Source organism: Podarcis vaucheri, assembly GCF_965113315.1.
Source record: "Podarcis vaucheri genome assembly, chromosome: 3".
NCBI classification, from domain to species: Eukaryota; Metazoa; Chordata; class Lepidosauria; order Squamata; family Lacertidae; genus Podarcis; species Podarcis vaucheri.
In genome coordinates, this window is record NC_138761.1 from 41,206,976 (window position 1) to 41,336,228 (window position 129,253).

The window sequence follows — 129,253 nt, forward strand, 5'->3', positions numbered from 1 at the left end:
GTGCTCTGTGTTCGATGGACAATTTATATGGACTGAATGTTTCATTGTGATGATGGGGAGATAGTAAATTAAACGGTTTAGAAAGGGTGGCTGAAGCAGCAGCCTTCAGGAAATTGAGAGCAGGGCAATATCTCTTTGGAATGATCTCCACACAGGGAAAAGAAACTTAGTCAATGCTGCCCTCTTGCTCCAGAAACAGTATTACATCGCACACACTGTTCACCCTGCATAACCAAATATGAGAAACTTTCATTGTTCAGAGCCACCTATTTAAACAAATCTGGTTTAGAATATAAACTGGCTAAGCCTCTGTAGACAACAGCAAATATTTGTTGAGAGGAATTTTCTTCAAGAGCATGAATTTGTGTACAAATCAAAGCAATCAATAGGAAAGCTCTGGGATTAAGTGGGTGGAGGGGACACTGGACCTGACACACAGTATTAGTCCAGGAAGGAATAGTGGAGCTCCTTCCCCAGTGATGTAGCATGAGAGGCAAGAGAACTTAGGTAGAAGAAGGCCGCCAGGCATGAGTAAGTTGGCAGGAAAGAAGAGCAACAGTAGTAAGGAAAGAGCCTGGAAACTGAGGCAGCATACACACTATACCTTTAAAGCACATTCAAAACAAATTTCTCCTTTCAAAGAATTCTGGGCACTGTAGTTTGTTAAGGGTTTCTGGGAATCATAACCCTGTGATGTGTAAACCGCAGTGTCCAGAATTCTTTCAGGGGAAGAATGTACTTTGAATGTGCTTTAAAAGTATAGTGTGCACTGCTTTCTTTCTAAAAAAATGCTTAGGGGTACTCTCATTTTCCTACTCAGATTGAAATACTGCCCCTCAATGAGGCCAAACTTAGATTCACAAAATGTTTAGGGGTATGCGTACCCCCAGAAAAAAGCACTGATGGTGTGTATCCCTCTTCTTCCCCAACCTTATAATGTACTCAACGCTAAGGCCTCACAACAAAGGTAACCGATCTGTAGAAAAGACCTTACAACCCGGAAAAAAGAGACAATGCACATACTTTTGTAAACCAATAAAATCTGTAATAAAAATATTTTTTAAAAAAGTATAGTGTGTACACAGCCTGAGGCGCAGAGTCAAACTATTGTAAAGGCACATTCTGGAAGATGACCAACAAAGTATTTATAGGTAGCTAAAAGTCTGTAGTTCAGCTGAAGCCACTGAGTAGAGAGACAAATGTTTATGGAGCCAGAGATGTTCAAGAAAACCAGCTGAGCACATGTTTCATGCACACTGGGCAGTAACATTAGGAAAATAATCATCTGAATTCAGTCATAGAATCAGAGACATTGAAGGTACCTCCAATGTCATATAGTCCACTATTTCCCCACCCTTGCACAGGAAATCCATTGCTACCTACAGCATCGTCATAGACGGCCATCCAACCTCAGCTCAAAAACTTCTAATGCGTAGAATATTATTGAGGAATATATATTTTTAATGTTCTGAGCGCTCTCTTCTTCTGGCTCAGGCGGGCGTGACCAGAGTCACTCGGAGAGGGAATTGCTTGGCTGAAATAAGAATGTATCTTGGAGGTGGACAGAAGAATATTTTCATAAGAGACAGTCAGTGTGGTGAAAAAAATAAACACAATCCCTGTGGGAAGAAGATTTCTGACCTTAATGACTTCCTCTTTGGGGACAAGATCTCTAAAAATGATTATGAGTAACATAGTAATGCTTTGAAGGCAAGTTGAAACTAAGCACAGTTTGTACCTTTTCTGGATTGTGTAGTTTGTGTTTTTGTTACGTCTCTGGCCTAGCTACCGCTTTTTCTAATTCTTGGAACTAAGATGTCCCTAGACCTCTGAAGTACCTGGGTGCCTGAGCCAGGCAGAGCAGCTGTGTGATTGTTGACCTTTGAGCTCCATCAGCCAAGTCTGCTACCCTTCCAGATCCCTCTCTGCAACTGGGTGCCTCAGCGAACTTCTTTCTATCAAGCCAAACAACTCCTATATAAACACAGATCTGCTCTTTTTACTTAAAAACAGAACCATGCTCCAGACATGGAGTATTGGGTAGTTCTAGCTTGAGTACCCAGCATAAGTCACCCTCCACACAGTAGGAAAGCACATTGGGGGAACAATTTTAGCCAAGAACTCCTTCTGATGTGCTAGTTTACTACACAATGCAGGGAACATTTTACATATGATCTGTAGTGGCATAGTCCACAATTCTTAGTCTACTCCCTCAAACATACCGCCACAAGCATAAACCTAATCAAGTCCTCAGAAGCTGCTTCTGTGTTATCACCAGAAAGTATGGATGAGAAGCACAAGCTGGGGCCTTTTAACCATGGGGTGGCAGATAATGAGGCTCATCTCAGCAATAACTTCACCCCCAAAGACATCCGCCAGAGGGCATTGCCACCACATATTAAAACAGAAGCCTCTGAAGCCACATATCCTGTAGTTGTCTGTTGATCCCTCTCCTCAGATCTAGGTCATGTGCACCAGTATGAGGTACCAGGTTTATGGTTTTAAGAGAATTTCCCCATAGGTTGGCTGACACTGAGCTAAGGGGCCCTTTGTCCCATATGGCACTCCAGGTTTTGGGGTCTAGGAGTTCCCTCAAATCTGTTCCCCATGTTACTTTGAGGCCATCAAAATTATTTGTGGAATGATGGTTATGACTTTTTAAGTCTCATTTCATTTGTATTGATTTCCATTTGTAACCATGAAATGTGCACTTAGCAGCATAACTCATGACAGTAGGGCAGAACTGCCAGCGAGCAGTAAAACATTAACTAAACTGATGGAACTGAGATTGAGCAGTCAATAGGAAGGCATTCGTATGATGTATAATGGCTGAAATATTATTAATTCAGCTAAGCATTCAGACAGTTGTCTACACAGGCAGGACAGCTCCCAGGTTCAACTTTTATTATAACTTTCAAAAATGCCCTTTTTTAGGGCAAATCCCTGCCAAGGCAGCTTACATCAGAACCATTGTATCAATAATACCACATTAGGGTTTTTTTAAAAAAATTAAAATATTAGAACCTTTTAAAAGCAGCAGTTGAAACAAGACAGTGACCTACAGATTTTAAAAACCATTTGAAATTTTAAAAGTCTTCAGGGTCTATTTAAAAGCCATTAGAGTAGGGGCCATACATATTTCTCTAGGAAGAGAATTCCACAGTTCCACGGGGCCACTACTGAAAAGGCAATCTGTCTCAAGCCTGCCAACTTAACATCTTGATGTTTGGCCCCCAAGCAGGGTAAGGTCTGGGCCAGTTCTGGCACAACCTGGTCCTAAACCGTTTAGCGCTTTAAAGGCTACTACTAGCATTGGATCCAAAAACAAACAGGCAATTAATGCAGCTGGTACAGTATAAGCCAGGCTTCCTCAACCTCGGCCCTCCCGATGTTTTGAAACTACAATTCCCATCATCCCTGACCACTGGTCCTGCTAGCTAGGGATCATGGGAGTTGTAGGCCAAAAACATCTGGAGGGCTGAGGTTGAGGAAGCCTGGTACAGTGGTGCCTCGCAAGACAAAAAGAATCCGTTCTGTGAGTCTCTTCATCTAGCGGTTTTTTCGTCTTGCGAAGCAAGCCCATTAACGGATTAGCGGATTAGCGCTATTAGCGGCTTTTAGCGGCTTAGCGGATAAGCAGATAAGCGGCTTAGCGGCTTAGAAAAAGGGGGGAAGAAAAAAAACCTGCAGGAACTCGCAAGACATTTTCGTCTTGTGAAGCAAGCCCATAGGAAATTCGTTTTGCGAAGCACCTCCAAAACGGAAAACTCTTTCGTCTAGCAAGTTTTCCGTCTTGCGAGGCATTCGTCTTGCGGGGCACCACTGTAGAAGCATTAGATGTTCTGAAGCTTCGGCCTCAGAAGCATTCAAGCGACTGCATTCTATACCAGCTAAGGTTTCTGAACAGACTTCAAAGGCAGCCCCACTTAAAACACGTTATAACTGTCTTGCCAGAGCATGTGTGTATTTAAAGAAAATGGGCAGGGTTAGCTATGAGCCGAGCATGTTGAGCCACTGCAGAACTTGAAGCCATGTTTGGTGTCTGACACAGGGCATGCGCATGACTCAGAAGGTATGTCAGTACCAACTCAAACCACATGATGAAAATGACTTGGATAAGAGAAGCAAGAGGAAGAGAGTGCTAAAACTAAAAGGAGAACCAATGGACTGTAATGTTCATTCCATGCTTTGTACTGTACATTCCTCATAAGCTCAGGCTCCTGGAGTCAAACGAGACCTGGAGAAAGAGCATCTTTGCCCCCCTCCTGAGCAGGTGTCCTGACCCACTCCCCGGAAGTATTTGCTGTTCTCTGTTTGCAAATCTCTCCTCATTTATCAAAGAAGCCGGATCACTCTTCACCTCCTAATGTTAATGCTACCTAATGGAGCCACCAACTGCAAAAGTGGCAAGGCCGTCACGCTCCAGCTCAGTAAAGGTGGAGCCTCGCTTGGCAAATATTGACAGACCTGAAAACACCAAAAGGAAAAGAAACCTTTCAGCAAAAAAGGATTGCTGGTTCTTTTGCTGATGGAAGATCATGGAAGCTCTCAGGCTGGTGGCACTGTGCCTCTGTTTACAGAGCAGATGGGGGAAGAGTATTTAAGCAGCTGGAAGGACAATAGCAAGTTGATGAGCAGATGAGTAATTGGCGGGCTACTCAATTGCAGCACACAATAAATGGTTGCAAGCAGCACTTCAGCATCCGGAACAAGCAGCATCGCCATCTCTTGTACCCCAAGCCCATCTCTCAGATAATCCAGGAATGGATTTGTTATGGGGAAGTCACAGACATACATATATATTGCTGAACTGTCTCTTTCTTCTGTTGTCAGTTCTTTCTCTTCCAAAGCAATGCACAAGGCTATTATAAATCTGGATTAAATTTACCCCTGAAAAGGGGACTGAAATGCATTGAAACAGGTTTTTTGGGGGGGCGGTTGAAGGAGTGGGGGCAGAATGCAGAAAACAAATGAAAGATAGAAATTCTCCTATGTTCTCCTATGTCCACGCCACACCCCTCACTCACGTCCATGCACTAAGTGGTCACTGCACGGCTGTTTAACCATTCTGAATACACTATGCCAAGCAAGCAAAGGGGGCTAGGCATGATCCTGCTCCCCTTCTATGCCTCTTCAACCTAACGTGTAAGAGTTTGAGAGACAGCACAAGAGGTGGTGGACTCTCCTCCCATGGAAGTTTTAAAGCAGAGGCTGGATGGTCATCTGTCATGTATGATCTAGTTGAGATTCCTGCATTGCAGGGGGTTGGACTAGATGACCCTTGCAACTCTCCAATTCTACAACAATAGGATAGGGAGCCTTATGCTACAGATAGCAAGGAAGGAATTGGGAATGTGTGTTGTTGGGCCAAAATTTTACCAGCCCATCCAGAACTTCAGCCTCACAGTTGATCACCATAATATATAGCTGGAAGCAATTCCAGATGCATTGCTTTTGCTCTTTGTGCAGATACATGAGCTGCCGTAGTACAGCCATCAGTATAGGTAACAGGTATATTTTCTGACATATTTTCCACCACTTTAATACATATTAGTATTAATGCAGTGACAAGTATTTTGGGGGAGGGGGCCAAGAAAGAAAGAAAATTTTGAAATTTCTGCAAAGAATGTATCATGGGCCCCTTGTCTTTCTACAGAAGCATGGGTTCAATCCCATAGCTAATGAGACAGAAATATGTCATTTTAGAGTTAAAATAAAAACTGACATGTACAAGGATCGCCACTACCACTGCACCCCACTCCAGATTTTATTGCTTGCCTCTTCCTTCTTGCCTCGTGCAAGTAAGAAGAACCAGAATCCCTCATCATTCCACAATTCCAAATTAAAATCCTGATGGAGTCCCACCTAATGGATGTGATGCTACAATGCAGTCCTGGAGAGGGAGTTGCAGCTTGACGGCTGTTTATTTTCCCTGGCAGTTGCTCCAGGACTACATAAGATCTTTGCCTGCAGGCTGATTTCCGGGAACAAGTGGTTACACATTTGTACTTGAGCTGATTGTGTCCTGTTTATAATGGCCTCTTAAAAATTGAATGCAGTGGTTGTTGACTTTAGAGACAGAAGGATGATGTGCTCCTGTATGACAAATGCTTAACAATTTGCTGTGAATACACTAGAGAACATTGACTATGATCACCAATTAACAAGAAGACTCTTGGGGTGCCTCCAGACAGGGTTTTTTAGTGACAAAACTCAAGTAAGCAGACATGCACAAGCCATCACAGGGCTGTGCCAATTCCTGTGCTGATATCTGCTGGTCCTCATCATGGCAATGTGGGGACTAGTAGGAGCAGCAAAGGCAGCAAGACTAACAGAACACAACCTTGCCTCATTATCTGTTGCCTGGTGCTTTTATTCTTCTCATGGTTCTTTCTCCTCCCTCCAACTCATTTCAAGTTTAATAACTACAGTTCTATACCAGCCATAAGGGGAACAACCCTCTGGCCAAGCACTTTCTCCGTCTTGATGGCCCAATATCCTCCAGACAGCACAGATGCCTTGCCAGTTAAACTAGTATGCACCCAAAGCTGTATGACTAAAGTCAGTTAAGACCTTCCCAAGATCGATGTTGGCATCCCTCTGTCTCGGGAGACAATGGAGGAGGAGTGAGCTTTTGGGGGTGAACTCAAGCCATTGGATATGGAAACCAGCTGGGCTGCAGGAGTTGCAGGAAGGAGGTATGCAAGGCATCATCCAACTGCCTAAGGGACTTCACTCTGGATTTGTGCAGGGTTTACTCTTTGGCCTTTTCTTCTCCCAGAGATGTCCCACAAGGCAGCAGGTATGGATTTTTCCTCAGCATTTACTCAGGAAATTTACAACGATATCTGACATTTCCTTTAATTGCTTAGCTGCCCTTTCTCCTGTAGGGACCGTTGTCACTGAGAGGCCTTATAGCATTGCCCCCTGAGCCCTGGATACACATTTATGAACTGCACCCTGGTTGCAGGGGATTATATGGGTTAAGACAGGGGTAGGCAACCTAAGGGCTGGATGCGGCCCAATCGCCTTCTCAATTTGGCCCACGGACGGTCCAGGAATCAGCGTGTTTTTATATGAGTAGAATGTGTGCTTTTATTTAAAATGCATCTCTGGGTTATTTGTGGGACATAGGAATTCATTCATTTCCCTCCCAAAAAATATAGTCCAGCCTACCACATGGTCTGAGGGGCGGTGGACCAGCCCACAGCTGAAAAAGGTTGCTGACCCCTGGGTTAAAATGTCCTGCATGTTGCAAACCTCTTGTTAATCTTTATATCCTACTGAGCTTCCAGTGGTACTGAGCATCAAGAGGGGATACCTGGCAGGCCCCAGGTCCTTTGCTGAAGGTCTGAGGGATTAAACACATGTTGAGTGTTTCCCTTTTTCTGGTCTGACCTATTAGACCAGTGATTAGGCTCAGGGATGTTAAGATGTGCCAGCCCTGCAGGCAAAACCACAACAGGTGAAGGTCATGGCTGTTGTGGAAAAAAGGAAGCCCCTTCCAACTCTACAAATCTATGATTCTATCCAATCTCCCACACATGATTGCAACACTGAAGCAAATGATAACTTCAGTCAAGTGTTGCAGTGTGGAGTGCTTCAGCTCAGCGTTCTAGCCAACCACACAAGACCCTTTCAAAGATATTCCCTCTGTTCACATTCCCATCCAGTCCCAGTTTTCTTCCACCACTCCTTCAACGCAAACACTTGGCTTTCTGTGGCTACTGACCATGTTCAATTCTCATTGAGCTGTTTGGAGGCAGATTGTTGACTTTGTTCCCCTCTCCCCAGATCTTCTTGTGCTTCTGCAAACTTTGGGGTTCCCCTGAGCGTGCTGATACCTCCGTCTTGTTTCTTAGGCTGGGTACACGCTATACCTTTAAAGCACATTTGAAACACATTTCCTGCCTCAAATAATTCACTCTAATAGGGTTGCTGGAGATTGTAACTCTGTGAGGAGGAAACTATAGTGCCCAGAATTCCTTGATGTGGAAAATGAGCTTTAAAGCCAACCTGTGTGGCTCTGTTCTGATTTCTTAGGTGCTGGCACTCACCACCTGATTTTGCTATTAGAGGGAGTGATGGCCTTACAGTACAGCACTGAATGTTGAAATGGGCCAATGGAATGGCCGTATTACAGTATAAATCACTGTCTTCTGGAGCATCCCAGGAATCTATGGAGTGCTAAAACAAACAAACAAGCTAGTATCCCACCACCAGTTGGAAGCATTTGATTCAGGACAGGGACTGTGCAGGGGCCAAGGCAGGGCCACTCCTTGCACAAAAGAGTTCCAGGCCAAAACACAAAGAAATAAAAGATTTTTAAAAGCACAGATGTTTTCTGTGCATGTCCACCCTATTCCTGGGAGGCAGCCCACTGCAGCTGTTGTCTGCCTGAGGCTCTGTTCACTTAGTCCAGCCAGCACTGAACCCTCCAAGCCATTTTCTCTGTGTGTGCCCCCCCCCCCCCGACTTTTGTACAAATACAGAGGAGACTGTATTTGTAAATCCACGAGAGCTTTCTTCGTATTTTCCTATTGGATCATACCAAAACAAACCAGAATGTTCCTGTGGAATCAAAGCAGCATGTAGCAGCTGAGACTATCACTTTCCTAGAAGAAAGATGTTAGCGTGTACAGCATTTGAAACCAACTTTCAGGTCATGCAAGTCTAGGGCTGTGTACACACCATACCTTTAAAACACAAATTTCCCCCTGCGCAAAGAATCCCATGCCCTGTAATATACTACTCACAGAGTTGCAATCCCACAAATGGATCTACTCATGAGAAATATTCCCAGATTATTAAAGGGTAGCTCCCCAAATAGATCTGCTGGCAGGGAACTGCACAGCTTGACGTTCATTACTAAGGTCCCCAAAACATTCATTTTCTAATATTTTTCTTTGCCGAAGTCCAGTTTCATGCCCATTTCTGCCATCATTGTTTTTTATCACAGTATAGTGGATCCAATAGCCATTGCGTAATGCAGTGCCTGAAGAACTTGACTGCCCGCACTGACATAGAACACAAGAAACTGGATAACATATTATAATTTGAGCACTTGGAAAATCCAACATCTTTAAACAGAAAAACAAAACAGAAAAACAGAAAAACAAAACCTGAGAAACAGTGTCTGGATCCTATGCAAAAAAAGGGGGGGCTAACAATTCAGTGATTATTACGCAAAAACAACAATAATCTTAAAAGTCCCTTTGAGCAGCTTACTTGGGATAATTCAATTTGAACACTCCATATGGAAGATTTGGTATCTATCCAGATGGTGTAGTCTTCCTTTGTAAACTGTGTATCTGAAGAAGTGTGCATGCACACAAAAGCTCATACCAAGAACTAACTTAGTTGGTCTTTAAGGTGCTACTGGAAGGAATTTTTTTATTTTGACTATGGCAGACCAACACGGCTACCTATCTGTATTTGTAAACTGTGTTGTCAGAATTAATCCACTCAGATTATATTAGCCCAGCAAACACGGCTATTACTGATAAATTTACTGTTTCCATTTCCTAGGGAAGAGCAGTAGCAGACAGTATGTAGGGCTGTCTCCTGTTGTCCTGTTGGTCACTGCCACTTAGCAGGCGGTAGAAGGGGAAAGCATGGGATGTGGGTGGCGCTGTGGTCTAAATCACTGAGCCTCTTGAGCTTGCTGATCAGAAGGTTGGTGGTTCGAATCCCCACGATGGTGGTGAGTTCCTGTTGCTCTGCCAACCTAGCAGTTCAAAAGCATGCCAGTACAGGTTAATGAATAGGTACTACAGCAGCAGGAAGGTAAAGGGCATTTCTGTGCGCTCTGGTTTTCAACACAGTGTCCTGTTGCGCCAGAAGCAGCTTAGTCATGCTGGCCACATGACCTGGAAAGTTGTCTGTGGACAAACGCTGACTCCCTTGGCCTGAAGTGAGATGAGCACTGCAACCCCATAATTGCCTGTGACTGGACTTAACTGTCCAGGGGTCCTTTACTTTTACCTTTAGAAGGGGAAAGGAGAAGCAGCAGTGTGTCAGGTAAACTGGGAAAGCTTCACTGTTTATCTGAAAAGTAAATGCGTGTTTGGATTTCGTTTTAACGCGATATCCGGTTCCAGGAGGCATCTTAGGAGTTTTCATAATGTCAGTGAAGTGGCTAAAGCCTTTTAAGAATAAAAATTCTCCCTGAAGCGGATTTACAGAAAGTCTTATTGTTTCCACAATAGTTGCCTGAGTAAAGTTGCTGTGGCATCCTCAGAGCTAATGGGGGCACATGCTTACAGGTGCATGAGTTGCAATGAAACTCAGCAAAAGCAGTTCTGCAGTGTGATCACGAGAGGTCACAATGTGCAAAGCCATTTTTATATGTGGGGTTTACTGCAGTTGCTCTGTATTGCAACAGATTGGCCAGATTTGTATTTCAAAAAATAAGGAACCTCAGAGAGATGTGGCTCCAAGTGGTTGTGGACATGTTGGTGCCAGAGAAGTGAGCATGGTGCTGGTTAACTTTATTAGATCTACTCCCATTTCTGTGTCTTACCCAGGGTTTTTCAGAAGCTCCAGGGTCAACAAAGCTTGCTGCCATTTGAGCATCCCTGCCTTTCATATATAGCACAGGTTCTGTCACATCAACTAAATCTAGGCAGTCTCAGACATGCATATAGTGTTAGCAGCACACTAGGGATTTGTGGTATAAGTACTGCAGAAAAAGAGAAAGCCAGGGGGCGCCATTTGCTGCTCTTGCCTCAAGGCAGCAAGATGTCTTTGACCAGTCCTGCTAGCCATCATGGAAACATGCCTTTAGGCAGTAGATGGCAGTAGGAAACTATGTAATCTTTTTGTTTACTCAATGTTACTCAATGGAGTACAGGGAACAGGCAGTTGAAGGCGGAAGTACGTACCTAGGAAGGTTTTTCCAACGGCATTGTCCGTGGGTCAAAGCTGAACGCTTGTTGATTCATTGGCCCATCTTGCAGACATGTGGCAGCAGATCCTGCAGAATGTCAGGTGAGTGTAAAGAGGAGGCAGCAGGCGCTGCTCTTGGGGGAGCTTATGGGGTGGCATAAGCTGGACTTGGTATTTAGCCAGAAGCTAAATGGCGATGGACTGGTCTGAATGCTGGCTGTAGAGTCGTGAAGCCAGGGCAGCCAGCCCAGTTCACTGTGCTCTGAAATTAAGAAGCAAAGGGCAGTTCAAACTCCTTATTTTTATTGTGGAGCAATGAAACTAGAATAGCTACCAGCCCAGTTAGGTAATCACAGTCATGTTTCAGGTAGATTGGAATACCTACTTCCTACATAAACATACATAGAAAAGAGGTCCGGACATGGGCGTAGCCAAGATTTATGTTAGGGGGTGGGCATGACACCTACCTGTCATCATTCTCTGTCTGGCTCTGTCAAACAGATTCTGAATGAAATGTCTCAGCAACAGTTGTTTTAAATTACTTTTTTTTTTTTTACCCCAAGTGCTCAGAAAAGTCTGTCAAAGTCTTTCTACAGTTTCTACTTTTAGTTAAGTATTTTTATTTATTCGCTTGATGTAGGGGGGCAGTTGCCCCTCTGGATACACCCATGGGTGGGAACACCCCCCAATTTATTCTTTTTATCCACAAGCGGGTGTTCATCAGGTTGGCAGCTCTTAATTTCAATGCATAGTTAAGTAGAACGGCTACTTTGTTTTTAAAGCTCCCTTCAAATATGTACCAAAGGACAGACTGAAAGGAGCCTAGGACTGTTTGCAGAGGAAGTGCTGGAAAGACAGACCCCTCCATAAAGCCATCAAGTTCTGATCCTGCTTGAGGCAGATTAGCACCACTAAAGCTGCTTGGTGCTGAATCAACGCCATATCTTACCAGGATAAGGCCTCTGAGTAGCTAAATCCTTGTGAGATTTAAATAAACAAGGATCTGACTACTCTGCTTCTAAGGAGCTCGGAAACTTGGAATAGGGGGAAGTTCCTGGTTTGCAGAAATCCAGGTGTCCCTTAGTAGCAAAATTGCTCATTATGTCATATGTACCCAAACCGGTGGTTTCATGGAAAGCTGCTTTCTCCTGCCACAAATTCACTAAGTGGCCTTAAGTAAATCATTGCCTCTCAGTGGAAAACCTCATTTGTCAAATGAGGGTAATACAGGACATAAGGATTGCAAGAAGATTGTGCAAAGCATTTTGAATGTTCAGAAAAGCACTGCTTAACTGCTTCTGCTGGTTCCTCTATTGTGCTCGGACAGGAATTGAAATGCTATGTGCATTAATAGGCTTGATTTTTGTTACTGTTGTGCCTGGGGCAAAGGGCAGCCCTTCAGAGAGGCATTGGCAAAAGAGCCAAAGTACAACCCACAATCACATGCCAGGAGCCCAGTTTACGTAAGAGAATGGAACAAAGTTTAGAAATAAGGATGGGTTAGAAGGCAGTATTGGAGAAGGGCAACTAAAATGATCAATGTGAGCTACCTCTTCAATGAGGAAAGGTTGCAATATCTGGAGCTTTTAATTTGGAATAAATATGATTAAGGGTGGAGGGAAGGGCAGAGGCACATAAAACTCTGCATGGTGTAGAGCAGGCACATCCAACAGGTAGATCATGACCTACTGCTAGATCACTGGACGTCTGTGGTAGATCACTGGTAGATCACTGGCTCCCCCCAAAGAAGCTCAACATTTGTGCCCTGAACCCCAAAAAAGGGGGTAGATCACTGCCAGTTTTTAACTCTGTGAGTAGATCACAGTCTTTTGGGAGTTGGCCACCCCTGGTGTAGAGAAAGTAGATAGGGAGAAGTTTCTATCCTAATACTAAAATCCAAGGTTAACCAGTGAAGCTGAATACAGGATGAGAACAGAAATCGCACGGCGGCAGTGCAGCAGCAGCAGGAGGCCCCATTAGCTAAAGTGGTGCTTCAGGTTAAGAACAGTTTCAAGTTAAGAACGGACCTCTGGAATGAATTAAGTCCTTAACCTGAGGTACCACTGTACCAAGAAGCATTTCAGTGAAAACCCACCATTTGCTTCTAAGGAGGCTTGCAAGTAATCCTTCTTTTGCACACATAGATTGCTTATCCGCCTTTGCCTCACAAAATGTTGGGTGCCTTTCTAGGTCTTATGACACACCCCAGAGAAACATGATTGCAGCTTCTTGTGCGCTCGGAGGTGGAGGCCTCCTAGTATATTGGCTTCTGTCTAGGCAGAGGACGAAGACCCTAGAAATGGGAGATGGATGGTGGGGCTCTGGAGAGAGACCACATACTGATGAAGAAGATAAAGGAATTAGACCCTTCAAAGTAACGACATCAGAGGAGGAAATCCAGGTACTAAAGAGAAGATGGAAATGGGTAGGGGGGTGTTATGTGTAAAATTTATGGTACAAACGCGTTTACCCTGGCTTTTGACACTTGAGATGTATATTTTTAGGACCCAGCTTATTTCTGTGATTATTTTCAACTGCTTTTAATATTGTGGTTTGAATTTCTAACTGCCCTGTGAGAGCTGGAGTGTAAGTCTGCCAACTGAGTAGGATTACACTAAGGATTGATCACATTCCAGTTCTGTAGCTGCCTACCTTCTTTTCAGCCAATCATGTTAGTCATGCTTTTTAGGTCAGATGAGGATGCTGGTAAAGCCCAAACTGGCCAGGCCAGTTTTCCTATGTCATTGGGATACTATGCTGGCAAACAAGCTTTGTATCACTGTGACTCTCCAGCTACTAATTACTTGAACTACAGGTGATCCTGAGGTGGCCATGTTATCTGATTTTAGAAGGCGGCAGAGGATTGTGGTTTAGCTGAAACAGGGGGAGGGTGTCAGGTTTCATCACCCTAGCAATTCAAGCATTACTGTGTTGGAGGAGGGCTGGGAAGACCTCTATACATTGCCCTACACCAGGGGTCTGCAACCCGCGGCTCCGGAGCCGCATGTGGCTCTTTTATACCTTTGCCGCGGCTCCGGGGCGGATACTAGCGAGGGGAGGAGGCGCATTGTGCGCCCCGACACTCCCCACTGTGGCGGGCGCTGTACTGGCTGTGACATCGCATGGGGGCGATGCGTGTGTTAGTCACGCACCGTCCCGACGTCACCTTCCCGCCCGCCCGCCCGCTACATTGTAAGGGGCATGTACGCTGGTCACTGTTTTGAAGGGGAGTGAAGAACACACACACACAAAAAAGGTAACTTGTTAATTTAACGTTTATTTCTATGAGGAGGAGTAATTCTGAGGGGTCAAACAAAGAAATAATAAAAAAGTGACAAAAAAGTTATTTTTATAATGACGAGTTTTGAGGCTCCCAGGTTTTTTTTCCTTCGGAAACGGGTCCAAGTGGCTCTTTTTATCTTAAAGGTTGCAGACCCCTGTCCTACACGTTGTTGAACTCCCCACCGGGGTGGAAACCATATATCAAATAGGTGGAAAGCTCTTTTAACTTGAGTAGCCTGAAAGCAAAGAGTAAGGTTACCATAACTTCCGTCATAGAGCTTCAGTATGCTGATGACAATGTAATATGTGCACACTCAGAGGATGACCTCCACTTTTCCTACCTAGGCAGTTATCTTTCCACAAGGGCAGTTTTCTCCCGATTGAAGTGCAGAGTGTTTGAGGACCGGGACATTTTCAGGGAAACCAAAATGCTTGTTTACAAAGCTATTGTACTACCAACCTTACTGTGAAACATGGACCACTTATAAATGCCATCTCCAACTCCTCGAAAAATTCCATCTACGGTGTCTCTGAAATTTTTTGCATATCACTTGGGAAGACAGGTAAACTAATGCCCATGTACTGGAAGAAGCAAAGATCACTATTGTTGAAGCAATGATTCTTCAACATTAACTTCATTGGAGTGGTCATTATAATAAGAATAAGAATAATTTATTATTTGTACGCTGCCCATCTGGCTGGATTTCCCCAGCCACTCTGGGCAGCTTCCAACAAAGATTAAAAATACATTAAAACAAAGATTAAAAATACATTAAAATGTTGTTCGGATGCCTGAGTATTGTCTTCCAAAGCAACTACTCTATTCCAAACTTAAAAATGGAAAGCATAATGCTGGTGGTCAACAAACGAGGTTTAAAGACTAACTCAAGACAAATCTAAAAATCTAAAAAAAATGTAGTATAAACACTGACAACTGGGAAACACTGGCCTGCGAGTGCTCCAGTTGGAGAGCAGGCTTTACCAAAGGTGTCATGGACTTTGAAGTTGCTCAAACTAAGGATGAAAGGGAGAAACGTGCTAAGAGGAAGGCATGTTTGGCAAACCCTCACCATGAACAACTCCCGCCCAGAAACCAATGTCCCCACTGTGGAAGGACGTATGGATCCAGAATTGGCCTCCACAGTCACCTATGGACACACTGTTAAGACCATGTTCATGGAAGACAATATTACTCTGTTATGAGTAATTGCCAAAGAGGAGAAGAAGAGAGGGAAGACCTCTACTAATAAATTGTCACCTGATAGCTTATATTGGCAATATGTTATCATTGACGTGTTCAAAACAGCTTCAAAAATTGCAACAGCTCCTTTTCTGTAAGGGACTTAAAAATCTTTCAAGATGTTAAGATATGTTTCGAGGGTCACATTTTCTAAATGGCATCCTTGGGAACAAAATTAATTATGCTGTCTAGCAACGGGAAAGTTCTCCTGAGCTTTGACTGTTTCAGAATCTTTTACCCAGTTTTGGCAGGCATTTTAGGACATGGAACACTCTCTATACGTCCCATTCCTCAATCGTACAAAAGAAATAATTCTTCCTAAATGAAATGAAAGCCTCTCTCATCTGTGTTTAATAAAAACTATTTTAGTTTGAGGCCTTCACTCAAAGTCTTTATCCAGCCAGAAACCCATATGAACAACACTGTTAGGGCCGTATAGAAAGCGCAATCTTTGTGCACCCGTAATATATAGTGGAAAGCCTTTGATCCTCTAAGAACTATTTATAGAGGTTAGGATGCCTCACTTTTGAAAGTATTCTTTATGGGGACACTCTCTCTCTCTCTTCTCTGTAGGATTTGTACCAGCGTCTCGATCAGACCCGCTACACACCACCCCTAGAAGGGGCTGCCTTCAACTACGGTTTCAACTCCAACTATCTGCAGAGAGTGGTCTCCTACTGGAGAACCCAGTTTGACTGGCAAAAACAAGTTAAAATCCTCAACCAGTACCCACATTATAAGACAACCATTGAAGGTGAATTCTTTCCCCATTGAACCACACATAAATATATCCTGTAATCAATAGGAGTATAGCATCTAGATCAAGGGAAGTAATAGTGCCACTGTATTCTGCTCTGGTCAGACCTCACCTGGAGTACTGTGTCCAGTTCTGGGCACCACAGTTCAAGAAGGACACTGACAAACTGGAACGTGTCCAGAGGAGGGCAACCAAAATGGTCAAAGGCCTGGAAACGATGCCTTATGAGGAACGGCTAAGGGAGCTGGGCATGTTTAGCCTGGAGAAGAGGAGGTTAAGGGGTGATATGATAGCCATGTTCAACTATATAAAAGGATGTCATATAGAGGAGGGAGAAAGGTTGTTTTCTGCTGCTCCAGAGAAGCGGACACGGAGCAATGGATCCAAACTACAAGAAAGAAGATTCCACCTAAACATTAGGAAGAACTTCCTGACAGTAAGAGCTGTTCGACAGTGGAATTTGCTGCCAAGGAGTGTGGTGGAGTCTCCTACTTTGGAGGTCTTTAAGCAGAGGCTTGACAACCATATGTCAGGAGTGCTCTGATGGTGTTTCCTGCTTGGCAGGGGGTTGGACTCGATGGCCCTTGTGGTCTCTTCCAACTCTATGATTCTATGATTCTATGATTAATCCTTTCAGACCAACCCCAGCCCCATTTTCCACAGTGAGCTTTCTCTGCTGCACTTAAAACTTGTCTGTTGGATTTCTGGCAGGAATTGAAGTTCATTTCATCCATGTGAAACCACCTCACACCCCGAAAGGTCAGAATGCTAGGCCGTTGCTGATGGTGCATGGTTGGCCTGGCTCCTTCTATGAATTCTATAAGATCATCCCACTGCTTACGGACCCTGCTGGTCATGGACTGAGTGGCGAAAATGTGGTGTTTGAGATCGTCTGTCCATCCATCCCAGGTTATGGTTTTTCAGAGGCCCCTCACAAACAGGGTAAGTGGCAGATAAACCAAGGAGGGACTTCCAGGGCACTGCTTTTAATTAAAAGCTGTGGTAGATGTCTTTTAATGATGCTTTTTCTTCCCACTGATAGGCTTTGATTCATTAGCTGCTGCTCGAATCTTTCACAAGCTAATGCAGAGACTCGGCTACCAGGAATATTACCTGCAGGGTGGAGACTGGGGTTCCAAGATTACCACAAACATAGCCCAGATGGTGCCACAGTAAGTGGTGGAGGTCCTTCTCTCTATTGCATAATCCTAATCATTCAACATAAATTAGTGGCTGTGGCATATCTATACATTATAAAGGTAAAGTGGGTGGCGCTGTAGTATAAACCACTGAGCCCCTTGGCCTTGCCGGTCGGAAGGTGGTTCGAATCCATGTGACAGGGTGAGCACCCATTGCTCTGTCCCAGCTCCTGCCAACCCAGCAGTTCAAAAGCATGCCAATGCAAGTAGATAAATAGGTACCGCTGTGGCAGAAAGGTAAACTGCATTTCCGTGCGCCCTGGTTTCCATCCTGTTGCACCAGAAGCGGTTTAGTCCTGCTGGCCACATGACCCGGAAAACTGTCTGTGGACAAATGCCGGCTCCCTCGCCTTTGACTGTACTTAACCGTCCAGGGGGTCCTTTATTTTTACTTTAAAGGTAAAGGGACCCCTGACCATTAGTTCCAGTTGTGACCGACTCTGGGGTTGCGGCGCTCATCTCGCTTTATTGGCCGAGGGAGCCGGCGTACAGCTTCCGGGTCATGTGGCCAGCATGACTAAGCCGCTTCTGGCGAACCAGAACAGAGTGGTACTTATTTATCTACTTGCACTTTGACGTGCTTTCGAACTGCTAGGTTGGCAGGAGCAGGAACCGAACAACGGGAGCTCACCCCATCATGTAATTCGAACCACCGACCTTCTGATCGGCAAGTCCTAGGCTCTGTGGTTTAACCCACAGCACCACACGCATCCCTTACTTTTACCTTACATTTACGTTATAAAGCAGGGGGTTATCTAGGCATAATCTTTATCCAGGCAACTTGGTTGGACTACTGCATTGCAAGGGTTTTTGTTTGCAAGGAAGGATGTCGGAGAATATAATGAGCATTTGTCGTCAAAGCAGGACTCATGGAAGTAATTGAGAACAGAAACATAGGCTTTAGATTACATCTGCATGAGGAATCAATTTCTGCTCTGAAGAAAATCCAGATTTTGCTCCTAATTGAACTTATGGCAAGCAACTGAGAAATGCCAGCTTGCACAAGAACCACTATTAAAAGCAGTATTAAATAACAGCAATATATCCCTGCTTGTGTATACAAGGTATGATTATATCTCTTCCCTGGATGTCACTTCTCCCAAGTATTTTCTCATTGTTCTTCCATATTTGCTGGTTCTGACTCTAATGCTAGCCAAAGCACATTTACTAGAAAGTTTAGGAAAACTCTCCATGCCTTCTTTTCAGATCTGTAAAAGGGCTTCATCTGAACATGGTTTTCACCAGTAACATTAGCTTGGTTGGTTTACTACTGGGAGCCTATGTACCATGGCTGGTGGGCCTCACCAGGGAAGACGCGCGTCGTTTATTCCCGTACTTTGAGAAGCACGTGTATGAAATTTTGCGAGAATCTGGTTACTTACACATCCAGGCCACCAAGCCTGACACAGCAGGTTTGTTGATCATCCTGTGTTTTGTGAAGCCCCCACTGAAAAAAGAGGCATTTAGTCTCCCCCATACAGAATGAAATTATACTAGCTAAGGCACATAGGAATAACTGCAATAAATTATACAGATTTGGATTAATCAGGCTTCATTAATTATAACTTTCTATTGCAAAAGAGGAGTATATGGGATGTAGCACTGGTGGGGGACACATCATGCTCCTTCTGGAGTAGCTTGTCCACCTTTGGTCCTCACTCTGGACTCAGCTCTCACCTGTGGCTCCTAGAAACCTTCATCCCCAGAGGTGGACTCCAGTGTCTTGAGACTGAAGGATGCCAGCAATTGCAGAAGCAAATGAGGAAGGGCAAAGTAATACAGTAGGATTACAACTTATGTGCATTTAACCTGCATGATCACAGATGTACATGCTTGGTAGCCGGCCAGCTGATATTGCACAAATTAAACACACACAAGGGAGAGAGAGCTCAAAAGCTCTTTCCATGCCAGGTTTTCCCAGCACAAAAATAGCTTTTAAGCTCTCTGTCCTGCTTTCCGGGCTCTGGGAAGGTCTCACACTTGCTCTGGCAGGTAAAATTCCAAGGTGTTGTTTCAGCTATATGTGATTTCATATTTATGCCCCTCCCCGGAATGTAACATCTACACGAGACTACTGTACACACACACAGATCTCTGTCCCCCACTTTTACAGACAGCAAAAATAACTCTGCAAGTAAACAAGATTCACACGATAAGCTCCCCTGGTAATGGGCTTACATGGGGGGGGGGGAGGTGGCAGGGGGAGAGCAAACTTCCAAGGTACCATAGATGAAAGTCAGCAGCAACCCATGTGCTCACACTGGCCACTTTTCTAGCCAAATGCTTTTTTTTCTCCAGCCAGGTTAACTAGATAGTTGGAAGAACCAGGCCCTTGCAGTTAAGACATCCAGAATGATGTGGCATTGAGTTGGTTGCAATACAAAGCCCTAGTTCTCACTTTGATCTCTGAGCAAGTCCCATGCAGGGCCCAGTTCCTAGCCAGAGATGGAGCAAGTGTCTGATGTAAACAGTAATATGCTGTTTCCCCGATCTAGGCTGTGGATTGAATGATTCTCCTGTGGGACTCGCTGCATACATCCTGGAGAAATTCTCCACCTGGACAGACAAATCATTCCGGAACATGGACAATGGAGGTCTGGAAAGGTCTGTACCACAAGTGTAATGGGGTGAGGATCCTTTTTAGGAAGGGGGAGGGGAGTTCTCATCTCAAACAGCCAATAAAATTGGCGTTGTTTTTTTAACCTATTACCGCTTTTCTCAGTATACTCAGTATACACCCCAAAGGTAGCATGTTATTAGCTCACTTTCTATTCTATATTAGTAGACCAAATTGCAGTCAAGTACCAAAGGTATGATGGTAAAACTATGACAATGCTTTAAACTTCTCTGTTTAGGAAATACTCTCTTGATGATCTTTTGACCAATATCATGATTTACTGGGTCACTTCCTCCATTGTACCATCAATGCGCTTTTACAAGGAGAATCTTTCCCAGAATCCCCAGAATGCTCCTGACAGCAGGTAAGGAAGAGGTACCAGAAGCTGATTTAAGAGAAGTCATTGCACTGCAAAGATGCTGTGCATTCTGTCTTAAGGCATTTTTATAGCTGTTATGGTGGTAGTAGCAATAGCTGGCTACATAATAGAAGCACAATATTCCTGCTTCATCACATCCAGAAGTATTTCCTCCAAAACAACAAACTTGCTTTTGAAAGCAAGTTTTGAAATCTTACATGCTTTGATTCAAAGGAAATAAACAAAGCCCCAACTAGCATTATGGAATTCTTTGGCCATGCCTAAAGATCAGGTAATTGTTCTCCAAGTTTTAAGTTGTCTAAATGATTCACTGAGAACAAAGTCCATGATGGCTTCTTTCCCAATTACCAAAACTATCACAGGGTCCATTGTTGCTATAAAGCCGGAGTAAAATTTTCAAACCCAACTCTCTTGGAACCCATCTGCAAGAAGAGAACTATTTAGCCCTCATGGCTGCCAATATATTATTAGTATTCACTAGTAAAGTTATATTATTTCACCTATTGGAGCTCACGGCAGCTTACAATTAAAACATTTGAGTGCAACTCTAGATACAACTCCCATAATGCAGCAGACAAGACACTATTGGAATCCAGTTCACATTTATGCCCCCAAAGTCTGAGCCTTCAGTGCACTCCTGAAAATTATCCACTTAGGTGACAGACATTCTGAAATGGGATACCACCAAGGAGAAGGCCCTATCTCTTATCATTACACAGCAAAGAGACCTTGAGCATGGCCTCTCTCAAAGATCTCATAGCAGGATTCAACAGGTACTTAAACTCCATACCATATAGACCACATCGTGGAACGCTTCCACATCCAGTTATGTGGTTATTAGAACAAGAGTTATAAAGGCAGGTTGTCCCAGTCCAGGAATGGCTATAACTAGTGAACCAGCCATACTTTAGTTTGCATGCGTGGTAAAAAATTGGAGAAGACAAAGAATGCAATATGTATTAATGGGTGGGCTATGGAAGAGCATGTTCTCTTAACTTGCCACAGTGAGGCTTACTAAGAAAAAGTGTTTTGCAGTTCCTATGCTATCTAGTAAGCTCTTGAGAAGTTATGGTATCTTCTGCTACAGGGTTGAAGTCTATGTTCCTACTGGTATTGCTGCCTTCCCTGGTGAACTTACTCATATCCCACGTTCCTGGGCAAAGAAGTTGTTTAAGAACATTGTCACCTATTCCTACATGCCACGGGGCGGACATTTTGCTGCCTTTGAGGAACCAGCACTTTTAGCTCAAGACTTCAGGCAGTTTGTGAAGAAAGTGGAACACCTGTAAGTTAATATTAAATGGCACAAGCATTGCAGAGAGCTCTATGAACCAAAAGTCGGAAGCTTCCCGACAACTAAAAAGTACTTAAAGCATGTATTTACTCCTTAAGTTTTGGGTAGGCAAGTATTTTTCTATGAGGCTAGCTGTGGAAGCCATGCAAAGTAGTGTGAAAAAAGGGAAAAGACACTGTTTACATTAAAGCAACATCTTTTTAAAGCCACGGTAGTAGAGTTCTTGTCTTATAATGATTTTACAAGATTTGTTACAAGACAGATTCCTTTTACATTTCATTTCACCTTCACAAAAATCAAACAGATACATTTCCCAGGGGTTAGGAGCCTTCCCCATCTGGCAAGCAGCCTCTCCTCTTTCAGTCCTGCCTCACCCAGGATTATGCTTTGTGCAATTATGCTTTAGAAAATAGGCTTTAGCTGCTTCAATGGAAGCAAATTGCCATGCAAGGACAACAATTTTTGGTAGAAAGTTACAGCTGGGAAGGAGCTCCCCCCTTGTGAAAAACAGCTTGCACTGGTGCCAGTATAAGCTTAACTGCTGTGCAGGGGAAAAGGTGGCGTGAGAGAGGGAGGAGAATGGAATGAGGGTGTGTATTAGTGGCTATGAACCTCACCCACAACAGCCTTGTAGTCCCCCAACAGATTTTCCTCAAGGAAATATGGCAAGTGGGAAGAAACAGTTCCTCAACCTTTTTAACACAGCTTTCTGCATTGTAAGAGTATAGTGGATTACGACTGGGTTTGTACGTAGGGGCTGTAAAGTTAGGATTAGGAACACTGTCAAGGGCTGGGCTCCACTATATAGGCAGCCTTTTAGAAGGCAAGTCAACTTTCCTCATAATCCATGCTATTTTCTCTGAAAAAAGTGTTGTTGTTTTAAAAAAATACATTCAGTAGCTATAATATTTTGTTCTACAGTAACCAATGCAGCTTCTTTTGTGTTTCTGTTAGCTTTCAACAGGCATTTTTTAAAAGCAGGATGTTTGTTTAGCCTCTCCCAGAACAATTAGAACACAATACAAAAATGTCCCAAAGGTCAGAAAATCCATAATGCTGGAGACTAGAGAAACTCTCCCTTAAAGTTTGCAACTTTTCTGGCCCAGAACAGGCAAGCAGCTTTGTAAATAATAGTTTAAATGGAGCTCAAATGCCTTTGGCCCAAGAAGTAACATATGTTCTTAGATCTCCCATAGGTCTCAACTTTAACTTGAAAACTTCCAAGCAGAACAAAATCCTTATTACTCATGCTTCCCATCCCAAAAATATTTCCTTAGGGAACTGAGGAAAACCTATTACATCCAATTATCCTTACATCTGTCTTGAGCTTCTTTTGATGTTACTCCCACCTAAACACATAGGGATCTATCCTCAGGAAAGCCACACTTCTCCAGCTAACTAACCTCTTCGCTCACTTCAGTGTAAAGCGTTCAGACCCTTCATAGTGGGTATGTTCACATTAAGTAAAATGTTGCCCATTGTTTGGGAACAAGATGCCAGTTCCTTTAATGCTTGCCCAACAGTGGTTGTCCCAACCCCCCAGCCCTACCCTGCAGTTTACCTTCATTGATGAAGAACATCAGTGTCATGGTGCACTGTGGCAAATGAGCAGAGAACCTGCCTTATCACCTGCTTTTACATCATCAATACCAACTTTATTCCTTGTAGATGCTTTGGATAACAACTCACATCATCCTTTACCTCTGGGTATGCAGGCTGGGGCTGATGGGAGCTGGAGTCCAATAACACCCAGAGGAGACCAGGTTGGGGAAGGCAAACTATAGCTTCACTTTGACCACAGCAATAGAAGATGAGCAAAACATCTTGTGCAGCTTTATAGAAGCTGGTATTACAGAAAAGATTGTGCTTCAGAGCCTTTTCCAAAAAGAGCACATTTACAATGCTAGCTTCTAGTTTTGACTAACAGAGACAAACACAGGAGGAGGCTTAATCAGAGTACTCATGTACGCAAACTGTTAGGAAAGCAAAATGAGCTTTTCAATATGAGAGATAACATTTGTACCCTACTCTCCAGCCAAAAAGGCTTCCATTATTTTACATTCCATAATTTAGAAAGTGTTCTCACCCCAACTTGTAATTTTTCAGACAAATCATTGTTCACAAGCAGGCTTCCCTAGTGCCCTCCTCATGCCCTGTAACTCTCAGGACCTGAAGCCAGCATGATCAATGGTCAGGGATGGTAGTTGTAGTTCAAAGCACCTCTGTAGCACCAGATAAGTATTTCTAAACCAACTTTAAAAGTTATTAGGCCTCCAGTGTTGAGGGGATTTGTGCTGCTCTTAATTATGGCCACAATAGCTCCTTAGTAACATTTATTACACAGGAAAAAGCAGAAAGTTATATAGCTTTTGCCAGATTCTTGAACAATCACAGAATCCAAAGCAATTCATGAACATTGTAATTATCTACCTGTAAACATAGTCCATAATATAATATAATATAATATTGTGTAGGAAGTTCCCCCGCTGGTATAACTATTTCAAGTATCATGTAATAGGTTTCATAGGCCTTAAAGCAATCTCTTTTCCCTTTTGAATCAATTCCCCAAAGGCCCTTCCTATAATCTGAGGTGGATCTGCTTCTAAGCTCCATCATTTTGAAAGGAAGTTAACTCTGGAGAATGATAGTGCTCACCACAGATTTCTAAGGGGTCTGGCAAAAAGGTTCAAATGAGGGGAACTTGTGGCTGCAGCTGATCAGATTTATTACAAAGCAATATGGAGACAGGAACTTAAGCATTCTCCCTTAAAAACGTTGTCAAGAGTAACGAAAGCCCTTCACTGTCACTGGAGCTTGAAACCATATGTAATCATCCAAGTTAAAGTTCATCTCCTGATTGGCAGAAAGGGCTGTATTCTTGCTGTGACTGCACGATAAGCTGACCGTCAACTTCCTCCCTCGGGCTGGCACTTTGTAGTTTAGTTTCGGTCTGAACCAGTTAACACCACAGTTGCGGTGCCCTTGAACCATAACAACGACACCCATAGTGGGAACGGCTTGAAGCTCGCTGAATACATCTGCCAGGAAGAGCGAACGGAAAAGCTTGCGAATACAGGCTCCTGTCTGCAGACTCTCATCAGCACTGCTCATGGAGATACCTTGCAGATTGATCTCATAGAGTTCTTTGGGACTGACAGCAGTGCCCCCAAGCAGAATAAGAACTCGTGGGACCAACGTCAAACTGAACATGTTTTCTAAGTGCTGAAACATTCCTTCAAGTTCACTCAGTACTTGCTGACACCTCTTGTTGTTGCTTTCTTGATCTTTTGGATTGATTTTTTTGACCACATCTTCATCCTGTGAGGGTTAAGGTGGTTGAAATGATGTCAATATTTTAGGTGAAAAGACAAAAATATTTAATCTTGACTATAGTTATTTCACACATTATCTCAAAGTCTGTGCATATAATTCATAACATATAGAACAAACCAGAAAAAGTGTCATCAAAATAACATACCAAAATCACTACTTAAATAAAATAAGCCAGTTACTAATAAGGTGGTTTGTCTTCAGTGACCACTTTTCTCTTAACTGCTGCACAGCACCCATTAAATTATGGAAATTCATTCCCCCAATAAAAACAAAGACTTAATACTGCATTTCTGTAGTGCTATTTCACCCAAAGTTTCTCTCACACCATAAAATCTGCATCAGAATATGATCAGGTTTGAGAACAGTATGTCTGTCCTTTGGAAGGTGTCAAAACAAGTATAAAAGCAGATGTTCCCAGTTCCATACTAAACCAACAAACATACAACAGGCAAGTTACACAGAAGATGCAGCCTTGGCTAGGAAGATATAATGCAGGAGTTCAAAACGCTGCTTTAGAAAATTGGAAAATGTGAGGTTTTGTCTGCTTAGTATGTTTCATGCAATGCATAATATCCCTATTAATGCAAGAGCCATTCCAAGTTCAGTTGTCATATTAAAGGAGCTCTGGTAGGGGGCCAAAAGTACAAATCTGAAGAACGACTGCCAGTCAATCAGATCTCTAAGCTCCAGAAGATGCCAAAAAGGTGTAGCTGGTGAGTACCTTAATGTACGAAGCTAGCCAGGGGTTAGCCATATTGTAAGTCATTTCTATAATAGCTAAATTTGCTGTTATTAATATTAGCAGATTAGGGACAACTATTAGAATACTACAACTACCTATATGCTAGGAAGTATCATGTGTGCATAGTAAGCTCATGGCCATTAATTATAAGTAGTGAATCTTTATTTTAGGATTTATCTCTTTGCCAGGAGCTAGTCATAATGGTGTATTATACTATGTTCACTACAGACCAGCTCACCACATCATTTGTTATTATTTTATTTATGAATCTCTTCCCATGAGTCATCTATCTAGATGTGATTTACAATGAAGTAACATATATAAAACTGTTGCATATATAAAAAGTTTCAAAGCAACTTTTAAACTGTTTTTATATTTATAGTTTTTTAAACAGCAACACATATATATACATAACTTCAATTCAGGTCCTGGGTAGATACCAACTGGGATAAAGATTTTAGAGGACAAAGAAGAACTTCTTAAGCAGGCACTGATACACCAATGGAGAAAGCTGCTGCCTGATATGCAGTGGGAGGGAGTTTCAAAGAGCATCTGCTGCCACACTGAAGACACCATTCCAACATGGTGTGTCACAGACCACCTGGTAGAATGGTACCTATAGGATGCACACTCCAATAACAGCACCTTGGAGCAAGCTCTGTAGCCATTTGGCAGCCAGTGGAATTCCTTCAGCAGAAGCATAATACAATGGTCATATTCTGCTGTTCTGCCCTAATAAGTAGTCCAACTGTCATGTTTTGCACTTGCTGCAGCCTCTGGATCAGCCTCAAGGGCAGCCCCACTTAGTGCATTGCAGTAAACCAAGCTGGAGTTACCAGTGTATGATTAACTGGTCAGGCTAACCTGATGCAGGAAATGCCACAGCTGTCTTACCAACTGAAGCTGATAAAAGGCTGCCCTAGCCACTGAGGTTACCTGGACCACTAGTAGCAGAAGTAGGTCCAGGAGTACCTCCAGATTGTGAACCTGCATCTTCTGGGGGATTACAACTCTAGCCACAGCAGACAATTGACACCATGGTAAAGACTCCAAAGTGGTAAAGGCACATTATCAAAGTCTATAATAATGAAACAGTAGTAGAATCATAGAATTGGAAGGGACCACAAGAGTCATCTGCTCCAACCCCTCAATGCAAGAATCTTTTGCCCAACGTGGGGCTGGAATGCACAACCCTATGCTCTACCAACTGAGTTATTCCTTCCTTCCAGTAAGACTGCATTTTCCAGTACATGATTGTTGCAGGTACATATGCCAAGAAGTAGGAACTGTTTGTGGGTCCTTGTGAGGTACACAGCATCAGTAGCACCCATTACTTCGGAACTCCTGATTAATCCAGTCCTAAGAACAATTATTATTAGTAATTAAAGCCATATGATTTAACCTTCAAAAATAAATGAAGAATCCAACCACATGCATCCATCCCTCATATAATCAGTGAGGTAGGCTACTCCACCCTATAGAACCTCAAAGCATAAGTACATTTTCACCCAATGCATCCGAGTTAGCTTGTGATGCTCTTAGTCACCCTGTTAGCATCATAATCGGGAGTTTAATGAGGTCTGATTGCTCCCATTTTTAAAATCCCCTTTAAAATGCACAAGTAGTTATCACCATGCACAGGCTGCCCCCAAATACTTGCCATAACCATACGAAACAACCAAGATAAACTGCAGCTGAATCTAGAGCGAAATCTAGAACACAGGAAATACTTTTAACCAAGTCTAAACCACCCAGAGGTAAAGCGAAGATCTCAATTTGTATTTGTGGTTGCAAGCATGAGGAAAAGGAAGTTGAATACATCCGCACGTGCGGCTTAATAGGCTACCCCCCCCCCAACAAAAAAAACTCGACATTCTCTTGTCTCTGAAAACATGCGGAAAACCGTGCGAGAGAGAGACCTTTTTTGCCACACAAGTGAACATCCTGGAGCCAGTGTCGGTTTGATGCTCCTAAAACGAAAGCGAAAAACTTAGCCAGCGCTTCCCCGGGTGCACAGCGTGTAACGCGAGGATGCGATCCCGTGTATGCGCGAACAGCCTCAACTCACCTGGCCGGGGGATTTCGGAAACTGCCTCCGGGAGAAGCAGGCGAGTTGCTCGTAAGGCAAAGGCAGCTGCTGCCTCTGGTACAAGACGTGCTTCATGAACTCGGAGGTGAAACGGAAGCAGCCCTCGCGGGTCACGAAGCCGGGGAAAACCACAGACACCGAGGAGGCGCCGCCGGGAACCGAAGCCACGGGCGGCGCCGGCGCCACAGTCACGGCAACGGCGGGCGCGTCGCGCAGTTCCAAGCCGGAGTCGGCTGCGCAGAAAGAGAGAGAAGGCGGAGCGGCCTCGTCACTCGGCCGCGGTGATGCCGAAGGCCCAGAGACCCACAAAGGAAGGGAAGGGAAGGGGCCGCCGTCGAAAACCCAAAGCCCAGTCTTACCTTCTCGTTGCGTCGCTTCGGGCGCGGCCATTTTCTGCTCTCCGACGTCGCTCTGGTTTGAATGGCCGCCCTCCCGGAGCATCATGGGAACTTTTTAGGGACGTCAGTGGGCGGGGAAGAAGATCGTGGCGCCAGTAGACGCGCCGCTCTTCAACCCAAAGGAAAGGTCGCCTTTTAACTCAAGGCTGGCCCGAGACGTTTTACTGCCTGAGGGGAATGCCGCCCCCGCCTCAAGCCACGTTATACATATTATCAAAATATGTTGCACCAGAGACTGAAAATCAACAAACTCCGTTTTTTCTGGGAGTAAAAATACAACAGTACTTTGATGAAAATCACAAATTGTTGTACTTTCATGACATCTAGTGCCAGCCCTGGTTCTACTCCATTTAATAAAATGAAATACATTTTATGAAACTTGAATTGCTTTTTATTTAGCTTATTACTTCTGTTGATTTTACTAGGATTACAGTGTCCAATGCACAATCCAGGAAGCTGCCTACTTAACTAGCTTTTACATGTGCTAATTCCAGATTAGCAATTTCTAACACACATTTTAAGTACATATGAGTCTGGTTATTAATTCCAAGGAAATTAGCTTTGACACCCCAAACCTTAATTAGTGTAAATTCTAGCACCTATATCATTATGTTTTCTTCTCCCACTTGCCCCTGACACATAATCATAATTTGGATTATATGGAAATAAACTACTTCATTGGACTGTGGTAATGAACTAAATACATTTTGGAAAGCAGTTGTTATTTCTTTAAGTGCTATTTAAATTATAATTGTGTCTTTGCTATGGATAGCCCTAATTACAATTAACCTGACACAAAGTGTCACATTTAACTAAGTTTTACTTAGAGTAGGACTATTGAAATTAATGGACCTAATTTAGTCATGTTCATTAATTTCAGTTGGTCTTCTCTGAGCAAGAGCACCCACAGTGACCACCTTTATCCTATCTTAAAAGCGGTTTTAGTAAGCAAATATACTTTTAGTAGTTCCTGGATGGAGTAGTTGTCACAGCAAACAGCTGAGCCACACAAAACATGCCCTGAACTTTCATCTCAACCTGATGCAATGACCGTATTAAAGAGAGCAATCCCTTCCAACTGATGCAATGCGTTGCCATCAACAGAGACTTAGCACCGAGGAAGTTCCTGAAAGAAAGATGAAGATGTGGCTTATACTATTTGAAAACAAAGCCTCGCACGAATGGGGGAGGAGCTCAGTACATATGTTCCGATTGCATGATGGTATTTGTAGTTCTGCTGCTTTACCAGTGCACTTAGCCCTTCGTTATTTTGCATTTCTACGGTGTGAAGATACATACAAACGTATCGTGTATCTGAGACTGTTACTCTGAGATGAGTTGGTTTTTTTTGTGTCGCTATGCAATTGCTAAACTGCACTCCTTTTCTATTAAATTGATTTTCGAGAGTTGCAATAGATGAAAGAAGCAAACAAACTGCACCTCCATAGCTCTCTAAGCAAAGGAAATCCGGGCTAATCTGCTCCTGAGGACCGCAGTCCTAAACTATTAGTGTCATAGAAGAAACAAATCTTATGTCTATTCAGATACGCAGCTGCATAGGTCACCCCATACACGTTGCTGGAAACGGTGGTGCTGCACCCCGTCCCGAGATCCGTCCCTTAACGCCGCCCGACCCGCCGTCGTTGGAAGAGAACGTAAGCGAGAGCGGCATTCTATCCGAACGCGGCCCGCGCGGCGAAGAGGGCTCTGGGAGTTGTAGTCCAGCGGCTCTACCGCCCTGTTTCCCGTGGTGCCTTGCGGTTCTTTCTCACGTCAGGAGCCGGAGTTTAGAGAGCCGTCATAAGCCAAGTCCGGGGCTGGGAGGCGGCAGCAGCGTCCGTGGCCGGGGGAAGGGCTGGAGCGGGGCCGGGTGTCAGGCCGGCCCAGGATGGACTCGGGGGTGTCGGAGCTATTTGGGGGCTGCTGCCGGCCTGTGGGGGGCGGGAACGGCGGTGCCCTGCGAGGCCGCGCGGGCAGCGGCTCCGGTAGCGGCGGAGGGTCTTCCAGGGGGAGGAAGAAGAACGGGAGACACCGGGGGGGCAAGGCCAACAACCCGCCCTACCTGCCCCCGGAGGTGAGTGAGGCAGGGCGCAGGTGGTCGGCTGTCTTTGCAGGATCCTCCTCTCGTGTTGCATCCGATGGGCTTCTCTCGGGGTTTCCCTCCCGCTTCTGCCTTTGTGGTGCCCCTGACTTTGGGGAAGGAGGTGGCAAGCCCCCTGTGGCAAATCGGGATGTGTGGGGAGAGAGGGAGATGCTGAGCCTCCGTCTAGAAACGTACAAGGCTGGGCTGTGTTTTAGGGGAAAGGGGTAGAAGACCAACCTACCAAGACTGCATAGCCCTACCGAATAGGGCCATTCGATATTTTGGACAGCTGGTACTGCCATCGGCTTCACACTCGTTGCTCGGTTGTTGTGCTCCGCAATGTACGCACATTTCACTTCGGTTGCAGTATCCTTGGACTGAAATGTGTGGCTTTATAGTAGAGTCTCTCTTTCTTTCTCTCTCTCTCTCTCTCTCTTTCCTTCTCCCCCCCCCCCGCACTCCTTTTGCCTAATAGATGACAGCCACACTTTGAAGTTTCTCTTGACCTCTCTCTGACAGTGAATGACTTGAGCTCCGAAACTGTAGACTTCCTGAGTGTCAACAGGGAAATAGATACCATTTTTGTCAACTTCTAGCAGTGTTTATTTTCCTCTCTTCCACTTGTGGCGATTCCGAGTCACTAAAGTTGCGCTTTTATTGGTTCATACAGCTGTTAACTTGAAGCAAAGGCAGCCAGTCCAATTTGGAAGGACTAGGACTCTCTTAGACTGAAGTTTATTAGTAGTTCCAAATGACATTAATGGGCAAATATATTTAGTCCATATCTATTTGGATTGTGGATGGGAAACTCTGTAGTATGTTGTTCCCGGTGCTATTTTTCTAGAAAAAGAGGTGCTGGAACTCACCACAAATGCCTCCCTTTTCTTTTATAATGGCAATGGCGCTCACCTGAGAGGTGCCGGAACTAAGTTCTGGTGAGTTCTGACTGAAAAAAGCCCTGGTTGTCCCTATGGAAAGCTCTGTCTAGCTCTCATTGAGATCTTCTGTCCAATTTAATTCTTCAATTAAAAAGGTCAGGTAATTTGTTATATGAAAAACCTTGGACCAAAGCCCATCAGAACAACTGCCAGACAGAGTGTTCAGTATTCAGTTAGATGGAACAATGGTCTGACTGAGTATAATATAGGTTTTTTTGAATTTCAATGGCATGCTTCAGTCTGTAGTTAGGGGCTCACATAATTGCATGTTCTTCGATCCTACTGCTGTCTCTTAACAGTTGCCTGTACATAGAAAACATGATGTCAGGGATTTCTTTTTAACCTAGTGTTTTCACTAACATCTAGATTTCTATGTGTAGGTGGTCTTTTTTGGGGTTGTGATATAGAGAAGCACTGTTAAGTGAGCCCCCACCTGAAACTGTACAACCTAGACATAGGTTTACTACTTCTGGGAGAACTAGTCCCTACTGTGTGTCACCTGGCAGTGACAGATTAGCTTGAACGTGGGCTGGACCTTGATGCAGATAGTCTAGAGCAGGCATCCCCAACCTTTGGCCCTCCAAATGTTTTGGACTACAATTCCCACCATCCTTGACCACTGGTTCTGTTAACTAGGGATCATGGGAGTTGTAGGCCAAAGCATCTGGAGGGCTGCAGGTTGGGGATGCCTGGTCTAGAGACTCAAGGCTTAATAAAGCTGTATTACAGTCTCAAACTCATTCTGTTATCCTGGCTCATTTTCATTCAAAACTCATATATGCATACACACATATGCCCCTTCATTTCTTTCATACTAGTGAAGGCTGATCTCTAACTGTTCTGTTTCTGTCTCATCAAGCATTGATAGCAGTCAGAATCAATGTGAAGCAAACCATATAAGATGTGCAACAATATTATTAATAATAAAAAATTGGTCCTTTGTTTTAGGAAGGTGAGCCTTCCTTTCCTCCAGAGAGCAGAATTAGTCGTTTCATCCCCCCTGAGACTTTAGTGGTACTGTACTTCCTCTCTGCCCTCAGTTGACTTGAGTGGACTATTTTGGGGCATGCCTAAGCTTGTCACTTTTTCTGCATCACTTCCACAGAAGCTTCAGTAGATAAAAGTTAAACAACTTCTTGCTTCCTAAAATACATTGATATGTTGTGTTTCTAAGGCAGTGATTTCCCAGGCACTCTAAACTTAAACTGGTGGGGATGATGCTACATGAATAAAATAAAAGCTAGAAGATTGAGTGGGCATATTAGGAGAAAAACTCAGCATTATACCTGTCTCATTTCCAGTATGTAGGTGGTTTATTCCATGATGTTGTTTACTATGTGTTTCCCTTGCCACCAACATTTTTAGCTAGAAAATAGCAGCAGTCTGCATGGAAAGAACTCTGAATGTGCCCATAGAGGGAATATGATATTTACTTCCAGAAAAACAAGATTATTTCAGGAAGAAATAAAATTTGAGTGGATCAGATTTCATGCTGCTGTTAGTCTTGTTTATTACACTTTCCTTCTGCACTCACACCACTATCTCTGAACTAAGATTAGCAGGGTACAATTCAATGTCACATATCTACTTTTTAGAGATAGTCTGGTCTCCCCCACCCCACTTGAGTAATTTTTAGTACTAGTTATTAACACTTAGCTCATATGGGGGTGTCTTCTGGAGAAGTATTTTCTGAGTACTTAGGGAATGTCAGAAGTGGCGATCTTCCTGTGGATCTGCCATGGCATTGGGATGTTTTTTGTACTACAAGCTGGTTACTGCCGTAGTTTCTTCTCCCTCAGCTGCCAGTCACATTAGTCATTCCAAGCTCTGTGTGCTTGAAGGAAGAGACCAGCATAAGGCACATTTGTTAGAGAACTATGCTATTTGCCAGAGCAGTATGAGGTAGTGCAGGAGAATATCTTGGGATGGTGAAAGGAGGAGGAAGATATCTTTAAGACACAGACAGTGCTTGCAGGTGTATGGCTTGGTTATTGATTAATGAAGCAAGGTGTTTTTCTCCTCATGTCTATTACAGTTTCCTGGCTTACTATAGAGCTAGATGGTAGTCAGTTGAACTTGTTTTACAGATTCAGAATTTTTGATATTGTTGGTCAACATAAGTTGTTCCAGTTAGTTGTAGAAGCTGAATTTGTGAGTTCTTATTCCACTTCAAAAAATGATGTCTATCCACAGATTCAAAAACTGGCAGCCAGCACACAGATTTCAGGAGGTATCTTGGAGACAGAGGCCCAGTGAAGGATTCTAAGTGGTTCATGCAGAAAGAGTAGGAGACTGGGTCTGTTTGAAATACTGACCTGAGATTTACTTTTTCTTAAGAGAATGATTTCTGAAGCCTTCTCCATGATCTGAGCTATTACAGCAGCTGGAAATATAACTACTAAAACTCACACTCAGCTCTTGTGGCATTCGTAAATCTGCTTATTGTTTTGTTTGCAGAACAGTGATGACCCAGGCAGGCATAGTTCTAAAAGTGCACTATAAGAGCCATGTCATTAGTTTGGTCCTTTTTATAGATATGGAGCCCAGAACTATAGCATTTAGCAACTCTTGATATAATTGATTCTTTCTAAATCAGGCACTGCTATGTGCTAGCTTCCCTGAGCTTACAAATGAGATGTCAAGAGTTGTATGTAAAATGATGAGCAGTGCAGAATTCACTAACCTGTGATGTTTTCTTCTTTTAATTAGGCAGAAGATGGGAACATAGAATACAAGGTGAGTTACTTGTGGGATGGGCTCTAGATACCAAGTTCTTAAGAGCCATATGTCAAATTATGTTACGAGTCATACTAGTACCTAGCAATTAGAGTATATTGCTGCAAACAAAACAATACTTTTTGGAAAACACAAAGCAAATGAAATGTTTGTGGTTGTATTGGATATTTCGTATTTAATTTTACTGAATCTGGGGACCTCTCTTCAAAAACTAATATTAAGTAGTAGACAACCTGTAATAATTAATCAAGATATTTTTGCTCTTGGATATTTTTTCAGATTTGTTACCCAGTGAATTGTTTTTTTCTTTTATTGAGCTGCCTGGAGTTTAACTGCTGCATCTGAACTCGACAGAGTCACTCAGAACAAATGATAAACTGTTCAACCCAATTCATGACTTGTATAAAAATGGTCAAACTCTAGTGAAGAACTCTACTTTTTTTCTTAAAAAAAAAAGCAAATTGCTTGCCCATATCAGATCTCCTTGCTTGTTGACTGTAATCACTCCTTTCTTTGGGCAGCTGAAACTAGTTAATCCTTCCCAGTACCGCTTTGAACACCTAGTAACGCAGATGAAGTGGCGACTACAAGAAGGCCGTGGTGAGGCAGTGTACCAGATTGGTGTAGAGGACAACGGACTGCTGGTAGGACTGTCAGAAGACGAGATGCGTGCCTCTCTCAAAACACTGCGGCGGATGGCTGAGAAGTATGTGCATCTGTCCTACTTCTGGGCCAGAGCAAGCAAATTATGCTTCATTATTTCCACAAATGAGCTGGCATTCTGGTTTTGCTATCCCACAGAATATTTCCAGCCTAGGAAAATGCATTCCTTTGCCCTAAGGGTTTTTTCTCACATTACCATAATCCCTTAAGTGCACCTACTGGCAAGTCACACTTGTAAGAAGAGAGTGTTCCTTAAAAAAAAAAATCCTATGTAGTTTCCTTGCACAGCAGGTGCCTGATTCTGTCTGAAAAGAAGCCCAATCTGGCTGGTTTCTCACTAATCAGTGCTAATACAGTCAGTATTCTTCTCTATTAGATTTATTTAATGAGAACTACATAGTTGGCTATATTTGCACACATTGTTTTAACCCACTTTACTCCTCTATGGTGAGAACTTTATATGTCTGTGTTGTCATGTCTAGTGATTTCAAATGAGCAGCTGCATGATCTGGCTAGTAAATGGTTTGTGATATGTGGTGGCGTACATTTCCCCAGAATCCTTAGTTATTAAATTTGGAAAACTGGGCTAATATCTATGCTGAAATGTCACATGTGAATGTCCTCACCCCCCACAAAATTGGCAAGCAAGCTATTACTTAATGGTCAGAGATCGATGAGGGCTTGCCAAATGGGGAACCAGACAACATTTTCCCTGAATTTGTAGGCTGTGTCCACATGAGGCCTTTCTGAAAGACACAGCAAGATAGTCCTGTTCCATCATCTATTGAGGAAGTTGTTGCAGTTGATGTATTAACACCCAATGGCTTTCTGTTTTATAATGTGCAGAGTAGGAGCTGACATCACAGTGTTACGGGAAAGAGAAGTGGATTATGACAGTGATATTCCCAGGAAAATAACAGAGGTCCTTGTCCGAAAGGTCCCAGATAATCAGCAGGTAACCCACTCAATTCAAATGCCCTCTGATACAAGCAGTTTGTTGTTTAGAAAGTTGCAACTGGAACTTCGTGTCCCATGAAGGTATTTCAAAGGATGCTCCATTGGCTAGTGCTTTGGAGAGCTGCCGTACATCACATTATACAAATTGTCCTAGTGATTTTGAATCCCTTAGTGTTTTACTCTGCAAGGCAGTCAAGGTCTGAATCACACCTTGCACTTCAAAAACTCTTCTATAGGTTAGTTCTGTTTCAAAATATGCTTGTACAGCTCTTCATTTTCCCCTTAAGTTCCTAGATCTGCGAGTGGCTGTGCTTGGGAATGTGGATTCAGGCAAGTCAACTCTGTTGGGTGTCTTGACTCAAGGAGAGCTGGATAACGGGCGAGGTAGAGCTCGTCTCAACCTCTTTCGGCACTTGCACGAGATCCAATCTGGGAGGACGTCCAGCATCAGCTTTGAAATTCTTGGCTTTAACAGCAAAGGAGAGGTATGTTTGTGCTGCTGCGTTGCTGTCTTGCTCCTTTCATTCAAAATATGGCTTCTTGCCTTGGCTTTTGAATGCTCAACAGCAGTGTCTTCTGTCTAGGTGGTCAACTACAGTGATTCGCGGACAGCTGAAGAGATCTGCGAGAGCTCCTCTAAGATGATCACTTTCATTGACTTGGCTGGCCATCACAAGTACCTTAAAACCACTATCTTTGGGCTCACAAGTTACTGCCCCGATTTTGCAATGCTGGTGGTGAGCGCTAATACGGGAATTGGTAAGCGGCATGTTGCGTGTTATGATTTAATCATATTTTGAGACCTAGGCATGACACATCTCGTTCAAAGATGATGTGCAGTCAATAAAAATCAACACCTCACTCCTTGTAGCACAGTAATACATATGCCCATTTCAAGCAGAATGTAAACTGCTCTGGGGTCTCGTCTTCTCAACTTGTTTCCTCCCTGCCATCCTATCTCTTGCAGCAGGCACAACACGAGAACATCTTGGCTTGGCTATGGCCCTCAAGGTCCCCTTCTTCATTGTCATTAGCAAAGTAGACTTGTGCTCGAAAGCCACTGTGGAGCGGACAGTGAAGCAGCTGGAGAGGATCCTGAAGCAGCCTGGCTGTAACAAGCTTCCCTTGCTAGTAACATCGGACGACGATGCCGTCACTGCGGCACAGCAATTTGCACAGTCTCCCAAGTAAGAATCACTTGCCCTTCTCAGCATGGGAGGGAAGATCACTTGGTGACATGGGTGGTGCAATTGCAACGAACTCGCTAGAGGAAGAATGGATTTAAGGAGAAAGGTGCGAGTACCTCCAGGTCTGTGGAATATTGCAGTGTGACTAATGGGATCACTCTCATGTTCTACTTTTAAAAACCTGCAAGGATGAAGTTCTTACCCCACTGGCTTAACTAGGTGGTACAGGCGTTAGTAGTTCTAGTGGTGCATTATGGGACTAGATAACTTATGCCTCCGATATGATTGCATCCTGAACTGTTGCAGCCTGTAGTACATTTCCATGAGAAGGAGAAACAAGCCAGGTTCTCTCTGTTTTGAATGGACTTCTTATGTTTTTGTTGTATTTTATTTAAATGTGAATTGTTAATGTAAGCCTTCCCAAGGATTCCTGTTACAAGGCAGTATTTAAATAGGTAAAATTATAAAGGCAAGTGAGACCGGGACTGCAGTACAGAACTAAGATCAGACCTATTTATGGGCACAGCAGCAAGTTTGTGTAATCCTAGATGTCTCCTCTCAAACTTCTCTGGGAGCCAATCATAGGGACTTGTTCCCTCTGCCTATTTACTTGTAAAAGTCAAGTTCCCATTGTGTTCAATGGCAATCGTACACAGAATTACAGCTCACCATCATATTTCTTTCATGTGCGTTGGCAGCATCACTCCTATCTTCACCTTGTCCAGTGTTTCTGGAGATAACCTGGATCACCTGAAAGTTTTCCTCAACATCCTTCCTCCTCTGACAAACAGCAAAGAACAGGAAGAGCTTATGCAGCAACTCACTGAGTTCCAGGTACACAAGGCTCTCTCGATGTTATTGGGAGTCTCAAACAGTAAGTACCTTCATGTGTCGAGGGCAAGGACATCTTGGAGATGGAAGGATGGTCGCCCAGTGAGATTGTGGCTGGCTCTATTTATGGTTGGCTTTTATACAAAGAAAGGGATTTGATTTAGGTCCCTGGTATCATTTAGTTGATTCTCTAGCTTATTTCATTTGTAGACAAACATAGGAAATGCCTGCAGAATGGGTATTCACTGAGGGCTGGTACTCTGGGATGCTTGAGACGTGAGAAATAGTGTAAGGAAGAAAGTGCTCAGGAATGGGTTCTGAGGTCCTGTGGACAGAACTGTATCGACACTCATGAGAAAGGGGGGTGGGGTGGCAGGCCTAGCCATATAGCAGGTCTCAAGCTCCTGATTTTGTCTTGCTGCAGGTGGATGAAATCTATACAGTACCAGAGGTGGGCACTGTTGTTGGAGGAACTCTGTCAAGGTGGGTGTTGCTATTTGCATGGTGCCTTGGGGTCAGTATTGATAGGGAGGGGATGCAGAAGAGCTTCTGTCCCCCAGGGGAGGACTGGCAGTGTAGTTTAGCATTTCCTTCCTCATTGTAGGCTTGGGAATACTGTGCAGGTGGAAGCTGAACACCTTGTCTCAATAATCAAGGGGATACAATTTCACTTCAAGGACAGAAGTGACTGTGAAAGAGAAATGAGAATACATACAAAGGGATTCATTCCCTGTGGGATATAGAGGGTAGCTGACATGGGAAAGACTGTAAAGAAACTGCCCCAGGATATGTTTTAAGAAGGTAGAAAGCAAAAGCTTTCCCTTTCTATGAGAGCTAAATACACACTCCTGATTTTTGTGCCCTTGCCAGCGGGATATGTAGAGAGGGAGATAACTTGGTGGTTGGTCCAACCGATGATGGCAAGTTCCTCCAGCTGAAAGTGTGCAGTATGCAGCGAAATCGTTCGGCATGCCGTGTGCTTCGGGCTGGGCAAGCTGCCACGCTGGCTCTTGGGCACTTTGACCGCTCGCTGCTGCGCAAAGTGAGTCCGTCTCCTATTTCTGGGAGCTGTGGTTTTAAAAAGCTTCCCCCTACCCTCTTGGGAACCATGTGTTGTGAAGGGATGATATTGTGAGGGACTGTGGTTCCTCTGGAACTCCTGCTTGAGAAGACACCCTAAAATGCTGCAGGCAATATACTCAAGTCATTTTGATTCGGGATCAGGGGTTGGGAATAGTTGAATCCATGGCTTTGGGTGGTTTGCTTCCACAAAAAACTACAATGAAGAAAATGGAGTCAAAGCCATTGAGCAGAAGGAGGCAATTAAACACTCCCCACACATCCTCACCCACTGTTAGTCTGTCTTCATCATGTACACACTTCTTATCTTACCCTTCCATTTTTTGGCTTTCTGTGGAGAGGCCAGCTTTCTGCAAATGGAAAACTGGGCACTTCATGAAGGACAGTAGCAGTCCACCTAGTGTGCATGTATTGGGGAAAAGAGGAGCGCCATTGTCAATAGTATTGGTTCAGCTGTCTTGCTGTCACTTAGGGTATGGTGATGGTCAGCCCAGAGATGAATCCCACCATTTGCTCAGTGTTTGAAGCTGAAATTGTTCTGCTCTTCCATGCCACAACTTTCCGGAAGGGATTTCAAGTAACGGTGCATGTTGGCAATGTACGACAAACAGCAATTGTGGAGAAGATCCACGGGAAGGTAGGTCTTTGAGAAGCGGGGTGCTTTTCTAGTCTATTCAAGGAATCATTCCATTGCTTTCACGTCTTCATCCTGCATCAGTTATTGTAACCATGACATTAGGACTCCCTTCTGCAATGCCTCCACCATTTAAGAAGAGAATCTGCATTGTTAAATCCACTAGGAGTTTCATAAACACACAAAGCATATTGGGACTGAATTGCTCAGTGGCCTTAAACATCCCCCTCACTTCCTAGAATCCCTAAGCCGAGTAGCTAGGCGACTGACCTTGTAACTCATATTATTTTCCTCTTTCAGGATAAGCTGCGTACAGGAGAAAAGGCTGTGGTATGTTTCAGATTCATTAAACATCCTGAATATTTGAAGATAGGAGCCAAATTGCTGTTCCGTGAAGGAGTTACCAAAGGTATTGGACATGTCACTTATATCCAAGCCATCACCATCGAAGAGAATGGACTGGATCAGGGCTTAAGTTCTGACCTGGTCACTTTCTGACTCACAAAATCAGTGGGGTTTCCTGATGTTAGCAATAGGGGAAGGGAAGAAAGTCTCTCCCTACTGTCCAGAGCTGCTGCTGGCCAGTCAATTTACATGGACAAACCCCTTCTGCTCCTGCGGAAGCTAGAACTGCCGCTTGGATTGAGTGCCCCTCCTGGAGCGAGTTAAGCATGTTGTTTGTTCATCACCTGCTGCTTTCATGTCCCTTCCCCGGAATAGATGAAAGCGGCTGCATCTTTGCCTGGACCGGCAACTCCTGGTTCTGTTGACTTTTGTTGGGAAGTTACTGCCGGGTAGAGGGCAAAGCCATTAGTGTGTTGGACTGCAGCTCGGGGATTCTGCTTCCTGAGGCAGCAATAGTGGACATCCATTGCCCACAGCACTCAGTCTCCATTGTCCTGCTGCCTGATTTTTACAGGCTGCCTGTGACAGATGAAGAAGCTTCAGCTGAAAAGTTTGCATTGCCCACAGTACAGCTCAGGATATTTCTGATTCATTTTAAACTGTTTGTTGGTTTCATTTTAATCTAATGGCTTATTGGGTCTCCCCCTCCCTACTACCGTTGTGTGCTGATTTTTAACAGCTAATTTCATTGTGGGTTTTTTGTTTTTGCTTCTAGAGAAAATGTGGGGTTGGGGGTGTGGGAGAAGAGGGACATTTCCCTGAAATAACCCTGACCTGATGGAAACCACTGTCCCCATCTCATGCAGCAGGTACAATCACAAACATCTTAAGAGAACTTATTCCTGGGCAGAGTTGAGCAGCTACCCTATATATAATGTGGCTTCCTAGAACATAACTGCCCTCCCCCTTTAGCTTTGACACTTCTCAGTACTTTGCTGGGTTTCTGAGCCGTTGTTGTTCACCATCTTGACTGAAAGATCGGTACCGTCTGGCTTTCGTTAGGAGTTCAATAGCACCCCAATCCAACTCGTTCCTTGGGAAACATGCCTTACTTTCCCAAAGCCAAAGCAGTAAGCGCTGCTTGGTTATCCCAGGAAGATTTGAAGTGTTGCTACAATTACTTTTACTACAATTATCAACGCTGCCTACTGCAGCAGTGTGTCTATATTGCTGGTATGCACCACAGAAAACCATACGATACCTAAGATTTCAATCAGTTCATTTAAAGCTATAGTGAATGCGCCTGGAGTTTGCAATAGAGCGAGACAGTCAAACATTGTGGGCTATTTTTAACATATTGGTAGGAAATTATATTTTAAAAGTCAGCAATACATTTCTCGTTTTTGCCTATCCCCATCTTAGCCACTGCTGCACTGAGTGTTCAGCTGCTACAGCCAACATTGCCAGTGAAAACAACGATCCATTTTTATTCACTATAAAACGCACACCCTTGTTAGTTCACCTCAATCCAACAGCTGTTTATTTAATGCAAGTACACTTTGAGATTTAACTTGTAGCTGCGCAACCATACAGCCAGCTTCCAAGTTGATGCTTTTTAAATATAACCCACAATCATTTATCTTTCTGCTAATCATCCTTTTAATAGCACAATGGACAGTTAACTATAAAGTAGTAGTAAACATGGCCCAAAGCATCATGGTTATTTGCTGATTAAATTGGTTTCTCTCTCAATTGCCCTTTAATCACTTGGATTGGTTCTACAAGAGGCATTTTTGGATCGCTTGTTTTAGAAAAGACGAAGAAAATTGGCTGCCTAATGCACTCCTCTAGAGGGTTTGCTGTAACCCATTGCCACTACATACTTGTCCTGTGGGAGGAATAGGTGCTTTCCCTGCAATTTACAGTTCTGGCAGAGTTAACCCCATTGCAGACAAACATTCAAAGGTGCTCTTTCTGGTTGTCTTTTCCTTGCCTTCTGTTGTGTGAGTGTTCTCAGTGCCATGCTTTTCATATTCACTGTTTGTGGATTCTTTAAAAATCAGAGAGGTGTTTTCATCTCTCTCTATATATAGATATATAATGTACAAAATAAAGATGTTTTATTGAAAAGGATAAAATTGTGCTGTGCGGCTGAACAGCAACTTGTGCCAGCCTTGAGACGGCAGGCAATATGAGGAGGCTTTTCTGTTTTCCATGCAGATGAGTGTTTACAAGTTGGTAGCACATGCTTATCTGACATTCCGCAGTGCGTGCAGAGAACTATCGGCCTGACCACAGCAGTTTTGAGTATAAAGGGGAGGATTGTATGCTGCTGCTTGCTTGCAGAGATAGTGAATTTTTGAAGGTTTCTCTACTCCCACACTATGCCAATAGGTCTCTGGATAAAGATAACGCAAGAACTTCTGCCACTTGCATTTGAAATAGCAAAGTGCCACATGTTTTGCCAATTATATGACTAGTTCCTTTATCCTAATAGCACTGAATCCACCATCTGTGGGATGAAGCTCTTGCTTAGCCTGTTTGTTATGTTAGTAAGGTAAAGGTAAAGGTACCCCTGCCCAAACGGGCCAGTCTTGCCAGACTCTGGGGTTTGTGCGCCCATCTCACATTTATTGGCCGGGGGCCAGCGCTGTCCGGAGACACTTCCGGGTCACGTGGCCAGCGTGACAACGCTGCTCTGGCGAGCCAGAGCCGCACACGGAACGCCGTTTACCTTCCCGCTGGTAAGCGGTACCTATTTATCTACTTGCCCCCGGGGGTGCTTTCGAACTGCTAGGTTGGCAGGCGCTGGGACCGAGCAGCGGGAGCGCACCCCGCCGCGGGGATTCGAACCGCCGACCTTTCGATCGGCAAGCCCTAGGCGCTGAGGCTTTAGCCCATAGCGCCACCCGCGTCCCTTTGTTATGTTAGTAATACTGCCTAAAATCAGGTGCTGTTGCTAGCATTGTTTCCATCCTATTGTGTACAGTAACAACAAAACAGGCTGCAATTTCTATACAGAAGCCCCAAACCTGCCAATATTTCTTTCAACACATAAAATTTCCCCTTATTCTGCTTTACTGGATAGTATTTTTGCCTATGAGGAAAATTCCTTTCCAGCAACTTCCACAGAAAAGGGAAAAAAGCAGACCAAGGTTTTAGCAGGAAGTAAAACAAAACAAGACCAGATAGATATCTTGTGTCTGTAACCTGCGCCTAATAATGCACTCTCTAAAGCCCTATAACTAGTTTGAAATCCTGTCCCTGATACCACTGAGTGCTACAGGCTGTTAGGATTAAACAGATAGGTTTTGCACTAGCAGTAACCACATTTCCATGGTTCCAGAATATAGTTGAAGACTTCATACATCATGGGTTTCAAATGGAATATACTTAACTATAGCTCACACCCAAGGAGTTAGAAAGCTGCAATTGGACACTTTTATTTATATCCTACCTGTCCTCTAAGAAGTTCAAAGTGCCATACATGGTTCTCCATTCCCCCCTCATTTTATCCTCACAAAACCCCTGAGTCAAATTAGGGTGAGAGGCTGACTGGCTCAAGGTCACAGAACAAGTTTCATGACAGCAGTGATTTGATCCCTGTTCTACCATCTCCTAGTCCAATACACTAACTGCACCATGCGGCAATAATTGCATATGTTTGTTACTATCCAGGTAGGAAAGTTAAAGGTGTAAAACACCCTAAATCATACTGGACAACTTTATTTAAATAAGGTCCTGCTTTTTCATATAGATAAAACCTATACTCATCAAGTATTTAATCAAGCCATCAAATTAAAGTACAGATGTTATAGATTTGCCTCAACTCTCCATATGTATACACTGGTTTCTACACTTTATTTATTTCATAAAATTTATACACGACTCGATTGGAAAATTCACAAGCATACCTTAAAATACACAAGTTAAAATATTAAAGACAGATTAAAATCACCTCAGCTTTCTAAGCATCTGGTTAGGCTTGTCTAAACAAGAATGTTTTTAGCAGATGATGAAAAGAGTACCATGAAGACACTTTCTTAATCTCAGCAGGCGGGGGTTCCAAAGTGCAGGTGCTGCCACACTAAACAATCAGATTCTTAAAAATGCAGAACAGTTATCACATAGCGCCTAGATAGCACCAATTCCGCTGATCAAAGTGGTCAAATGGACACATGTGGACTTGCACAGCGCTTATTCCAGTATCCATTCAACTCTTGATGACTGTCTTGCCTATGGAAGGGCAATCCCCACCATAGTAAAAGCCAGTCACAACCTACAACTCTGATCTAAGCAGCTCAATGAGAGAACACATGAGCAGGATGCAGAAGGGCCCAAGTTCATCCCTTGACATTTAGTTGCCTAGGAAAGCCCACAAGCAGCACCTCTCTAGATCTTCAAAAGTATGTACAGTGGACGCTCAGGTTGCGAACATGATCCGTGCAGGATGCACGTCCGCAACCCGCAGCGGCACGTCTGCGCAGGTTGCAATTTGGCGCTTCTGCGCATCCGCCAAAACTCAGAAGTAACCTGTTCCAGTACTTCTGGGTTTTGGCGGTCCGTAACTCAAAAAAACCGCAACCTGAAGCGTCTGTAACCTGAGGTATGACTGTATTGCATTTAATACCTCCCTTCTGCCAAGGCTGTTTACAAGTTTAAAATACTAAAACAAATGAATGATATACAGTGTAAAGATGGTCCTGTGGAGGGGACAGTCTGACTAGAGACGGCCCCAATGACTACCATAAATTGGCAGTATCATTAATATGGCACCTTGATGCGACATCTGTCACCATCTGAAGCTACAGAGCAAGAACGTCCTACAGAAGGCATAACAACCTTGACTACCAAGTGCAGGTTCTCGTAACAACAACTGGGAGTCCTGTAGCTTTCCAAGCACCTGTTTGGAACAATTTATTATCCTGTTTATTTATTTACTTATGGATATAAGATAGATAAAGGCAAATAAAGTTGCACCTTCTTTTTCCAAGATAAGCTGCTCAGATGAGCTTCATCCTAAGGAGGTGGCCGCTTAAAAAAGAAATCCAAAGTCCTATCTGTGCTTTGCCTTGGCCTTTTGGCCCTAGAGGCTGTGGGTGTCTTCTGTTTACCTTTGCCCTTACTTGGAGGGCTGGTGGGAGGCAAAGATGGCCTGAAGGCGTCAGTTCCTGAGAAAGAATTCTGCAGCTCCACAGCAAAGTGGTAGTCCGAGTGTTCTGTGAACTCCCATACCAACACCTGTTGATTACATTTCTCGCACAGCATCGTGTCACCAGTACAGGGCTGAAGAGCCCAACTATCAGCCCCTACCTGGGAAATTCCAGCAGCAGGATGCACTTCCTTTTCCTTGCACAGATCAGGGAGCTCTGAAAAGACCTCAGGCACTTCTGTTTCTAAAGGGGTCTCCAGGAGCCCAGCTTCGGAGCTGGCCAGAGACTGTCCTACCAAGAGCTGTACCTGCATGCAGTCTGGGTTGCTCCTGGTGATACTTTGTTCCGCAGGAACTTTTGGAATCTGGCTGTTAATGGGGGTGAGTCGTTTATCCTGACAGATACTGGACTCTGGTACTGATGGTAAGTTCATTTCATTGCTGACACCAGGAAGAGAGTTCCTGGCCATAGCCTGGGCCTGTTTCTTTTCCACTGCCCTCTGAAAAAGCATCTGAATAGGATTGGTTGTCTTCTTGAGGGTCTCCTTTTTGGGGCTTTCAATGGACTTGCCATTTGGGCTGGGTGCCCTGGTGCAAGTGGCTTGGGTACCTTGGCTGTCAGTCATCAGGAAGGAAGTAATGTTCACGGAGGAAGCACGAGCTTCTGAAAACTTGCTCGCAGAAAGCTGAAGAAGTGTAATGGGAGGAGACCTGTAGGCGAGGGCACATTAGCAAACAATTCAAAGGGAGTAAACTCAAAAAATAAGGTTGCACAAATATTTTTAAGTAATTTGCTAAGCCTGGAAGAAGCTGGCCCAAGGATATGTGATGAGCAACCCTCATCTTAGCTCTAATCGGAATAAATGTTCTCATATCATAAATATTTGTCTTAACAGCGTGGCTGTCCAGCCCACTACTAGTTCATTTTCTGTTCTAGCATAGACTCTACAATATGTACATTGGAAGAAGGGATAAAGCTAACATTTCCTCCTCTGCAGTAACAGTTGTATCCAAGGGGGGGGAAAGAGTTCTCACCATGCAGCCTGCTGGCCGCCTGCAGTATTGCAGTTCTGGATTAGCACAAAAGCATCTCTGCTGATTTTATGGGCGTCATAATTTGCTAAGGCACAGCAGCGGGATAAGCCGTTGGCATGTTTATAGCCCTGCATATGGATCCCAATAGTCAGCTGTTTAGCTACGCGGTTGTTCTGTTGGAAGAAAGATATATGTAAGAATCCTGACAAGAAATGCTTGAGATATCAATAACTTGGATTCTAGGAGGACATTCTTAAAAAGGGGGTAGTGGGTATCAGGCTGGATCAGGCATAGGCAAACTCCAGCCCTCCAGATGTTTGGGACTACAATTCCCACCATCCCTGACCACTGGTCCTGTTAGCTAGGGATGATGGGAATTGTAGTCCCAAACATCTGGAGGGCCAGTCTGCCTATGCCTGGGCTGGATTAATCCAGATGTGTTCCAGCATGGAGCTTAACCCTACTGTCTTTCTCCATGATTCTCCGTTGAAGCTAAAAATGTAGGAAGACTATAATGAACTCTAGTCTTTAACAAGAGCTCAGTGCTCATGAGCAGCTCACCTCAACCGTGACAACATCTGTAAGGTAAGCCCAATGCTAAAAAGGGATGTATCTGTCTTATTTTCAGGAAGTGATCTAAAGGCACACGCTTTAGTCAGCTTAATAAAATGAGCTGGTCAAGGTCCAGTCGGTGCTTAGCGGAAAGATGGATATACCACCCAGAGGCTTCATATGCTAACTAAATAATGGCATGAGTGGAATGAAATCCACTTCTGCAATGGGACTTAGACCTCCTCTCCGCAACTCCATCCCTACTACAGAGGATGGGGGGGGACGACGACCCAGAACAGGTTGAGGGGACATACCCCTGATTCGCTGATTACTTACTTCAGACCTCTAGCAAGCTACATCCAGACAAATTATATGTATGGTTACCAGCAGACACACTTGCACTTCTCAGGCCAATTCAGGGAGATCTCCTTCAGACATCAAGTACTCAATGAGATAATAGGACCTCTATCTTTCCCTACTTACTTGATCTCTGTCCTTGTTCAGTCTCTCCTCCAGCTCCAAGGCCAGCTGCAGAAGCCAATGCTGCACCTACATGCATAATTACTGTGTTTTTTATTATTGTCTTGGGACACTGCTCAGCTTACTACAAATAGAAAACCAAAATATGCAAGGAACATCCACAGGACATTTTTATCAGATGGAAGGCCAAGAAGAACAAGAAACACTTTCAGATCTCTAAACCAGGGGTCAGCAAACTTTTTCAGCAGGGGGCCAGTTCACTGTCCCTCAGACCTTGTGGGGGGCCGGACTATACTTGGGGGGGGGGGAGGAATGAACGAATTCCTATGCCCCACAAATAACCCAGAGATGCATTTTAAATAAAAGGGCACATTCTACTCATGTAAAAACACGCTGATTCCTAGACCATCGCGGGCCGGATTTAGAAGGCGATTGGGCCAGATCCAGCCCCCAGGCCTTAGTTTGGCAACCCATGCTCTAAACAAACAAACAATACTGGTGTTTTCAGTACTGTTTTCATTTCTGGTTATGTTTGTGTTTCTATATTGTAAAGCACCCTGTAATCTTGGGATGAAGGCAGTATAGAAATTTAATAAAATAATCATGAAATGATCGGAAATGTTGCCATGGAGCAGTTCAATTGCAGGGAAAGATGTGGTTACAACATGCTCAAAGGACAGGACACTGCACTAGATGCTAAAATGGAACAAGGATCTCATTTGCTAGCACCACAGAGAGAGATCATGGTCCAAGGAATAATTCCTCCTCTGCTATATTAACTCATCAGCAGGTCACAGGAGACATTTGGCACTCCCCTCCCACTGATAGAATTCTTCAACAATTTATTGACCATTTCAGAGCAAAGTGATGCTGAAAGGTGATGACCAAATTAGGTTTGAGAAAGGGTGCAGCAATGTGCGCTGCCTTATCTTTTATTCCTGCTCTCAGGACAAACTTGGCTCGGCTCTCTGGACACTCTCTTACCTGCTTCTGAGTAACCAAAGCTGTTTTTCCGCGGAAATTCTTACTACACCCAATGGATTTGGGCAATTGTCTAGGTTTCACAGGCTCATGCTCCATCCCTCTGCACAAGTCATACAACCAGGAGCTGCAAAGCATATATGGAAACCAGAGTTAAATAAGTAAGTGGTTCCAAGGTTGAAAATGTTACTTATTTACTTAGAGACATCCAATGTATCTGGCACCTGCACACAAATCAATGGAGATGAGGATCAAGTCCAAGAGTTAGATTCTAAAGAGAATACAGGCAAGGCAAATGGAGAGCTCCCTATCATAAGTGTCTCTGCCATTTAACATCTGAATAGATATTGGTATACAAACTGCATGGAATGGCTATTAGTGATGCACCCTAATCTGCTATGACATATTTTGCTGGGGTGCAGTGAATCAATAGCAAGGACCAAGCTGGATATTATGGGAAGAACATGGAAATATGATCCTGGTAAATCAGAATCAATTTTATGTCCAAAAGACCATTGATGACATAATCCATTGCTACCATCTCTATCTTTCTTCTTTCTTTGGTGATTACTTGTAGCCGAGGACGACTGTCTTCCTTAAACACGGTTTTAGCAGTGAGTCCATAAGTGAGTGTAGAGGCCAATTCTGGATCCACACATCCTTCCACAGTGGGGACATAGGTTTCCGGGCGGGAATGGATCATGGTGAGGGTTTGCCAAGCATGCCTTCCTCTTAGTGTGTTTCTCCCTTTCGTCCCGAGTTCGAGCGTCTTCAAAACCCATGACACCTTTGGGAAAGGCTGTTCTCCATTTGGAACGCTCGCAGGCCAGTGTTTCCCAGCTGTTGGTGTTTATACTACAGCCCTCTGTATAAAACCCCCACAGAGGGTATATTGTTTTGATTTCATAATAACCTTATTGGGTTAATGGAGTCTGATAAACTCTCTTGTCCCACTTGGATAAATATGTAATTACATGACAATCTCATCTGCTGTAGAAGCGAATATGTTAAACTACAGCTTACTGGTATGGGTGACCATGAATAGAACATTTGGACAGTGAAAACAACATTCTGTATTACATATCTATCACTTGAGGATGACACTCCATATGCATCTGATGAAACAGACTATCCTTTGAAAGCTTGTGTCATAATAAATCTGTCAATCTTTAAAGCGACCCAATAGTCTTTTTGCTGCAGCTAACACAGATACCGTTATAGAATTTGCACAGTATATGCATAATATTTGCTTCCCTTTTGTTATTTTCTCATATTAAGTGTTACTTCAATGCAATGACTGAAGTGAGCTTTTTTAAAATACACATACTGCAATCTTCCCTGAATCTTGTAGATGTTTCATCTGGCTTTAAGCAAATGCACTGCCTCTTAATGTGTTTGTGTCAAGTTCTCAGTAGAAATGAGACTTTGGAAACTCAAGACAGACCCTGTCTTGAGCAGAATCCTCAGCAGCATAAGCAAACATGAATGGAACCTGAATCTGTAGCAGAGGCCAGAACTTTAGTGAGCAACTTACCCAGTCTTCTCTCCAAAGTGGGTCTGAAGCTGTGATTCGCTGAACTGGATCAGCTCTCCTACATACTCCACTCCCAGAAGTTCAGTGATAGAGGCCCCAAGCTTCCCTCCAAGGTTGCGGCTATGGGAGAAAAGGAAAGCTGTCATGTGTAAAAAGGCAGAAGTCTTCAGACACAGGTTCTTGTGTACCAGCTAGCAGAAGGCAGATAGATAAGCAGAACAAAGAGAAAAAGCAATGCAAAACTTGGCTTTTTGAGACAAGCATGGAAAACATCCCAATGGAGCAAGAAATTAACAAGTAGCCTCTTCCTTACCTACACTAGTATGTGCAGGAGAAGAAATCAACTGGGAAGATAATATAATAAAACAGCACCAGATATTTACCGTATTTTTCGCTCTATAACACGCAGATTTTTTCTCCTAAAAAGGAAGGGGAAATGTCTGTGCGTGTTATGCAGCGAATGTGTGGTCTCTGGAGCCGAAAAATAAGGCAAAAATCAAACCGCGCTTCAGGGAGAAGGGAGCTCCGTGAGACAGGAAGTTACTGCTTTCCTGCATTCTGCCTCAGGGTCTTACTGCCCACCCTGCTCTGTTGCGTTGCTGTGTTTGCTCAAACGGAACAAAGAGCAGGGAAAGCCCCTCCCCTCCAGGCAAGTAGAGAGGAAAGCAGAGCGTCGCTCTATCCTGTCCCTGCTCCGGAGGGAACAATGTTTGTGAAGGGAAGAGAGATTACAGGTTCGGCTTAAAATTCTGATTTGACTTCCTGCTTTTTGTTTTTGGAGACACACAGCATTCAAATATGCTTTCTTCCATTTAAAAGGATGAAATCCTTAAACAGTGGCTGGCTTGTGTGGGTGGGTGGGGGGGAACTATTGCCTTCCTTTCCTCACGTTATAGCCCTCTCCTGCATTCTTAGCCTTCTGTGTTTTTCCTTCCCTCCCCACTTAAAATGTGGTTACAAAGCATGGATCCACATGGATCCTCAGGATCTTTGCATTGGGTCACCCCAAATTCACCATCAGAGCACACAGCATGTCCATGGCTACAGCCTGCCCCCCCCAAAAAAAATCACGCACCCACTGTTGCCTGGGGCTGCAATGGTGCAAAAACGTGGTTACAAAGCATGGATCCACATGGATCCTCAGGATCTTTGCATTGGGTCACCCCAAATTCACCATCAGAGCACACAGCATGTCCATGGCTACAGCCTGCCCCACCAAAATCACACACCCATTGTTGCCTGGGGCTGCAATGGTGCAAAAACGTGGTTACAAAGCATGGATCCACATGGATCCTCAGGATCTTTGCATTGGGTCAGCCAAAATTCACCATCAGAGCACATAGCATGTCCATGGCTACAGCCTGTCCCCCCCAAAAAAAATCACGCACCCACTGTTGCCTGGGGCTGCAATGGTGCAAAAACGTGGTTACAAAGCATGGATCCACAGGGATTCTCAGGATTTTTGCATTGGGTCACCCCAAATTCACCATCAGATCACATGTCTGTGGCCACAGCATGAAGCACAAAAATGATACGTCCACTGTTTCATTCAGAATATTTTTTCCCTTGTTTTCCTCCTCTAAAAACGATGTGCGTGTTATGGTCAGGTGCGTGTTATAGAGCGAAAAATACGGTATTAGAATCATTTACATTTGCAACCAGGCCTGAAAAATCCCAGTCCACTCCATAATAATAAACTGGCATATAAAAATATTGATAGTTTATCAATTTTTGCATGAAGAGGAAGGATGGCTGAAAAATAATTATGGCTCCCCAAATTCTGGTACTTGCACAAGGAATTTTTTTCTCTAGCATCCATTCTTATTATTATATCTTGAGTGCCATTGGTCTGATGCTTACAATATACCCAGAATACCCCTAAACAATAATGTGCAGAAGAAAAATGCTAGTTCCGAGATTCATGAGTGCAATCTCACATGCGGCTTCTAGAAGCAGATCATCAGTTTTACATACATGTTGCTGATTGGCATCTTGCTAAAGAGCTGAGGGACGGAACCCTGTGACACCAGAGTCTGTCGATTAGGCTTGTTGAGACCACAGGCCAGCTTTGCTAATACCTAGAATAAACAAAGTATCCAATTTAGGAAGCTTGGCTTTCCAAGTTGGGTTTCCAACACACACCTGGTCTATCAGAGTTTATTTTGCCATCTTAGAGAAAAGGCTGAATTGAATACACAAATACTGCAAGTAATGAGCTGGCAATTTATGTTTTCAAATGTTACCATGGATTATTTTCTTTTCCAAATCACACCCAGTGTTTTTAGAAAGGAATTCAAAATTAAATGAAACTAGACATTGCATTTGTGGCGCTAGAGGGATAGAAAATCTCTCATACTGTCAGATTTTGGTTCTTATAATCAAAGAATAATTACGTCCTGCTGAATTTCTTAAACCAAAAGTTTGGTGGCAGGGAGAAGAGAATCTCTACTCAAAAAACTTTTACTGCTTCAGAGCTTATTATCTGGGCTAATCTTGTCTCCTCAAAGCAAACCTCATACAATGATACCCTTTTTTTATTTGGGTATATGACTTTTGTCTACGGCCTATGGCTGAAAGATCCAACAACAATTTGTTTATTCCTAATATTATGAATACAGAATAATACTGATCAAATAAATAATACTACCTCTAAGGTCTACTATATACACTAAATTCTAGCATTTTGCAGAATAGCTGTGTGGAAGAGGAAATCTACTATTCTCACTCTCAGGTGCTAGGTATCCTGGCCTCCCTGTGGCATCAATACAATTATCACCTAGGGCAGGAATGGCTAACTCCATGTTTTTTGTTATTACAACTTGCATCCTCTCTCTCTCTATCTCTTCTGTAAAAGAGCCAATAGTTTTAGAGCAAGAAACACAGTAAGATGTTGTTCCTGCATGCTATAACAAGCAGTTTTCCTAGCTTCCAAATCAGAATACTTCATTCCAGCTTCAGGCCCTCTGTATAAGAAGGTTCAGAGGCAATTGCCATTAGTAACTGACTAGGTCCACACAAATGTGATCTAATCAGTTGAAACCTATTGAATAACTCAATTAGCTAGCCACACATCTATGTCTAGGAAGCTTAGAAGAGGCTCAACCTGGAGATGTATCCCTGTTAATCCTGCTATGCATTAGATGCCAAATTCTTCAGTCCATCACATCATCCAATCTCACATTCTGGAGCTGTTCATAAAAATACATTTTACCAAAACCAGATTGTGGATGGTATTTACTACAATTATTGGGCCTAATCCTATCCTGAGTCCTCCATTACTGTTTTCTGTGCCAGGTCACAATAATAATCTGTTCAGAACAGATTCCACTGAATACATAGAGCAGCCAAGAGGTACACCGCTTTAGTAGTGTTGAGTTCAAAACCACAAACATGCTGGTCTTACACACACCTTGTTGTGAGAAATGCCAGCGGAACACCTAAATCCAGTGACAGATTCCACGGCTGCCCTCATTTCTTCCATAATGACAGCTCCCACTGTCAGCTGCAGCTCTGGACTGCTGGGATCTCCAAAAGGCAATGACTCGAGCCACTGTCGCAAACCACGCTCCCGCAGTTCTTCTAAAAGGGAACACAATGCAACCTATCTCCAATCTTGATAGAATAATTATTGTCATGGCAGAGTGAGAGTGACAGGTCAGGAAAGCTACAAAAAGCACATAGTGCTGTAAAGCACCTAGAAAAGAAGAAATCAAAAGAAATCAGAAAGCCCTTTATAAGGCCATCCTTGGTCAAATAAGCCCACTCTTAGAAAGCAAAAGGAAGGAAGGAAGGAAGGAAGATCCTGCAGGGCAAGCAAATAAACAGAAAGCAGGAGAGGGAAAATGGTTTTGCATTTTTGTAAAGATGTTCGTAGCCGAAGAAGTGCCACCCTTTAGGCAAGTCTCAAAGATTAGATTAATCAAAGTAAAAATGCAACACACAACCTAGCATACAGCTCACCCAACAAGGAAGTCTCATACCATTTGGCCTTCAAAGATGTTCTAACACTAGTAGCAAAGTAGCTGAAGATGTGCAATTAACTTAAGTGCTTAAAATAAATTTCCAAATTTGGAATTGATCTGAAGACAATAGCCACATGGGAAATAGCCACGCAGACCACATGGGAAATAGCCACGCAGACTTGAGCAATAAGCTCTCTCAAAGAACATCAGTCTTGGCAATTCCTACTGCTTTTACTCTTAACTATTCCCCAGATCTCTCCACTGCAATACTGGCCTTTCAGCAGCAAACTAATCACCTTCCTTTGTTCCTGCTGTCTGATTTGCAGGTTAGAAAGCAGACATGTCTTTCTTTTTAGGGAACATTTTGCTGAGGTCAAATTAATCTGGTCTCACAAGCTGAACAAGTAGCACGCTAAATATTAGAAAGCGACAAAATAGAGAAAAGATGCTTGTATTATAAGCTGCAGCTCAAGAAGAAAATGCTATGGTACCATATCCATTACCTCTGAAGGGCACACTTCCTATTTCTTACCATCCCTTCAAACCTTTAGTACCCTCACATAAGCACTGAAGCAAAGACAAAATGAAAAAATATACGCTAAACCTGGGAGTCGTGGATTGGCTCCACACCATCACCATGCTATTCTGTAGACACACAAGTTTGAAAAGGAAAATACCTCTATATAGAACTATAATCTAAGCAGGATTAAGAGCAAGGGAAGTTGAAGTAAAAGAGTGGAACAGTATGTCTGAAGCCATGCAATACCTTTGTTGCCTGTATTCTCTTCTGCTGTGAGGCTTTCTGGCCATCCTTGGATGTAGGTAGTTGCCAACAGCTCTGCTTCAATAGCCTGCCCTTTCATCTTCTGAAGCCTTTCCTGCACAGCGCTAGTTAAATCCATGTAGGCTTCATCAATGCTGGCACGTTCAATCACAGCAAAGCGTGACATCACTTCCATCACCTCCACGCTGGCTTCACGGTACCTACGTAGGAAGGAGACCCAACAATGCTCTAATATTCCCATTCCATCTTAACTGATAATTCAAGTTAGGTTCAGTCGTGACCAACTCTGGGGTTGCAGTGCTCATCTCGCTTTATTGGCCGAGGGAGCCAGTGTACAGCTTCTGGGTCATGTGGCCAGCATGACTAAGCCTCTTCTGGTGAACCAGAGCAGCGCATGGAAACGCCGTTTACCTTCCTGTCGGAGCAGTACCTATTTATCTACTTGCACTTTGGCATGCTTTCAAACTGCTAGGTGGGCAGGAGCTGGGACCGAGCAACGGGAGCTCACCCCATCGCGGGGATTCGAACCACCGGCCTTCTGATCGGCAAGTCCTAGGCTCTGTGGTTTAACCCACAGCGCCACCCGTGTCCCTTAACTGATAATTAGGGTAACTAATTAGCAATACGACATCAACAGTGGTATACCAGAAAGTAGAAGTTGTTGTCCCCCCCACCCTGCATGCTGCTAACAGAGCTACCTTACCTATTACAGATAAGCTCTGGCTGAAAAAGTATTGAGCTCAGTTCACTATACTCCGAAGAAAGCTTGGACTGTTCAATTTGCAAAGAACGGTAAAAATAATTTTTAGAGAGACTGCTGCCTGAAGACCCAGAATAAACAAACTGTATCCACATTGGAAAAAACAGCAAAAGGGGATTCCAAAAACTTTCCCAAAAGCAAACCTTAGCCCCAAAGCAGAAAACTCATCAAAAGCATGGCTGATCTGTAACCATCCTGAACCCTATTTTGTTTCAGAGTACTTCACAATCACATGGACAACAATAGCTGCAAGTAATAATCAATCCAGGGCTTACTTGGTGAGATCTGCTTTACCATGGGCCTCTGGTACTCGCGCTAACAGGAGATCTGGACATAGTTTCTTTGCATCAGCAGCAAACATGTTTCTGGTAACTCCAAAAGCACGAGCTTCGTAGCTCACTGCAATGATTCTGAGTTGGGTGAGGGAGAAATGATGAGCTATTAAGTTATGGGTTTAAGACAATGAAAGGCACACACAAACCCAGTCACTTTTTTGGTTCAGTTTAGCATTAGATAATGAGTCTTTAACAAATTAACATGTTAAAAAAAACCCACCTACAAATTAGCTTAAAAGAAAGGAGTTTTCCTTCCACATTATAATATTTTAGCCATCTTAAGAGGGAGGTACATTTTTAAAGGTTTTGAGGAGATATTGAGATGCAGGTGGAAGACTATAAATAGTTTATGGAATGCTAGAATCAAATTGAGTCCAGAAATAGATAATTGTTAGTTTTATAATGACTAGGGGAAGTGGATTCCATTATGCTGCATTTAGCTTTCCCACCCCATCATTTTGGGGGGAACGGGTAGAGAGAAAAAAAGAAACATGGGTCACAGGAAGGAGCATTATGAAGCATTTGGGGTGGCGAGGCAACTCAGGAAGCCGCCCTATACAGTATCGATCCCACATCGATCGATCAGCAACGATTGTGGCAGCGGCAGCAGCAACTCGGCAGGATTTCTGGATTTGTCAGCCCTCCCTGGGGGTGCGGGCGATTAAAGCCTTTTGCTCTGACCACTGAGCCGCACGGCCCCTTTCCCCCAGCTCCTCCGCGTCAAGATCCTCCTCCTCCCACCTCATTCCGCCGACACGAGCAGAGCAGCAAAGCTAGCAGGGCCAAGCAGCAGCAGCAGCTCCGTACCCGCCGCCTTTCCACGTCTTGTACTGCACCACGGCGCACGGCTTCCCGCGCAGGCTGGGCTCCAGGCGCTGCTCCACCTGCATGTAGAAGCAGTCCATGTCCGCCAAAGCCACCACCCGCTCCCGCCCGCGAGACATGGCGGGCCACGCGGGGCCGCCACGGCCAGGAGGCGGAGAACGGAGCCGGGTTCGGCTTGAGGGCCGCAGGTGGGGTGCGCGGAGGCTGAACAAGCCCGGGCAACAGCTCAGCTGCCTCAGCCGCTAAAACTCCCGCCTTCACGCCTAAAGGAATACAACTCCCAGCATGCCTTTAAATACCTCCGCGCCTCGAACGCAGTTGGTTATACCGCAATGCATATTGGGAAATGTAGTCTTCGGGGGGGGGAGAGAAGGCCACGGGATAGCTAGACCGAGAACGGATTTCCCTCCGCCCCGTAGTGGAAGGGCATCGATTACGTCATTCTTTCAGGGACACCGTGACGCGGCTCTCCTTCACCAGACTAGCGGGATGATAGATGTAGAAATGTTAGATTGGCAATTCCTTGAGCTGCTCAGTGGACTTTCTGGATTCCACCCCCGGTCGTGTGATCACTTTCGGAGAGGGATAAAAGTGACAGGTTTCTCGTTCAGGGACATTGGAAGCTGACAGTAACCCCAATTTAAAATAAAATAAAAAAGCACGCATGCATTACTTTACAATTCTATCACTACACGTCAGAATCGGGTAATGCCGCTTATTCCTTTCTGCGGACATACACAAAAAGCAAACTCACGGGGCTCATTAGACTTCTCTTTTCTTCGTAGGGACGAAAGTAACTCTTTCAGCTAGTTTTCTAGCTGAAAGAGTTACTTTCTAGGGAAAGAGTTACTTTCGTCCCTACGAAGAAAAGAAAACTCGAAAACTAGCTGAAATCTATTATGTTAGCTGAACGGGGTTGGCAAAGTATTCCCCCCTCCAATAAAAAGTAGAGGCAGAGAGGGGTGTTATTTCTAGTTCAAGTCTTACTTTATGAGAAAGATGCGTGGGCTAAAAGTAAAAAAAAAAAAAAGATTACAAAAGCGATCCTGAAGTAACCCGAAAGTTCCATGTCAAACAACGAAGCCTCTCTAAACTTTCCTATCTCTACATGACGACCGTAGAGCTACTATCGCATTCACGGCCGGCGTTTAAGAAGCGTGTGCGAAAAAAGGTCGCCGGGGTCGCCTGCGCCTGCGCACTGCGCCACTTTGGCCGTCGCACCCGGCGCAGCGTTGCTCCCCTTACTCTCCCCGAGCCCGGTTGCCCGGGGCAACAGCGGCTTTCCTCTCCCCCCCCCGCTCCCCCCTGCCCCCACCCCAGCCCCGCAGCGCCATGTCGTGGGACCCGGTGAGCACCCTCTGCGAGCAGCTCGTGAAGGCGGTGACGGTGATGATGGACCCGGCCTCCACGCAGCGGTACCGCCTGGAGGCCCTCAAGGTACCGTCGCGCCTCCGCCTCCCGAAGAGCCCCCTGAGGCCGGGCGCGGGGTTGCTTTTGGGGTGGGGGGCTGCCTGAGGGGAGCCGGGATGGGTGGCAGGCAGGCAGACACATGGCCGGCGCCAGCCTGCGCCCCTCGCACCGCCGCTCCTCCGGATGCAGGTCGTGCCTCGTTGGCTTTCCGTATGCAAAGCAGAGACTGCGGCGGTTTCTGCCCCCCGAGGCCTCTCCGCTTTCGAAAGGGGTTGCCCCGCCGTGGGGAGCCTCGGCCTCTCTTCTCCGAAGTGTGGTGTAGCTCCACGGCCATGCTGCCCCCTCACCCGCCCTGGGGCCCACGTGGCCGGGTTCTCCATTGCAGGGGGCTGAGCATCCTGCATGGCCGGCTTCCTACAGCGGTGAGCGGGAGCAAAAAAAAACCCCTTGCCTCCTCCGCGGACTCTCCGCGCTGGCCTGGGAGTGTGGCAATGTGTGAGTGTGCCCGCTGGGTGCGATCTCGACAGTGCAAGGCAGATTTTGTTGTTTAGTCGTGTCCGACTCTTCGTGACCCCATGGACCAGAGCACGCCAGGCACTCTTGTCTTCCATTGCCTCCTGCAGCTTGGTCAAACTCATGTTCGTAGCTTTAAGAACACTGTCCAACCATCTCATCCTCTGTCGTCCCCTTCTCCTTGTGCCATCAATCTTTCCCAACACCAGGGTCTTTTCCAGAGAGTCTTCTCTTCTCATGAGGTGGCCAAAGTATTGGAGCCTCAGTTTCACGATCTGTCCTTCCAGTGAGCACTCAGGGCTGATTTCCTTAAGAATGGATAGGTTTGATCTTCTTGCAGTCCATGGGACTCTCAAGAGTCTCCTCCAGACCATAATTCAAAAGCATCAATTCTTCGGAGATCAGCCTTCTTTATGGTCCAGCTTTCACTTCCATACATCACTATTGGGAAAACCATAGCTTTAACTATACGGACCTTTGTTGGCAAGGTGATGTCACTGCTTTTTAAGATGCTGTCTGGGTTTGTCATTGCTTTTCTCCCAAGAAGCAGGCAGATATAAAAGGGGAAAGAATGCTTTTGGGGGGGGCAGGGATTGTTATATTGGGATTGCCACCTTCCTCCTCCTTTCTCTCACTCCCTCCCCCACCCAAGAGTCCCAGCTGCGCTGACAATTTAAAAATCAACAGATGCAGGTCATGTAAAGCCACACCAGTTTTTTGTTTTGTTTCTGTATTGCATTTATATCCCATTGCAGAATGCACAAAAAGTATGCATTTCCTACAAAAGACACAAAACATTTGGTTCCTGAGTATGCCAAATCTATCCAGTAGTAGAAGTGCTGGGGAAGGCAGCTCCAAGAAGTTCAAGGTGGTGTACATAGTTTACCTCTTCCCCATTTTGTCCTGATGACAACCCTGTGAGGTAAGTTAGCCTGAGAGGTAGTGACTGGGCCAAGATCACCCAGTTAGCTTCGTGGCAGAGTGGGGACCCACTGGGTCCAACCACTGCACCTTCCTGGTATTTCTACTTGAATAGGTTCTCTCTGTTTTGCGCACAGAAGAGCCCTCCCAGAATTAAAGGAGATGACACAACCATGGATGAAGTAGAATAACATTGGTTGCATTTCCATTTTCATTCGAGGTGATACTGGGATAGCCCCAGAGAAGCAGAATTTCTGCAAAGAGTGTTAAACCAGGAGGGGAAAGATGTTGGTGGCATAATGGTTGTGGGATGATGAGCTAAGACAGGAGTAGGAAAACAGAATAAAAGAGGCATAAACAGCAGTGAGAGAAACTAGAGAGATAAGAGACTTACCGTATATGAGGGAATAGCAGAGAGCCTTTAGTGTAATCTCTAGCAACTTGAGGTTGATGCAGAAAGCAACGAATTAATGTATATAGACAATTGAGAAGAAGTGCTCTAACTTGGTGGAGGAAGAATGGTTTTGGTTACAATCTTTGTGAATTGACACAATAAATGAAATTACCAGAGAGAAGACAGGCAAAATAAAGCTGAAGTGGGCGTGATACAATTGATGTGTGCACAGTTGTCTATGTAGCACAGAACTTATCAGTTCTTACATGGAACCCCCCCCCCCACAAGTATGGGGGAAGGAGGAGTCCACTGAGATTTGTGTGTGTGAAAAAAGGAGTAGGAAGAACAGCAGTTTTACTGGTTATAAACCCTAAAGGTTGCATTCAAAACCATTATATGCTTCAGATTTTTGACAGTTGGTGCACATTTCAGTACCATATGCTTTGTTGCCTTAGCAAGCCCTTTATATTCTCAAAACAAGTGTGAGGGGATTTCCTTTCTAGGAACAATTTATTTGAAAACCAATACTGGCCTTCTCACACATCTTTCTCTGCATTATCTTGGAGGGCGGATATTTTTTGAGCCAGTGTGGTATAATGGGTAGGCTAGAGCTGTGGAGACCCAGGTTCAAACCTTCAGTTATGCATCTCTGCCTAACCTGCTTCACAGGGTTATGGTAAGGATAAAAGGTTGGGGAAGAGCCATGTGGGATGCCTGGGTTCATTGGAGGAAAGGCAGGATATAAATGTAATAAATAATTAAATATGAACGTTCTTGTTTGCTTAAAAAAATAATTCTTGCTCTTTTTCAGTTCTGTGAAGAGTTTAAAGAAAAGAGCCCAGTATGTGTTCCCTGTGGACTGAAGTTGGCCGAGAAAACGCAGACTGCTATTGTCAGACACTTTGGTCTTCAGATTCTGGAGCATGTGGTGAAGTAAGGAAGTGAATGCAAAGCAAGTGGTGTGGCATTGCAACTTTTGAGAGCTTTTTAGCAGAAAATCAGGCGTGCACCTGTCACCATAATTATCTCTGGTTGTTAATACTTCTACAGTTTATATATAGCAAGGGAAACCCAGTGACAAACTGAATAAGGAATTTATAATCAGTATTTTTTGTCTTAGTTCAGCAACGAGATCACTCCATTGTATGGAGATCCCACTTTTCTCTTTGCTGAGCTGTCTAGAGATTCCACTTCCTCCTCTCTGTTTCTAGCAAACTAACACCACCTTATCTCTCTCTCTCTCTCTCTCTCTCTCTCTCTCTCTCTCTCTGTGTGTGTGTGTAGTATTGACTCCTGCCTAGTTTCTTAGCTGTGCTAGGTAATGTTCATGACTGATTGTTTCCAGAGGGGACTGTGTTGATGACAGAGACTTTAAAAGAAGCCTTTCTGGATCAGATGAAAAGGCCACCTAGTCCAGAGTTCTGTTTCCAACATTGGCCAGCCAGATGATTGTTGAGAAGTCCACAAGCAGAGCTTGTAGCCCTTTCCCACTGTTGCCACCCAGCAACTGGTTTCCAGTACAGTTGTACCTTGGATCCTCTGAACGCCCTGGAACTCTGACGTTTTGGTTCCTGAACACCGCAAACCCGGAACTGGTTGTTCTGGTTTGTGAACGTTCTTTTGGAATCCGAAAGTCTGACGGGGCTTCCATTGCTTCTGATTGGCTGCAGGAGCTTCCTGCAGCCAATCAGAAGCCGCGATTTGGTTTTTAAACGTTTTGGAAGTCAAACGGACTTCTGGAACGGACTTCCGTTCGACTTTCAAGGTACAACTGTACTGCTTTTTAGCCTGGTGGTCCTATTTAGCTGTTGTGGGTGCTAGCCGTTGAAAATCCTTTCCTCCATGAATTTGTCTAATTCCCTTGTAGAGCCATCTAAATTGGGGGGCACCACCACATCTTGTTCTATAAGTGCATTGTCTGTGTGAAGAATTACCTTTTTGTGCCTAGTTTGAATCTGCTTCCAATCATTGGGTAGCCTCCGATTAAGGGAGAAAGAGAAAATACTTTCTCGATCCACTTCTGTCCATGTTATGCATAGTTTTACAGACATCTACCATGCTGCTTCTCCCTATCTTTTTTCTCTAAACTTAGAGGCCCACACACTTCAGTTTTCGCTGTGTGTTTTATTGGGCAGGTTCCAGTGGAGTAGTGTGAGACAATTTGAGAACCAAACTTCTCTCTTGCCCTAGCCATGTTAGCTATGCTCTCAGTGTATTGTAAAGATGATGCCTCTGTGTTTTATTTGGGCAGGTTCCGGTGGAACAATATGGGTCGGCTTGAGAAAGTCTTTTTGAAGAACAACGTTATGGAGCTCATATCCAATGTGAGTCAAGCTGTTCATGAAGTTAAATTTCTGAGTTATTTCTTTTAGTAATAGAATGTACTTCAAGGAAGCGAGTTTGAGGTTCCGCTCCCTCTCCTTTCTTCATTTCAGATCACATGCAGTTTCCATTTTTGCTTGTTAATATCAATATTACTCTAGTGCCCCTTCCTCACTTGTAAATATTTTTTTTATCTTATACTCCAGAGAGGGTTGCCAAATCATAAATATATAAAAGAAGCTTAGAATAAACAAACTGTGGGCTTCCCTCTCCCCAGCTGACTCTCACACCAAAGAAATCTTAATCTCAATTCAAACTTTTGATCTATGTAGCTGGTATATTCAGCAGTATGTTGTTGCAGCCTTTTCCCATCACATGCCGGTACTTCAAAGCCAATTAAGGATCCAATTAAATGGAGAACCTCTGATTCTTAATGGCGGCGTAGGAGGGTTTTTCCCAGGGAAAGTGCTTTAGCACTCTGTGCCTCTCTGCCTCCCACATTCTGTGCTGGAGCAAGAGCTGGGTACCGAGATGAACTGCGAGTGAAGCCCATTCCCCCCATCTCTGGGGGGAAGTTGCAAGGATGATTTACCTTCTCTCATCTTTCTTTTTCATTCACCGATAATCCCCCGCTGTCATGGGGGCTGTCTCCATTAAGGCACGTGAGACCACCTCAGTTCCATTCTATCCTTTGCAGTTGTGTCGCTCTATTTGACCTGTGAGAAAGAGAGAACCCATAAATCAGCTGTGGAAGGGGGTGCTCATGTTTGTGAGACCTTCAAGTGGGGAATGCAACTTAAGTTGTCCTCCTGGGACAATTCAGTCATATGGCCCTCAGTTCCACTAAGAAAAAGTTTATCTGACATTATAGAGCAGTGATTCCCTAAATTCCCTTTCCCCAATGTACCGCTTGACAGTTGCTGAGAGTTTTGACAGACCACTTGATGATTTTTCTGCCTGCTGTGACAATTGTAATGTGTTGTGCTAGATGCGGCATGATTTTTAATTGCATTTTAATTGCTTCTTTTACTTCTTATATATTGTTTTGTATTGTGTTAGAGTTTGAAATCCATAGCATGCAAATGGTAATGCAGTAAAATACTACGTAAGGAATAGAAGTACATGAAATACAATAAAAAATCAATATGTGTACTTCATGTGATGGATGTGCCATCTTCGACCACAAGTCCACAGAAATGTCACAAGCCACAATAATAAAGCTACAGACCACAGTTTGGGAACCTCTGTTTTGGAGGATAATTAATAACAAAACTAAAAGCTTACTGATCTGTCTCAGTACAGATTGTCCCTTTCTGATAGATCTATTTTTATTGAAGCAACCGTTACCTTGGCTCATGGAGGCTCCCAAGGTATGATAGGCTAGGATGGGGTGCAAATTTCATGTGAAGTTTGTTTGGTCTGGAATGTGTCTATAGCAAGCTTTTGCTGCGGGGTAGGTATTGGATGTGGGTGGCGCTGTGGGTTAAAGCCTCAGCGCCTAGAATTTGCCGATCGAAAGGTCGGCGGTTCGAATCCCCGTGGTGGGGTGCGCTCCCGTTGCTTGGTCCCAGCGCCTGCCAACCTAGCAGTTTCGAAAGCACCCTCGGGTGCAAGTAGATAAATAGGGACCGCTTACTAGCGGGAAGGTAAACGTGTTCCGTGTGCTGCGCTGGCTCGCCAGATGCAGCTTGTCACGCTGGCCACGTGACCCGGAAGTGTCTGTGGACAGCGCTGGCTCCCGGCCTCTAGAGTGAGATGAGCGCACAACCCTAGAGTCTGTCAAGACGCCCATACGGGCAGGGGCACCTTTACCTTTACCTTTACCTTTAGGTATTGGATTATCTAAAATTTCTGTCTTTTAACACTTTAATTTTTCATTTACAGGGTACTCAGAATATTTTAGAAGAAGAAAGTCACATTAAAGATGTTCTCTCTCGCATTGTAGTAGAGATGATCAAGCGTGAATGGCCCCAGCACTGGCCTGATTTGTTAAATGAGCTGGACACTCTCTCCAAACAGGGGGTATGAAATACATCTTACAATCGAATTGCTGCATCTTTTCTGGGCTTAACTTGTAGGATATAATTATATCAAAGTATACAGACGTAATGCATATGAGCACTCCTCCTGCATTATCCAAATATGTTCTTCAAAGATCACAAGGTTATTCCTGTATTCATTCTGTCTATTTGCATTTTTTGTTTTGCTTGGGACTCTAGGAGACTCAGACAGAGTTAGTGATGTTCATACTTTTACGACTGGCAGAAGATGTGGTGACCTTCCAGACTCTGCCAGCCCAGCGACGCCGTGATATCCAGCAAACTCTCACCCAGAACATGGAGACTATCTTTAGCTTCCTGCTCAACGCCTTGCAGCAGAATGTAAACAAATACAGACGCATGGTAAGTCTCTTTTCTTTTGGCTTATGATGCAGTCCTAACCCCACTTACTTGGGAGCAAGCCCCATTGAATTCATTAGGACTTCTGAAACAACATGACTAGGATTGCATGGTTAGGATTGGAGATCCTCAGTCTACAATAGCAACCCTGCTGCTGCTTAAATTCTGCAGGGTGGAAGAGGTGATATGTAAACTCTAATCTTGGCTATTGCAATATACTTGATTTTGTGATCTACCCCTCAAAGTGAAACAAATGAACTTGAAATGTTGTAGTAGTTGGGCTGTTCAACTTGTTTCATTTAAGAAGAATATAGACGATAATAATGATGGGGTGGGAATTAGTAGTGAGAAGCCATGAACATGTCAGTAGCTCATTCATTCCTTATTCTTCTTTCCAGAAAATGGATGCAACACAGGAATCAAAAGTAAGTGGAGCCAGAACAAAGAGGCACATTTCCCCCCCTGCTGTTCATTGTGCTGAGCTAGCAGTCTATTGCTGAACTGTGGTTGTCCCATATAAGTTAGCAGTTACCTTTGATGGAGTAATTGTGAAGAATATGGAGAAACTGCTCATTTTATTTGTGGAGAGAGTAATGGCAGAGGTAGAAGGAGAACCCATTCATCCTAAACCGATTTTTCCAAACTAACTTTCACAAGCATGCTGGGAAACTTTCGTAGAGCTGCGTCAACTTTATTTCTACTTAGTTCCTCTGTATCTATAGGAGAAATAAGTTTCTCATAGTACTTAATGACTTGCATCAGAACCAAAACTTATTAAAAAAAAACAAAAAGCTGTTTATTTTCACCTTTCCATAGGATCTGCTGTCAGTGATGCCAAAGTATTATTGTTCTTTTGGGACTGTGTGAAGTAGATTGCAGAATCCAGTATTGACTGTTTATAACCTCTCAATTACTTTCTGTTCACAGGCACAAGCAAGTTGTCGAGTAGGGATAGCAGCACTCAATACTCTGGCCGGCTACATTGACTGGGTGGCTATGAGCCACATCACAGCAGATAACTGCAAGCTGCTAGAGATGCTATGTCTGCTCTTGAATGAGCCAGAACTTCAAGTGGGAGCAGCAGAGTGTCTCTTGATCGTGGTCAGCAGAAAAGTGAGTTTCTCTTTTCTGTCCCCTTCAAGGTGTTGTTGTTGTTTTGATATGAATATATTTATGGATATAATCCAGGAATGAGCAGGGTAAGGCCACAAAGTTATATCTTGTCTACTGAGGATTTTGTCCTGTCCTGTTCTGCACTGCAATTACCATATTTTTCGCTCTATAAGACGCACCAGACCACAAGACGCACCTAGTTTTTGGAGGAGGAAAACAAGAAAAACAATATTCTGAATCTCAGAAGCCAGAACAGCAAGAGGGATCGCTTCGCAGTGAAAGCAGCAATCCCTCTTGCTGTTCTGGCTTCTGTGATAGCTGCACAGCCTGCATTCGCTCCATAAGATGCACACACATTTCCCCTTACTTCTTAGGAGGGAAAAAGTGAGTCTTATAGAGCAAAAAAATGGTAATTACCCCTCTTTGATTTGAGGGACATGTTATTCAGGGAGAATGAATTCTGCAGTATGATAGCTGTCGTCTGCCCTTTGAGCACTGGATGAGTTACTGTTCCATTTCCTATCACACGTTAACCTGTAGCAGCATTTGTGGTTTCTATTGGTCACATCTGTAAAGAAAGCTGACATGTAGTATAAGTGGTAACTAATGAACTGGCAGCTGCTAGTTGATGCTGAAGAGCTAATTTCGTATGTTGTGACAAAGATCTCCTTTGTTTTCTGCTCAGGGGAAACTGGATGATCGCAAGCCCTTGATGGTTTTGTTTGGGGATGTTGCCATGCACTACATCTTCTCTGCCGCCCAGTGAGTAATATCCGCTTCTGTGAGCGCATGATGACTTCCCAAGGGAAAGAAGCTGCTCTTAGTTTTGGCACAAACTAGATTGTGGAGCTCATAAATCTTAGCCAGTGGCTCAAGAGTTGGATGAAGGTACCAGGAGCACACCATAGAATGCCTCCTATTCCAGCCATGATCCACAAGTCCAGATTGATAGAGAGTGCCCCCAAACCCTCAGGTGGATTTTGGGTGTGCTGAGGAGGCTGCAGTGCAAATGAGAGGAAGGAGAAGTCCCATTTTACACAAGCAGAGCCCATTGCTTAAGCAGGACATCACTTTTGGATATCGCCCACAGCAGTCACCACTTGAGATGTAGTCACATGTTGCCTTTGATCTCAAGGTGATTTTGTTAGAATGATGTGAGTTGGCATTTTCCACATCAGACTAGGCCACTGGATGCTAGGTGTTTCTTTCGCCATGCACAGGTACTGAAAATTGATGTGGTAAAATTACTTTGTGACGATTTCCGCCCATTCCTTTTTGGTGTAGTAATGGCCACACCTTTCCTCCTGAAGCATGTTGTATTGTCAGAAGATCTGGTGCTATAAAACAGTTCAGTTAAGATAGTTCTTTGCTTCTAGTGTTCTCCTTCGTGTCCTATTGATAGACACAATAGAGTTGATACATGTGGTACTTAATCCAGTAAGTTTTCTTGTTAAAGTTTCATACTACTTAAGTTAAATCCATAAACTGATGTTTACAGTATTTCATAGTGATACATGACTTCTGCTTTATTTGTACTTTTCAGGACAGCAGATGGTGAAGGCCTAGTAGAGAAGCACTATGTTTTCTTAAAGAGACTTTGCCAAGTCTTGTGTTCTTTGGGTAGTCAGCTGTATGCATTGGTGGTGAGTTTTCCATCACAAAGCAGTTTTCCAAGACTGTTATTCAGTGGCTGTTACATAATCTCATGCCCCAGGTTGAACTACTCTATACAGTTCCCATCTCTTTCCAGTGCACTTCATAGCTGAGTGGAAATTTGAACCCTGTTCTCCCAGGTCCTAGTTTGACATGCCAACCACTACACCAGAGCTTTCCAAATTGTGTGTCGTGACACATTAGTGTGTTGGCTGCAGTGTGTAGCTGTGTCACATGAACACTTCCTGTGCTCCTCCCGGGGCTGGAAAGGGGTTAGTTTTATCATGGAATTCTACTCAGGATTGATCCAGAGCAGAACTCCAACATATAGTTAGCAGAGTAAAAACTTAAACACATTGCAGGATTCTCAAAAAATAGACCAGAGGCAATTGTATTTCATCCAGCAGAGCTTTACTGCTACTGAAGGTAAATAAGCATAATGGTCACAAATCAAATACATTGGGGATTGGCACTGTCCATAAGAAGTCCAGTTGCAGCAGATTTGACTTAAATGTATAATAACTTACAATAAGTCTAAACCTTAACACTATATACCGAACACCACACCAGAAGGAAAGAGAGACAAAAAGAGAGATCCAGGCTCCTTCTGGCCTTACTATTATAGTCATCATGACCTTGACAGAAAAGATAACAGAACCAGTTTAAGCCAGCTGTACTCAGCTTCTCTGAAGGAATAAGCGAAACATCATGAACCTTCTGCTTGTTTCTTTCACACAGAAAAGCTTCCAGGACCCTCTTGAATAAATTAGAATAAGAAAGATCTCTACACATCAGATGAACACTTTCTGTACTAAGAAATGCCAACTGACAAGTTTAACCTCCGGTTTAATAGTAAAACTGAATTACTGTGTTGCAAAATGATGCGTGTCTGAAAAGTGTGTCACCAACATGAAAAGTGTGAAAAGCTCTGCACTATGCCATACTAGTTTTTCTGCAGCTGCCATGTGGCAGCTTGTCATCTGAATCCACCTTTGAAGTTTGCCTCCCCTCTCAACAGGGCTCTGATTCAGATGTGGAAACACCTGTCAACCTTGGAAAATACCTCGAGTCATTTCTAGCTTTCACAACCCACCCCAGCCAGGTAGGTAAAGGGGAAGGTTTTCCAACCTCTTGTGTATAAAAACAGCCATTTGTGCTCTGTGCCTGTGTATTGAAAATGTTTTAGGTGCCTTTCAATGGAAGAAAGGCTTTGTTGTCAGCAGCATGGTGCTTAACCTTAAACACTTCGTTCTCAGTTCTGATTTGGTCTGTTTATGTAACTCAGGATAGTAACTATTGCATACTTGTATTCTTCTCTGAAACTCTGTCAAGTGATGTGGCATGCTCTTTCCTGCCGTCCAGCATTCATGAAGATCCAGCTTGCAGTAGCAAACGGTGGCGTGTGTGTGTTGAACAAAGGTTTCAGTTGTTTTGGCATGTGTTTGTTGGAAGTAATTGCTGCTTGGTTTCAGCTGAGCTTGGGAGTATTTACCAGTGCCTAAGCTTGAGAGGATCAGTGTGGATCACTATTGTCATTTGAGCATTACAGTTGGAGATTACTAGCTTGATAGATTGATTCCTTGTTTTTCCCCTAGTTCCTACGCTCTTCCACCCAGATCACATGGGGAGCTCTTTTTCGGCACGAAGTCCTGTCACGTGATCCTCTGTTGTTGGCTATGATTCCAAAATACCTGCGAGCATGTATGACTAATCTTGTGAAGGTATGGTGCTATGAGAGTCTTTAATTCTACAGTGTTCTTAAGACCTTTGGTTTTCCAAGTGTGGAGCGGCAATCTTGAGGAATAGTTGGAAGGCTGCTGGTATGCCGGTGGAGGTCTCTCCCATTATCTCCCTTCATTGGGTATTTTGATTCAGCCAGAAGACAGAAGAATAACAATTTATCCCCCCTTTCGGTTAGTGCAGATCATGTCCCAAAGGGACAACCTATTCCCCCCTCCATGCTTTTTTATTCTGAAATGACAGACCCCTAGAAGTCTTGCTGCATAAACTTATTCTAGATTAAAAACATAAGTAGATACCATAAGGCCACTTGCATAGTTATATCCTAGTTGAAATTTGTGTGGCTCAACAAGCTGAGTTCGTGAAAATGTTTTGCTGCAACACACATGAGAATTCTTCCAGTGGGAGAGTTCTGTGAAATTACTATTTTCCCACTCAATCTCTTGAATCTGACATCCCTTCTTTTTGCAGGTGGGGTTTCCTTCCAAGACAGACAGCCCCAGTTGTAAATATTCTCACTTCGACTTTGACAGTGATGAAGACTTTAATTGCTTCTTCAACTGTAAGTTACCTTTGTTCTAGTAAAACCCATCGCTTTGGAGGATAACTTGGAAGTTTCCTCCTATGCTCTTCAGTTTGAATGGCATTAACAGAATCTCAGAATGGGCCATTCGAGAGCAGAAGGAGATGCTTCAGTGTGAAAGGTCCCCACATGCCTTCAATCTAAACAGTTTCATGAAAGTATATCAACAATTATTAGCCATGGTAGATAAGTGGGCCCTCTGGGTTCAGAAGCAACATGCCTCTGGATCCTAGTTGCTGGAGCACAATCTATTGCCTTCATGCCCTGATTGTGTGCTTCCTTCAAGTGTCTGCATCCCAAATCTTCCTTCATCTGACTTAATGTTCAATTGTTAAAGTGAACAAGCAGAAGCAGCTGCCACCTGGACACTCCTTGTGGTGATTACTTCTGCCTTTTACATGACTATATCATTTGAGCTGTAGCAGTAGACGCCCCTCTAATTTAAAAGCATTTTGAAACCAAACCTTTCATGTGTAATTTCCTTGGCAGCTTTCCGTGCACAACAGGGAGAGGTGATAAGGATGGCATGTCGCTTGGACCCTCGAACTGGCTTCCAGATGGCTGGAGAATGGCTGAAATATCAGCTGTCCACTCCGGTTGATATTGGACCCGTGAACTGTAAGTTTCCTTAATGGGAGGGGAAGTAGGCTTGGTCTCCAGCAGTGGTGGACATTTTGCTTTACCTTTTCCTCACCCAAACAATTCCTCATTATTTTTTCCAGCCTAGGCCTTCCAGCTGGAGGGCAAGGGGGTTAGTACCTGATATTGGTTGAAATGCAAACCCTACTCTTACATTTTTAAGCTCATTTTTTAGTAAAAACAGCTTGTAAACAGGCTACCAAACAACTGGATTGGGGAGGGGGGTTTCATAGGGCAAGACTTTTTGAGAACTTTTTACACTGGTGTAGGAAAGATAATCCTTGTCGAAAGATAGGGGCCTACAATGCTACAAATCTGGAAGTGTTCTAATGCTTTCCTTTTTCTTCCTCTTATAGCTAAAACTGGCGAAGGCCTCTGCTCCATCTTTTCAGTTTCTTTTGTGCAGTGGGATGCTATGACCTTTTTCTTGGAGAGTGTCGTTAGCCCGATGTTCCGGTTCATGGAAAAGGACGTATGTAGTCTTGATGTTTCATTTTTTCCTGCCTCGGCTGGCTTGCTGTGACAACAGTGTCTCTTGAAGAGCATGGAGTGGGGATGCTAACTTGACCACATTATATTACATTTACAGTAGCACATATTATTTGGAAAATACTAGCTTAAAGAAGTCTTTCAAGCTCTGTTATTTTTATGAAGAGCAAAAGAGCCAATGTGATGTAGTGGTTAGAACAGTGGTTCTCAAACTACTTCCTCTGGGCCACACTTTCAGAATAAAAAATTGCTGGCACCACATCAACTCTTTTATTAATAAGAAATACTGGTATATTGGAAAAGAAAAAGAAGCAACTCCTAGCAGCACTTGATTTATAACATAGAGCACAACTACTTTATAACATAATCATGAGACATCCAGAAAACATACAATAATGCAGCTACATAAGACCTTTAAATGTTTCTTTGATTGCCCTTGAATTTTTCCGCCACACTTGCCATCATCTCCTGCCACACCAGTGTGACTTGCCACACCCTTGGGTTAGAATGTCAGACTGTCTCAGATTGACCTACTTCACAGGATTGTTGCAAGGATAAAATAAGTGGTACGTTGGTTCTCGAATGGCTTAGTTGTCGAACAAATTGGCTCCCGAACACTGCAAATCCGGAAGCAAGTGTTCCGGTTTGCGAACGTTTTTCGGAAGCCGAATGTCCAACGCTGCTTCCGCTTGAGTGCAGGAAGCCCCTGCAGCCAATTGGAAGCCACACCTTGGTTTTCAAACGTTTTGGAAGTCAAATGGACTCCAGGAACAGATTAAGTTCAAGAACCAAGGTACCACTGTATGTGGAAAGTGGGGAGAACCATGTATGCCACCTTGAGCTCTTTGGAGGAAAGGTAGAATGTAAATGTAATGAATGTATAATTTTGTGGTTACATTTTTCCTGACATTTATTTTGCCATACTTAAAGGCTTCCAGCAGTAGAACTTGAACAATAAAACTAAGACTTAATTCACACAATGCTTTTGCAGCGTGGTTGCCACTACGAAACTTCTCCCCCGTGCCTAGGTTTTGGTTCCTCTGCCTCTGAAATTGGATGGAAGTTCTGCCTCAGATGAATATTTCCATTCCCACATCCCCTTCTGTTGGAGCTGCTTTTGTGGGATCAAATGTTGCAAAATATTCATACATTATCAATATAGTGTGTGAATTGAACTTGGTGATGGGCAGTTCTGCCGCCAGTTTAAAAACAAGCAGGAACACGTGTCACTAATTTCAAATGCAGTCATCACAATGTTGATGTTTTGTGATTGTGACTTTTGTCTGACTGGGTAAAGTAATTCTTCTCAAAATGTGTCTTTGCTATTCTGGAAAGTGCTCAGATGGGGGTAGATCCTGTATTAGAACATGCACAGATCACAAATAGTGAATCCATGAGACTCGCTCTCTACTGTGATGCTAAAAGTTGAACAAGAGACTATAAACGATTCAGTATGCCAGTAGCTCTGCTGATATTGCTAAATGCTTTTGACTTTGTGCAAGTATGTCGCCAAAAGCTCTACAGAAAAGGAAATGATAAAGTTCTCTGTTTATAATGAGCCTAGACAAGCACTGGTTCAAACTTCTATCACATCATTGGCTAGTCATTTTTAACTCCCACTCATGGCTTGAAATACCTTTGTGTTAATTTGTTATGCTTTCTCCTAGGAGATCCCAGTATCCGATGGCATAGAACTGCTACAACTTGTCCTCAGCTATGAAACAAAGGATCCTCTCATCCTGTCCTGTGTCCTTTCTAATGTTTCGGCACTCTTTCCATTTGTCACGTACAGGCCAGAATACCTGCCAGATGTTCTTTCAAAGGCAAGCCCTGTTTTTTATCCTGTTAATATGATGAGGCTTTTAAAAGTGATACCGTGTAGATCCTTACCTGTAAACATTTCATAGGATAGATCTAGGGAGGCTAAACATTTTTCTCTGATCATTCTAGAGAACGGATGCCCTAGGAGGGACAATTTTTGTTGTTGGGGTGACCCATATCCAGCATGCCAGGTTTTTCTGGTGGACTAAAGAACACCCCCCCCCCCAATAATGTGGCTGAATTTTAAAGTTTGTGCGTGTGTGTATCAGATATACATATGTATGTATATATGTATATGTACATATGTGTGTGTGTTTGCATCTATTTATATGTGTATATGTACATTGCAGAGACATACTTAGAAAATATATGGTTGTTTCTTTTAAATACTAGAAGTTCAAGGGGAGATTGTGTTGCTTCTAGTAGCTGGTGAGGTTTGGTACTTGATTCTGTACTACTGCTAGTCTACCTTCATGCTTACAGGTGACCCCTCAGTTCTCAAAATGGAGAACACTGAAGAACTGTGATACACTTAATTCCCTGGGTAAAATATGTTTAAGATCTGAACACAGTGCTGGTCTTGTCACTATTAAGGGATGCCTCCTCCTACCTGATGGAATCCTCGTCTTGTGTTGAAATAGAAAATAAGAAACTTTTCTCTGATAAAGACATTTTCATGGACTTGGAACAGCTATTCATAAACTAGTGACTGGTATGCAGCACATTCAAAAGCATGAACCATTGATAAGTGGCTTTTGTTCTTGTTCCCATAGCTCTTTGCCTCTGTTACCTTTGAAGTTGTAGAAGAAAGTAAGGTAAGATAATTTTGGCCATACTGTACAATGTATAGGTGCATGGATTAAACTTCCACATAGCAAAGTAGCATGCTTATATGCAATAATGGCACTATAGACTAAAATTCTATATATAAATTCTTGGATACCAGTTCTTTCACGGGACCCTTGGGGGAAGTACATTTCAGTACTGACCACACACGTCTTTCACTGGTTCTCTATGGATGCAGTTGACATGGATGTGATTGATAAGCAACTGCATCCTTGCCACATAGGCAATGCTTATATGAAGCATTTAAACAGTGTTATGGGGGTGGGGTGGAGAACCATAACAAAAGGTTGTGCATTCCACAATTCTGAGCAAGTGTTACAGAATCTTACATTAGGTACAGAATTCGGTTTCCTTAGAATATCAGCTTTCACTTTAAAAAAAAAAAAGCAAGTCTAAGTCTTCAGCCCATATGACTGTAAAGGTAGGTTTGAAAATGAATGGGTCAGCAAAGCCAAATAAAATATCAGCAGCAGAATGGTGACTGAGCAACATTTCCAGTTACCCAGGGGTGGGGAAGGGTGAGATTTCAGTGCTGTGCTCTTTATCCCTTTATCCCTCCTTGTAACTAGCCAAAGCAGAAAATATTGTGCAGATGTTCCTGCATACCTCTCCCACACCTTGGGATTGATGGTCACCAGAGGCTTGCTGTTAAGGGTTCAGTCAGCATTAGAAAGTCAGGTGGTCTTTGATGGGGAGCCTGTGCCTTTAGCCTGCCCAGGGTGGCTTGTTGTGTTGAGTTTTGACTGTCCTTTTGACAGGTGCTGAAAACGCTCCTGTTTTAAGAGGGCTTTTGACCTGGGGTGGTAATTTTTTGTTTAATACCTACAAAAAAGCTACTGAACATGCTGTATTGCATGGGGTTGGGCTAGATGACCCCTGCGGTCCCTTCCAACTCTGTGGTTCTAAGTATGACCAACAGCAGATTCTGTTAAAATTTACAGAGCCAAATGCAATCCTCAAGCTTTATTGACTGATTCTCCTAGGCCCCAAGGACCCGTGCAGTGAAGAATGTGAGAAGGCATGCCTGTTCCTCAATAATCAAGATGTGCCGGGATTACCCTCAGCTTGTCCTGGTACTTTATTGAATTTTCTATATGTCATGGAGCTACTTGGTGTGTGTTGTGGGCCGGAGCGGGGGGTGTGTGTGTGTGCTTTCGTTATTCCCCTTGTGGTTTAAAGCTCCTGTGTTTGTTCTATGTGTGGTTGTTAGTGTTTGGTAGTCAATCTTGATTGTTTCAACCACGAGGGCCTTCTCAGCAGTGGCGTCCTCCCTGTGGAATGCCCTCCCATCCAATCTCAAGGAGATAAAGAACTACAGAGCTTTAGAAGACATCTGAAGGCATCCCTGTATTGGGAAGTTTTTTATATTTGACGTTTTACTGTGTTTTTATAAATGCTGGAAGGTGCCTAGAGTGGCTGGGGGAACCCAGCAAGATTGGCAGAGTATACATTACGTAATATTATTATTAGTCACAGAAGAGAGAAGTCCTTGTGGTAGAGGCTGGAAAACATAGGGGTGGAGTATATATAAGATTCAGCATGTGGTTACAAGAGCTAAGAACCTAAAGCAGCAACTGAATACAGCTTCACACATAGTGAGGTGAAAAATACTGGGTGGTTTCCATAGCAAATGTGTAAACATCCCATTCACAATTGTACACGTATTTTTAGGCACCAGTGCATATGCATCTGGGAAACCTAATTGTTTTTTTCCATATGTTAACTATTTGGTGCTGGAAATGCTGTGGTTTCTGCAGATGCCATAACCAACAGGGCACAGCTCAAAGGAGCCAACTCCTAGGGGCCAAGATCCCTTCCCCCCATAAAATATTAGAGGGAGCCGTTCCCCCCAAATTGATGGGCATTGCCATTCAAATAGTATGTGCCCCCTTCCCAGTATTTTATTCAAGTTAGCATCCCTGGCACAGCTAATCCATTTTTTGTTCTGGAATAAGGTTCCATGTGATTAGGAAGTATCCTGGCAATACAATGAGTTACTATTACATTATTGAATTGTATTAATTGTTTTGATCAATTCATTGCCTTTATTTGCTTTATTTATAGCCATTGCATTTGATATTATAGTGATTGCAATGTTGGTTGTATTTTTCATGCTACTGTGATTATTGCAAGCAACTTTGAGCTGAACATTTGTTGCTGGGAAAGCGGGATAGAAATGTTAAATCAAATAATGCATGGCGTTGCCTCGAACAAAAGCAGTCTCCCACCATATATTCTGTGTAGGAATTCCACATGTATTCAAGAAGTCGAGTTTTGTGTGATTCTGTCAGTTGACTGACCTTTGCTTGACTCTGTTTCTTCTAGCCAAACTTTGACATGCTGTATAACCATGTAAAGCAGCTGCTCTCCAATGAGCTACTCCTGACCCAGATGGAGAAGTGCGCTCTCATGGAAGCCCTGGTCCTCGTCAGCAACCAGTTTAAGGACTACCCACGGCAGAAGGTTTTCTTGGAAGAACTCATGTCTCCTGTCACAAACCTGTGGCTGTCTGAAGAAATGAGGAGGTGCAAGGACTTCCTCCGTTCTTTCTCTAATGTAGCACAGTGGGGGCAGGCGGGAATTACAGTGCTAGGCTGTAAGATTTAATAATACCCTGTACAAGAATCACACCAGCAATCCAGATCATGAGATTCGGCATGCTAACCATTGGCAACATAATCTTACACAGCTCTCACGCTGAATCTGACTTCTTCCTCTCTTTCTCTTTCTGTTAAGAGTCCTGACGAATCCTGAAGAGTTTGTCCGCTATGTTGGTGCTGATAATAAACTTACAGACCCAGCCGTGGAAGATCCCTGTGGCCTAAACCGTTCTAGAGTAAGTAGTTATTAAGCATGAGCCTTAGAGAAGGGGGATTTAGCTGTTTTCTGGACTATTTCTCCTTGCTCAGTAGATGCGTAGTCTTTGCTATTTCATAAAGGACTTTTTGAGCATATATCATCACTGGAAAAAAAGAAAAGCTGAAACATCTGGGATCTGGAACATTTTCGAGAATGAGAGCTAGAGTGGGGTTTTTTCTGCCTCTTTTATCTATATTGTTTTGGCTGGACCTCCTACAAAGGAATTTATAAGTGACATGGCCTAACCAACAGCTAGTTTTGTTTCTTGTTTTAATCCTGAACTACTAAAAGCAGTCAAATAGCAGATGGGTTCTGCTGTACAGCTACATAAAAGTCATAGAATCCTAGAACTGTAGAGCTGGAAGGGATCCCAAGGGTCATCTAGTCCAGCCCCCTGCAATGCAGGAATCTCAACAAGAACATCCATGACAGATGGCCATCCAGCCTCTGCTTAAAAACCTCCAGTGAAAGAGAGTCCACAACGTCCCGAGGGAGTCTGCTCCACTGTTTTAACAGCTGTTACTGTCAGAAAGTTCTTCCTGTTGTTTAGTTGGAATCTCCTTCCTTGAGACCTTCGGGTATATAGAAATAAAACAAGCAAATAAATAAATTGAAGCCATTGTCAGAGGTTTTTATACACACAGCCCCACGTGCATCTTTTCATTGTCCAATCAGACAAGCAAAAGGCATTCAGTGACACATATCCAACTAAGCAAAACCACTTGAGGAGGATGCTGAACAGGGTCAGTGAGAGCTGTGGTCTGGGGAGGCTCCCGAGGGCCAAGTAGGCAGCCCCAAAGGGCCAGATTTCCTTCCTCTCTCCCATGCCCAAGGTTTTCATAGAGGCAGAAAGCAGTCTTACCTAGTTGCTATATTGAGAAGTTCCAAGGAAAGTGACTCCTTCGGCCTCTTGTTGTTCTTTCTCTTTAACCCTTTGAACCTTTCCTTCTTTGTTTGTTTCCCTACAGATAAGCTTTTGTGTGTATACCATTCTGGGCGTTATAAAACGGGCTCGTTGGCCTGCTTCCTTGGAAGAGGCGAAGGCTGGAGGATTTGTGGTTGGGTACATGTCTAATGGCAGTCCAATCTACCGTAATCCCTGCTCTGTGCAGGTCCTGAAACTGTTTGACAACTTGCTTGCGCTCATAAGGTGGGTCAGCTCAGCTTGATAACAGTCTCGTAGTGAAAATGCTACGTACTCTGAGCAGTGTGTTTCCTCATTGGAGCCAATTCAGCTCTTGCATATTGAAATTTTGTAAGGAAGGGTCATCTGAGGGTCATCTGGTCCAATCCCTTGCAGTGCAGGAATCATGTTCACAGCTGTCCCTGGGTGGGCTTGAACCACCAGCCTTCTGGTTAACAGCCCGACACACTTACTTGTGGGAATTCTTATTGGAGGAGGTGTTCCCAAATTTCATTGAACATAAAATTAAAACACAGCTTGCTGCCTCCACTCCTTGTTGTTGTGCATGGTCTCTTTACTCTTCCTGAAGATAGAAATTGGAGAGGAGAGTGCAAATCAACCTTACTCAGTGAAGTTGTTTGTGGTGGTCTGGGGAACATTGTGATGACCTGTTCCCTGATCGCTAAAATGGCAGCACTTGTGAAACCGTAACAAGGAGCGATCCTGACAGTCATGGTATATGTGGGTTATCAACAGCATTATTATATTATTATTTATACCCTGTCCATCTGGCTGGGTTGCTCCAGCCACTCTGGGGCAATTGCCACGAGAAATTTTTCCCCCATTTTTGTCTTCTTGAAGATTATATATTTTTCATGGAGGAGAAGGCTATTAGTAGCTACTTGCTATGATGACTATGTGCTGCCCTCAGTATTGGAGGTAACATGCCTCTGAATACCAATTGTTAGGGGAATAACGTTGCACTCATGTCCTGCTTGCACTCAGTTTCCCATTGGCTTCTGGCTGGCCATTTTGAGAACAGGATGTTAGCCTAGTTGGATTGTTGGTATGATCCAGCAGGGCTCCTCTTGTGTTTTTATGTTCTTTGAAGCTGTTATGGCTAACAGTATATAAGTGGTTTCAAAAATCCATAGACAACAGACATCTAACAAAAATGGGTGACAGTGTGTATTCTGATTCTCAAACTGGTTATTACTTCCAATTCCACCACCCCCAAAAAAGATGGAGATCTGTGACAAGGACATTATTTGCCTGGCTTCTTGTGTGCCTTCTCCGAGAAATAGGGTAACTTTTGGACAGGAAACTAGGCTAGGTGAGCCTTTGAACTCATCTATAATGGCAGCACCATATGCTCTTGTGACTAGCAGTGGAGGTGATGTCATCTACTAGAATCAAAAGAGAGTTAAACAAGGGATGGGAAGTGAAATCATTAGGGTTTGTTTTATTTTATTGTAAAGCCCACATGGAAGCTCTTTAGCTGACCAGTTAAAAATGTATCTAATAGAGATACTGAGCCTTGACCATGGTAATCTGTATTTTTATCTTTATCCACCCTGGAAATAATTATATCGAAGGGTGGCATGTGAATTGTCTAAATAAACATTTTCCTTTGACTTGGATGAATTGCCAAGCATTTCATGGCAATGGCACCAGTTAATGCACAATTTTCTGCCTAATGGAGCTTACGGTAGCCAATCCATAACTACATAGTTTTTTGGATGCTATTGTGATAAAAGGCCAAGAGCTTCCACCTTTTTATGTTAACAGCTCTCAGGTGAACTTAGCTTGCACAATTATTCAAATTTTAAAAAAAGGAAATGGGAGGGGAGTCAAATATGAGCTTGAGTAGGCCCTTGCCTATGCTGTCTTAGACCACATCGCAGCACTACTGTGAATTATGGTAGCTTGCATTGATGAGAATGTCAAGTAAATGGTTGCACTTGTTCTTTGGGGGTTTTGCATGGTGCCTTGTGCTCAATGTGTGGCAGGTAAAGCTGTGGATACAGCTCACAGTCTGCACAAAGGTAACTTAAGTGTGTTAAACATTCTCTGCTATGCCCTTGAGAAGATGAACAATTCATTATATACCCTTAGCATGTAAGTAGCTTAAATATATGGAAATCTTCTGTTTAGGGAATCCATGCTTAACAGTTATATTAGCTTCATATCTGCATCATATTGGATATATATAGTTTTTCTCTGTTACCTATTAAATGCAGAATACCTCCTTTTACTCCCTTTGGTACTTCATTTTCCCTAACCACTTCAGCTTTTATTGTTTTGTTGCTGTTTTTATTTTGTTAGAAATTATTGAACCAGACTAATGGTTCCTTTTGTAGAGATCTCATGAGACCCTTTGTGCTCACCTGCTGTCTCCTGGTCCCATGAGATCTTTATGCACAATAGTGAATGAAACAGGTTAGCCTGAATGCAGCTATGGGACTGTTCTGTGATTTGGCATGTAAGGACTTCATTAATCAGCCTGCAGAGGCCATCCTAATACTGCTAAAATGCAGACTCCTAGAGGGAAAGAGCAGTCTGGCAGAATGGGAAAGGGATGGGGAGAGTATGTTGGAAAACATTGTAAATAGGCAGCAGTTTGCGGGGTGGGATGGGGACTGCAGAAGGCAATGGGGGCAAGCTTCTGCTGAGGGGAAAGGTTTTTCACTGTTTTTCTTGGATTTTAAAAAAACGTAATGCTCATGTGGCCTTGGTAAACATTCTCCACATCCAGATTGGCTTTCAAGGGTCCTAGTAATTATTATATTGGATCATTCTGGAAACATTAAAACACACCAGTTAAAATCCTGCATTGATTAATGTGTCACATGTTAAATGGTCTTGCTTCAAACCTAATGTGTGGTAGTACATACGTTGGTAAAATCATAAGATAGTAAGATGAACATTGAGATCTACAGGGCACTAAATGAATAACATAATGAATAAAACTTTGAATAACTTGCAATAATTTTTCTATCTGTTCACTGCTATTTTCAGATCTTAAATTCTATTCAACGTTAGTTTTTGATAGTAGGTATTTTAAAAATTCTATTTTGGCACATGCAACAGCATTGGCCTAGTTTCAAGATATGCTTCAAAAGACTGGCCTCTGTGAGCTAGCGTAAGTCATGTAATGAGAGTATTCCTCAGTAGCACCAAACTGCAGAGGTGAAACTGACTACCAGTATTCTTGGCACACCTGGCCTCACCAGCAGGGATCTTCATGATCCTCTGATTTACTGCTGAGAGCTTCATCCTTGCACTTCAAGGAAGGCATATGGTATTTTACAGAGGCCAAGCTGTGGCGTTCATACTCGGTTTATGCATGCTCCACAACCATGCATCCCGTGCTTCCTATTCTGATGTTGATCAAATACTTTAGTTTGGGTCCGACCCAAAAGCCATCTTAGCTACAGCAATAAGTTTTCAAACCAGGCTTAGCAAACAACATATTTGTAAGTGTTAACATTCAGTGCTGTGAAAAGGTTTCTGGTTGCCATATTGGGATGTATAAGACCTCTAAGGCAGCATTTCCCCATTCTCTTCACAGTTAGTATAGTCAGGATAGCACAAATGATTAAACAATAAAGTCCTCTAGATAGTGTTTGCAGGCTTTTGCCAAAACACGTCGTCACTTAGTCTTCATAATACGATGCTTCTCCTCTCTTGCAGCCTCTGTTAGCACCCCTTGTTCCAGGCTGTCTGCAAGCTCAGGCAAACATCGCTGCATTGGTTGCACTTTGATCACATTCTTGGAAGGTTTTGTCTTCACAAGCATAGAGACTTCCTTTAGAGACTTCTAAAAATGAAAGATGAGACTCTGGAGGGCAATTGAGAGGCCTGCCCCTGCCACCCAACGTCCTAGTCCTTTGTTACCCCTGTACCCTCACACTTTGGGGGGAAACGCTGCTCTAGAGGGAGATACTGAGTTACCGTTGATCACCTCTAGCAGCAGGTACAGTGGCATTGCAATGTTGGCGGAGGCTGTTGGGCCGTTTGGCTGCAGAATTTGTGCTGTGTGCAGTTGCCGAAGCCCTGAGTGGAGGTCTGTGGTCTCAAAGGAGAGAGGTAGGTGAGACAGAGACCCTTCTCCCCACCCCACCCCCACTCAGATGACACATCTAGCAGGTGAGGGACCCTGTGATAGCCTTGATGGCAAGAGAGAAGCCATCTGGGGCTGGACAGAGGTTCCTCCCTGGCAGCGTGGTGTGGACAATGCAGAGCTGTTCTCCTTTTCAGGGGGTCATCTCTCTGCCACACAGCTGCTTACAGCATACAAGCACATCACTTAAGAGCTTTATATTCCTCCAGCGTCAGCTGCCATTGCAGGGACTGTGATCCCTCCTCGGAGAGGCACTCTGTGTCTTTCAGAGGTGGGATGGCCTCTCCTTTGCTGCTCAGCGGGTGCAGAGCAGTTTGCTAGAAGCAGAATTTGCCTGCGGGTTCCAAGGCCTCTCTCCGATTGTGGCCTTTGAGGGTGTCATTGCAGCCAGTATTTCAAAGGGCTGAGGTGAGGTGAACAGAGGGTAACTGTTGTGTGGGGCAGCTGGTACCCTCTGTGTGATAAAGCGGAGACTTCTCCATGTCCCCAAGAGAGTAGAGCGATTTTATTGGTAAGGAAGGGGGATCCCATGCACAAGTGCATGGTCTCGCCTTCCTCATCACCAGACACAGGAGCTGTTCGTAAGATGATGGTGGCTTCCTGCTGCCAAGCGGCTGTTAGGTGCAACTTGTGACTGTGCAACATCCTCCTCTCTTCCAGGACTCATAACAATCTGTATATGCCAGAGATGGTGGCCAGGTTTGGGGAAACCTTTGCAAAGGCCTTAGACCTGCTGGAAGTGGAGAAGAATGCCATCCTAGGTAAGTATCTGCTCCTCTTCATTGCACTTCTACAGCTTGTGTGTTAATCTTTACAGCCGCTGTGTTCTCTTCAAGATGCAGAAATTGTTAACGTTAGCTGCAGTCAGGGCATTCTGCTTAAAACAACCATATGCTGCATTTCTCTAGCTCAACAAGAGTTTGAAGTAGGCCTAGGCAAATGTAGTTACCCAAGGGCTGAGCTCCTGCCTACTTGTCTGCTTGCCTGCCATGTGTGTGAGAGATGAACGTTTTTTGTGCAAGATTTTTGCTGGGAACAAGAATAGGCACCATGTCATATAATGACTGTGCAAGTAATGTTAAACTGTGATTTAGTGGTGCATGCATGAGCAGGAAGGAGCCGCCCTGATCCTTGGGCTGCCCACACACAAGAGAAAGACCTCAGTAGAATTTTGTTTTACTTCCCATGAAACGTGGTTTGTTGTTCTGTACAAGCCAGAGTCTGGAGTTTAAAACAAATTCATTTCCCTTGTGTCACTCAAGATATGTTCTAAGCCTTTGATTTGCCTAGTTTTTCTAGCAAGATCAAAGAAGTTCCTGGCCCAAGAGAAAGGCTTTTTAATTTCTAGCTGACTTATTTGCCATCTCCTGGCTCAGTTGAGGAGGTTGAATTGGCAGGTACTTTGGCCTAATAACACACAGGTTCACCATTTTCTGGTGGCCCATCACCAAGAGGCTTTCCAGATCTTAACTCTCAACCCCAAGGGTCAGGAACCTCAGGCCCAGGGGCCTAATGTGGCCTTTCGGGCGTTTCTGACCTCCTCACAGCCCACACGCCTCACAAGACTTTTTCCACCACCCTCCTGCAGTGCTTTTGTGTGACTGGAATGTGTCCCTGAACTGTGGTACTGCCTCTTGCTTGGTCTGGATGGAAAGGAGGGTGGGTATATGTGTCGAAACCTCTGACTTACAGGGCTGAAATGTGACCTACTATACAAAAGGAAGAGTCACATCCATTGCTGCTCCCACTTACACCTTTAGCACTGCCCCCACCATTGATATGCATCTGCCAGAAGGTTGCCCATGAGTGAATGCAGCCTTGGGACTGAAGAAGGTTCCCTACTTCTGCTCTAAATCCACCACATTTTCAGAGGAGGGTTGACTTTTAGTGATGATCTGTACAATTGTGACATGGAGCTGGATTCTAATTCTGCCTCAGGGCCACTTCTTACATAAAGCTTACAATGTGGCTAGCTCTATGTACCTATGTAGCCTGTGCTCATGTCATGCCAGGTAGAGACGACTGCTTTAGATTTCTTTTGCAAAGGATCTTCTAAACCATTTCAGGCACTGATGCATCTTAAGTTATACAATCTCCGACGCAGGTAGAAATGTATATGATTAGAATGTCCAAGTTGCTTTTGAGAAATTGTTAAAACATGCCAGCTTTCTTCTAGTTCAGCCTGAGGTAATGTGACATTTTTTTCTGGCCTTCCTATCAGTTTTTAAAGCTGTAGCAGCAGCATTGCTCTAGATAGACCCTGCAACCCTGATTATATATCCACATCTGTGTTTGCTCCTTTGGTTGGCTCACCGAACATTCTCATTCCATGGTTTCCTGTAATAATGTTTTTTTCTTTCATTAGCATTTCATTTGCTTGTGGAGATGAACCTATTCACTGATAATATTTCACTCTTTTTAGGCCTTCCTCAGCCCCTGCTGGAAATTTATGACTCTCCTGTTTACAAAACAGTGTTGGAAAGGATGCAGGGCTTTTTTTGTACCCTGTATGACAACTGGTAAGAACTTCAATGATTTAGGAAAATAAACTTGTGGAATGCACAAAAACAGCAGCAGATCAAAAGGCATACAGTGCAGTTTGGTGCCCTTTAACTACTATAATTTCTTGTCTCACGAAATTTTATTGCCTCATTCAATAAAACCATCACCGTCCTGGGAGCTGTTGGTGCAGCCTCACTCCCACCACCTTCCCTGGGCCTACTTAAGAAAGACCTGTGTGCCCTGAGGGAAGCCAGAAACAAGGAACCCCAGACAAGGAAACAGGCCATCGACTCCTGAGGCTGGCCAGAGAATATTTTGTGCCAATTGTTTGTTCTAATATTTTAAATGTGTAAAGCACCTTGGGTGCCTTGGCCCTTGGGACAAAAGGGTTGGTATCAGTTTATGTCCTGCCTGTAAGCTTTGTAGGAATTTCTGGCTGATCACTGTTGGAGACAGAATGCTGGACTAGTTGGACTTTGGTCTGACCCCAAAAGGCAATCCTCCTTTTCACAAATGAATAAGCAAACACAAATCTGTATCATCAGAGCAGAATGTCTTCCAACCTTCATGTTTGTTGTCTAAATTGAATTGTCTTTTGAATTGCAGTTTCCATGTCCTGGGGAATGCTGGCTCTTCAATGCAGCAAGATTTCTACACAGTAGAGGGCCTAGCTACTGAACTGCTCAACTCTGCTTTTCTCAACCTAAGCAACATCCCTGACTATAGACTCCGCCCCATGCTTCGTATCCTTTATCTGCTGTTTGTTGCTAGGCTCTCCTTCCAAAATCATTTTTGACTTCCTCTCTTTGTCCATGACATGAGAGGTCTTCTTTTCAAAATAGTACTAACGATTTCCTGCTCCCTTTGCCTTCCTTCTGCACCTGACCACACCTGGTGCAGATAGTTCACTTCTCAGAAAAAATATCTGGAAAAGAGCAGAATATCTGGAGGAGGCATGTCTGCCAGGGTATCAATACAATATGGGAAGAAATGGCTCAGAATGGTTCTGGCTCTGTGTCTAAGTTGGAGATTTCCAATAAGAGTTCCCAGTAAATGATTTTCCTGTCCAAACAACCACAGCAATCATCCTAGTTCTTCATCTTCACTTTCAGCCAAAATGGTAGGAAGCCCAGTTTGCAGAACTTGTGACCCTCTTTTCAGAATTCAGCCCTCCAACCATGTATTGTGGCCTGCCATGTGTTTAACTCCCTTTTTTTCAAGGACTAAAAAGCCTGTATAAATCAGCCTTTCTTCTCAATTCAGATTTATGGAGCATTTTAAGTAGGAGCGGTTTGTGCAGTTGCCTGTACCGATCAGGCTTTGGGATTTCTGGTGATGGAGTTGGTCTCCTAGTCTGTTTATCATTAAAGGAGAGCTTCAGCCGCAGGGCTGGGTGGTTCAGTAGTTTGTCGTGTGGAAATGCTAATGCTTATGCTAGACTTCTTTAACTCACTCCGCACAGGTGTGTTTGTGAAGCCCTTGGTCCTTTCCTGTCCATCTGAACACTATGAATCTCTTATCTGTCCTATACTTGGACCACTCTTCACCTACTTGTATGTGGTAAGAAATAGCATGTTTATGACTTGCATCATTTGCTGCTGTTACTGGCCAGGGCTTCCAGACTTCGTTGTCGTTCAGGGTTCTGAAATGTATTTGTTACATCTGCTTCCTGCCCCTTCTCCAGAGAGCCCCGAGTTTCACTTCAGCAATATTGTATGAAGCAGGTGAAACTGGGATAGAATTTATTAAATTTGGTCACAGACCAGTTCCAGCTCACATACAATATCAGGGAAGTCATAAAACATGATAGGGATACATTTGAATTTGCAATTGGGTATAACAGGGGCAATACAGATATAGCAGCAGTTAAAAATATGTAAGTTAAATTTTAATCACTAAAATATAACCTAAAATTGTTAAACTGGGATATGGTGGCTTGCCCAAATACTTAGGTAATACTATTGTTGGGGACACATTTTAACCAGGTTTCCTGGATGCAAGACAACTCTCTAGAGACTAATGGTCACTGGCTCAGGCTTCAGATTTTAGCCCAACAACGAGGTCTAGGAGGCTTCATACTCTGTAGCAAGGTGAAGCTTAGTGAAATCTCAAAAGCTGAAGGGGCTGAGAGGTGCAGCTGAGCAAAATGTCTTGTAGGGAAAGGGAAGGCTTTCATGCCCTGCATAGTTCTCTGCTCATTTCCATAAATAGCAGAATCAGAATTGATAAGGTGTTACTTTGCATAATTTAAATGAATTACCAAATTCAGTTTTTATTGTCACATAATTTGGGTTCCCTTGACATGGAACACACACAGCCCTGAGTGTATCTCATTGATTGCCTTCATATTATGCTACTGTTCTTTCTTTGTTCCTTTCTGTCAGAGGCTGTCCCAAAAATGGCAGGTGATCAACCAGCGAAGTGTGCTTTGGTAAGTGTGATGGCTTAAAAGAAACGAGGGGGACTGCTACTCAAAAATGCCACTTGATGTCTGCACTACTGCAGTCTCTCTTGAAGGGGGCAACCAAAGCCGTAACATTTTCTAAAACACCTAACACCGACTAAAAGATGTGGGGAAATTAAAAGGTTTTCACCTTGTGCCCAGAGGTCAAAGAATTCAGAATATCTTTTCTAAAGAGAGTGCGCCAAGGTCTGGGTGCCGCAACCAAAAAGATCCTTTCCCATGCTTCCTCTGATTGTGGAAGTGCCTAGAGAAGGGCTCTACCGACAGTGTCTAGTATCAGGCAGCTTCATAGGAGTGCAAACAGTCTTTTAGATTACCTGGGTCCCAAGCAGTTATGGTTAAGACCAGCAGCTTGAATTATGTTCATAAATAGGCCAGAAACAGTGAGAGATGTTCCTTGCGGCTGTATTTTGCACCATTTTAAATAGCCACGTACTCATCAAAGGTAGCCCCACATATAATACATTAAAATAGCATAACCTGAGTGTTCTGAGGGCAACAATAACAAATACCAGATTGCTTCTGTCCAGGGTAAACGGACATCTACCTGAGCTGTGTTTTCTGTCACAGATAACCATTTGGGCATCAAAAGTAAAGGCTAGATCTAATTGCACCCCAAGTTATGAACCTGATCCTTTAGGAGAGTGCAACCCTGCCTAGGACAGACTGAACCTCACTGTCCAGGACAGATGAGCTACCCATCAACATTACCTTCATCTTGGTGATGCCATCATGCTCAGCTTCAGTTGTAGTCTATCTTGCGTTTTTAAAATGGATCGTCTTTTCCTTCAGCAGTGACGAAGATGCAGCAGATGACAACCCAGAATCCCAAGAGATGTTAGAGGAGCAGCTAGTTAGGGTGCTTACCAGAGAAGTTGTGGATCTAATTGGTGAGAGAAACTAGTAGGTTGCATGAAAAGCCTGGGTCATCTGTAGTATGTCTCTCTGAGCAAAATAAATTCCAGTAGTATGTTCTGGGATTTGTGGGACCACAGTGGCTTGTTGTGACAATTCTTAATCTTGTTCTTCATGCTCCAAAAGTGCTTCCATTGTCAAAGCTGTCATTTTTCAGTCTTACGCTGCACACCCAATTTAGGCCTAAATAGGGCCTAGAATACTGGTTTTCAGTCTGTGTTCCTTGGAAGTTTATTAATTCCTTAATTGGAGAAAATGGTAGTGAGAGACAAGCTGCCCAAAATGTATGGCAACGGAGTTGGGCATGTTGTACATCACACTATATTTTCACACAGGGTGGCAGCAAGGCCAAAACAATTCTGCCAGCACCTTGTGGGATCTGATAGCATGACCTAAAATGTGGCCCAGAATCCTTTGTGGTGATTTTGCAGTAGAGGGACAGGACTTCCTTAGCAGATAAATGGCTGTAGAAATTGTTCCCTGAGAATAAGGAGTTTGGATGCTACTGGCCTAAATAACTGCCATCCTTTTTGGAATTGGGTCTTATAGCTTCCTTTGACATTTGGTTTAGGTGTTCAAGACACATAACCAAGCAATAGCCTTTCTCTAGTGACCTCCAGAGTGCTTCATATGTAGGTTTCCAACCATACCAAACCTCTCACCCTGATGGGAGGCTTGGAGGAAATACTGTTCCATTTGAAATACATTTTGCTCTGCAAAGGTGGGTTGCACCCATTTCCTCCTAACATGCCTTATTATCAATATATAGTAATATCTTCCTATAGACATAAAAATGCAAGGCTGTCATCATGCATAGCTCCCATTGGAAATACCATCCTAGATTTGTGTGAAGTCAGGGTGGGGTAAGGTGTTGAAGATGTGAGAGGAGAAAGATGCCAGAGGTTCCCACAGGAGTGGCCTATGTGAAAGGGAAATTACACGAAGGATGGGGGAGGACACACGAACACGGGGGCGAAGGTGAAAATGAGTACAAAGTGAGACTGGAGAATAGAAGAGAGGTGGTTTTAGAAATGGGGAAGGTGAAAAGTGAACTTAGTTGTTGCTTCAGGTGAGAAGGGGAAGCCCTAGGAGGTTAATGTAGAGGAATGCAAGGGGGATTGGCTAACAGAGTAAGGAGGGCACAGCCTCCAGTGCATTGATATACATTATATACATATAAAGGCATTGCAAAGGAAGAATTAAGTTGGGTAGTCCTGAGGGGGATGTGTAATGTCTTGTAAAGTTTTTTTCCTGTGAATATCTCACATTTCCCCCTCCCCTGGTGTATTTGCAGCTGTTTGCTGTGTCGCAAAGAAGGGTGCTGAGCAGAACAGTGCTGTTGCTGCAGATGGAGATGGTGCGTAAACGGATTGTCCTTTCTGTTCCACATTTGAGGTCTATTCTGAATCAGATTAATCATTAAGCTAACAAATCAATGGGCTCTCAGTTTCCCACCTCAGCCATGAAGCTGAGGTTCCATGAAGAATGCATTCACATCGCCTTTTTTCCCCGTAGATGAGGAGATGATGTCTACAGAGGTGACTCCTCCATCTAATTCTGAGCTCACTGAATTGGGCAAGTGTTTGATGAAGCAAGAGGTAAGGAAGCTGAGCTTCCATTCCTTCCTCATGTTGTGTGCACATTTTGAAAGAGACTTTCCTTTAGTAGACCCTTCTAAGCCTAAAACAGAGCTCTGAACTTTTATTGGAGAAACCCTTGGCCTTAGAAATTCAGTAACAGTTGTGAGCTTCAGTCAGCCAAATGCGCCCTCCACATATCAAGGTTCCTGGGCAAATCTGAGTCCGAGATGGCTGATTGTCCTAGACGAACTGGAAGGGCATCAGGGAGCTTTCGTGGCTGATATGATCATAAATCCTTTTTCAGCCTTTTTTACTTTGGCCTTCTTCAATATCACAGCACATTGTACAATACTTAGACTCAAGAGCCTTTGTTCTCAGGAACCAAGAACAAATCTCACAGGCTGCCACGTGTCTGTCTTTTCTCTCTCCAGAATGTCTGCAGTGCTCTGCTGGTTACAGCCTTCACATCCCTTTCATGGAAGGATACATTGTCCTGCCAAAGAACTACCACAAATCTGTGCTGGCCGCTGCTTAAAGAGGTGCTTCCATTACAGGGGCTAGTAGGGTGGAGTGTGGTGAAGATGAATATGGCCAAGAGTTAGTGATTCCTTTTGGGCACAGTGTGCATAGTATGAGTAAAAATCACCTTTTCTGGGAAGATGGGTAGAATCTGGGTTATCTTGCTACATGTTCATCTGTCTTCTGTAGGCGCTTACAAAGAACATGATGATTCCTGAAGCAGTGACCTGGTTTTTCAGAAGTGTACTGACAGGTTTACAAATACATGGGCAACACGACGGCTGTATGGCAGCTCTCGTTCACTTGGCCTTCCAGATCTATGAAGCTTTGGTAAGGAAATGCAGGGGACAGAATTTCTCTTTCTCTCTGTCTGCTGCCATCTTTGAGGATTAGTGGTGATGCAAGCCCACTGAACCACCCCCTATGACCTGATTTGGATCTGGGAGGGAGGCTCTTAATTTCCCAGGGCTTATGTGTTGGTTTTGTTCTGGTAACGATCCTTGTTCACTACCTTCTTTGCTACTTGAAGCGTCCACGGTATGCTGAGCTGAAAGCAGTGATGGAACAGATTCCAGAAATTCAGAAAGACTCCCTAGAACAGTTTGATTCCAAGCTACTCAACGTAACGCTACAGAAAGTAACAGACAAGCGCCGGAAGGACCATTTTAAACGCCTGATCGCAGGCTGCATAGGGGTAGGTTATGGCATCAAGCAGCACAGAAACAGCTCTCTTTCCTACCTCCAGGGAAAAAATGGAACCATGTTGTTGTTTTCATTTATTAATTGCTTCCCATGAGGCATCCCGAAGCAATTTACAACTCTCTCTACCTAGGCTACTGTTAGATCAGTGACAGCTTTTTTTAGCCTATTAGTCCTGACTCTAGGTCCCACCAGCCTCGGGTTACTCACAACAGTAGCAAACTCAAGTGCCTTTCTCTTGAGGTCTAGTTCTCTTTAAAAAAAAAAGGACCTAGGCATGTATTGGCTGCATGGATGCAGCTTCAGTGTGAGATCCACTGTGGTGTAATTGTTAAAGAGTCTTGGACTAGGACTTGGGAGACCCATGTGTAAAATCCCCACTCAGCCATGAAACTCACGGGGTGACCTTGGGCCTGTTGCTCTCCCCCAACCTAATGTACATTTGGGAGGATAAAATGAGGAGGCGGAGAACCATGTTTGCCACTTAAAGCTCCTTGGAGGAAAGATAGGTTATATAATAATAAAAATATTAAATAAATAATCACAGTTTGAAAACACAATATGCTGATCTTTAGAGCAAAGGTTAAAAGTACCTCTCTCATAGCTTGTAATCGGTGGCAGGCCAACTGTTAAGAATGCATTAGCAGGGAGAAAGGTAAAGGGACCCCTGACTATTAGGTCCAGTCATGACAGACTCTGGGGTTGCGGCGCTCATCTCGCTTTATTGGCCGAGGGAGCCGGCGTACAGCTTCCGGGTCATGTGGGCAGCATGACTAAGCCGCTTCTGGCGAACCAGAGCAGCGCACAGAAATGCCGTTTACCTTCCTGCCGGAGCAGTACCTATTTATCTACTTGCACTTTGACATGCTTTCGAACTGCTAGGATGGCAGGAGCAGGGACTGAGCAACGGGAGCTCACCCCGTCACGGGGATTTAAACTGCTGACCTTCTGATCAGCAAGTCCTAGGCTCTCTGGTTTAACCCACAGCGCCACCCGCATCCAGCAGGGAGAAAAGTCATTAGCAAAGATAGCATTTTGTTGCTGGCATGCAGCAAGTCAACTCTGTTTCAACAGAACTGATAGAAGGATGTTGGCAAGGCTTAAAGTACCTTACAGACACTTGAATTGGCTTTGACCCTATCATGGCTCTACCACAAGTTGCCCAGGAAGGTTGAGTTGTTACAATCTCACAATTAAAGGGTTGTGGCAAAATGAAAGTGTTGTATAGGCATGGGAGATATTTTACTTTTTCAGCAGAGGAAATTCTACTGGAGTTATTCTGCATGTGCAATGCCTAATGGAGACTTCTCTTGTTCCTTACAGAAGCCCCTTGGAGAGCAATTTAGGAAGGAAGTTCATATCAGAAACCTTCCCTCTCTTTTCAAGAAGGTGAAGGCACCCCTAGATACAAATACATTGGATAATGAAGATGGAACCCTCATTGCGCTCTTTGAGCAATAGAAGCTCAGGACACTTTCACTACCCCCTTTTCTATTCTGTGTTCTTTCACGGTAGCCATTTGCCTACTTTGTCTACTCTTCCCCCTGTGTTTGGATTCAGCTCTCTCACTGGCCCCCCAGCTCTTTCTGCTTCGGAGGCTGGAGGACTGAGTTCGTCACATCCCATCTACTACACAAAACCTGTTGGATTTCCCTATTTGCATTTGCAGCTTTATTGCACAACCTCATTTTCCTTGGATGGAGCCTAGCCATTCAGCCCTATCAATCAGTGGACCAGTTCTGTCGGAACTAACTTTCACATGGGCACACAATGCTTTTCCAGCGAAGGCAGCATGCTGCCAGATCTCTACTATGTCTTCAATCAGGATCCCTGCACTGTGGCTGCCTCAATATGGCACTACCAGAGGACTCGTCTGCTTCCCTTTGGAAAGGCCCAGCTCTTCCAAGTTAACCCAAGTCTGCACACTGAACATTGCTGAACCCGCCAAGTCTCGGCCGACTTCAAGTTTCTCTAGAGAAGCAGCACTCTGCCATATATCCCATCAAACCGGAGACAGTTCAGGAACTAGTGAAGTCTTTCTTACTGTCAATTTGGCTCAGCCGTACCTCAGGAAGCCTGAAGTGAACTATCGGTCCTCGTTTGGCCTAAGAACATTATAAAAATCGTATCCTAGCTTGAACTCTGGTCTTTGCTGTCAGAAGCCCGAGTACTGTAGACGACAATAGCCCAGGGATACTTTGTGCTGGTCTGAAATACTTAACAACTAGGATGAAATGCTGCATTTGGGGGCGCAGCAGCAGAGTTCTGGATTATCCTCTGCAGTGCCTGATGGTTCAAAATGCCTCCAAATCGGGCCTTAAAGTAGGTTAGGGTTTGCTTGTATAGCATAGGATTCCTAGCCCGCTTTAAAGTTTAAATCTTCAGCACTAATTTGGTCTTTGCTTAACAACTGCCGCAGTAGTTTAGCTGGAGATGCAAAAGAACGTTCATTGGAGAGAAGTACCGGTATGTTTTTAAGTGGCTTTGCAGTGCATAGATCTGGTCACATTAACAGAAAAGCGTGAAGGAAGCAGGCCTTAAGCTGGTGTTCAGATCCTCACTAGTACCCCCAAATCTACTCCAACTTCCGTTTACCCTCTTAAAGTCTTGATCTCAGTGTAACTTTTATTAAAACAAAACTGCCACGACAAATAGCGTTGAAGTCTAGCCTAACTGTATTTATTGTGTCATGAGTATATTTTTAATTTTCTGTGGCCATAATAGAAAAAATAATAATAATGTTAAGGGGTTTTGGTAGGGATGTTGTATCTAAAGATGCCTCCAATCAATTGTGATACACCTCTGAATGTCAATAAAGCTCTTTCAGTTTTATACATAAATTCTTGGTCCTGGGTTTATTCTCACTAATTTGCAGTTCTCACTGAAGCAACTCTTCTCATGTTTGAATTTTACAGCAGCTTTTTTACTATGGCAAAACTTTTATAGGTCAAAAGCTGCACGATTACATTTGCAGCTGGAAAGCTCACCAAATCTATTTAGTCTAAATAAAGTTCATTGCTAAAATTATCTTGGTTATTCATTCTGAATATGGAGTAAAGATCAGTCCCTTCCCTTAAGCAGATAGATTATCATGCTCCTCAACAGTTGAAATTGCCAAACTACATATAAGCTATTAGATCAATAATTAGCCCAGCTGCACCTCCGTTCATGTATTAAAGCAGAAGATAAAAAAATCACCTTACTCCATAGGCAGTTGAGGCCTCAAAAAATATTTAATAAATAATAGAGAAGCTCAATGACACTGTATTTTTTAGAATTCTGCTATTTGAGTGGCAGAAGAATCATCATAGGCATTAGACCTTACTGTGTAGCACCTTTGAGATTATCCATCAATATACATCAGTGGAAAGTTAATGGCAATTCTCAGAAAAGGTGGTCCTGTTACAGGTCTGATGTAGTCTTTTAAAAAAGCAACTTAGAAGATATTGCAATTTCTGGAGCCTACCCATCTTCTGCTTGCAGGATATTTTTTATCCACTTATCATATATCTGGCAAATTTGGTCTTTGCAATAAGCTGCCTAGTGGCATCACATATCCTTGCCTTTTCAGCCACATATCAAATTGAGTGCCACAAAAGTAAAAGGTACATAGCCACTTCAGTCTTTCACATCTGTGGTAGAGGATCAGTTTCTCCATGTCTATTGACCCAGACTTGATTGACGCCCTCCTTCATGACACAGCTGCAGCGATCCCAACCAAGTGAATCCTTATGCTGAACTTTTCAGAAAGAAAAACTTATTTCTTTTGGATGAATTTAAGCTCCTCCAGGAACTGCTGACACTTTCCTATCAATACCTTGATCGCTTCACTCATCAGCACATCTGGAGGCAAGACACCTGTTGACTCAACAGAAACTGAAGAAACGGGATAGAATTAGATCCAAGGTAGCCAGTTTAATAACTGAAAATACAAAAAAAAACCCACCCCAAAACATGCTCCAGGCAAGGCAATTCAATTGGCAACATAATGCCTCAAATGCACTGTGTGGTCTTGTGCTCTTGTTAATAACCCTAAGAATTCAGAACAGTCTTAACATCCAATGGGAAAAGAGGACATTTCTGCTCTTTGAAAATCTTTGTTTTTGTAACAATCAACAACACTTTACTGTTTTTAGATTTTTAAGCACGGTTGAAGGGTAAGCATAAACGTTTGAAGACTGAAATCTGGTGCTAAATCTGTAATCCTGACTCTTTAGAAATAACTCATATTTATGACTTACTCTCAGGTAAGTAGAATTAGGTTGAAGCCTTACTCAGCTAAAATGATTGCCAACTTTGTTTCACATCAGTACATACATGAACAGATTTTACATAGAACTATAGGTAAAAGCATAGAAAACTACTTGAGGCCCCTTAGACGCATGACTACCACCCACAGTTACTACATATAGTAAAATGCCAGAGAAAGGGGCAGCAACAGAAGCATTTGAAGGCTTACTCACAGATGTAGTGATCTCGCACCCGAGCCAAGCGCACAAGGTTCTTCAGGTCATTGTGACGAAAAATTTCTCTACTGAATGTGTCCAATCGAGCGTTAGCCACTCTTGCCACTTTTTGCCCTAGTGAAACAGACCAACACTTAATATGCTAAACAGGTACAGTGGTGCCTCTCAAGACGAAATTAATCCATTCCGCGAGTCTCTTCGTCTAGCGGTTTTTTCGTCTTGCGAAGCAACCCTATTAGCAGCTTAGCGCTATTAGCGGTTTAGCGGCTATTAAAGGCTTAGCGGCTATTAAAGGCTTAGCGGATTAGCGGCTAAAAGGCTATTAGCGGCTTAGCGGCTTAGAAAAAGGGGGGGAGCGAAAAAAAATCGGAACACTTGCAAGACATTTTCGTCTTGCGAAGCAAGCCCATAGGGAAAATCGTCTTGCGAAGCAGCTCAAAACCGGAAAACCCTTTCGTCTAGCGGGTTTTCCGTCTTGCGAGGCATTCGTCTTGCGGGGCACCACTGTATGCTAATGTGTTTACTGAACCTTCCCTCTCTACTGCTGAATTATGACCCTTTCCGCAAGGGGCATATATTCTAATGGAAATAATTTCAAAGAATTTCCTCAAGGCCAGAGCAGTGAGGCCAAAGGTGGCATTTTCCAGGCTAGCCAGAGGACAATTACAGGTGAATCTTATTATGCATAACAACAGGCCTCAAGGGAATTTTACTCCCCAAATATGTGTGCATAAATCATACTACTATTTTAAGGAAATCACCAAGACCTCGAAGAGAGTTTTCACAAGCTAAAATTATCCTGACATGTTGATGGTCAGATAGGATAGGATCCCTGAAACATTGTGCAGACAACAAGCAGAAGGAAAGACTCATAGCCCCAAGTTTTCAATTTCTACAAACCACACTCGACAAAATACCTGGGGGGCAAGGTGCTGTAGGCCAGAAATGAGAGCTCAGAAGAATACACATTTACCCAGACTTGGTATAGAGATGGTGTATCAGCATTTCTGGTTTTCTCATCTCAATAAACATAGCCTCTGATTTTTGCAGTCTAGGGTAGAGATTGGCCCTCCAGAAACTGTTGGATGCCGAGTCTCTCTCATCAGTCCCAGTCAGCATGGCAAAGTCAGAGATGATGGGAGCTACAGTCTTAACAGCTTCTGGAGGGTCACAGAGTCCTCAAAGGGGAGAAGGTACAAAATACCTTTGATTTCCTGGACCTCAATAACCCCAGCAGAAAAGCAGTTCTTCAGCCTCTCAGCTGCTTCTCCTTCGATAGGCTGTAGTAGAGTGATTTCTGGCAATAGCCGGTAACTGGCTGTAGCCACTGGAGAAAACTTTGCATGGTCTTTACCTGAGTAAAGAGAGTGTTCATTAAATAAAAAATCGGAGAGGGACAGCCAGTAAGCAACATGGAACTGTTGTTTTTCTTTAATCAGCCACCTAAACTTATATACACAGCCAGTTCCTTGGTGGTTAATAATTCAAATTACCTGCACTACCTGAAACAGATTAGAAATCAGGTCACTTGGAATTCGAAACAGAGAAAGAATCTATTTCTGTTGCCGCATGATGGACCACACACATATGGACTTTCATTAGCTGCAGAGACATCCTTTGATATCCATTTGCTTGTGCAACAGGGCTTTCAGTTTCTCCTCCCCCACTGCAGTAGCCCAGGCAGGTGCCCCCTAACATCTGCTCCAGAGAGTCACCCAATCCCTGGATTGGTAGAAGGTAGACGGGTGGACTCTTTTTGAAAGACCTCCACCCTTCAGCATCAGGCACAGAATGTTCACAGCACCTAGTTACATAAACCCATCAGTATCTTTTACGCTAGGAAAGCCCTTGCTAACTAATTTGAGTTTCCAGTACAGTGGTACCTTGGTTCTTGAAACTGATCCATTCCAGGATTCCATTCAACTCCCAAACTGTTTGAAAACCAAGGCGTGGCTTCCGATTGGCTGCAGGAGCTTCCTGTACTCAAGCAGAAGCCGCATCGGACGTTTGGCATCCAAAAAACGTTCGAAAACCAGAACACTTACTTCCGGGTTTTTGGTGTTCGGGAGCAGATTTGTTTGTCAACTAAGCCGTTCAAGAACCAAGGGTCCACTGTACCTATGCTAATCCAGATTGATTCAAATGATTTGGAAAGGTAGAATTTATACCTGACATGTCAAACTGGTAGCAAGGCTGATTAACATGTCACATTCCTAGACACAAAAAGCACCACCGCTTTCCCTCCAAAGCTATGTACAAGTATCTAAGATTGGTCAACCTGAGTTCTAGGATGCTTTTCCTCGGCTGTACCACACAATTTAGTCTTTTACCTTCTGAAAATGGAAGTCTATAGTGCCAGTCCTGCCAATGTAGATTCTATTCCCATGGATGGTGTGTCACTTTCAACCATCCTCAAAATACTGATATTTGGTTATTCAGGCAGCAACCTTTTTAGGTGCGTCCAATTGACGTGTGATGGCAGACACGAGCCAGGAAAGTAACCCCTGCACAAAAAGGTCACCGTCCGTACTTTACACAGCCCAAAGGTCACAGGCAGATCTTTAGCAATGCAAAGAGGTGAGAACTGCAAGGTCTCACCATGGACCAGAGACAAGTTTCTTCCTTAAAGCAAAGGCAAACTACTGAACAATCCAGAATGCCCATTCCAACAAACCAAAGACATCCTATCCTCTTGTAAAAAGGATCCTAGCAAAACACATCTTGTAAATCACCAAGGAGCAAATACTAGCCAAACCCAGAAATCTCAGTGGTCCCATGCCCCACATTTCATTTTTATTTTTTTTAAAAAATTATTAACTGGCCAATCACATCAAATTAAATCACATCACATAAATTCCAAATTACAAAGCCAAATTTTTAAATTTTGTTGGGGGAACCCATACTTCAAGATCCAAAGGGGGATTCAAATCATCTTCTTATTACTGCATTAATGTCCAAATCAGTCCCAATCAGCCCAAACAAAATTCATAGTTCTATCCAATCTTATCTTGGTGTTTCCACATCATATCTTGTTCATATAATTTCTCTTTTCCTTTACAATCTCTTCTGTTAGTCTCCTTAAGCCGATAAGCAAATGTAATAATCCTGTGTGAATTTCCCGTTCTTCCCATCTAAGTCCAGATGGTTTCCATATAACATCTCCTTTGTAGATAACATCACTCTTTCCATCATAAATTAGGCAGTTGTCACTCTTAAGTCCCACTGAGGAGTTAATCCACGATATTTAAACAACTCTGTTTCTCTCTTTCTCCTCCCAGACTCAAGGGACAGTGCCTCCCAAAATGGTGACGGCATTTTTAACTGCATCATTCCAAAACTCTTAACTTTCCAGCTTCGTCTTGGAACATTGCTTTGGTTCGAAAGTTTATCTCCACACAGCCTTAAATCTGCAGCTTAAGTCCTTAAAACGACATTTCTGACTCATTAGGGGAGGGGATTCTTGTTTAATCACATAGAAAAATAAATGAGGGGTTTTCCCCCCCTCCCCCCTCAGTCATTTGCCGTTACCGTTATCTTGACGTATCTTCTCACATTTTATTCTTGTCTTGTTTTATCAGAGATCTTGTCACGGCTAAAATGGCCGCTGTTTCTTTAATGCGAATAAAGCTGGGTCAGCATGACTCAGCAGTCTGCACCAAGTTGTATATATAAGTGAGAAATGTTAGTTTGGGCTGTGGCTGGTGTTTGGGTTGGTTGGTGCTGGTGTGTATAGGTATTCAGTCGTGTTTTGCACAAAGACTTTTAATAAAACTCTGCAAGGATATTCCCGTGGACTCTTTTTGTGCCGACAAGGAGGCTGAGAAGATAAAGGGAGGTCAGAACCCTTTCCTTCTTTTTTTTGCTTTTTTACAAACACTGACAGGTTATGGGCCCAGTGTTTCTGAGCATGTGCAGAGTGAAAAACGACTAACAGCATTTCAGCAAGGAGCTGGTGAGTCCTGGTGGTGTACGGAGACAGTGGCTGTGCGTTGGAGCAGTTGGTGGCAAGCTGTAACTATCTGCAGCGACGCTGGAGCGGCTAGGATCTGAGGATCAGGAAAGCACTCAGCGTCGGCTACTGGAACAGTTTGAACTGCTAGAGGACCACAGTAGGCGACTCACAGAGCGGCTACACCAGTTGCAGAGCCAGGCAGGACCTGAGGGTCAACAGAGGCAGCAGCTAGAAGCCGGTGAGTGCCAGCCAGGACCATCTAGTTGGACTCTAAAGAGAGAGTCAGGAGAGATTGCTGGAGGCCCTACAGAAGGGGCTCAGCAAGCACCAGCAGAGATGGCAGATTTACAGTCTTCCCAAGTTGTAAATATTGGGGGAGGCATCCCTTTTGAACTTCTCTCAGAGAGCAAATGGCTGAGTTGGTCAATTAAAATGCAGCAGTTGTTAAGGAGAGATGGACTGTGGGACTGTGTTGAAACTGAGGTTTTGAGGACTGACTCTGCTGAGAAAAAACGGCTGGATGAAAGGGCCCGTGTCCAAATTATGCTGTGTTTGAACAACTCTCAGTTATTGCATGTAGCAAATGCCAGCACAGCGTTTGAGTGCTGGAATTTATTAAGGGCAATGCATGTCAGAGAAACTGCTGGAACTATCATTTCTCTGACCAGAAGGCTGTTCAGGACTGTTATGAAAGAAGGTGGGAGTTTGGCAACTCATCTTCAAACGCTGAAATCTCTGTTTCTTCAACTACAACAGAGAGGTAAGCGTTATGATGAGACTGACCAAACCTACACTATCCTTTCAAGTTTGCCTGAAAGCTGGTTGCCTGTGATTAACAGCATGGAGAGTATGCATCCCCGAGATCTGACCCTTGAGTATGTGGTTGGCAGATTGACCGAAGAAGCAGAAAGAAGGTCAGATAGACAGGCTGAACTCCAAGAACGGAGGAGTTGCAGCCAAGGGGGCCAGCAGCAGAATCTGCCAATGGAGCAACGCCAAGGTTTGGACTTGGCCATGGCGGTGAGGAGGTGCTATAGATGCAACCAACCCGGGCATCTCAAGCGTCAATGCAGGGCAAGACTTCCAGGAGACGACATGGAGCAGAGACAGCAATCGACACAGAAACGTAAGCAGAAGGGGTTCTCTTCAGGGAAGCAGAACACGCGTTCTGCTCAGCTTGTGTCTGCATTTTCTCGGGAGGAGAGAAAGATACCTCGGGGAACATGGTTGCTGGACTCTGGCAGCAGCAGGATTATCTGCAATAGTCGGGAGGACTTTAAGACCCTGGAGAAGCCAGCTGATGGAAAAGACTCAATTTATCTTGCTGATGGTCGTAGAAGCAAGATTGATGGCCAGGGAACATGTTTCCTGCAGTGCTTGAACACTACTCTACCAGAGACTCTGTTTGTCAGCAGTTTGGACTATTGTTTACTGTCTGTAAGCTGTTTGATTAAAGCAGGGTATAGTGTTAAGTTCACGCAGGATGGCTGTCTGATAAAGAATGGAACTCAGGTATGTGGCCATGCAAAGTTGGAAAATGGGTTATATGTAATGCAGGACAAGCCAGTTAAAGCAGCCCAGGTGGTTCAGGATAATTTGCCAGTTCATAAGGGGTGTGTACATCAACTGCACAGAAAACTGGGTCACGCCAATTTCCGTGTGCTTTCAGAAATGCAAAAGGTGTGCAAGAACCTAAAAGTAAATAGCTGTAACTGTTTCCTAGATTGCAATGTATGTAAAATGGTCAAATCTAAGAGGAAGCCTGTGGCTTCTAAAAGTGACAGAGTATCTAAAGAGGTTTTAGAACTTGTCCATTGTGACGTGATAGGCCCTTTTCCACAGAAGACTGAAGGGGGCGCCAGATATGCTTTTCTGGTAATAGATGACAAATCACGTTTTAGTTGGCTGTTTTTGTTAAAGCAGAAATCTGAGTGTTTCCCCACATTCAGAGAATGGGTTGCCCAAGCTGAAAAGCTCTTCGCTCGGCCTGTTGTGCAGCTGCAAACAGATAGGGGCGGAGAATTTCTGAACAAACAATTTGGGACATGGTTGCGACGTAAGGGGATCACTCACCGTTTGACTAACCCTTATAGCCCTGCTGAAAATGGTGTGTGTGAAAGACGTGGGGCTGTGATACAGTCAGTAAAGGACTGCCTGCTAGTGGATGCAGGATTGGGTCACAACCATAGGCTGTGGGGCGAGGCTTTTCTGACCGCGAATTTTTTGATTAATAGAACCTGGTCTAGCTCTATAAAAGATATTCCATATCGTGTGTTGTTTGGGAAAGAACCAGAGTGGACAATGCTCCATAATTGGGGTTCTTGGGCACATGTAAACATTCCCAAAGCTCAGCGTCAGAAAGGGGGCGCTAGAGCGCAGAAACTGCGGTTTGTGGGATATCAGTCCTATGGCAAAGGGTGGCGTTTCAATTTACGCCCAGGACGAGTGGTTCTGTCACGAAGTGCAGACTTCGCTGACCAGGACAGATGGACTGTGATCCATGCCAACCCTGATTGCCTACTGCCCCTGCAAGTAAGAGAAGAGGCTTCTTCTCAGCCATTGGCAACACAGGAGCAGAATGAGGAAGAGGCACAGATTTCCCCAAAAGATGTGGCAATAGATAATACTTCTCTAGAGGAGGAAGAAGAGCCAGAGATAAGGGGGGAAGAAGTAGTAGTTGTGCCTAGGCGCTCCCAGCGTTCAAACAAGGGTGTACCTCCTCAGCGTTTGACCCTAGGAGGAGTGAGAGAATGCAATGCGAGTTGTGTGGAACCACAAAGTTATAATGAAGTCTTAGACTTACCCCCTGGGGAACGTGCTTTGTGGGAACAAGCTATGAAAGAAGAAATGGACTCTTTTAAACGTAACAAAGTGTTTGAGGTCATAATGCCGCCACCTGGTGGCAGAGTGGTGTCATGCAAGTGGGTTTACAAAAGAAAGACCCTTGCATCTGGGGAACCACGTTTTCGAGCCAGATTAGTAGCCAGAGGGTTCACTCAGATTAAAGGGGAGAGTTATGATGAAGTGTTTTCTCCCACGGTAAAGAGTGAAACTTTTCGTTTAATGCTTTCCATTGCTGCTGTAAGACAACTAGCAGTGCACCATTTTGATGTTGATGCTGCATATCTGCATGCAAATTTAGACCATGAAGTGTTAATGAGACAACCCCCTGGGTTTGAAGAGGAGAATGGTGCAGTCTGGCGTTTGAGAAAGGCTGTTTATGGTCTCAAACAAAGTGGAAGGTGTTGGAACCAGTGTTTAAATGAAGCCCTTGTAAAACTTGGTTTTAAAAGGAGTGTGGCTGATCCATGCTTGTACACCAAGGGGACAGGCAACAAATATCTAATGCTCTTAGTCTTTGTTGATGATTTGCTTGTGGCAGGGAGTTCCACAGATGAGATCCGGAAGCTCACAAGTCAACTAGAAAAGAGGTTTAAGCTTAAAGCCTTAGGGCCTGTAAGCAATTACTTGGGAGTAGAAGTAAGGCAGGAAGCTGATGGAAGCTTCCTATTGAGCCAGAAAGAGAAAATTCTTCATTTAATAGAGCAGTTTGGCATGGAAAACTGCAAGCCAGTCCAGACTCCCATGACACCAGATTTCCCAAAGACACTGTGTGATGATGAATTTGATCAGCCTGAGTTGTATCACTCAAAAATAGGATCACTGTTGTATTTAAGCCAGTGGTCAAGGCCAGACATTGCATGTGCTACAAATGTTCTGAGCCAACGTGTATCTAAACCCAGTACTGCCGATTGGCGTGCTTTGAAAAGGCTTATCAGATATCTAAAGGGGACATTAAATGTATGTTTAAAGATATCTAGTACACAAGATGAAAAACTAGAAGTATTTGTTGATGCGGACTGGGGAAGCTGTGTAGCTACTAGAAAATCTACAAGTGGAATGGTTATGATGTTTGCCAATTCCATAATTGGATGGAGGTCAAAGAAACAAGGATTTGTTGCAACCTCATCCTGTGAGGCAGAATATGGGAGCCTATCGCTAGCATGCAATGAAATCATGTGGTTTATACAGATACTAAAAGATCTAGATTGTAAAGTAGATTTGCCTATCCAAGTGTATGAAGATAGCCAATCGTGCATTGCATTAGCGGGCTCGGAAATAATGAAATCCGCATCCAAACATATTGCTATCCGTCATGCGAATGTGAGAGATTGTGTACAGAATGGGGTAATCAAACTGGAGTACTGTCAGTCACAAGTTAATATTGCTGATTTGTTTACCAAGCCTTTGCCAGCAACATCCCATAATGAATTGATGACAAAACTGGGTTTATGTATATAATGTATGTATGCATTGTTTCTGTTGGGGTTTTTCGCATTTAAGAAACAGAAGGGGTGTCACGGCTAAAATGGCCGCTGTTTCTTTAATGCGAATAAAGCTGGGTCAGCATGACTCAGCAGTCTGCACCAAGTTGTATATATAAGTGAGAAATGTTAGTTTGGGCTGTGGCTGGTGTTTGGGTTGGTTGGTGCTGGTGTGTATAGGTATTCAGTCGTGTTTTGCACAAAGACTTTTAATAAAACTCTGCAAGGATATTCCCGTGGACTCTTTTTGTGCCGACAAGGAGGCTGAGAAGATAAAGGGAGGTCAGAACCCTTTCCTTCTTTTTTTTGCTTTTTTACAAACACTGACAGATCTCTTCTATCAGCACTCTTTATTCCCCCTCTTTCCTTGAAGTATGTGCAATTTATCTCGTCCAAATTGTTTCTTTTGAAGATTATTGCAGCTAGTGGCGCGGATCAGAAACGGCTTCGAGGAGTACCGGAATCCCACAGGAGGGCTTTGTGCCTAGTGCCCCCATCCCCACAAATTCGGGAGTGGTGTAGGGCACAGCAGGCAAGGGCCGTCCCCCCCACAATCCTGGGGGGGTGGGGGGTAAGGAGGCTAATTACCCCCAGCATAGCCTCCAAATTACCTCATGTGGGTCGGAGAGATGTTATTGTCAGCCATCTTCCAATGCGCCCCCTAGTGGCCCCCCATGCCCCATGCCCCACATTTCCAAAAAGTTTGCCAACTCCATCCCAGTACTCCAGCTGCCTCACCAATGCCTTTGACGCAGTGCATAAGTACATCGATCTCTTGGCCAGGCCGCAGCTGGGCAATGAGGATGTCGTCATGTACAGGACGGAACTTGGCATTCATGTTGTCGGCCTGAGAGCCCAGGGGCACCCATTCCATGTGCCTGCTGTAAACTGAAAAAAGAAAAGGCCAAAAAAGACTTGCGTCTGTAACAAGGCAGACAACTGAATCAACTCTTCACTCCTCTCTCCACAAAAGGAAACAAACAATAGGCTGGAAGCTGGGGAAGGCATAAAGCAATTAATAATGCAAAGCAAGCTCTGGTGTTGTCATCTCAGAGCTTCAGGAGTGAGAGAGCAAAGGGACTGGGGACTGTCTCTCTCATGACACTAATAGCAAAAGAAGGAGCAGCTTTACCTTTATGGTTGATATACAATTCATTAGGGTCAGATGATTCCTTGGCTGCCTGAGGATTCCTGTGGCACTTTATTTTCAACTGGAATTGCAGAGTGTTAATTTCATCACATTCGTCTTCTGCAAAAGGAACGGAAGAATAAACTGAAGCTACCCTGAGCAACTGCCGCTTCCACTGGATGCCCAGGTTCCTCTGGTGCAGGGGATGGCTAATCTTTTTGGAGGCCAAGCATTGCATTGACCCACAGTCAACCACTGGAGGCCAGGAGTCAAAGTGGGTGTGGCCAAAGTGTAAGAGTGGGCGTGGCTGACTTCTAAAGGATGCCTTTTTTAAAAGACACATTTTGTTGGGGCACAAATACCTTTTGGTATTACGCAATCACAGCAGCGGAGTCATGGGTTAGTAAAATAAAATAATGATGCATTTTTTTACTGGACAAATTGCAGAGAAGGCTACAAAATTCCTTTTGGCATTGTAATATCACAGTGGAAAGGGATCAGTAAAAAATAAATAAATGGGGGGGGGGTCTTAGTGGGCTGTATGCAGCCTGTAAACTAGCCACCATTGTTTTAATTTCTAGTCTGTCCTAGCCCATGGGATCTTCCACAAATTCTTCTCACCTTCACTCTTGTATTCAAAGAGACGAGGATCTGCACAGATAGGAATCAGTCCCAAGCGATGAGCTAGAATTTCATCCTGCACAATGGAGGTGTTATTGTACACAAAGACCTTCTCTACGGCCATGGTTGGCACCTAAGCAAGAGTAAAAAAAGGTCATTTCAAATCAATATCCAGACACATTTCCTCTCAAAGCAGCAGTCCTCAATAAAGAGCTTCAGAGATCATTTCAGCCCTACCTGCATTGAAAGAGGCCGTGGTGCAGCTGCTCCTAAAGACGCTAGCTCTGGACCCTTTGGATTGGAACAGGTATCAGCCAAAACATCCCTTTTGGGGGATCTGATGGAGAGGACCATGGTAGGGCAGCTGCAGGCATTCTAGGAGGACAACTTGGGACCAGTTTGCCTATGGGATCACCTTACCCCACATGTGCCCAATTGACCCCTTCAAATGGCAGAATTGGAACTACTACAGATGCCACGTAATACCCATTTGAAATAACTTGGTTGTTTAGTGTGTGTAAGTTCCCTGCACTTTGGAACTCCCTGAACCTGCTAAAATTATTCTTGTTTAGACAAGCCCAGCCAGATGCTTAGGAAGCTATGGTGATTTTAATCTGTTTCCATGTTTCAACCTTTGTGTGTTTTAAAGTATGGCTGTGATTTTTTCTCAGTTTTGTTGTTTTATCTTTTTGTAAACTGTTTTGCAGGTGTGTTTTTTACAATCAAGTGGTGTATAAATAAAATGAAAGTTTGTTTAAAACTTCACTATTGGATTTTAAATTTCTTTAACCTGCCCTGGAACCATATGGTAAAATGTGGGTAAGAAATCAAGTAAAATTAATAAATGAGGACCAGTTTAGTGCACTGATGAGGACACTGGGCCAGGAAGTTTGTCTACACCTCACCATTAGCAAATTCATCAAGGATGGTTTAAAATATTACCAAGGCATTTTATTTTGAGAATGAGCTTGTGTGATTCAGCAAGTGGCCTATCTACTCCCTTAGTCTGTTTGCAACAAAGACTAGCCAGGTGCCACCAAGAATCTCATAAGCAGAGATGCCACCATTCATTGTTAGTATGCAATGCAGGGGACTAAGATTTATACTGCTTCTAAATACAGAAAAAATAGCAGGAGTCTTGTGGCACCTTAAATACTATCAAGTGTATTATGGAATTAAGCTATCATGGAACAGCTCAATGGGTTTGAGCATTGATAGCTCAGTTAGTTAGAGGGTGGTGCTGATAATGCCAAGGTCGCAGGTTCAATCCCCATATGGGACGCCTGCATATTCCTGCAATGCAGGGGGTTGGACTAGATGATCCTCAGGATCCCTTGCAACTCTACAATTCTATCATTCTATGACTCAAACTCATCATAAGAATTTGAAGGTTTTGTGTAGTCACATTGGCCAAGAGCTGTTCCTCGATCCATGCTCTATGAAAGTGCCTAACACCAATGGCACTGACACATCCAATAAAACACTAAAAATCTGATTTATACAAATTATCCCCAAATGACTAGATAATCTATACACAGCACCAAGCTTGCTATTCCAGACAACAGTTTTTCTAGATTCTAATGGCATCTGAAATTCATGAATGTCTGCTTGCTTTCCATAACAGAGAAGTATATTTTAAACATTGCAACGTTCAGATGTGTTTCTATATATTTCAAATGGTTCCCAAGGCCTCCCATCTCATTTTGCCCACATTGGAGTCTTTAACTAACCTGCTCAACAGATTTCCCCCCAACATATTTTTGTATATTTTTCAGGGAAATCCGAAATATATTTATTGTATATTCTAAAACAACTCCATTCTGGCCTTTTTGTACTTGCAGAAAGGAGTAGCAGCCAAACCTGGGCAATAATGTTCAACTAAAGGATTATCTTGCAAGTGTCTTATTAGTTGCTTGGGAAGAGAAACGGATACCTCAGCAAGCAAGATGCGTCGGAAGGCATTAGCAATGGCAGCATCAATCCCCACCATGTCAAATTCCAGAGTGCTTTCATCCATGTGCGTCACATCTACTCTGAAATTCTGTTGGGGACAAGAAGGACAAGTGTTCAAAATGGACATTGTTTGTAGGTTTAATATGATAAAAATGCCATGAAATAAAATGTGGCAAGTAACCCACACAACCCAAGGACCCATGGCTGGTGCTCATTGGGAACCGTAGGGTGGAAGGCAAGGAGACCAACAGTAGGTGACACCAGAGCCAATGTCAGATAGAACCAACTAATTTTAGCTTTGCTACTATCCACCTCCCTGCTGAGTCGTACAAGGACAACAGAGACCAAGCAGGAGGAGGTTCATGGCCAGTGCTACCCCCTGGACTAGATGTAAGAAAGAAGGCAGGCACGCGAGGACTTGTTCAGGGTTAGGTGAACTGGGTGGGGCAGTGTCATCTTTCTTCTAAGAGAGCACCCTTCACTGACAACAGTGCAATACGACACAGCAGTGTAAAAACTTAATGACAGAATGGGCAAAGGGCAATTGAACCAGAGTGAAATGTTTGCATGAATAAACATGTTTTAACTGCCCTTGGAGACATTATAATGTATTTCTGACTGAGAGTCATTTGCCTACCACCACCACCAGCAGCATCATTCTCAACAAACCTCAAGCTAAGATGCACTTTTTCATTTGTGTACCTTTGAAAAGCCTCCTGCAGCACACTTTAAACCCACAGCCCAGATGCATAGTGTCCAACTAGGCTGACAGCATTTCTGAATTCTTGTCTGAACAGTACGACAGCCTGAACAAAGCTACAAATCATTCCTAACCACTGGCCCTGCTGGCTGGAGTGATGAGATTTTTGATCTCAAGCATCTAGATGCAATCAGGTTGGAGAAGGTTGATCTACAAAGACAGGATATTCCACAACCCTACAGGTTGCTATTTTTGCATGCCCCCACAATTACTAAGTGATGCAAGATTCCAGGGGTTTAGGTGGTTACCCAGGATTCATGTTTCCTTTCGGAAATGAGGCACAGTGGAGATTGTGGTGTCTTTACAATATATGGTTTATTTACATACATACACACACACACACACACATAACCTGAGCCTACAATGGAGGGTCTTGTTTTTCCCATAGCCGCAGACTTAGATTCAATTAAAAATCAAACATTGATCTCAAATGTTGCTATGAGTCTCCCTCCAGCTTACTGCTGTAGTTCTATGTCACCTCACTGCCAACTCTCAATTCTTGCTTTTGTCTTTTTCCAGTTACCAGTCAGTTGAAGGAGGAGGGCATCCATTTGCTGCCTCACACAGATCCACTTTCCTTTGTTTCCCTTAACTGCTCATCACACTGGCTATCACCTCAACACAGGAAGCTAGTCTAGTTTATATTTTAACACTTGCTGGATCCAGGGGTTAGAAGGAAGCTGCATACAGCCTTCTTCCTCCCACCACAAATTAACACTATGAAGGACATCAGTAGGCACAAGAAAAAACATTAAGAGGTGGGGAAACCTGGGGTTCTCCATATGCGCATGGACTACAACTTCCATCATCCTTAACTATTGGCCATGCTGGCTGGGGCTGATGGAGTTGGAGTCAAACAACATCTGGACGGCCACAGGAAGGCCACTGGAGGGGGGATCCCTGGCCTAAAGGAAGCCAGCATTTTAGAATGTCCAATAGGAAGATGGACTCCAACCCATTTACTTAAGCACCAAAAGTACTCACCTTTTCAAACTTCTCCTTGTCCCAGGCATCATCATACCCAGAGTAATTCCCAGGAAAGTCTGTTGTGTGGACCTGGAAGAAGAAAAGACCACAGCTCAGTGGTATAGCATGTAGTTTGAACCCACAAGGTTCCAGGCTTAGTCCCCAGCTAGAGCTAGGAAAGGCTCTTGCCTGAAACCATGGAGAGTCGCTGCCAGCCAAAGTATAAGATACCAAGAGAGACAGACCCAGGGTCTGACTCAATGTAAGGCAGATTCAGATGTTCAAAGGGCAGAACGAGTGGCAGATATTCACTTTACTTAGCTATCTGCAGCACAAAGGGAGAGGGCAGAATTCACACGTGTGTGTTACTGGTTATCTAACGATTGCCCAATAAGTCGACTTGCATGTGGAAAACAGGCAAAACTTCCCAAGCATCTCAGACACATCACTTCAACTCTAACACATCACTTTGTTTTTAATGAAGCCACTTCATATATGCCAACCAATAGATGTTTTCTGTATCAGTAGAGTAATTTAGTTAGATTTTTGCATTGGGCTTTCATTTTGTAATGGACATCGGTCATTAAAAAGACAGTATAAATAATAAAATAAATATATATGAATCGTTGAGCAGGAACTACGCCTGTCCACACCAAAGACTGGCGCCACGCGCACGAAACACGCAGCTCTCGGCGCGTGTATCCCTTCCAGTCCCCATGAAGCTCCACACTCAGCCCTTTAGCTGCCTCCACTTCGGGACCAGAGGCTGTCGCTCCTCCGGCACCTTTCCCGCTCTTTAACTTACGTTGCGGACGCCAAACTCGCCCAGGACCACCCGGCTCCGCATCTCTTCCACGCTCCTGGACGCCGCCATCTTCCCCTCCACCGGCTGCGGAAGAAACACGCAGCGGCGGCGCGCGGCTTCGAGTTTTGTTTTCAGGAGGAAGGCGGGGGGAGAGCAAAGCTTTCTGCGTCACGTGATACAGGCCAGCCTATGGCTGAGGCACATTCATAGACCGAAAGGAAAAGACGTTGCTCGCGTTCAACCTGCCATGTTGTGCGTGGCGTCAAAAAACGCTCCTTGTATCGGTTTGGCCTAGAGCTGAATACATATTGGCCTCGAGTGCTACCTGTTAGGCTTTCCTTTTCCTCTCTGTCCGTCTCTCACGGCCCGCAGCTTCATAGGTCCCTCCTTGGGCAGCCTAGTCCGGAGCAACCAAGATGGCGCAAAGGATATGTCGCCTGTCACGAAATGTCGCGAGAGCTCCTAAGTCTCCACGTCCTCAGCTTGGCTGGGACGGTCCACAACCTTATTGGGGAGGGTTGCCTTGGCTTCGTTACATCCGGGTCCCTCTCCCTGTATTTCCAGTCGGGGCCCTGGTTTCCTGTATCCTCCGCTAGTGGGGTGAGGCAGGAGGGCGGGCGCCTGCTCGCTCCCCGCAACTGGTGGCAGGAAGATGTCCGGACCCGGGGTGCCCACGGCCGCAGGCGCCGGAGGGGCGAGGAGTCCTGGGGCGGCGCCGGAGTGGGGAGCCTTCGAGGACAACATGCAGGTATGGGAAGGAGGGAGGGAGGAGAGAAAAGGGGTGCAGGATAGAGCCCCATCCGCGATGGTGTATGTACTCTGCGGGTTACGTTTGCTGCCCTGTTTCGCAGTAACTTAATCCGGAGTAACTGCCACCCTTCACATAATCGTGGAAATTTACCCCGGTTCGGGGTAAAGCCATCAACCAACCCGCCAAGATGCTATGGGATTTACAATATTAGATGAGGAATGGGGTAAACTATGGTCAGATCCAACCCCACAGATCAGCTTCAGTCCGAGTAAAAGAAAACACATAGGTGGCATTTATGTCTGCAACGTTTGGCTAGAATTACAAAAGAGGGAGATCTGTCTGTCTATCTCATGTATTAAGACCAACCACAACAACCCACCAACCTGCTTCGAATGCTCGTCTTCTACTTGAAAGTTAGGGGAAGTAGTGAGGAGTAGTAATTATTTTCATAGCTGGTGGCTGTCAGTCAGGGCCGTACACCAAAGTCCTAACCATGTTTCCTCAGAAGTATGTTTTGTTGAATTCAGTGGGGCTTACTCTCAGGTAAGTAGGATTAAAATTTCAGCCATAAGTGGTGCTTGCTTGCCTCCAGCCCTGCTGAGTTGATTTGAGACTGCCACATCTGGTACTGGGAGGACTCCAAAATGTTTTTGGTTTTTAGCAATCTATACATATACATAAAAAGGTAAAGGTACCCCTGCCCGTACGGGCCAGTCTTGACAGACTCTAGGGTTGTGCGCTCATCTCACTCTGTAGGCCGGGAGCCAGCGCTGTCCGCAGACACTTCCGGGTCACGTGGCCAGCGTGACAAAGCTGCTCTGGCGAGCCAGCACCAGCGCAGCACACAGAAAGGCCGTTTACCTTCCCGCTAGTAAGCGGTCCCTATTTATCTACTTGCACCCAGGGGTGCTTTCGAACTGCTAGGTTGGCAGGCGCTGGGACCAAGCAACGGGAGCGCACCCCGCCGCGGGGATTCGAACCGCCGACCATGCGATCGGCAAGTCCTAGGCGTGAGGTTTTACCCACGGCACCACCCGTGTCCCTTACATATACATATATATATATATATATATATATATATATATATATATATGTAGGTTTTGGTGTCTTCGGGTGTCTTCCCGTGTAAGAGTCGGGGTGTCTGTGCGACGTTTCGACGAGGTCTCACTCGTCATCTTCAGGCTGGTGCTTTCGGCTTCTTGTTACTGGAACTTCTTGTTACTGGGTTCCAGTAACAAGAAGCCGAAAGCACCAGCCTGAAGATGACGAGTGAGACCTCGTCGAAACGTCGCACAGACACCCCGACTCTTACACGGGAAGACACCCGAAGACACCAAAACCTACATTCCTGTACCCGTGAAAATCTACGAAAGCATATATATATATATATATATATATATCCAACCAAAATGTACTTCAGGGAGGAAGAGGTTCAAGAGACAGCTATATATCCCAGTTTAAGGAGCTAACTGTCAGTTCTACTTTCCAGGCATGGATGCCAGGTCTATCAATGTATTACTTACGGCTTCAGTCATAGAATCATGAACTTGTAGAGTTGGAAGGAGTGCTGAGGGTCTTCTGGTCAAACCCCCTGCAATGCAGGAATCTCCACTAAAGCATCCAATGTAAATGGCCATTCAACCTCTGCTTGAAAACCTCCCGAGGGTTCCACTGTCAAAGAGCTCTTAGTGTCAGAAAGTTTTCCCTGAAGTTTAAGTTGGAACCATATATAATGTAGGGGAGAGGTGGGGAAGCAGCATTTTGTAAAATGTAAAATTTTGACTAGCAGGTATCAGGAAATTGTGTCACTATTTAGGTAAAATGTCATTCATTTTGTGCTTTGTTAAGTTGTCCTATGAATATTTATGCTTACAACATATTCAAAACTTCAGTAAAATGTGCCACAAGGATATTAAGGCGAGGCTCCTTGAGAAAGTTCCAGAGGTGTGGGATTGTATCTGAGAAGGCCCACTTCCTGATCATCAGGGCCTTGTTTCAAGTAGTGAGAGCACCCATAATTACTGTAGTGTACAGACTGGTTTAGGAGAGAGCAGTGTTAGAAACTGGGATAGAAACGCTAGGAGCCAAATGGCTTCTGGGACCTGGGTTGTGGGCATCAAAACAGAATGTCTAGTCACCATTTGCTGGGGGGGAGGGGTCGACACCACTTTCTATGTATTATTTTGATAAGCATGAATTCATACGCAATTCAGGTAAGTGACACATTCTTAATATCACATTTTTAGCAGAAATTGTTAATACATGTTTAATTTGGTGTTTACAGTAAAAATGCTCTTTATTGTTAAACTCCTTAACATATTGTCTATCCTTAAAATTTATTTTGAGGCTTCAAAGCACATGTGTTCAGTAATCCTTGTGTGTCAGCCAGGCACAAAAAATGGCATCCAGCTACCTTTAATGCTTTGCATATCTTTGCATTATTCAGGGCGGGGGCTCTGCTGTAATTGATATGGAAAATATGGATGATACATCTGGCTCCAGTTTTGAAGACATGGGTGAGATACACCAACGCATGAAGGAAGAAGAAGAAGTGGACGCAGAGGCGGCAGCTGCAGATGAGGAAGATGGCGAGTTCTTGGGAATGAAGGGCTTTAAGGGTCAGTTGGGTCGGCAAGTAGCTGATCAGGTAAGCCGCATTCTACTTGGTTTGTTCTTGCTTCTCTTCTGTGAAAAAGTTCTCAGCCCAGGAGACTGCTGGTTCCTGCAAGCTCATTGACTGTAATCCTCTAAGGACAATGATTGGCGCTTCTTCCAAAGCATAGTCTTGGGTTCTATGTTCACATTTGTTTTTCTCAGATGGACAACATATATTCTGTGACCTGCACATGGGCCACAGGCCTTGCTATATGCATGCAAGACAGTGTAGCCAGAACTAGATTTATAAAAACCTATTACTCAAAATTAGATTTAGCGCCTGTTCTTTTAACCCACACAGTAGAAAACAGACCATTTATTTCTCTTCTGGTTGGAGAAACATAAGCTAGACTTGTAAACTTCTTTGACACTTTTTTTTTACAATCAAGCAGTATATAAATAAATTTTATGAAAATAAATAACTGCATATCCCCCTGTCATGCTCCAGGGGATTCCCTCCGGGGCTAGAGTCTCAATCCTAAGACGAAGAAGTCTCTTCTTGAAACACTCACGGGTTGAAGCAGGGTTGAAGGTGCAGCACAAGCCAAGTAAGCCAAGTTCAAGCACTAGAAACCAGTCTAGTTCCAAAATGTGATCCAGAGGAAAGGTCAGGCAACAACCAAAGCAGAATATCACAGGAGTTCAGGCACAGGAAAGGAGTTGAAGACCCGCATTGTTTCCAATGGGGCTCAAGAGGGAGACCTTATATCTTGGCTTCCTTGACCACACCCTAACCACAACTGCTGGTAGTAAAGGAGTTCTGTGGGCCTTCTTACTCACAAGTAGATGCTTCACAAGCCATTCCATGGCTCTGGGTCCAAAGTCCCTCTTCAACCTGCCCCTTTTGGCGCCAGCATTCTCAAGAACTGATGGGTGGCTTCACCTCCTCCTTTGGTAGCTCCAAGGGTTCTTCAGCAGGGCCCCTTGAAAGGATCCTCAGCACTGGTTCCATGAGTCCCTGCCTGCTCCTCAACGTCCTCAACCTGTGGACTCTCTGGTTAACTCTCCAACGGCTTCGTGCCTGGCACTGGGTCTGGCCAGGCATGACGCCCCCTCTATTTCACAATCTTTCATTCCTTGTGAGAAACTGAGGAAGAATCAGCAACATGCCTGAGCCTTCTCCACATTCATTTGCAGAGGTAGTAGTCCCTACCCACAGCTCCAAGCTAGTGTCTTAACTTCCATAGCAGCATAAATTTCCGTTGCACAACTACAAAGATCACTGGTGCGTGGTGCATTCTAAAATATGGCATGAATGTTGATCCCTGTGCAAAAGCTGTAGAATTCAATGCAATAATCTAGTCATCAGCACTAAGAAATGAGAGCTCAGTTTCTTACAATCTCTCTTTTCTAGATGTGGCAAGCAGGAAAGAGACAAGCTTCCAAGGCTTTCAATCTCTATGCCAACATTGATATCCTCAGGCCCTACTTTGATGTTGAGCCAAACCAGGTTCGGAACAGGTAAGCAAATGGCAGGTTCTTCCTTCCACTTTTCCAGATTTGCTTTCTCTACCAATGGCTTTCCTAAGACTGCTGTTTATTATGTTAATAACAGAAGCACAATTCATTTAAGAAAGCAGTTACCTGGCACCCCACATCTTTGTTATTAATAAGGTGGCTGTTCAGATTATAGAGACAAGTACCGTACCACACATCTGTTTTGCTTACCAGCCTTTTATAATGCAGCTTTGGGGGAGATGTTCAAGAATTCTAGCTGTGCTGTAATTTCTCAAACCATTTATTATGAACTTTTTCATTTTCAACCTTTTGAATTAGACAGGATCGGGGTTGTACATATCTCCCACCTACCAACCATCCCAGGCTTTGTATCCATTTTAGTGGTGTGCTGTGTGGATTATTTAATGAGACTGGGGGTGTACCCCAGCTCTTGCCTCTCTCCTTGCCAACCCTCCCCATGAACCTTGCCAACCACCTCTGCTACCTTTAGACCTCATCATACCCTCCCTCCCTCTCCTTAGACCTCCTCCTGCTCATACTGCCAGCCTCACCAGCAACACTATTTCATCCTTAGCAGCAGAGAGTGAGGAGGGAGGTGGTGGCAGAGCAGGATGGTTGCTGGGAAGCTGCCCTGTCCTGCCTGATGGTTCCTCCATGGCTCACCTGAACAACCCACCAACCTACCTCTGTCTCACTCCTCCACTTCCCTTCTCACATTCCAGTGCTTACACGATGTCCCAGCAGCTTTCAGAAGTCTGTCATCACACTCAGACACCAAGTGAACTGCAAAATGACAACATTAAGTTTTTATTGTATGCTAAGATATGAAGCCTTCCATCATTAACATTTTGATCTACAGCATCAGATCTGTCATAAGTCATTTTTTATTTATTTTTTAAATTTATAGCCTGATTTTTAGTCTAGCAGAGTTGCATGTGAGTTTTAAATGAGATGTTTGTTCTAAGAGACCTTGCTGCTTGGTCATAGCTATTAACTCTCATGTGCACACCTTGTTCTCGTTTAGGTTGTTGGAGTCTATGATACCTGTTAAGATGATTAATTTTCCCCAGGTGAGTTTGTGTGGTAGATAATAGGTTTACATTTTTTGTGTCAGAAGAGCAGGGAGCTTTTAGTTGGGGCTCTGCTTCACTTTCCCCCTCTCTAAAGCTGGTGAGGTACTCTACCCGTGTCCCAGTATGGATATGCATTGGTGTGTCCTCGGATGTTGAATCCGTAGGTCAGAAGCTCTTTGGGGCAGGTTGACTGCTTTCCTATTCCAGACATAGTGGGGCCATACTTTTGTGGTTCCCTTTCTGCATTTGTATTCCTCTTCACAAATTCATCCATCATTAAAATCCCACCCAACTGATCAATTACACCTTTCCTCTTTTATAGAAGATTGCTGGTGAACTTTATGGTCCCCTCATGCTGGTCTTCACATTGGTGGCTATCTTGCTCCATGGAATGAAGACATCGGATACTATCATTGTAAGCAAAGAAACTGGCTTTCCTGAGCCTTATTTAGCTTTTGAACTTTCTGCACAGGAGTGCTGAAAGTATCTTAAACGTTCTATGGTGTGAGAGAGTTCTGTATATGAGGTGCAAGTAATTACTACTACAGGCTTCACTCCAGTTGAGTTTCATGGAATTACTGCTTGATAGTCCCATTTCCAGTTTGCAAAGAGTGCTCCTCTAGCTTCTCTTGCTTTTTCAACAGAGGGAAGGCACATTGATGGGTACAGCAATTGGCACCTGTTTTGGTTATTGGATAGGCGTCTCCTCCTTCATCTACTTCCTGGCATACTTGTGCAATGCTCAGATCACCATGGTCCAAATGTTGTCGCTATTGGTAAGTATGAATAAGCTCTCCAACCAACTAACAGTCTCCGAGAGTGTCTAAAGCAGGGGTGGGGAACTGGATCCAGCCAGTGGACTCGATTTTACTCTCCTTTAACTCTATGGGCTAGATTAGGCAGGAGATGGGCAGGTACCTGGCATCAATGTGAAATCGGGTGACACAGCGCTTTGAAGACCCAATAGTCAGTTGACCATTGAGACATCAAATCCTCAAGCAGGGGCTTGCAAAGAGCTTTGCACTGTGCATTGAACTCCTGGCAAACATCTGAGTACCAGTGCTTCAGAAGCCAGATGCACCACAGTTGCTGGTGTTTCAAAAGGTCCTATTGGCTCAGCCACTTTTTTACATGCACACATTTGACATCATGCATGATACCAGGTGATTAGCAGATGGGCGTGGCTTGACAAAACAGTCTGGTGGGTCAAATCGGAAAGGCTGGGAAAGCTAATGACGCATGCAGGCTGGAAGTTCCCCAGCTGCAGTCTAAAGAGGACTGTGAATTTCCCTCTTGGTAGATAGTTTTGTATCTTCACCAAGTGTAGAGCAACAGCTCTTTCTCTTTGGGGTTGATTTGAGTGCACTGGTGAGGTCGTCAAGTCACTGGTCTTCTTTGGTTAAAGAGATGTTTTAAATAATGCTTTAAATAAACTGGAAAGGGACAATGACTGTGAAATTAGGCCATTCTCATTAGCTTCCAAACACTCTCCAGGCCTGTGTAGTGATTAACCCCATAATATATTCAGACATGCCTTGGGCATAATCTGACATTTGTCTAATAGCTCTAGTAGCCAGGCATAATTCTGACATTCAGCTGCAGTACATTGACTTGTACAGCTCCTGGCACTTTAGGCTGTGTGAGAAAATGCAGTCAGAATATACGGCTGCATTGGGGGTTTTCACATGCCCTCATGCTTGTCTCTAATGGGTTCCCTTCCTACACACAGGGCTACGGACTTTTTGGGCACTGCATCACCCTCTTCGTCACCTACAACATCCACTTCCACTCCCTTTTTTATATCTTCTGGCTGGTGATGGGCGGCCTCTCTACATTAAGAATGGTGAGTAACAGCATGTCATGCTTCATGCGTATCAGTTTTTAGGAGTTGTTCAGAGATATGTAAGAATTAGTAGCTGCATTTTCTCCCCCCACCCCCACTTCCTTCTATATCTCTTTTTCTATTAGCATCCCGTAGATTGTGTATACCTGCCCTAGGTTATGAAATGTTTAATGTATTATGCAGTCATCAGCCATTGAATGCCTCCTTCAAAATTAGCACCTCTATCATTCCAAGTATGTTGAATGAATAGCATTAAAACCATATTATACAGTGGTTATTTCTGGTTGGATGGCACCTTGTATGCCTCCTTCTGGCAACTCCTGAGGTCAAGCTGGTTCCAAACATACTGCTATGCTTTCCTTTGGACCACATCAGTGAGGCTGAGAGGGAAGGTCTTGTTGTCAGGGCAGCCCAAGACCTCCATGTACGCTGCCCATACTTGCACCCCGGGGAGGTCACTTCGGTGATGCTAACACAGTGGTTTGCCTTCACCCCTGGAGGCGCTCTCCATTGTCTGTCGGGGCAGATGGATGCTGACAACAATGGTGGCTACTTTAGCCATCCATCAAATACACATAAAGAATACTAACAAAAGGAATCACAGGTCTGGTGGTGGAAGTGCTTTTCTGACATGGTTGAATCTCTCTCTCTCCCTCTTCCCCCCCCCCCCCGGATCTGCTGTGGCTGTAGGTAACGGGAGACTTGAAAGATGTTGTGTTTTGAAGCTAAGGATCTCGTTTCCATTTCAGCACATACGAACTGACTCTTGTTTAAACTCATTCACCATTTTTTCATATCACTAACTGGCAACAGCAGCTTCCTCAGTTTGGCATTGACACGTTGCCCATGAGATCTGGTTTAAATACCCAAACTCTGATGGCACTTGGAGGCACGGCTATAGGAAACATTTAAAGAGGAAATTGAGAGGTTTAAAAGTGTATTCATCCATGTGAAACCAAACCACACATCCCTGTACCTCTTAGGCCTGTGAATTCTGTGGGAAATGTTGCCATCGGAAATAATAGCTCTGATGCCTTATGCAATTGTACTTTGGGTTTTATAGCCAGAGTTTGAGAAACCTATGAGATCTGTCTTTCCTAGGTTGCTGTGTTGGTGTCACGCACAGTGGGGCATACCCAGCGACTCATCTTGTGTGGAGTGCTTGCTGCCCTGCACATGCTCTTCCTCCTTTATCTGCACTTTGCTTATCACAAGGTTGTAGAAGGTAAGAGAGATCAATGCTGGGTAGTAGGTTTTTGGAAGCACACACTTCCAGCTGTTTGTTGTTTTCGTCCCTGTGAGAACATCACCCAAAGGATTCTGTTTCATGCCGTGTCTTCCACTCCCTGTGAGCAGATCACTACTTGGATTTCATAAATTATATGGTCTGAGCCCCATTCCTTCTTTGAGACCTTTCACACATAATGGTTTTCCTGCAGAGCTGAAACTTCTGTACATGGTAAATGTGCACACTTTTGTCACAAGTGATGAATGCACAGATGTACCGTAGTTTTCGCTCCAAAACACGCACTTTTTTGCTCCTAGAAAGTAAGGGGAAATGCCTGTGCGTGTTACGGAGCGAATGCACGGATCGGAGCCATGGCTGCCATCAGTCAAGCAACGTGGGAGCCGATTACACGCTCTACAAGGCTCTCGCTTTGCTTGCTTTAAAGCAACCTGGAGCCGGGGAGGGGGGAGGGAAGGAGAGCCATGGCAGCAAAGTGGGCAGCAGCCGCTTACACGGGAGGAGGGACAGACGCTAGCAAAGGTCCGCGCGCTCTCTAAACAGAGCAATGAGGCTGCAGAGGGACGGCAGGAAAGATAAAATTTAAGCAACCAGCAGCAAAATAAAACCAACCTCAAGCTCTGAGCCACGCAGTGAAAGCCACGCAGTGAAAACCAGGAAGTAAAAAAAAAGGCTGGGGATGAGGGAGAGGGGAAAACTTCGCAAATTCCCCCATCTCAGATGATCAGATGGGACGGAGCAGCTTGTTTTCAGGCAGGATATATTCGAGCATTGTCTGGGTCCTAGTGCCCCTACCGCTTTTTTGTTCTCCATTCTATTGCTGCTGGTGGCTGCTTATCACTCAGGCTGCAAGGAGGAGCGCTTTTACACAGCTAATGGCGAATCCCCTGCAATCCAAGTCCTCCTCACTTGCTCAAATCTATTCTGCCTCAAAACAAGGAGCGGAAGGAAAAGGCTGCAAACTGTTAAATGGAAAAAAAACCCAGGCACAGGGCAAATACCTTAAGTATACCTTTAAAGCAACAGTACTCTTTCCCTCCCTCCTCCCTGCTCAGCTCGCTGAAAAGCTCCTTCTCCACGTGTGCTCCTTGAGTGCTTTTCCTTCCCTCCCCACTTAAAATGTGGTTACAAAGCATGGATCCTCAGGATTTTTGCCTTGGGCTACCCCAAACTCACTGTCAGATCACATGTCTGTGGCCACAGCATGAACCATAAAAATCACACATCCACTGTTTCGTTTAGAATATTTTTTTCTTGTTTTCTTCCTCTAAAAACTATGTGCGTGTTATGGTCAGATGTGTGTTATAGAGCGAAAAATACGGTATATGACATTTAAACTCAATAAGTAGCCACCTCTCTCTCTCTCTCACACACACACACACACACACATACATACACACTCACTCACTCACATGTTATATAAATAAAAGCAATGAATTCTGAGTCCCTAAAATGTCTGAGAGGGAGTAGATTCTGTTTGTTACTCAGTACTGAACTTGATCAGGTAGGTAGAGGCCTGTTTTTCGAGCAGCTTTGAGAGTGCACTGAAACAGACAATGTTTTGTACAGTCTGTTAACACTTGCATTCAACGTCTTGTGATCTGCAACAGTTGTACTGCTTATCATATCAAGTCCTGAACTTTATTCAGCCTGAACCGACAGCAGTCTTGCATTGCCCCATCTCTGCCTTGGTGGGCAGAGTGAATCTGCGGCATGTTGCCTATGTAGCAAAATACTTTCCTAATGTCATCTGCTATGAAGAGCACAATGCTCAGCTACACCATGATTCTGGAAGCTGGCTATATACACAGTTCCATCTCAAGACCCACCGCTTCACTGAACTGCAGATTTGACGTGTATTGAGAAAAATAACATCCAGGAAGACACACACGTATAGGAGGCGGCTGAATAGATTAATGCTGTGAAACAGCAAAGGGCCAAAGTAATATGAAACAAAAACTGATGTAAGTACAGCCTACGTTTAATATTGACTAGCCCTGTTCCTTTTCTCACAGGCATCCTGGACACGTTGGAAGGACCCAACATCCCTCCTTTTCAGAGAGTTCCCAGAGACATTCCAGCTGTTTCCTCTGTGGTACTGAACATGACAACCAAAGCAGTTGGACTTAACTTATAGCCTTACAGACTGTGCGCCCCCTGCCTCTATATAGGTCATGTACTCTGCTGCTGTCGCCTGGGAAAAGGGACAAAGTAACGGGAGCAGGACCTGGCTTTATCTGCAGTTCTCCCCTTGGAAACGGAGAGCAGCAGAAGAGAGAGAAGATGTATTTGTCCGGTTTTGGCCAGATTGTACTGGGCAGAGCTCTTTTTCTGGCCCACTTAGCTCGGATTGCATAGCTCATTCACTTTCCTCCATACACCCTTTGTTCTTGCTCTTGTCTCTTTAGCCTGTGTACTTGTAATCCTCTTCTTTGCTGAGGGAAGAATTAAATTTAATGGATGTCTGTTCTGAGCAATCTCTTCCATTGGACCCTCGTCATAAATTAAGAAGTGCAGAGCAGAGCAGATAGTTCTGTCCTGTTTGTTCTCCAGCCATGTTCTAAAATCCAACCAAAACTGGGGTTATAATTTCATTTGCCCAAGTTGCTTCCCTCAAGTGAGCAGCATTTGATTTTGGTTGATGCAAACAATGGCAGGCTATGAGCCCGTCCAGACCTCCGATTAATATGAGTGGTCAACCCTTTGTGCCTCTTTTAATTCCCCCTCGTCCATGTGGTGTTCTCTCCCAACTGCTGCTGTCCTCCACACTTTCTCCTTCCTAAATCTGGAGATTTAGTCTAAGAATACAGATAAATTTGCATAAGAGCCTGAAAGGAATTAAGGGCAGAATTTAGCTACTTTTCAATAATAAGGAGAAAGTCGTCATTTTAAAAGAAATACCAGTGGCACTGGCTTTTCTGAGTTTTTAATACAGAAATAATCTCTCTCTGGATTCCTTATATAAATTGCAGAACAAAAGGACATAACCCACATATTCCATTTACTGAGTTGTATTATTGTAAATAATGGACATGACTAATTTAGGCCCATTAATTTCAATAGGTCTTTGAATATAACATGTTTAGACACAAGCCTCTGATTGCACTGGAACAAAGATGTTCATTAAGCAGAATCTTATTAAATTGGCCAGTTAGTGAAGCAGAGAGCAGATCATTAAAACAAGTCAACTTAAATGCTGTCCTATCTTTGTAATTAGTTAATGTTGACAAGTGTGAAGCCTTCACAGTTACATAATTAGGAATATTGCTTTGGAATAGTGGAGAGCAAGACTTAACAGCTGAAATTCTCAGATAAAAATCCAGATCTATTAATCTCTGGATAACAGAAAACTGAGCCTTTTTTAGACCGTAATTACCATAACTAGTTAGGTTACATTTGCTGATACATGTGGCATGGTACATTCTATTCACAATTTCCACTAGAACACAAAGCACTTTCATTTATTTTTCTGCCCTGATCTAATTCTCTCTATTTTTAAGCAGCCAATACGTAATCAGGGATATAGAAAAGAGGGATTGAGATTCATTTAACAAGAAAAAGATTAAAGGTTTCTGTTTTTTGAAAAAATGGTATAAATAAAATGCAACTCTTAACACTAATGGATGTATCATGAATATTGAACCTTACAAATCCTTCTAAATTTCCAGTGCCTTTTCAGATTACTGGGTTTCAATGTGATAAGGCCAATGTTTCCTACAAAGTACCTTAGCCAATAAGGGAATAAAACTTTTAATGGTGGTAAACCATTCTCACTTGTAGAAATTGGTGAAAACGGTAAGATAATAGTTGGTGCTGTCAGAAAAACTGGAACAATTTTACCAGATTTGCCATCATATATTTGAAACCATGTCTTCATGGGAGGGTTACCACATTCTTTATTTTAAATAATCCAGCCATGTGGGAAACTATATTGGGGGGGGGATGGAAAATGCTGCTGTATCTTCCACATGGCCTATACTGCACACCAAAAGCCCAGCGGCCGACACATTGGACAGGTGGAAAGCTATACAGGTTGGGCTCAAGTATCCGAATGAGTGTATGTACTCAAAATATTTAATTTAATTCTGTCTCGCTCGCATACATACACTGACAGTTCTTAGCCCTGCATTCTCATCTGTGCACTGGCTTGGATCTGAAGAATCATGGCTTGAGTCCTGATTGCCTAGTAGAGCCTTCCTGCTCAACATCCCAATACATCTCTTATTCCCCAAGCCATTCCTGGGGGTGCAGGGGCCCTCCCAGGTGGTATGCTTGGCAGGGGGTTGGACTCGACGGCCCTTGTGGTCTCTTCCAGCTCTATGATTCTAATAATAATAATAATACCTTTATTGTCCATGTACAACCTGTGTACAATGAAATTAAGCGAGCCTCCCTCCCCCCCTCAAACACTCAAATCTCATTGCACTGTGTGCTTGTCGCACAACACACCAACCCCGAAAGTCAGTTGCACTATATTATTTTCCGTTCAGCAGCCTAACAGCCCACGGATAGAAACTGTTTGTTAGCCTGTTCGTACGACTGATTAGACTTCTATATCTCCTGCCCGAGGGTGCTGGCCAGGGTGTGAATCGTCCCTGAGAATTTTTCTCGCTCTCCTAAGGCAACGATCCCTTGTGATGTCATCTAGCGGGCTCAGAGGACAGCCCATGATATCATGTGCTGTGTTCACCACCCTCCGTGAAGACTTTCTCTCCGTGACTGTCAAGCCAACGTACCGCACTCTGATACAATATAAGGTCAATTTCTATTGTGGACCAGTAGAAGGAGGTCATCAATTGTTGTTTAACATTGTTCTTTTGCAAGACCCTGAGAAAATGGAGTCTCTGTTGGGCCTTCCTAACCACCTCAGTTATATTGTTTTTCCAAGTGAGGGAGGTCTTCACTAAGGTAAACTCCCAGGAATTTAAAGGAAGAGACTCTCTCCACACAAACCCCCCGATATATAATGGGGCTAGTTCCCCTCTCTTCCTCCAAAAGTCCAACACCATCTCCTTTGTCTTGCTAATATTAGGTACAAGTTATTCTCTAAGCACCATGTAGATACTTTTTGAACCTCCCCCCTGTACGCTGATTCATCTCCACCTGTAATTAGACCCATTATGGTAGTATCATCTGCAAACTTAATTACAGTGGATTGATCAGATGAAATACAATCATATGTATACAACGAGTACAGGTAGGGACTCAGCACACATCCCTGTGGGTGCCAGTGCTGAGCTTCAGGGAGGTAGATATGGCATGCTGGACTGTACTACAAAGGAGGGGAGGAGGGATAGGCAGAAACCAGCAGGCAAATCCCAAAAGGTTTAGATCCAAGCTGTTTTATCTCCCATCAGCAGCAAGAATCTCTCCATGGATATGATGGAAGCTTCCCACCCAATCAGAGCTTCACGTTGGGTGAAATATTACTGTATTGCAGGGGGTTGGACGAGATGATCCTCATGGCCGCTTCCAACTCTTCAATTATATGATTCTATGAGCCCTCCCATAGATCTCAACAGACAAGAAATGGGCCTGGTAATGAAGATATCACAAACGGTCACCTTCAAAGCAAGGGTGGGGAATGAAGGGGAAGATGTCAGCAATTAGCAAGCAATAATGATGACCTCTTAACACATCCCTGGAGTCCTCTTTCCTACACTATTATGTCAAATAACAGTCTTTCTAATGAGACATAATTTAATTGAAAATTGCAACTGATTTTGCTGCAGAGTTGTAACATCCATGTCTCAAATACTGTGCTGGTCCAAAGGGCTGAAATGATGCTTCATTCTCACTGCTTTACCCTGGTAACCATACTGCAATCTGTTTTCAGATGGAGGCTGATTAGTTATCATTAAAAAAATCTGAAGTGGGGATTTAATTGCTTAAGATTAATCAAGGGTTTTTTCCCCAAAGCTGAAATCTCTATGCTACCTTTTCCTAATTTTATTATGTTGGCTTCAAATATTTTAGGCTAGGCAAGTGTTCCAACAGCAACTGAAGAGCAACAAAAAGAAGGAAAGGTTTGAAATGCAAGCCTATCATGAAGAGCTTGGCCTAATTAATATATTAGTGAGGAACCATAAATCTCATGAAGCTGCTTTATTTCTAGACTGGAACTCTTTGCATGCCTTTATCCCTGGATCTTTAAAACTGTATATAACCAGACCATTAACATGGCCTAGTCCAGAACCTTCCTGGCAGAAGCACTTTGGATAATTTGGAGTGTGCTCAATCACCAGATAAATGGCAGGCACCTGATATTCTTTACCTTTCATGCCATAGGATGTTATTACATCAATTATGCAGACCATATTGTCAAAGCTTCGGGGTTGTCATCTGAGTCTTCTATGGCTTGTCCTACTGTTTATTTTGGTTACAGTGTGCAGCCTTTGGAGAATAAAATGAAATGCAACTCCTAAGCCAGGTCATCTATTGCAAGCTGTAAAGCAGCTATTATATTCCCCAATATTGTGTTTCTTATTTCTGTGTCTTCTAATTCTTCTCATTTATCCTGCAACGAATGCTCAAGTGCTTATTTTATTCTCTGCCTTAATTACAAGACAAAATGGATTTTGCTTGGAGTTTGGACTCTGCATTAGCAGATTAGTTATATGTAGAAAGCTCTCTACTTACATGGCTTATGATCCTAATAGTCCCAACCCCATTCAGTCCCATTAACATTTTCATCATTTATTGTTCTAGCCATTATCTAGCTTTGCTCCCCGCCTGCCCGCCCCCCCCCCTTGGTACAAAGCTCCTAGGGCCCTTTATGTTACAAACCATTGCCCAAGAAGAAGGGGAGAGTAGCAGGAGTTTATGCTCCTTTCCTCTGCGTTCCTAGCATTTAATTAATTGCAGAGAGCTGCAGCCAAAAAAGCCCTGCGCAGTATGCTTGCTGAAGTAAGCAAAGCTTCTTTGTAAAAATTGTGCCTGCCAGGCTATTTTTTAATACCAGCTGCCACCCTCCAGCTGAGGAAAAGCAAAATCATGGCTAGATTAGTTTAGACCACAAACTCCTCAGGGCAGAGAATTGCATCACTGAGCTTACTGCAGATGAATGCCTCCTACCCTTTGCTGTCCTTTGAACTTTCTGCCAGAGCAGAAGAACTTCAGTTTCCTGGCTCTTTTTTCCAGCCTATCCCTTAACACCACTATTGCTAAAAAAAGAACTTGTCATCAGAGTTATTCACACCTACTGCTTTCCTCCACACTTGCAGCTCCTCTTGATTGTGGGCACTTCAGCACTTCTGGTCACCGTGTCTTCATATGGTACTATGAATGTACATCCACAATGCCACAAGAACACAAAGAGCAGTCATCACTGGGAGCAAGCAGTAGTAGCACAGAGAGGAAACAGGATTATAACAGTAAGAATGGGCTACTCAACAAGACTTGGCATGGCTGATGAGATCTATTGCTCACAGAGCCTTCATGCACCCATTCATTTAGCTGAGGCCCATACTATTAATTCACTAAAGGAAATTCCTTCCCTGCCCCTCTCCAGCTGTCAACATCCACTGTCAGTTTAGCACACTGGAAGAGCACATGATTTTCATGCAACCATCCCAGGTTTAATCAGATGGAGCTATTCAGAAGGTGGCTGAGTAGAATGTACTCATTGCCCTAATAATCCCTTCAGGAATATCTAATTCAACTGTAAACAGATCCCGAACTGAATCAGATGTGTTCATATCTGTGTTCCTGTAAAAAGCTGCTTCTGTTCACTTTCCTTCAGTCTACGTTGCAAGTGGCACTTAAGTGAAGTATAAATTGTTTGCTAATTAGTTGTGTGTGCATATGGAATGTTACAGAAAAGGCTCAGGTCGCTGCCCTGAGGCGCTGGCTGTTAAAAAACTGACACAAGGCAGGAAAAGGAAGTAGAGGTAGGAGTAAACAGGCAGAGAATGTGCAACTCAGTCACATATGTTTAGGCTTGATTATGGGCCTAGTTACCTGTAGGCCCACCTTCCCCAACTTGGTGCCCTCCAAATGTTTTGGGAATGCTGGCTGGAGCTGACTGGGACTGACCAGCACCAGGTTGGGGGAGGCTGCTGCTGAAGTAAGCGAAGAGAGCTGGGATCAAACATGGTGTTCTGGGAGACTGTTCTAAGCAGCAATGGAGGAAAGGCAAAGTGGTTCCTCCCCAATTCCCTCATTCCATAATGGCAGTAAGAAGTCCTTCTGGCCTGCTCTGGGTGGATATACTCATATACAAGAGGTTAACACTACTGCTCCTTCAGTTGCAGACCTTGCTTTACCTTACATCTCCATTTCTGCTGACACCTAAAGCTGAGGTAAAATGAAACACAGATTAAGAGATGTGTAATCCTTTAATACAGTACAAACCTCTACTGTGCAGTACTGCCCTTTGGCTGCTGCTCCTGCTCCTGTAGAGTTCATGAATGCAGGAGCAGAGCAGAGCTACTCAGAGAACCAAAGGCTATTTTTACTATCATTTTGGGTGTTCCACTCATCCACTCACATGAATCCTACAATAAGCGTATTTGAATGACATTCTTAAAGTTGAATGTATGTATGTGTGTATTTCCTGCTTTCTTCCCTGTTGGGGACTCAAAGCGTTTTACAGATAAAATATGAACAGCTAAAAACTTTTTGAAAAGAACAATAATTAAAAACAATTAAACATATAACCAAAACTATATACAGTATAAACAGAGCAGATCTATTAAAAAACTTACAGATGAAAAAAACATTCCCATGAGTGCTTTCATTAAAAGAAAGAAGATGTGGGAATTGTCTTTATGACTGCAGGAGTGGTCTTGCTGGGAATAAGGACCTGGACGTGAGGGGTGCGAAGGATGTCCAAGCCTGACTTCTCAGCCATTTTGGAAACGTGGTGCTGGAAACAGGGAAGGATCTGCCAGCCACCGCTGCCGCTGCTGTTTAAACTACTAGACAGATAAAACAGACATACTGTATATCATGCCTCCTTTTACTCTTGGAGAGGCCCCCATCCGAACCTATTCTAAGCGGCAGATTCCCTGCTCTGGAGCTTGCACCGTCAAAACAGGGCGCCTCTGAGCAACTGCAGAGTTCATTTCTCTCATCGCTGCCGAGGAAGCGGGAAAAAGCTGGTCCCAATCCCACCCCCGACGACCCCACTCCCCTGAAGGTCAGTCTGGGGCTCTGGGTCCCAGGGTGCGTCTCGGCCCACGATCCGCCGCACAGTCGCATCCAAGAGATGGCGCAAAGCATCTCGCCGGGATAGAAGACGGAGGTCTCCAGGACCCCGCCCGGCCCCGGCTTCCTCCACCAACCGAGCGCCTGGATCTAAATGAAATCCCGTCAGCCCCGGCCTCACGCACAGCCCCTGTCGGCGGGGAGGGCCTGGAGGTGGAGCCCGGGGCAGGACAGCGCGCCTGGGGAGGCGGCGGCGGCGGCGGCGGGGCGGCAGCAGCCGCGTGGCCCGGCTTGGCAAGAGCGCAGGCTGCGGTGCCTGGCTGTGGCCATAGGAACCGGCGCAGCGCCAAACAAAGCTGGGTCCTCCTCCCTCCCTCCTCCCGCCCCGCCACACGCGCACCCTGGGGGCATAAGGAGGGAGGAGACAGCGCAGCTCCGGTCTCTGCAGCGGCGCTGGCGACTCCGTCCCGCCGCCGGCACTATGAGCTGGGCGCTGCCGCGGGAGCCGCCGGTGCGCTAAGAGGAGGAGGAGCAGGCGCGGCGGCGGCGGCCGGAGGAGGTACTCGCGTCCGGGAGTCGTCGGATCTGCCCCGGGCCCGGGAGCGAAGGCGGAGCAGGTGCGGCGGCAGGAGCGGCAGTACAAGCCTCAGCGACCGAGGCTGCATTGCTGTGGATGGCAAGGAGGGCGCCGGGGAAGGGGGAAGATCGTTCATAGACGACTGAAGCTGGAGGGCACGGCAGCCCGCCCCCACCCCTTCCCCGGCGGACACGGCGGCTTGTTCTCCGATTGCGCAGAATCCTGAATACACACACACGCTCGGTTTTTTCTATTCGTGTGAAATTCCAGAAAGGATCTGGCACCGATTTGTATTTGCATTTCTTGCTCCTGTTATTTCACATTGCCTGGCATCTGCCTGCACCACTTTATCCCGGTCTGCTCACCTTACCCTCTTCACAACCCTGCTCGGGACTGGAAAGCGCTCTGCTTTTGACATATCTTAGAGAGTACCCGTTATTGTTCTCCACATGCTTTAATTTGGAGTTGCACAGAATTTACCTTGATGCATCCGGGTCGCATAGAAGTTTCTACGCGGATCCGGCTTGCGCAACGCTTAAAGCTGCTTTAAGGAGCACCTATTTGAACTGCGTACAAGAAGTACTGTATTCTGGCCTGAGCCGAATAGCACATTGAATTCGGGTATTGTAACATTGCACCGTGGCCTCCAGCTTCGTTTGCACAGGATTGCACAACCGTCGGTCCACTGATTTCCTTAACGCGCTCCTTACCTCTTCTGATCCGGATTGCAAAGCAATCCCTGCACTGCTCTGGATTGCACGTTGCTTGCACAAATCCGGATTATTTTGCTGCTGAGAGTGTTTTATTCACAAAGATATAAATATGTTGCCGGGATCTATCCAGATCTCTGGGGAGACTTTATCAAGTGCCGAGATTCGGGATATCTGTGAGAGCCTGAGAGAGAACTCCATCAAACTGCTTTCGCTCCGGGGCTGTCAGCTTTCCGACAGAGATTTTGGCCGCATCTGCAGGGGGGTCGCAGAATCTCACTCCTTAGCTCAACTTAATCTTAACTTGGGGATTGTCTCCAATATCAATCGGGTCAAGCAACTGGCTGAAGCCCTGAAGACCAACCGCTCTGTCCAGTCTTTGTTGTGAGTAGCCCTCTACTTAGTAGGACTTGAGGAAAGGTGCCCAGTTCTGCTGGCAGAAGTCTTGCAGTCCGATTCATATGCATGTTTACTCAAAAGTAAGCCCCATTATGTTAAATAGATCTTACTCACAGGTAAGTGTGCATAGGATTGCAGCTGTTGCTGGTGGGCTTCCAAAATTGTTTAGTGTATCTGTGTAGTCCAAACCCCACTTACTGGGAGCAAATCCCATTGACTTCTGAGTAGACATGGATATATAATTGAGCTGTTAGTCCTTAGCACCTTATAACTAACCTTTTGCTCTAGGTGCAAAGTTACCCACACCAAAAGGGCTTTGAGGGCAAGGTTGTGATTCTAATCCAAAATGGTGATAGCATTCTAGATTATTTCAAACCCAACACAGATTAATCTTCTTAAACAGAAACAGTGAAACTTGGATTTGGGCAACATTTTATTACCCTAAGCCAAATTCCAGTATATCTCAGGGCAGCAAACCCAGGACAAAGCTATGTATGTTGTGTCAGAAGGAAGAGTAGGACACTGAAACGCAGGTGGGGTGGGGAGGAAACCATAGTGATAAAGGAATCTGCTACCATGGCAGAAAAGGGAGCAGGGAGTAAGGAAGCAGATTCAAAGACTCCGTTAATGACTCTTCGTCTTTTAGAGTTGTTGGTATAAATCGCCCCTGTTAACTTATTTACTGCATTTCTTTGTCATAGTTTGAGCTGGGTGAAGTCAACTGCAACTCTTGAGGAACGATAGTTTAATTCCTAACCATTTATTCTTGCACAGCCTCCATGGAAGTCCCCTGACAGACGCTGGTCTGGCTCTTCTGAACCCAGCACTCTCCATCCATCCCTCACTAGTGGCCTTGGACTTAGGGGACTGCATGCTGGGTGATGAAGGTATTAACTTGATCTGTGGACTGCTCCCTCCTGATGGGGCCAAGTCAGGTA

At 44.1% G+C, this 129,253-nt stretch overlaps 8 protein-coding genes and 1 long non-coding RNA gene across 15 annotated transcripts in view; 5 read left to right on the forward strand and 4 right to left on the reverse strand.

Moving 5' to 3' along the window:
- The first annotated feature begins 10,830 nt into the window (after positions 1–10,830).
- On the forward strand, positions 10,831–21,864 carry LOC309528642 (epoxide hydrolase 1-like). Its single transcript, XM_082216256.1, has 9 exons — positions 10,831–10,989; positions 13,078–13,288; positions 15,983–16,163; positions 16,878–17,108; positions 17,209–17,338; positions 18,572–18,777; positions 19,861–19,969; positions 20,221–20,346; positions 21,449–21,864. Exons 1-9 carry the CDS (start codon positions 10,961–10,963, stop codon positions 21,648–21,650), a joined length of 1,425 nt encoding a protein of 474 aa, XP_082072382.1. The 5' UTR covers positions 10,831–10,960; the 3' UTR covers positions 21,651–21,864.
- Positions 21,865–24,340: 2,476 nt separating this feature from the next.
- Positions 24,341–29,882, reverse strand: MAD2L1BP (MAD2L1 binding protein). The gene is made up of 4 exons (XM_082216265.1): positions 29,783–29,882; positions 28,179–28,478; positions 27,799–28,052; positions 24,341–24,973 (listed from the first exon to the last, which is right to left on the reverse strand). Exons 2-4 carry the CDS (start codon positions 28,261–28,263, stop codon positions 24,434–24,436), a joined length of 879 nt encoding a protein of 292 aa, XP_082072391.1. The 5' UTR covers positions 28,264–28,478; positions 29,783–29,882; the 3' UTR covers positions 24,341–24,433.
- Positions 29,883–29,999: 117 nt separating this feature from the next.
- On the forward strand, positions 30,000–41,809 carry GTPBP2 (GTP binding protein 2). Its single transcript, XM_082216252.1, has 12 exons — positions 30,000–30,291; positions 33,948–33,974; positions 34,496–34,680; positions 35,484–35,592; positions 35,882–36,079; positions 36,179–36,353; positions 36,562–36,781; positions 37,480–37,615; positions 38,037–38,095; positions 38,483–38,654; positions 39,165–39,329; positions 39,627–41,809. The coding sequence occupies exons 1-12, from the start codon at positions 30,106–30,108 to the stop codon at positions 39,822–39,824; spliced, it is 1,830 nt and encodes a 609-aa protein (XP_082072378.1). The 5' UTR covers positions 30,000–30,105; the 3' UTR covers positions 39,825–41,809.
- LOC309528670 lies at positions 41,778–43,566 on the reverse strand. Its single transcript, XR_014217877.1, has 2 exons — positions 42,581–43,566; positions 41,778–42,202 (listed from the first exon to the last, which is right to left on the reverse strand). It is a non-coding gene; the product is annotated as an uncharacterized lncRNA (long non-coding RNA).
- Positions 43,567–44,559: 993 nt separating this feature from the next.
- Positions 44,560–56,660, reverse strand: POLH (DNA polymerase eta). Of its 3 annotated transcripts, none has more exons than XM_082216246.1 (10): positions 56,371–56,660; positions 55,187–55,321; positions 54,134–54,351; positions 52,815–52,984; positions 51,380–51,483; positions 49,406–49,525; positions 47,875–47,998; positions 46,894–46,959; positions 45,859–46,031; positions 44,560–45,534 (listed from the first exon to the last, which is right to left on the reverse strand). In XM_082216246.1, exons 2-10 carry the CDS (start codon positions 55,270–55,272, stop codon positions 44,691–44,693), a joined length of 1,905 nt encoding a protein of 634 aa, XP_082072372.1. In that variant the 5' UTR covers positions 55,273–55,321; positions 56,371–56,660; the 3' UTR covers positions 44,560–44,690. The 3 variants fall into 3 exon arrangements, with proteins under 3 accessions (XP_082072372.1, XP_082072370.1, XP_082072371.1); XM_082216244.1 differs by lacking the exon at positions 56,371–56,660 and adding an exon at positions 56,054–56,327; XM_082216245.1 differs by lacking the exon at positions 56,371–56,660 and adding an exon at positions 55,988–56,119.
- Positions 56,661–57,243: 583 nt separating this feature from the next.
- On the forward strand, positions 57,244–92,319 carry XPO5 (exportin 5). 2 transcript variants are annotated; one of them, XM_082216226.1, is made up of 32 exons: positions 57,244–57,508; positions 60,121–60,242; positions 61,561–61,633; positions 63,516–63,653; positions 63,851–64,033; positions 64,429–64,455; positions 64,958–65,143; positions 65,829–65,905; positions 66,687–66,786; positions 67,815–67,898; positions 68,392–68,517; positions 69,008–69,098; positions 69,609–69,737; positions 70,115–70,230; positions 71,915–72,070; positions 72,842–72,883; positions 73,898–73,987; positions 75,240–75,439; positions 75,651–75,750; positions 76,742–76,923; positions 81,461–81,561; positions 83,223–83,319; positions 83,909–84,045; positions 84,765–84,862; positions 85,687–85,733; positions 86,562–86,656; positions 87,976–88,038; positions 88,197–88,279; positions 88,693–88,800; positions 88,970–89,110; positions 89,310–89,474; positions 90,803–92,319. In XM_082216226.1, exons 1-32 carry the CDS (start codon positions 57,404–57,406, stop codon positions 90,938–90,940), a joined length of 3,600 nt encoding a protein of 1,199 aa, XP_082072352.1. In that variant the 5' UTR covers positions 57,244–57,403; the 3' UTR covers positions 90,941–92,319. The 2 variants fall into 2 exon arrangements, with proteins under 2 accessions (XP_082072352.1, XP_082072353.1); XM_082216227.1 differs by having other exon boundaries at positions 57,259–57,508; positions 86,559–86,656.
- A 374-nt stretch (positions 92,320–92,693) lies between these two features.
- POLR1C (RNA polymerase I and III subunit C) lies at positions 92,694–108,910 on the reverse strand. Of its 2 annotated transcripts, none has more exons than XM_082216264.1 (9): positions 108,782–108,910; positions 107,670–107,741; positions 105,906–106,013; positions 103,973–104,105; positions 103,355–103,471; positions 102,961–103,110; positions 95,150–95,299; positions 93,943–94,059; positions 92,694–93,355 (listed from the first exon to the last, which is right to left on the reverse strand). In XM_082216264.1, the coding sequence occupies exons 3-9, from the start codon at positions 105,987–105,989 to the stop codon at positions 93,237–93,239; spliced, it is 870 nt and encodes a 289-aa protein (XP_082072390.1). In that variant the 5' UTR covers positions 105,990–106,013; positions 107,670–107,741; positions 108,782–108,910; the 3' UTR covers positions 92,694–93,236. The 2 variants fall into 2 exon arrangements, with proteins under 2 accessions (XP_082072390.1, XP_082072389.1); XM_082216263.1 differs by lacking the exon at positions 108,782–108,910 and adding an exon at positions 108,457–108,738.
- Positions 108,911–108,973: 63 nt separating this feature from the next.
- Positions 108,974–119,947, forward strand: YIPF3 (Yip1 domain family member 3). Its single transcript, XM_082216262.1, has 9 exons — positions 108,974–109,204; positions 111,654–111,854; positions 113,217–113,323; positions 114,345–114,390; positions 114,716–114,808; positions 115,038–115,169; positions 116,123–116,236; positions 117,338–117,461; positions 119,498–119,947. Exons 1-9 carry the CDS (start codon positions 109,109–109,111, stop codon positions 119,617–119,619), a joined length of 1,035 nt encoding a protein of 344 aa, XP_082072388.1. The 5' UTR covers positions 108,974–109,108; the 3' UTR covers positions 119,620–119,947.
- A 6,653-nt stretch (positions 119,948–126,600) lies between these two features.
- The window catches only part of LRRC73 (leucine rich repeat containing 73), a 10,149-nt gene continuing 7,496 nt past the window's right edge, over positions 126,601–129,253 (forward strand). The window contains exons 1-2 of one of the 3 annotated variants that reach the window (XM_082215850.1): positions 126,601–127,246; positions 129,090–129,250. In XM_082215850.1, coding sequence (XP_082071976.1) covers positions 129,187–129,250 — 64 coding nt within the window. In that variant the 5' untranslated portion in view covers positions 126,601–127,246; positions 129,090–129,186. Of the gene's footprint in view, positions 128,301–129,089; positions 129,251–129,253 lie in introns of all 3 variants that reach the window. The other 2 variants (XM_082215849.1, XM_082215848.1) reach the window with 2 other exon arrangements.

Coding starts and splice junctions, on each gene's coding strand:
- LOC309528642 (XM_082216256.1), top strand. CDS start 10,961: ATGTGGCAGCAGATCCTGCAGAATGTCAG. Junction 10,990..13,077: donor CAGATCCTGCAGAATGTCAG/GTGAGTGTAAAG, acceptor GTGCCTTTCTAG/GTCTTATGACACACCCCAGA. Junction 16,164..16,877: donor TTATAAGACAACCATTGAAG/GTGAATTCTTTC, acceptor GATTTCTGGCAG/GAATTGAAGTTCATTTCATC.
- MAD2L1BP (XM_082216265.1), bottom strand. CDS start 28,263: ATGATGCTCCGGGAGGGCGGCCATTCAAACCAGAGCGACGTCGGAGAG. Junction 28,053..28,178: donor CGAAGCGACGCAACGAGAAG/GTAAGACTGGGC, acceptor CTTTCTGCGCAG/CCGACTCCGGCTTGGAACTG. Junction 24,974..27,798: donor TTCCGAAATCCCCCGGCCAG/GTGAGTTGAGGC, acceptor TAACCCTCACAG/GATGAAGATGTGGTCAAAAA.
- GTPBP2 (XM_082216252.1), top strand. CDS start 30,106: ATGGACTCGGGGGTGTCGGAGCTATTTGGGGGCTGCTGCCGGCCTGTG. Junction 34,681..35,483: donor CTGCGGCGGATGGCTGAGAA/GTATGTGCATCT, acceptor TATAATGTGCAG/AGTAGGAGCTGACATCACAG. Junction 37,616..38,036: donor AGCAACTCACTGAGTTCCAG/GTACACAAGGCT, acceptor GTCTTGCTGCAG/GTGGATGAAATCTATACAGT.
- POLH (XM_082216244.1), bottom strand. CDS start 56,190: ATGTCTCGCGGGCGGGAGCGGGTGGTGGCTTTGGCGGACATGGACTGC. Junction 54,352..55,186: donor GGTAAAGCAGATCTCACCAA/GTAAGCCCTGGA, acceptor CTTCCTACGTAG/GTACCGTGAAGCCAGCGTGG. Junction 47,999..49,405: donor CACTTTGGAGAGAAGACTGG/GTAAGTTGCTCA, acceptor TATGCTTTGCAG/CTCCTGGTTGTATGACTTGT.
- XPO5 (XM_082216227.1), top strand. CDS start 57,404: ATGTCGTGGGACCCGGTGAGCACCCTCTGCGAGCAGCTCGTGAAGGCG. Junction 83,320..83,908: donor TGTACCCTGTATGACAACTG/GTAAGAACTTCA, acceptor TTTGAATTGCAG/TTTCCATGTCCTGGGGAATG. Junction 88,801..88,969: donor GCTGGCCGCTGCTTAAAGAG/GTGCTTCCATTA, acceptor TGTCTTCTGTAG/GCGCTTACAAAGAACATGAT.
- POLR1C (XM_082216263.1), bottom strand. CDS start 108,525: ATGGCGGCGTCCAGGAGCGTGGAAGAGATGCGGAGCCGGGTGGTCCTG. Junction 103,472..103,972: donor CTTTGAATACAAGAGTGAAG/GTGAGAAGAATT, acceptor TTCCTTTTGCAG/AAGACGAATGTGATGAAATT. Junction 103,111..103,354: donor ATTGTATATCAACCATAAAG/GTAAAGCTGCTC, acceptor TTCTTTTTTCAG/TTTACAGCAGGCACATGGAA.
- YIPF3 (XM_082216262.1), top strand. CDS start 109,109: ATGTCCGGACCCGGGGTGCCCACGGCCGCAGGCGCCGGAGGGGCGAGG. Junction 114,809..115,037: donor AGACATCGGATACTATCATT/GTAAGCAAAGAA, acceptor CTTTTTCAACAG/AGGGAAGGCACATTGATGGG. Junction 117,462..119,497: donor TTATCACAAGGTTGTAGAAG/GTAAGAGAGATC, acceptor CTTTTCTCACAG/GCATCCTGGACACGTTGGAA.